Here is a 144179-nt window from a genome sequence, read left to right on the forward strand (position 1 = left end):
AGGCAAGTGGGACAGTTTTGTACTGGGCCTTAGTGCCCTAGTTTATTGTTTTGTACTTATTGTTATGTACACCCTACTCGCTTTAGTACAAGGGAGAGATTGTTGAGGTTAATGCCCTAAACTCTCATTGGGTTCTGTAGTTTGTAAACACATGTATTGAACAAACTTTTGTGATATAATAATAGATATTTTCTTCATTGTTGTCTATGAAACATGAGATGTTTTATTTGCTTTACCACAAACCGATAAACTAAGATCCCTGGTTGTCGTTGTAACTTAAGCATGTATGTGGAAACATACAAGTAGATCATGTCTTAAGTGATAACCAAAATGGTCTGTAGTATATGGATATAGGAAGAAAACCTTATCCTAGTGACACTACGAATGTGACCCACTTTATAGATTGTTACAAGTGTTGTGACGTGCTACAGATGGTCTGATCCTGATCATTCACGTGGAGACATGCGAGCAGGGGTGTCCTATACAAAGGAGTCTGTATAAGACCAGTCCACGAAGTGAATAGTCTCGTTATATAACGTCGTTCATGACAAAAACTTCACTTCACTAGGATGACCATAGGTAACATGACCTCTATCCTGAGTGAGTTGGGAACTCCTTCTTTTGAGGGCAATCCTTTGATTTTCATGGGTGCGAGTAGCCAGATTTTCGACTCAAACCTACCACTTTGAGGATTCATCTGATTGGGGAAGTGGGAACTCAGCTACATAAGATGGAATTCACTCTTTCCCCGAAGCAGTGGTAAGTAGATAGATTACTCCCTTAAGAGCTAATTTTGGGGCATGAACGATGTGGCACCAAACACCTTCTCATAGCCCAAGAGGTGTCCACTCATAGTAGGGCAATGAGATATTGTTCATTAGAGGGATCGGTGGTACTTAAGAAGTTAGATGTAACTATAGGGGCAAAACGGTAAATTGTCCCAGGTGTACTTACAAGCATTTGTGAAGGGTTATCGTACTGTTGACTGGTTATATCTGATGGACACAGAAATATATCTGTGGTGAGAAGAGTGCAACTGTCAATCTTTAGTGGAGTGCCCGATAATTAACAGATGGTGAATCTCGTGGTTGAAGAGTTTAGTCAACTATTCCCATACCATTGGAGCTTCAAACTATAGGTTCATAAGATCCCCTTGGTAGCTCAATGAATTCATATTGATAATCAGTTTTTGGGTCAATTTGAAGTGTTCAGATTGACAAGAGGGAGTTTGATTATATATGATATGATTAAACTGGTTCAGTTATATAATTGACATGATGTATGAGATACATTAATTGGAGGAAATTTGATGTAAATATGATTTATATCCAGTAAAGGAGAAAAGGACTATGGTTTAAATGTTGCATATGATGTGATATTAAACTATAGGTTATAAATATAATATGATAAGTTAGTTATTATATTTATTTATAATTAAAACAAATATGAGATAATTGTTGGTGGTTTTCTCCATAACTGTGCATGAAAGTGGGAGGTTGCATTCAGTTTTCATAACTGAAAGGATAAAATGAAAAATATTTTCATTTTGGAGAAAGATTGGTTAATCGCTTCATAATTGTATACTGCCTATCGTTTAGCTCACGAAAGCCTACACGACAACCTCAAGTGTTTCCTAAATGATCGTGTACACACACAGTTTCCTAAACGATCGTGTAGCTTTTACTAATCGATCGCGCGCGAGAGCAAGATTCTCTAAATGATCGTCTAAACGATCAATTTGAGTTTTCTAAACGATCGTATACCTTTTACTAAATGATCAAGCACAGGTCTATATGATAGACACAAACCTCTTCCACTTGCTTGGTCATTGTGTGCGATCGTTCTTTCCTCCTTTCTTCTACCAAATCCAACAGAGCCCACATCTCCTGGATTCTCTCTCCGAGAATACCAAGGTCATTAAATGGTGGTGTCCAAGTTGATGCTTGTTCGTGCAGAAAACTGTTAGTTTGCTGAGCGACAACAAGAGATTTGAGTAGACGATTAGTTTGGCGATCACAGCGACAGCGAGAGGTGCTGATCCAAGCGAGAGCGAGAGATAAACAGAAGAAAAGTTCTTCAAAGGTGAGTCTCTTGTTCCTTTGTATTTATTTTTTGAAAGCATGTTGTAATTTATTCTGAGATACATAACTTGTATGTATGTTTGTGAATGCTTGTTTTTCTGTCACAATGAATTTGGAATAATCTTGCTTCCGTTCATAGGTTCTCTTTGATAAGAGTTCCTTAAAAAACAACTTCGTGTGTTTCCAAAAAATCATGTCCATGATGCGTTATTTTCAGAATCTATGATAGCAAATGCAATGGAAATTTTTTTATTGTTACCATCTAATGATGAGGCTATTAATAACATGCCACCAAGCTTACACTTCAAAAATGTATCATCAACAGATATGATAGGTCTATAATACTTCCACTCCTCGATTGATGCACCAAAAGTCATGAAGCAAAACTTAAAATGACCACTATCATCCATTTCTAAAGCAATGTAGGTACCTTCAAGCTTTTTGATAACTTATATTAACTCCAAGTTTTGTACGAGCTTTATGGATAATGTCTCTAGGAATGGATTAATCAATAGACATGAACCTAAAATCATCTATCAAACAATTGCTAATTACTGAAGAAGAAGCTTGTCTATGACAATTTTGAGTTGTGTTGAATGGATAATCATGCTTAGAAATGTACTTCCTAAACATCCATAACTCACTGTTCTTATACCGAGATGCCCTAACATACCATTTGCAACTTCTTGCAAACATTTGAACTCAACAAACTTTGAATTTGATCTTGTAGTCCTAAATTGAAAATGTAAAAACACTTTGAAAGTACTTCTTTACTTTCAATTACATTTTTTTCCTTCAAATCACCAAAAAGAAGTATCTCCTATAGCTTCATCATTTGAAGAAGAACAAGAACCTAAATATAACATTCTATCACCATCATCACTTACATTACTAATAGCAGTAGAAGACCTTTCCAAAGAACAAATACTTCCATGAGCAACTAATGGATATCTACTGATAGCATCTTTAGCCAAATTCAGATACCAAAAAAACATCTTTGTCCTTTTTTATTGGAACTACAGTTTGAATTCTATTTTTACCAAAATCTAATAAAACTGATAAATCTACCAACTCATTCAATTAAATCTCTTCATATATTAAACCAACTAAGCCATTAATGTCAATCCGATCATCTACCAAAATTCCACCAACCTCATAATTATCGTAGGAGTGATAATCATTCCACTATCCTCCATAAAAAACAACTATAAGACTAGTCATGATATTCTGCAAAAATGAAAAAAAAAATATTATATAAGAGACTCACAATGAAAATATCACTAAGATTTTGTAAAGAACTCATAATGAAAATATCCAATAGTGATAGAAACTGATAGAGTTCTATCTCTATCTATCAGTGATAGACAAAGATAGACTTCTATCTCTGTCTATCACCGATACACCCAATTACAATGATGAGTGAGACAAAGATAGTGATATATCATTGTCTATCAATGAATTGTTCTATCTCATTGATACAATATACAAAGTAGTAAATTCAATTCAAAACAAAACAGGGACAAAATAAAGAGATAGACCAAGATAGGCATCTATCTTTGTCTTTCAGTGATAGTCAGGGATAGGCATCTATCTTTGTCTATCAGTGGTAGTCAAAAATAGAGTTCTATCTCTGTCTATCAGTGATAGTCAAAGATAGAGTTCTATCTCTGTCTATTAGTAATAATCAAAGATAGACTTCTGTCTCTGTCTATCACCGATATACCTAATCACAATGATGAGTGATAGACAAAAGTGATATATCGCTATCTGTCAATGAATAGTTCTATCTCACTAATATGATACAATACAAAGTAGTGAATTCAATTCAAAACAAAACACAGACAAAACAAAGAGATAGACAAAGATAGACATCTACCTTTGTTTATCAGGGATAGACAAAGATAGAATTTTATCTCTGTCTATCAGGGATAGACACATATAGGTGTTTATATCTGTCTATCTATGATAGATAGGGATAGAGTTTTATCTTTGTCTATTAGTTATAGACAAAGCTAGAGTTCTATCTCTGTCTATCAGAAATAGACAAATAATAATACAATAGATAATCATTTATTGCCAATATTTATATCCAACATTTTGTGGTGAAGAAGAAGAATAAGTTAAAAAAAATAAAATAAACAAAGTTACAAAATCCAAAAAAAAAAAAAAAACACAACTAAGCAATTGATATGAAACCGAATCTTCTCTTCTCACTATTTCTCATTTCACTTTTTTGGAGAGGTAAATTCTATGTTTTGGATCGAAGAAGAAGAAGAAGTGTACCTATGATCGATGGAATCCACAAAATAGAATGAAAACCTGGTGATGATTGATGAAGAAGAAGAAAATGAATTGAAATCGACGATCAGATGAATTAAATTGGGAATACTAAATTGAAATCGAAGATGAAGTTGTCGTTGAAGTTGAAGTTGAAGGTGTCACTGCAGTTGTAGTTGAAGTTGTCGAAATTGAAATCAAGCCAAATTGTGAAGTTGAGAAGTATATTGAGAAGATGTCGAAATTGAAATCAAGCGGAAAAAAAAAGGAGAAGAAAAAGAAGAATGAAAATGCGGAAAAATTTTCAAATATGTAGGGGTATTTTTGAAATTTTAAAAAAATGAAGCTGTTTCAGTTGGCTTTTTTTTTTATACATATATATAGTATGTAAATAGTTTCTCTATTTTTCCATTTTTGACAATTTTTTAAATTTTATACGGTTTCTAACTTTCTCTAGTCAATAAATAAAGATTATTTAAAATATCATTTTCCAATACCTTCGATATAATTTTGAAGGCTAAACTTACAACTTCAATTTTGATTGCAAAAAAAAAAAACAAAAACAAAAACAAAAAACTTATTAAATTTGAGATTCAAAATTTATATTTAAAAAAAATTGGAAATTATTATTGTCTCTCCCTAGTCCATGTTTAGTCAAACGCTCTAGTAAGTTAAAGAAAATCTTTTATCAATCAAATGAAAATCGAACAAACATGTGTGTATCTACATATCAATTAGGTGCAATTTAGCAATTTCAGCAACGTCAAACTATTAATTGCTAGTTTATATATATTATATCAAACTACGAATGTGGGGGAAAAAAATTGTATAATTTTACCCTTGTATATTTCTTAAATACCTAATTTTTTAACCCCACTAAACCATCCATAAACTTCATTCATCTTCCAATTCTCCTACGCGTGGGTGTTAAAAAAGTACTCTTACTTTAATTTTATTCATTTATTTTTCTTGGGTGAGAAACAAAATGTGTGTTTAATTTTAGTTTTAACGTTCAAATCCACTATTTTTTTCTCTAATTAAAACCTACCGACCACCATTTCTTAAACTCCACTAATCTCACACCATAAACCTCATTGAAACACACCATTTCTTTAAAAAAAAAATATTAAAACTCTTCAATATGAATTATAATAACTCCACTATATCTAAATTAAAGCACACCTATTTAATGCATTAATACATATTTCAAATGTCACAAAAATTCATAATCTTCCTACAATTTTTCACTCACCTTATCATTATATACAAGGATGGTTCTAATTTCTAAAGTTGCACGTAACAATCATTTTCCACCATTCTCCATTGCCATCAACCAACTTTTTTTTCTCTTATCCCATTTTTTATTGTTGCATCATCATGTCTTTAGAAAATTATATCTTACTCAAGAATTTAGAGTCTTTTAATAAAGAATGAACGATAAAGATTAAGGTTATTCGAGAGGAACCGTAAAAACATATGACAATATCACATAATAACACTAAGGTTATTGAAATTGTTTAACATGCATTACATTTCCTTATTTTAAAATTCAATTGTGTAATAAGCACTATGATTCTATTCGAATGTCTTTAATTAATTACTTGGTACCCTGACCAATCACAAGATATACCTACATATAAACTATACCTTTATAATCCCCTTTATTATGTATTCTAATTTTGCTCTATAATAATAAATTTACTTTTTACTCAATGCTAGTGAACCATGTAAATCTTAGTGACGATTTCTCTACTGTTTACATTGTTTGTTTACTTCAATTCTCAACTTCATAATATATTCATGTGTCACAATTTCATTCAACTGGCTCTATTTAATCTCTTTGCAAATAACTTATTAAAAAATACATAATTTGTTCATTCCTTATATATATAAATATTTAGAATCCTACATAATTTCTATAATATATTATTCAGATAATTCTTTTCAACCAGCCACGTGCAATGCGTGTAAAAATCTTGTATATACATATATCTTCTATATTATATTAAAAGAGGCTAAGAGGGGAGAATTTTTAACTTTCTTTTTTGCCCCTAACTTTTTCAAAAAATACCATTTTACCCTCCTCACATCCCTTCACGTGATCTCACGTACCATTTATCCTTTTTTTTTTCTTATTTAATTTTACAACCCTTTTTCCATTAGAGTTTTCAACCAATCATATTTTGTTCTCATATCCTTTCGTACTTTTTGTTCCTTTCTTTGAATTTTTAAAATTTAGTTTTACATTTATTTTTTAAAATCCCTTTTCTCATTAAATCTTTCTACAATTCTATTATATTATAATATCATTTGTTTTTGCTCTTTTTAATTTTTGTTACTAATTAAATTGAAATTTAAAATCATTAAACATCTTTCAACAAATACAAATTCTTCACACAATAACTACACATTTCTATTTCTTGCACCATTTCACACAATAAATACATATATTTTGTTGTTGTTTTTTTCTCCAAACTTCATTTTATTAGAGAGTACAAAGTCTTTTAAAATAAATTTAAAAGCTCTCGATAAGAGAATTTACAAATTTATTTTGGTGAATAAAGAGATAGGTTAGATTTTATGAATGTGTAATTTTTTTCAATAGAAATGAGATGTAAATATAACTCAAAAAACTATCTTCAAAATTAAAGGTTAGTAAATTTTATTATTAATTTTTTCTCTCTTACTACAATAATAATTTCAATTATGCGAAATGTTAGACTTTACGGATGTTAAAGAAATTAAATTGAATCAAGATCTGTATTTAACCAATTTCTTTTGTTTTACTTTTTTTTAATTTTAAGAAGATATAATTGTTTACACACGTTAAAATATATATTTGGAGTTTTTCTTTCCAAAAAATTGTAGATAACTTATTTGATAATATTTTCTGTACATTCAATTTTTTTCTAACATAAACAAGATTATACATATATGAATAATTCTGTTTTGCTTTGTTTGTTTTAATGAAATAATTGTTTATTGATATCTTATTTAATCGTACATAAAAATATATAATTTAACAATTCATTCTAAGGAATATTTATATTGTTTTTTAATTATATTTCACTATTATTTCGCAAATTTCATTTGAATTCAATGTTTATCGTTAATATTTTGAAAAAGTAAAAAATATCATTTAAAGTAAATTTTAAAATAATTGAATATTGGTCCCTTTGTTTCGAATTGTTAATTTTTTTTTATTTGAAAAAATAAAAACAAAAAATAATAGTTAAATCGATAAAATTTCACAATGTTTTAGTAGATAATTTCAAATTAAAAAGAACATCAAGTATATACTATTATAAAAGTTGTTTATAATTTATTTTTACTCAAACTATTTAAATTTATAAATGAAATATCTTATTTCAATTTATCTTTTTCATTATTTTTAAACATCATATCTAATATTTACAAAAAAAAAATTATATTCATTCAACCTTTTGTATTTCACTCTATGAAATAATTATGTTCCAAAAATTTTCAACTGCATCCAACATATTTTATATTCATTATAAATTAAATAAATTAAATATATATATAATTTTAGTTATCATCTCTTTCACTACTATTATATTTAATTTTACTTTAAAAAAATAATGTTACAAAAATCTAGACGAGTATATAATATAAGGGGAGAATCTTTATCTTTCCATTCTTAACAAAAATCTAGTCTATACAATATTAAAAAGGGTGATAAATGAGCATTTTTGTATTCACTTTTTGCGCTTACATTTTTTTGTAATACCTACTTTGTCCTTTTAATTGTTTACGTTATTTATGAAATAAAATAAAAATCACCTATTAATGAATAGGCGGGTTCGTTGGGTGATAAAAAAGACTAACTTCCCAATGCAATTCCAAATAAAAACAACAAAACCCTAGACTAAAAAAACAACACAACCGTTTAATTGCCAATTTTTACTTTCATGTGATGTCACAAAAAGCTCTTATCATCAAAGAAACCTTTCCACAAATAGTGAAGATTAAAAAATTTTGTTCTTCAGAGTGAAAACATTGAAGTTGATCAAAATGAGGCCTTACAAACTTTGATGGAGAGATATTGCTGTCTATCTTATGACTAAGTTAGTAGTGTGCTTTCAGTAGTTTTTTTAAGTGAAAAGTTTGCCTTGAAGATGAGGCCTTCAAATTTTGATGGAGAGGTATTGTTATCTTTTATGACTAAATTAGTAGTGTGCTTTGAGAAGTTTTTGGAAGTGAAAGGTTTGCCTTTAAGATGTTCATTCATTAGAAAAGGAAAAAGAAATAGAAGAACTATGAGATTTAAGTTTGAACTGAAGGTAGAAAAATAGATTAGATGTAGTGTTTCACTATCTCATTAGTCACGTGTCCCTTCCCAACAACCATTTCTTCTATTCTCACTTGAATGTCAAAAGAGAAAAGTAACATATATGAAATAAAATAGAAATATAGTATTCTACCGACAAAATAGAAATATAATATCCTACCGACTTATGATTTGTACAAAATTTTGAGGCAAAATTTATGTTTATTTAATTTCGTTGGGAGATGTTAATATAAAAGATTTTTTAGCGGGGGATATGGAGAGAAGTTGAAAATGGTAGATAAATCTTCTATAAGAAAAACAGTTTAATCTTTTAAAATTTGAAAAACCCAACCAACTATTCTTTTTTTCTCCATAATCTAATTTTATTATATTTATTCTCCTTTTATTTTATTGATTCTTCAAACTTGGAGATCGATCTTCTTTGATTAATAAATTATTTTGTGTTTTTTGTTTTGGTGTATTAGTAAATGCAGTTCGACGAAATGGTGGAGTTTGGCGAGGAAAATTCCCTTTTTAGAATATTTAATTTGTTTTAATACATTTTTTAAGGAAAATTCTTAGAAATAAAAATATATATGTGAAATTATTTATAATATATATATATATCGAGAATTTTTTACTTCCCTCTTTGCTTTTAATTTTTTTTGTAAAGACTATTTTCATGATTGTACGTACTCTTTGTTAAAAAAAGAATAGGTACATGAAAAAAAAAACGTTCTTATGTAACTCCAAATCAAAATCGATAGGCTTTTATTAGCATCTATCAATGATAGACGTCTATCAGCATCTTACTCCATTTTTATTCTTTTTTAAATTGCATTATCAAATTGCAATTATATTTAAGTATGAAACTCATTTCCACAAAAATTATTTGAAGTAACTAAAAGTTTTGAATTTTTTTAATGTTTGTTCAGTTATTTAGGTAGGCAATATGAAACAAATTGACAGACAATGATTTCTAATAGATTTTTTTTAAAAAAATGAATTCTTTAATTTCTAGTTATTTATTAAGTATGAAATGATTTTAAAAGTTTGCCGAGCTTAGAAGTTAGCATAAATGAAACAAATTAGTAAGTGAGCAATAAAAGAGGTTAAAGTAAAGTAAAATATTATTATATCCTAGTAATTTTGTTACTATATTACATCCTAGATCAACATATGAATTAATCTTTAATTATTTGTTTTTTATGTTAAAAAATATTAAAATACTTTAACTATTAATAATAAATTAGCAAGTGTGAATGTCTACTTTAACACTTCTATTTTAATTTAATTATTAAGGATTGATGTAAAAGGATGGACATATAATCCTTTAACTAATGAAGATTTATTAACATTTTTTAATGTGTGCAATTTTGAAAATTCTATTTAAGAGTTCATCTAAAAATATATATACTCTTATTGATAAAGGTTGAGATTTATAAAATCAAACCTAAATATTTAAAATAATATATATATTAAAGACACATGACTATTCAAATCATTTGAGATAATAAAAATTTTCAGTTTTTTAATTTAATTTCCTCATCTCTTATGCAATGTACCTTATATCAAAATTATCTCATTTGTATTTTATAAAACTTTATTTTAAAAAATAAAATTAATTAATTTTATATATAGTTCCATTGATAAAAATAATAATACGTAAATATATTCATACGCAATAATTTTAAACCATTCAAATTCACATGTAATGCACGTGTTGTTATACTAGTATATATTAAAATAAGTTAAGAGGGGAGAATTTTGAATTTTTCTTTTTGTCCCTAATTTATTTCAATAAAGATGATTTTACCCTCGCACTACTCACATCCCTTCATACTCCTTACATACCATCCATCCATTTTCTTTTTCATTTTATTTTACCTCCCTTTTTGCTTTTAGATTTTTCAATAAATCTTATCTCGTGTCCTAATATTTTAGGTTTTTTCCATTTAATTTTACATTCTACTTTTTCATTAGATCTTTCGACAATTCTATTTTGTCTTAATATTCTTTGTTTTTCTCTTTTTTAATTTTTATTACTAAAGATTTAGTAAGTTGTAATTTAAAATCTTTTATACACATCTTTTAATCAATCCAATTTCTTCACACAATAACTACACATAATTTTATTTTTTTTTTATTTTCTATTTTTTTTAAAAAATAATTGTTGATTGATATCTTATTTAAAAGCACATATAAATATAATTTAACAATTTCTTCCTCTGTCTATTTATATTATTTTAAATTTGTATTTCATTATTGTTTTGCTCCCTTCGTTTGAATTCAATGTTTATCGTTAACATTTTGAAAGAAAAAAAAAATCATTAAAGTAAATTTCAAAAGAATTAAATATTAGTTTCTTTGTTTCGAATTGTTATTTTTTTTATTAAGAAAGATCAAAATAATAAAATAATAGTTGAATATATAAAATTCCACAATATTTTAGTAGATACGATATAGTTTCATATTAAAAAGAATCTCAAGTGTATACCTTCATTAAAATGATTTATAATTAAGAAATTATAATGTCTAATATTTACAAAAATTATATTCGTTTAACATATTATATTTCACTCTACAAAATTATGGTTCAAATTTTTTTAACATTTATTTATTTTTTGCAAAGATATTAGATAAATATGTAGGTGGAAGAATCAAACCTCTAACTTTGAACTTGATGGTACAAGCACTTTGATTGAGCTATACTTATTTTGGCTATATATATATATATAGTTTTAATCATCATCTCTTTCATTACTTTTAAAATTTAATGTTAGATATTTACTAATATAATGTAACAAAAAAAATATTTATTTAAAAACTTATATTTTAAAGATTTTAAATCAGCACCTATTCTCTAACTAGTATATATAAAATAATTGAGGGAAATTTCAAAATTGCTTATATATTAGTGTGTGTTTCTGTATTGCCAAATTATAAGAAGCTCAATTAATACTCAAACAACTCAAGGTTACAAACAAACATTCGGCTAAAAGATCTCTTGTTTACAAGTAGAAGTTTGATTAGTACATTTTCAATTGCAATCATGGAAATGCAACTCCTTGTTGAATAAAAATACTCGTTAAATTACTCATTTAACTATTTATGTCCATTTAATAATAATTTCATTTTTTTTTATTTTTGAAAATTAAATCTATATTCTCAAATTTTCTTACAATAAATTGCATCTTTTTAAGTACAATTATACAAAAGTTGAATTCTTCGCCAGTTTCAAAAACAAAAACAAGTTTTTAAAAATTACTTTTTTAGTTTTCAAAAATTGGATTGGTTTTTGAAAACATGAGTAGAAAGTAGATAAGAAAACAAGAAATTTAGAGGTGAAAATGATATTTATAGGTTGTATTTCTAAAACTAAAAAACAAAAAGCCAAATTGTTACCAAGCAATTGAGGCCTTTGTTTTTTTGTTTTTTTTTAAAAAAAAATTAGTCTACAAACACTTCTTCCATCCTTAAATGACTTTTTCGTTATATAATTTCTTCCAATATTTTTAAAAGAAAAATACTTAATACATCCTGAGAAGCACCTATTTTTGTACATCCCACCAAATTATTCTATCATATTATGATATGTGGCGAATTATTTTACTTATTTTTTTGAAATATGTTAATTATTTTTTTACAGTATAAAGATACATTCAAGTACTACCTTTTGAAAAAACCAACAAAAGTTTTGAAAACTCAAAAAAAAAAAAAAAGTTTTAAAGACTTTTTTTTTGTTTTTTGGAATTTGGTTAAGAATTCAACTTTATTGCTCAAAAAGAATAAAACCTTGTAAGAAATTGAAAGGAAGTAGGCTTAAATTTAAACAAAAAAAAAAAAAAAAAACCAAATGATTATTAAATGGAATTTTAGTTTTTAAACTTATTAAAATTATAATAAATACATGAAGCTTAAATTTCGAAAAAAATTGTGAACTTTTAATTTTGTATCTTACACGTCTTTGTGTGATATTTAATATTTTAGAATTCTTTCATTAGATATAATATTGAACTTTGCATCGAATTTATAAAATCTTGTCCTTTCAAATTTATATTTAATAAATGTGTGAATTTTAAAAAATATTAAATATATGAAAATGATTAACATGTTTAAAGATTTATCGGCACTTAATAAAATTAATAGACTTAGGCACAAACACCCGGTTGAGATGATGAGTAATACCTATTGTATTTCTATTTAATCTTCCTTGAATGATATTTGTGTGTGTATATATATATATATACCTCAGCATTTGAATAATGGTTACTAAAAATTAAATTCAATATCTAATTATATTGTAACTTATTTTGAAATAATACCATGTTTGATTCGTTAAAATTGATGGTGGTTGTAGTGTGACTTGTGGCTCAAGAAAAGGATAGGTCAAATCAATTAAAGGGAATAATAACATCATGCCTTACCACATAAGCATATTAATCAAATGTTGTTTAATAATTAATTGTTAAAATAGGATCTATGTCTAGTTATTTCTTCTTCCGATTATATTTCAACTATCTAAATTAAAACGTGTAGTTTCGATCCAAATGACTAAACTTTTAAATTAAATTAGGAAGGGTGTTAGATATGTGTGAAACAAAACTATAGTGTGTGGGTTGTTTTCATGATTGTGTTAGCCATTTATTTTTGTTAGGTTAGGGAGTTGGAATGTTTGGTTGTTGTACTTTTATGGTGATCATCATGTCCTAATTGGTTAGCTTATATTTAAGGCTTTAATTTCAAATTTTTATAATTGAATATTAAATTTTAAATAGCTTATCAGTTGGCATTTACTGAATTTTTATAATCTTGAACAATTGATGAAGTTTTCAAATTCTAAAGCATGGAGTTTTTCTTTCCTCCAAATGGCACAATCACGTGCTGTTTTACCTATTCAAGAAAAGGAGAAATAAACAATTTATAGCCAATAGGGAAACAACCTTCTTGGTGTGCAAATTCTTGTGACGTATCATGTTATTATGTCTATTAAGTTTTCTTCAAAAATTAATTAAGAAAATTTTGGTTAAAATATTATTTTAGTCCTTAAAATATAGTTCATCTACTTTTAATAAATCTCAAGTTGACTCTTTACGTTAGTTTATTGTTGATTTTTTAAAAGAAAAATATTTTATTATTTACCAGGCTTTTCACAATAAATTTTAGAATACAAATTATTATTAAACTAAGACTACAATTTAAGATTTTATTAAAAGTACAAAGACTAATATAGGACATTTTAATAGTACATATAGACTAAAAATAGAATGTCTCTAGAGTTAAGAGATCAAAATGACATTTTAATCAAAATTATACCATGAGCTCATCCAACTACTAAATCTTTTTTTTGAAATTTTCCAATCTACTTATCTCATCATCCATAGAAGCATTTATTTTATTTGAGTTGAGAACAACTACTCAAAGTGGAAAGCAACTTTGTAGAACATAATTGCTATTTTGTTTCTTCTTTTTTTTTTATAAAAAAATAAAATAGCCATTTTTTTAGAAAGGGCATATCAAGATCAGCCTTTTAACAAACCTAGAAAAAGATTTAAATTGGGTTATGTATTTTTATTCTAGTGTAGTAAAATATAAGGAGGTTTTCAAAAATAGAAATGTAAAGAAAATTATTTACATAAAATAGTAAGATTTAATCATCTTCTTTCTTCTCTATCTTCTTTGTCTTCTTCCTTCTCCATCTTCTCCTTCTCCTTCTCCTTCTCCTTCTTCTTCGGTCCGATCTTGGTCTCTCTCTCTAACCCATGCACTTTCTTCTTCTTCTTTGATTTGATCTTGGTTTCTTTCTCTTACCAATGCACTCTAATGTCCAATAGCCACCACATTGATGCCCAACCGTCGATCCACCGTCATTTGAGTCTACATTGCAGATCTAGTTGTACATCACTAGTTGTGTGCCGATTTTTCTCTCTCTACCCGATTCACTCTCTCTCTTCCTCTAACTCTTAGATCCGTGTAGCCCAATCTTCGTCATTGTCAGCCTAGAGTTCGTCGGATTTTTGGCTATTAGGGATACGATTTTGGCCGTTTTAAGTTCATTTTGTTTGGTTCTTGAACACCCATTAAGTTTGGGTGTTAAAATTGAATTACCTATAAAGTTGGATACTGATTTGGATTTTGTTGCTTTTAGATAGTTGTGATAGACATTGTTATCAATGTCTATTACAGATAGATGCTGAAAAGTATATCAACTTCTATCACTACAAGTTTATCATTGATGGACACTGATAGAAGTTTATCAATGTCTATCGATGATAGAAATTGATAGAAATCTATCATTGATACTATAGTGATAGAAAGTAATAAAAGTCTATCATTGATAGACGTTGATAGATGTCTATCAGTATCTATCACTTTTTATTTTTTTTATTTTTTATAAATAACTTATCATTTTTTTATCAGTGAAAATTTTCCTAAAATATATCTCTTTTGATTATAAATCTTAAAAAGTGCATTTTTTTACGGCAAAAGGAAATGCATTTTAAAGAAGATAAAATAGCTAGGCAGCATAATGGGAAGCCATCCAAATATGGGTTGCTAAATTGGAAACATAGGTTAAGAAAATACATAAAGTCTTGCCTATCTACCAAAAGAATAGGACTTACCAAAGGAATAGGTTGGCTACAACCAAATCTCTAACTATTTGTATTTGTTGAGTTATTTTTGCAATCCCAAATTAGGGATTCCATATTATATAAATACCTCACCTATGTACATTTCAAATACAAGGAAAACTTGGCTTGCCACTGTCGTTTGCTACCTATCGTCTACTTGATTGAGCTATCGTTTACCTTGTCTAAGTACTATCATCCGCAGCGTGAGTCAATCTATATCTTTCAACCTCTCTTTTCTAACCATATAAACCCTACCAAGTCTCGAGAACTAAATTTTTATTCACATGTCATGATATATATTTTTACAAATAATTTTGGAGAAAAAAAAAACCATTATTTTGAGTATCTCCTTGGATTTTAAAATATTAAACCATTTTAAATAATTTAATCTTGAATTTCAAGTTTAGTTTTCATTTAATTTATATGTTTCGAAACGTGGGCTTAAATGAAAATCATAATTTTATAAATTTTAGGGTCAAAAAAATATTTTCTTTCCGGCCATTCATAAATTTAGAAGACAAATGTTTAGATTCAAAATTAGTAAAATTAATAAATCGAGGGAATCAATTTTTACCTTCAAGTTGTATTTCAATTGTCAACAACTCTTACATGCATCAATTGTGAAACGAAACCTAGAACTTAGAAAAGTGCACAAATATTTATCTTTTAATTCATTTTTTACTAAGTTCACCTACCAAATTTTAACCCCCCCAAAAAAAGGTAAAATTATCTTTCAAAACTCACTAATATCAACTAAATTTGAAATAGGGACAAAATTAAGTTTGACCGATACATAGAATTAACTTGAAATAAATTTATTAGAATCCACATATATATCTTGGGGAAAATGATATATATAGAACTAACTATACTAGCAAACTGATTAAACCTCAATTACTAGAAACACAATGTATAATATTCAAACTCAAACGAAAGTCAAATGGTCTAATAAGGCTTAGATATGAAAAAAACCAGAATTGACCAAAGAACTTCAAAATCTTTGGAGACTCAAAACATAATCGAGACATGTTTCTAGTGAACGTTGTCCTGAAGACAATTATTCGCTCTGCACGGGCTGCAAGCAAATTACAATAATTATTTCAGCAGGATACAATGGTTAACTCCGGTAGAACTACAACCTTGAACTACTTGGATATAGTAGAACTCTTGGAAACTTGCTCTCAACTTAACTCAAGAACAAAAGAAAGAAAGAAAGAGAAGGAAATGAGAGAACTCTTCAATTTAGAATGGGATGCTACAAATGAATAGCAACTTGGTAATTCTCCAAATTACAAAATAATATCAAATAAATATAAAAATTGAAACATTTGTCAAATTTAACTTAATTAAATTGTTACTCGACAAAAATCAAATATAACTCATTCAAATTGAAAAAAACTACAAATTTAACTTTCATATATATTAAATTTGTACATGAAACATCATTTTAATTTAATATTTCAATTCAATTTGAAAGTTTCTAGACAATGAATTTAATCTACACAATTAAATTCAGTTCATGTTTCAAATTTTCGCCAAACTTTCACTTTCTTTCACTATATCTATCCAACAATCCCCCACATGAAAGAAAATGAGAAAAATCAAACAAAACTATTGAGAGCAAACAAACAAGCTATGCATCAGGAGATGTGTCTTCTAGACTTGAACCTTCCTTATTGAATATCCATTGAATTTACCGAAGAATAGTGAGACTAAGCTCTGGATCTATCCTTCTCATTGGTGAATTGAGATAAAAAATATCACACCCAACTCGTTTTGTACAAAATCCTGAATTCATGAGAGCTTTAGAGAACATAAGCCATTTATAAAATAAGATATCAATATAACCTTAACATAACATATCACACACTCTAGAACATCATAGAAATGAGAAAAAACTATAAGTTTCTTAGTGTGTGAACTATGAATTATCTAACTAGTTTACCTATTGAACTTAGATCTTGGGATCTCCAGTCAACTAAGTTAGGTTACCAGTATATAACTCATTTCATAGGCTTTAGCCCTATTTCCCTCGATGTATATGTGACTTGCTTTCATGACAAACTTTTCACCAAAAGATTTGCAATATTCTTTTTCGACTTCACATAATCAATAGAAATTATTTCATTAGAGAGCAATTGCCTTATCAAATTATGTTTGAGTCTAATATATCGTGACTTGTCATTATAGACAATGTTATTGGCTTTCATAGAAACCGTAAATTGTCACAATAAATACATATTGCACTTAGAGGCTCTGGTCATAATGGAATATCTTCAAGAAAATTCCTGAACCATTCATCTTCTTTTCCTACTTTATCAAGCGCTATAAACTCCAATTCTATAGTAGATAGTGTTATACACGTCTGTTTTGAAGATTTCCATGATATAGCTGCTCCACCTAAGGTAAAAATATACCCATTAGTTGATTTAGTCTCCATGCTTTCAAAAATACAATTCGAATCACTAAATTCTTCCAGAACATGCGGATACCTCATATAATGTAATCTATAATTTAGAGTGTACTTCAAATACCTTAGAACTCTAACTAACGCATTCCAAATGATCATGCTCAAGATTGCTAGAGTATCTTGCTAACCTTTCTACTGAATAGGCAATATCAGATCTTGTACAATTCATTATGTACATTAAGCTACCAATAACATTAGAATATTCTAGAGAAGACACATCATCATTATTTTTCTTCAAATTACAAGTTGGATCAAATGGAGTAATAGTCAGCTTACTCTCCAAATGATCAAATTTTCTTAACACTTCCTCTATATAATGAGATTGAGAAAGTATGTATCCACTTGCATTTCTTGTTATTTAAATTCCAAGGATAACATCAGCAAGACCAAGGTCTTTCATATCAAAGTTTGGTTTCAACATCCTTTTAGTGGAATCAATAACATTTCTATTTGTGCCCATTATTAACATATCATCCACATTCAAGCAAACAATGACATATTCTTGATTTATGGTTTTAACATAGATACATTTATCACACTCATTTATCTTAAATCCATTTGATAACATAGTGTCATCAAGATTTTCATGTCATTACTTAGGTGCTTGTTTCAACCCATAAAGAGACTTAACAAGTTTACAAACTTTGTTTAAGTCTTTTAACAACAAACTCTTCAAGTTCTTCCATATAAATTCCTTCATCTAAATCTCCATTTAAAAATGCAGTTTTTACATCCATTTGGTATACTTCCAAATTTTGTATAAATTCTTGCAATTAACATCCTTATAGATGTAATCCTCGTCATTGGAGAGTAGTTATCGAAGAAATCAAGCCCTTCTTTTTGGCAAAAACCTTTAGCTACTAACTGGGTTTTGTACTTATCAATAGTGTCGTCAACCTTTAGGTTTCTTTTAAAAATTCATTTACTCCTAGGAGGTAAATCAACCAATACCCATGTATTGTTTTATAAAATGGATTTTAGCTCACTATTGATAGATACCTTCCAATAAGATGCATCAAAAGATGATACAACTTCTTGTAAAGTCTGATGCTCACTTTCTATCATATAAGTTACAAAATTAGGTCCAAAGGAAGTAGCTTCTTAGCTCATTTGCTTCTTCTAGGTTCAGACTTAGTATTTTGGTTGTGTTGACCTTTCGAAGAGCTAGCCTCATTAATTCTTTTGGTACCAATAGTTTTATGTATTTCCTCCTTTAAAGGAAAAATATCCTCAAAGAATTCAACTTCAATAGATTCCATTATGTTATTATTTATTGATATCAGATATTTTTTATTTAATCACCATGAATCTATAAGCAGCACTATGCATTGCATAGCCTATAAGGACAATCAATTGTCTTAGACCCAAGTTTGGTTTACTTAGGTAAAGGAACTTGTACCTTTTCAAACACCTCTACACTTTCAGTATTTTATATGAGGGAACTTTTCATTCTGCACTTTATAAAACGACTTATTAGTCTTCTTATGTGAAATTCTATTTAGTATAAAATTTGCTATCAACAAAGCTTCCTCCCACAAATTATGAGATATACCTAAACTATTTAACATGCAATTAACCATGTCCTTTAATGCTCGATTTTTTCTTTCAGCTACACCATTTTGTTATGGTGTATAAGGTGTTGTAATTTGATGGATTATACTATTAACTTCACAAAATTCATAAAGTGATGATAATTCATATTCAACACCTCTATCTAATCTGAACACCTTTACTTTCTTCTCAAGTTGATTTTCAACTTCCGCCTTATATGTTTTAAAAGCATTAATTGTTTAATCTTTACTATATAATAAACATACATGGCAATATTTACTACAATCATCAAGGAATGTGACAAAGTATCTCTTATCACCTCACGTGGGAGTACTTTTCATGTCACATATATCACTATGGATTAAATCAAGTAACTCATTACTTCTTTCCACAAATGGAAATGACTTTCTAGTAAACTTTGATTCAACATAAATTTCGCATTTGTGTCTATTATCAATGTTAAATTTGGCAATAGTCGTCAATTTACCATTCTATTTAAAGAACGATAATTGACATGCCCCAATCTAGAATGTCAAACATCATACAACTCAACAATATAAGCAGAAGATTTGATATTATTATTATTCTTTGGCATTTGTGCCAGTACAATCAATTTAAACATATCATCACTTAGATAGCATTTTCCTACATACATACCCCCTTTTTTCAGAATAAATTTGATCTTACTCAAATACAAACTTGAACCCATTTTTGTTAAGTAGGGTTCCTGACACTAGATTCTTTCGAATATATAGCACATGTAATACATCATTAAGGGTAAGTATCTTTCTAGAAGTCCATTTTCGCAAGACCTTTCCCTTGTCTTCTACTAAGGCAATTGAAGCATTTCCCATGTACAGCTTATTGATGCCATCTAACTTCTCTTTGTATATATAATGAAAAATGATTTGTCCTTACAAATGTGCCTAGTAGCACCAGTTCAATCTACCAATCTTTGATGTCTGAAGTCATATTTACCTCAGAAATGATGACAACCAAATCATCATTTTCCATGATATTGGCTTGATTGTTGGAACTTTATCCCTTTTTTGTGCCTACACATTGTAGCAATATGGTCATTCTTATCACAAACCCAACAATTCCCTCAAATGCGCTTGCTACCATCATTCCTTGACCCATGATTCACATTTTTCTTCTTGAAATTCTGCTTTTTGGGTTTATGTTTTGAAGTTTCAGCAATGTGAGCCTTGCTTCAACTTCTAGCGGAGTTTTATCTCCTTTTTTGTTATCCTCTTCTATATGGAGTTTTACCACAAGATTCTCCATGGATAACTCCTTTCACTTGTGTTTGAGATAGCATTTGAAGTCCTTCTAGGAATGAGACAACTTCTTAATCACAGCAGCAACTTGGAATGGCTCACTGATATCCTGTCCTTCACTTTGCAAATCACGGATGCTATTTTGCAATTCTTCCATCTAATTGACTGTCAACTTGGTATCAATCATCTCATAATCTAAGAATTTTTCCACAAGGAATTTCTTAGTACCAGCATCTTCTAGTTTGTACTTCTTATCTAATGCCTCCCACAATAATTGTGATGTATTATAGGCATTACAATAGACATTATATAAAGTATCCTCAAGATCACTAAGTATATACCTACAGCACAAGAAGTCTAGTTGCATGCTTGCATGCTTTGTAGCTTCTGTTTCAGGAGCTACAGCTTCTGGCTGGATAATTGGGCATCTTCCTTCAAAATATGAGCAAGATTCAGTGCGGTGAGATAGAAGATCATTTTTTATTACCATCTCTTGAAATTGTCTCCCTTGATCTTCTCTAGTTTTTCATCATGAGGTTTGACAATCGGTGATCCAATGATGGTAGAAGTAGCATCATTGGTGGAGGAGTTTATAGTCATTAGTTCAAAAATACTAATTGTCTTCAGATTGTTGGGGTAAAACGGTAATATATAGAACTGAAAAAACTAGCAAACTGATTACACCTCAATTACTAGAAACAATACACTCAATGTATAATATTCAAACTCAAACGAAATCCAGATGGTGTAACAAGACTTAGATATGAAAATAACCAAAGACTTGAAAGAACTTCAAAATCTTTGGAGACTCAAAATGTAGTCGAGTCATGCTTTTGGTAAGCATTGTCCTAAAGACAATTATTCGCTCTGTACGAGCTGCAAGCAGGCTACAACGATCGTCTCAACAGGATACAACGACTAACTCCAGTAGAATTTAACTTGACAAAAATCAAACATAATTCATTCAATTTTTTTTTTTTAAAAAAAAAAAAAACTACAGATTTAACTTTCATACATGAAACGTCATTTTAATTTAAAGTTTCAATTCAATTTGAAAGTTTTTAAACAATGAATTTAATCTACACAATTAAATTCATTTTTTGTTTCAAATCTTCACCAAATTTTCACTTTCTTTTACTATGTATATCTAACCATATATTTCAACGAAATTCCTATCTAAATTTTGTATGTTCGATCAATTTTATATCACTATCAAATATATGTTTATTTATTAAACATAGATGTTTTTTTTTTTTTTTTTACTATTCTTTGAATAAAAGTCAATAAAGTTAAAATTGTACCACTTTGTTCAAGTTTAAGATTAAAGTACCATGCTTATAGAAGTTGGTAAAATGGATCCATCTTAATTACTAAAGTGAGGGCTAAAAATTGATTTCTCCATTGAATTTTAAAGTATTGTAATTATGTCATTTTCTTATATCATTTATTGATATTAAGAATTTATCTTGACATTTTTAAATGTTGAGATACCAACACTTGTAGTGATGATAAAATCCTTTTAGGATAATGACATAAGCTCTTGCAAATGCATGAACCAGACAATGAAGCACGATGACGTAATCACTTAAGCAATTAAAATGATGGCTTACCTCTTTCTCCTCAAAATGATATATATATTTCAACTGCTTCACAACTTGGAATTTTCCCCTTTAATATATATACATATCCACACACACAAGAAAATATAGATACTAAACACCGCTCAAGGTGTATATCAATTTTAGTATGTATTATTATTTTGTATTCTTATTCAATAAATGAATTTTTAAGATTGTATTCCCATATTGAATTGTAATAATTTAAAATAACATCCATCCCTCCTAAATTATAATATTGATTTGTCTCTCGATAAACTTTTCATGCCACTTAGTCCTAATTCTAAACAATACAAATATAGTTCAATTTATTTTAATTTTTTTCCTAGTTGTTTGAAGCTAATGGGTAATTTTATTTAATAATATAATTTGGACGTTAAAATGCCATTTGGATCTTGTAATTTATAAATGGCTATGTTTTAGTCTATGTACTTTTAAATGTATAATTTTAGATCTTATATTTTTTTACAAATTTTAGAAGTAATGTTTATAGGTTAATTTGTATGGATAAATAATAATAATAACTTTCTGTCAAGAAAATACACGATGGGTACAAAAAGTTACACTTAACTTATATACCCATTTTAATATGTTGCTGAACCAAAATTGCACACAACTTATAAACTATTCTAATATGATTGTTTTTTGTTTGTTTTATTTGATTGTGGGCGAAATTATATTTTGTTAGTTTCCTTTCTAGAAGTGGAATTTTGCTATAGCATGCTTTAGCAAAATAATCTCCTTTGACATTTAGTTCCGGTATATTCGTTTGTTTTAGAATCTTATTATTTTTAAAAGAACAAAACAAAATTATTATTATTATTATTAATTTGACTGAAATCTATAAGGCTCATCTACGAGGATGAAATTGTCATTTACATAGGTTTCTTAGCATCCCTTCCAGTGATTTCCTTTTGGTTTACTTTTCAATCAAACACGTTTCTTTCTCCAAAAACACATTGATTTTTATTTGACTTAGTTTTCAATTTGTAATCATAATTTGTTTGAATGGTTTGGTTCTTTGCAGAGAAGGCCAAAATTGGGAGAAGCCTGGCCTACCACCAGTAGGCCCAGAAGAAGCTGAGCTTTTGGGCCGAATACGGGCCCAAATTCAACTACTCAGTCCAACTAGAACTCTAGAAGAATGGAAGTTGATGAGAAAGCAACAGCAAAAGCATCAACAATAATAGAAGCCAACAGCCAATTTATTATCAAAAGAGAGTTTGAGTTGGTTAAATTTACAAAGGAATATATCATCTTCTAGTTCACCACCCTGCAATTCTTCCTAATCTCTCCATTTTGGCCTGTAAGGATCCCAGTATTTGCCAGCTTCACCATTGATGCTCCAAAGTCCCTGTAAAACAGATATGGGTACCGGCTGTAGTTAACCACAAAAGGAGCAGTTGTATTGTCTTTCATGAGAGCTTGGTCTGACTGCAGGAGTCCCAACTTGTTCACCAAGTTTCTGTAATACACATTGTCGAACCGGTTGATCGTGTAGGCATCCAAGGGGGCAAATTTGTTGTTGGAGTCTTCTTGATTTGGACAGTTGCTCTGTAAGTTCTGTCGCAGCATGACGTCAAGTTCTGGATCGGGATTTCCAGCACCATCAAAGTTGAATAGCCTATGCTTGAACATCATACACCGAGCAAATCCGAAAGTGTGTGCACCTGTACATCAGTTGTGCATGATGGTTAGAATAGTTTTCATAGATTTAAAGCTGAGAGGAAGTACAAAGATGAAGGATGAGAAAGGTGACCTGAGAGAACAACAACATCCTTCAGATCAAGGCCTTTCGAAGTGAATTTCGCAATGATATTCTCCAATGGCTCCACTGGTGATGGCAGCTGATTGGCTTCACTCTCGCTTGCTGTTGTGCCATCTCGGCGACCAAGTGGAATTTGCCAAAATGGTCCCCCAGCCTGTAAAGGAAAGGTTCAGAAAGATACAAAAGCATGATGTTTGAGAGAGATGTGTGAACTAAAAAAATTTGCTTACAAGGTAGACAGCCTCTCTAGCTGCTAGAGTTACTATATCAGTACATGAGACAACAGATGGGCAGACTCTCTCTAAAACAGCCTTTATATTATCAATGACCTCATAGCCTCGAACTGAGTTCATATTCGGCAATGCATTTTTCTCCCCCTTAAATGTGCTAGTGTCATCAAGCAACAATGATCCATCACAACCCTATACCAGAAACAAAATGTCAATGTGAGCTTAGCTTAGCGGTAATTGACATGAACTTCCATCCTAAAGGTTAAAAGTTCAATCTCTCATCCTCAAAGTTGTTGTACTAAGAAAAATATATGTTCTATTTATATATGTATCCCATGGTCATCCATATTTATATATGTATCCCCATGGTCATCCTCCTAGTTTACTCAATATTATATAAAGAAAAATTAATTACGTTGACGAAGCAATCATGAAAATGAAGCCGTAAGAGAGATGCAGCCATCCTAGTATCATTAGAAACTGCCATCCAGACGCCATATCTGATAATCCTTGTTAGGTTGGGACAAGAGGCATCATAAAACCTATAATCAAGCTGTGAGGACACAAGGAGCTGATTCAAGAAAAAGAAGCTTATAAGCAACAAAACAACATATTTGGAGGAGTTATCCTTCATGTCTTCAAATTAGCTCTGAGAAAGTAGTAGAAACTATAAATGATTGCAAATTTGGTATAACTATCAGTATACAACGGCAGCTATTTATATACGAAAAAAGAAAGCTAGGAGTTAGCAAGAGTGATAATGTTCAGCATGTGTAATAGGATTAGTGGCTCAGCCACTCAAAATATTGTTTTTGGATTGAGTTTGGTACAACCTCACCATTTTGTTAGAGCTAAGCCAGGCCCCATCTCATTGAAAATCAGAATTGTTATAGTGGTAAGGTGATGCATATCACACTTTCATGGCTCACCACTTGAACAAGAATATATATATATATATATATTTATATGGAGCAACTAATTTACAACACTCCCAGGTTTGACTTCATTCCTCTCACGTGAAGAAAAACCTGCACTCAAGGCTCACCATTCTTTACTCGTTTCCAATAATGAGTTGCCACCGCATGCCTTTCCATCAGTATGCAGTCCAATAGTGGAAGTTAGGGCAGGCTTGTTCTGCCAAGAATCAAGTTAAAGAAGACGAATTTTCTATTAATATATGGACATTAAGTAATGGGGGAGGCAGAAAAATATGAATTGTTTCGTTGAATATGTATAATAAAGACCTAAAAGGAGTTCATGCCATGCAGAGAATGTGGGAGTAGATACCTATTTGAGCACCGCACCTAATGACTTCATATACAACTTTAGCAGAAAGTACTTATCCAACTTGGCTACTATCTTTGTTGCTGAATCAGACTCTACCACGCAAATAGGAAATATCTTTGCTTATTCTCCGAGCAATATAGACCACAGAAACCATAAAAGCCCCATTTTTCTCACTATGACGTATGGTTCAATATGAAGATTATTATATAAACTTTCACAAATCTTCATTGATATAAGTGAATTGTATGCATAACTTTTAATCCTTACTGTTTTGTACATCATTCATGAATGTCTGTGTGGTTTAATACATTTAGGGCTTATTTGGATGAACTTTCCAAGTGTTTAAAAAAGGCGTTTTGAATGGAAAAAGAAAAGTAGCCTTCTAAGACATTTACTCAATCCAAACAGGCGTTTAATCACATATTGTAAAATAGCAAGCTAGATACTTCGATATGCAGCGAAATTGAAGAGAAATCATAGTTGCGTTTGCAATTTGAAAAGAAGAGGAAATTGATGAAAGGCTTCTTTTGATCATCAGTAAAATAAAGGGCTTGTTGCTTAGGCGCCAATCAAGCCCTTGGAACTTGGAAGTAGTAATGAAATTATATTCCCCTTCAAAAGACAAAAAAGAAAAACTTCCATTTGCATTACATCATATAATACTGATTACAAACTTTACCATTTTCTTTAATTGAATTATTGTTTTAGTAGGTAGATTTCAAAAGTGAAAAGGGGAAAATCGAGGACTTGTGTTCTTCTAGAGTCAAGGGCATCATGCTTGATTGAATTCTAATGAATAAAGAAAGGGTTTCTTTCTTCCTAACCTTCTGCTTTTAGACCGTAGCAGTTTGAAAGCGAAAGCAACTCAGTTGAAATGTCCGCATGTAATTTGAAAAAAGATAATGATTGGAATAACCCTAATCCCTAAATGGAATAAGAATAATTGAGTTTTGTGCTTCACGGATGTGAAGTGCAGAAATGCCCTTCGCCATAAACCTTATAAACGACGGCTGCCGGAGGACTCGCAGTTCACCGGCCCTCTTATTAAATCGCCGGTCAGGTGTGTGATGTCTTTGGTTCCGACATCGGTTGGGTCGATAGTGTTCGAACTTGACGGAGATTTCCTGTAGATGCACCGGTGGAAGGAAGTCTCTGTCTGGTCCTAGGAATATTGTTCGGTTGGATTGGATTTGGTTGAAAGAGTTTTTAACCCAATCTAATTGTTTCCTAAGATTTTTCAATCCAAATAACTGTAATTAAAAAATAAACTCAACCCAACTATGAAATATTTGGATTAGATTAGTTCGGATCATTTATTTAAAATTTTATTAAAAAAAAGTAAAATATTAATATGTAGAAATCTAATTTAATTATTTTCATATATTGAATTAAAATTAACAACTCAATTTTAATTTATATAATAAAAATTTTCTTTCTAAAGTACAAACAAAATACTTTTAATAGTTGTTGAAGAATAAATTATTCAAAAAATATTAGAATTAAATAAAATGTATAAATAATTATGTTATAAGTAATAAAAATATATATATATTAAAGTTAATAATAAATTCGGGTTGGTTTGAGTTAGTTTGGATTATATTAGGTGAATCCATGAACCAACTCAATTCATAACATCTTTATTTATTTGAACTCAACCCAACCCAAACCGCACGGATTAGGTTCGGTTGATCAATTTTTTCAGGTCATCGAATTTTTTGAACACCCCTACCTGGTCCCACGGAATAATGTGTGTTTGTTTTCTTGGCTTTTTTTCGGGAAATTTGTACGGTGACCCAAAAATTGGGCCCAAAATGTCACATGACCCTTTTTAAAAAATAATGTCAATTGACTCTGCTAACGTCATCGCCCTACCAATTTGCCCTTACTTCGTCTTCTTACCTTTTTACTGAGAAAACCCACCAAAACTAAACTATTATTCATTCAAATTTTCCAAGGCTAATGGCTGTATTGCTCATAAACACAAAAAAACTACTTCCGGCTTGCAAACGATTCTACTTCCGACTTTCAATCGAATCTTATCGGTAAATCTTTCTTTCAATATGTTTTTTTTTTTTTGTTTTGGATGTGTTCTGTGGTTGAAGACGAATAGAAAGAGTTTGTGAGCGAGATAAGTGAGAGTGAAATCGATAGAGCGACGCCGGAGAGAGCGACACCAGAGAGATAAGTGAATCTATGGTTTTTTTTGTTTATTTTTCTTGTTTTCGATGTGTTATGTGGTTGAAAACGAGTAAAAAGAAAGAATGTGAGGGAGATAAGGGAGAGTGACACCGGAAAGAGCGACATCGGAGAGAGCGACACCAGAGAGAGCGACATCAACGAGAGCAATTCTAAAGAGAGCGATGCCAGCGAGAGCCATTCTAGCGAGAGCGATGCCAACGAGATCCATTCTAGCGATATTTAAACAGAATGTTTTTTTACATTTTTTCTTTTTGAAGAAGTTTACTGATTGAATTTTTTAATAAATGCAGGAGTGATTTAAGATGGCTACACGTCTAAGAATAGCTGAAGGTGACAGATTTCCCGGTCATGTAACCAGCTTGGCCCACATTGCCAATGCAAACAAGATTGTCAAAGAGAAGCTCATGCCAACGCAGTTGGCCATGTTCAAGAGAACAGTTTTTGGGCGATTTGTTGACGTTGATATGGTGTTCAACAGTCCAATTGTCCATCACATGTTGTTCAGAGAAATGAAGAGGACAATTGTATTTTTTATTCTTTGTAAAAACATTCATTTATCTTTTATGTATGTAAAAACATTCATTTATTTTTTATGTATGTAAAAACATTCATTGTATAATTGAACATATATTTTTTATGAAAGTTCAGAGTTCAGAGTTCAGTATCAGAATTTTATCAAAACACCCAATTTTATCAAAACACCTGGCTACTGCTCTTTTCATTGTATAATTGAATTTTATCAGTATCAGAATAAAACACATCCAAAACCAATCATACAACACATCCAATTGAAAGAACATTCATTGTATAATCTTTGTTTGTTATCCATTTTGTTTCAAGTATGTGTTTGTATTCTGTAAGAACATTCATTGTATAATTGGTTTTGGATGTATTCTGCTACTGCTCTTATCAGTATCAGAATTTTAAGAGAGAGCGAGATTATGAGAGAGAGCGGGATTGTTGAGAGAGGGCGAGGTTGTAAGAGAGAGCGAGATTCAAGTGCATACCCTTAGACTTTCTATTTTCTATTAGAATCAATATTCAAGGTGAAGGGAGGGTGGATAATTTTGAAGTAGGAAAAGAAGAGATTGGCATTGCTCCTTCAATATTGTTCCTGTTCCACCATCAAAAATTACATGGACTGACAGTGCAACATATAAAGTTTTTAGGCATCTTTTCTGTTCTTCTATACATTCAAAGCAGAAACTAAAAGCATCAAACAAGAATTTTCACGTTGTTATGAAAGCTAACTCGAAAAGAGAAAAGACGAAGAATTTGTGGTATTTATTCATAGGGAGCCTAGATGGATATCCCTTGAATGTTTTTCACACTAACAATTCAACAAAAAGAGGAACTCTAATACAAATCTGTTAAAAAACAAACCAAAATGATGGGACAAACAGCATTCCTAAACAACGCTCACAACTTTGCCTCAATCATTACTGCTACAATTATGATGAACTTAAAAAATTAAAAGGGTGACCTTAAAAAAAACAAGACATAGTCTATAACTTTGTGGATCCCCACCTCACTGAAGATGCATGATGATATGTATTTTGCTATACTGCTGCAATCTGATTTTACATCTCACTCAAATATAAAAAGAAGGAAAAAAAAAAAACCAAAAGAAAAAATTCTAATCAAAACTCAAACCTGAACACAAAATCCCAAGTGGCTAAATACTTCTAAATCTGAACATCTCGCTCTCTCAATCTCTCTCTCTCACACAATCTCGCTCTCTAAATCTCGCTATCTCAATCTCGCTCTCTCTTACAATCTCGCTCTCAATCTCGCTCTCTCTCAACATCTCGCTCTCTCAATCTTTGAACCTTGAACCTTGAACCATATAATGTTTTAAGCTCAATTATACATGTTCTGATAAAATTCTGATATTGAACTTTGAACTTTGAACTTACATGTTCTGATAAAATTCTGATACTGATAAGAGCAGTAGCAGAACACATCCAAAACCAATTATACAATAAATGTTTTTACAGAACACATACTTGAAACAAAATGGATAACAAACAAAGATTATACAATGAATGTTCTTTCAATTGGATGTGTTGTATAATTGGTTTTGGATGTACTCTATTCTGATACTGATAAAATTCAATTATACAATGAAAAGAGCAGTGGCCAAGTGTTCTGATAAAATTCTGATACTGAACTTTGAACTTTGAACTTTCATAAAAAATATATGTTCAATTATACAATGAATATTTTTACATACATAAAAAATAAATGAATGTTTTTACAAAGAATAAAAAAATACAATGTTACATATAAAAAATATGGAGTATTTGCCCATAGTTGACACGCTAATTGCATCCTATATTCACTCATCTTCTCCTGAGTGATTACGGATGGATCAGCACCAATCACCAGGTGTAAGTTTTATTGGCGTGAGCTTCTTTTTGACAATCTTGTTTGCATTGACAATGTGGGCCAAGCTGGTTACTTGACCAGAAAATCTATCACCTTCAGCTATTCTAAGATGTGTAGTCATCTTAAATCACTCTTGCATTTATTAAAAAATTCAATCAGTAAACTCCATTAAAAAAAAATGTAAAAAAACATTCGGTTTAAATCTCGCTAGAATGGATCTCACTAGCATCGCTCTCGCTAGTGTCGCTCTCTCTCACAATCTCGCTCTCTCCAGTGTTGCTCTCCCTTATCTCCCTCACATTCTCTCTTTTTACTCGTCTTCAACCACATAACACATCGAAAACAAGAAAAACAAACAAAAAAAACCATAGGTTCACTTATCTCTCCGGTGTCGCTCTCTCCGGCGTCGCTCTACCGATTTCACTCTGACTTATCTCGCTCACAAACTCTTTCTACTCGTCTTCAACCACAGGACACATCCAAAACCAAACAAAAAAAAACAAAAAAAAAACCATATTGAAAGAAAGATTTACCGATAAGATTCGATTGAAAGCCGGAAGTAGTTGCAAGCCGGAAATAATTTTTTACGTTTATGAGCAATATGACATTTTGGGCCCAATTTTTGGGTCATCCGTACAAATTTCCCTTTTTTTTCCCTCTTTTTGAAATTTTCTTTTCTTAAATTAGTTTTTAAAATACAAAATTAATTATTTTAGCACAACAAGGCAAGTATTAGAGATCCAACTTAGGCCACTTTTACTTTAGTAAAGTTAATCAATTATAATTATGGAGGAATAAATATGGTAGATTGTGGTTGCAGTAACATTGATTATGGAGGCCACTTTTACTTTAGTTTTTTTTTTTTTTTTTTTCATTTTTCAGTTAAAAGAAATCTCTTTTCATTTTCTTTCTTTCGGGTGGTTTGTGAGTTTACTTAATTTTGTTCTGGTTTTATTTGTTGGCTTTGTTTGGATTTTGTTGTCATGTCTTTGTATGTACTTTGTTGCTTTGATGTCTTGATCCTGGGCTATAAGATCCCCTTGTTGTTGTATAATAATATCACCTATTCTAAAAAAAATGATTATGGAGGAGTAAACATGGTCTTAGACCTCTAAAAAATGTTATGTCAATTACCATCAAACTAAGTTACAAATTTAGTTGGTGTACTTTGATTAGTTCCCATTAAATATAAATTCAAACTTACAATTAATAAGGAAACTAATTTTTAAAATTTCAAAATTATGAAGAATTTATTAGAAAAAATTGTACGAATGACCCAAATTGAGAGGGAAAAATGAGATTTGCCCCACTTTTTGAAAATGAGAACTTTTTTACCCTTTGTTGACGTTAGAACCGAGTGAAATTACCAAAACGAAAACCTCGCGCACGTAAATTGACTCTCTCGTACTCTCACTCTCCGGTCTCTCGTTGGGTCTCACTTTGCAACACAACAGAAAAAGGGGAGAGAAAAAGAGTTGACCAAAAAAGAAAAGCCTCTCTCGTCCTCTCGCTCTCCTCTCTTTTCTCACTCAATCTCGCTAAATCTCGTTCTGTAACAAAAATTGAAACGAGGGAGAGAAGAAGATTCGCGACTTCGTAGGATTTGGTCTAGTTGCTCGTCAGAGAAGAAGGGAAAAAAAGTTGCTCGTTAGAGAAGAAAAGAGAGAAAAAGAAAAGAAAAGAATTTGAAGGAAGGGCAAATTGATAATTTTATACATGTAAAATGTAGCAAAAGGTCAATTAGCAAATGTTTTAAAAAAGTGAGGCATTTATAATTTTGGATCTCCAAAATGATCAACAGTACAATTTTTTCAATTTTGTTAGACATAAGATTTAAAATTTAGGAACTATATACACTTTTGATAGTTGGACTAAACTTATAGTTTACCTTTAAATAATTTAACACGATTGTTTCTTAGTTTCAATCTAAATAAGATTGTCATAAATATTTTCCCCCCTTTTTTTCTTCTTACAAATAATTGAATCTCAAAAGGACAATAAAACAAGTTAGAAGATTAATTAAAAACTGGTTAGAAATGATAGTGATGTGAGTTATTCAAATTTCTAACATGTTGATCATCAAATATAAATGTCGTAACTAGTTAAGTTAGGTTCAGATTTGACAAATAGTGATATTGATATGTTGAAAAATTCAGATTATCACAATTTAAAAAGTGACGAGATTATGGCACAAGAGAAACAAATTAAAGTAAGAAGAAAATGAAGGGTGTATTTGATAATCGAAGGAGCAACAAGTATATGGAGAAGAGAGTGAGGGTTAAAGACAAGTTAAAAGAACACATTCTTGATGTTGAAAATCCCAATTATGTTCATCTAGCACTCACAATCATCCCAACAGCACAAATATTCAAACCAGCTTTCCGAGCAGTCATAACAGCAAGAACAACTGTTACAAATCACAATAACACCCCAATTAATTCAAACGCATTTGAATTCAATTGATTCTGAATAACAAGAGAAACATTACCACTCATTCACAGCTTTATCTTGCTCATCTTCTTCTACACCAAGGTTCTTGCTACTGACTTCTATGGCTTGTGGAGCTGGAGCTTCCATCTTTCTCTCTGTTTCTTTCTTTCTTTCTTTTCTCTCTTGCTATCTGTGCTTGGAGATTAAAAAATGGGGTCAGCAGAATTAGGTTGGAATCATAGAACTTTCACGTGGTACCACCACCACTCTCATATAAAACCACTTCTTTGGGCAATTGAGTTGAAAAATGCATATGCAAAAAATTCAAAAAGTAACCAAACCTAAAAGGATGTTTATTCATACTCTCTCTCTGTTCCTTTTTTAATTATTGTTTAGATCGTATTCTTGTAGATTGGTCCTTCTACTTTAGGCCGTAGCGCAACTTTGCATTGTGTGATTGGTTGGACAATAATGACTAGACCACGTCGTAGCTCGTTTCCCGAGAATTTGAAGGAAAAAATAAGAAACCCTTCAACTTCACTTCTTTTAGGACTAACATTTCATTTTTTATCCTTTAACTAAAAATATTTTAGAAAACCAAAAGTACTTAATATGTAATTCTAATAAACATTGGCATGACAAAAGAGGAGTGATGAAGGAGGAAGAGAGGGTGGTGGCACTGGTACTAACCACGGTGAGTTCGTCGAAAAAAGATCAAACGAGAGAGAGAAACAAAGGATGAAAGAAGAGCGAGAAATTTTTTATATGTATAAATTTATTATTTTTATATTAAAATTTGTCATATCAGTTTTGGTTTACTATCTAATATAGTTTTAATTAGATCTTTAATATTAATATTATTATTTTCAAAACTTATTAAAGAAATATTGTTGTTTTGAAACTTATTAGAGAAATATTGTTGTTTTGGGAATTCGAGGCTAGAGGTCGAACGTTGAGAACTCGACGAACAAAGAAAAACTTGGAAACAATACATAAGCCAAAACTTCAACCCTTGATAAGGGAAATCTCGCAAATCTCGCAAATCTCACTTAGGTTGTCGAAGGTTGAAGTTTCGACACACATCCACCTCGAGATTGCTGGTTTATTACTTTTCTTTTTCCCTCATAGAGGAAATAAAGTAATGAGATGGTATACTATATGTATCTGTGTACTCGAGCTGCTTCTAACAACCTATGCATTTTGTTATTATTTTGAATTAGACGAAGACTTGTGGGATTGACTTGAGGGGGTGGAGATGGCTATATTTCTGGGAGCGAATTCTAGGCGAATATGAAGCGCATGGATACAAGTTATGCCTTGGAATGAAAGACAATTCCGAATTAGCTTTGTCTACGAACAAAAAAGTAAATCCATAATCAAAAAAGTGTTTGTGATTGTTCCAGAAGAAATGAGAGCTAGTAATCATTAATGGAAAAATAACAACAATAACAGAGAGAGCGATATATTGAGAGAGAGAGTAAGAGAGCGAGATCTTAGGAGAGAGCGAGAGTGAGAGAGCAAGATCTTAGGAGAGAGCGAGAGTCTTCACTTTATTTGAACTTTCCATAGAAATATATATAAAAAAGAGAAAAAAAAGCTAATAATCATACTATAATTGAATAATCATTAGACAATAAATTGAATATATTAGATTATTATACTATAATTGAATAATCATTAGACAACAAATTGAATATATTAGATTATTATACTATAATTGAATAATCATTAGACAACAAATTGAATATATTAGATTATTATACTATAATTGAATAATCATTAGACAATAAATTGAATAAATTGAATATATTAGATTATTATACTATAAATTGAATATATTAGATTATTATAATGTAAAACTTTATTGATTACAAAAAAAAAATGAATATACAGTAGATTATTATAAAAAAATTGAATATACAATAAATTATAATAAAAAATTGAATATACAATAAAATGAATATATAATAAAAAAAATTATTTATTATTCAATCCCTAACTATCTAGAGCCCGTCTTAGTAACGAATGACACTTCCTTCGATTATGTTCTAATTGGTTACAAAATCCACATCGTTGTCGAGTAGTTGGTTCTGTCCAATCCATCTCGTTGTGATAACGTGAACTTTTCGGGTGTCAGTTTATGTTTATCGTGTCGGGTGTCAGTTTCAAATTCAAAATTTCAACAAAGCAATTGAAGATATCAAAGGAATAAATCGGAGCTATCTAAGTTTTTTTTGACAACATTAGTTTAGAGCAATGGACTTGTACATGATGGAGGATTCAGATATGGGTGGATGACGACAAATCTATCAGAGTGCATAAATGGAGTCCTCAAAGGAGCTCGAATGTTGCCTATAAATGCTCTTGCTCAGATAACATTCTTCAAATGCGTGAACTATTTCGAGAAAAGAATAGCAGAAATAAGGGATGCATTGGAGCGTCAAGATAAATCCAAGACCTGTTGATCCCGATGTTTTGTACGACCAGTCCATTCATCGATCATATGTTATATGGCGAGATCGTACTACTGGAGAAATATCTTGCAGACGTCGAGAGGCAGGATTTATTCAGTTGGACTGGCATCTGATCACAACCTTAGTCGAGAGATGGAGGCTCGAGACGCATACATTCCATATGTCTATTGGAGAGTGCACTATCACTCTACAAGACATAGAAGTGTTGTTGGGGTTACCTGTTGACGGTGAACCGGTCACCGGAGTGATGTACGATGACTAATTAGAAGTTTGTCAACTGTACCTCGGTACGACCCCACCTGCCGACAAGATTAAAGGATCGAGGTTAAGTTTAATATAGTTAGGAACACAATTTCGTGAGCTCACAGATGATGCAGACGAGGAAACTGTCATAAGATATGCCGAGCATATATACTACAAATGATGGGTGGAAGTCTGTTTTCAGATAAATCAAGTCATTTTGTTCACTTGATGTTCCTGCCACTGTTAGCTAACCTCCATAATGCAGGGTGGTATTCGTGGGGTGGAGCATGCTTGACATGGTTGTATAGACAACTATGTAAAGCAACAAGACCTGAGGTTCGAGAGATAGTTGGGTCTCTCATACTTTTGCAACTATGGGCTTGGGAGCGATTTCCAACAATGGCTCCACAGCTACATCATGTTAATGATGCTCAGTTAGTTGGACGAGCCTACGGTTCTTGACATGTTGTTTTAATTCAATTTAATTTTTATATCACTGATCTAGTTAATTTAAATTCTAAATTATTAATTTAAAAATTTAGGTGGAGAGACAAAATTTGTGTGACTAGCACAGCCACACATGTAGTCAACCAGTATAGATATATGTTTGATCTGCTTCAACCTGAACAGGTACATTACACTAAACCTAATTGATTATTTTATTCACATTTTTATTGTATTTGTCTTTAATATTCTCTAATATAATATTTTGTGTTTCAGGTTATTTGGGAGCCGTACAAAATTATTGTGCATACTTTGCCTAATTTTTGTACGAATGGTCATTTGGCGAACGATGAGTCCTCTCATATGTTTTCACATTGGTGAGTGGCATCTTCCTGACAGGGTAATGAGACAATTCGGTTTTCAGCAGGATATCTCATCGCCTTGTAATATTGAACCCGTACTGCATGATATTGACCTAAGGACTAGAGATTGGTCCGAAAAAGTTGCACATTTGGTAGTGCGATGACACTATCGTGCAAGGTTTATTGCAGTGGGGGTTTCTCTTAAACAGTTTGACACAGATGTCACTCCAGAATATATTCATTGGTATAATAATATCACAAGGCGCTACGTCACTCGTCCGAGAGCAGCTGTGGGTCATCTGGTAAATGAATAAATATTATCTAATTTTTTTAATTTAAATTTATTTTAAATATTGTCTAATTTTTTATAATTCATAGAGATCGAACAACAGTAGACTCCGTGAGATTGCGAATGATCCGAACCAGGTTCTTACTATATGTAGTGACAACCAAAGCTATATGGAGGAAATTCATTATATGTACGATATACCTATTGTTCCTCCACCAGCTCCTAGACGTAGAGGACCTCTTCGGAAAGAGGATGAGTTTGATGAGGTTGCACATAATGTGGAAGAGTCGCCCCCTATGACACAGACGCAGAGTCAAATTGATTATGTTAGTCCGATGATGATGATGCCAGCATTTGGTTCAGGACATTATGACTCAGAGGCTGGTCCTTCGTCTTCATACGTGCATGGACATGGTCGGGGTCGTGGAGAGCATAATGAATATTTATATTATGAAGCGCCTGCAGAGGTACCAAAGCAACATCAAGAAGAACTCGAGCAACCTCAAGTTCGAAGTCGACGACGACAACCAGCTCGAAATCGACGACGTCCGCCTTGTGGGACACATTGATTTTTGTAATGTAGATCAAATTTTCAACCCTTTATTTAAAACAACAATATTTTTACAAATAGTTTGAAAACAACGATATTTTCCTAAATAGTTTCTAAAAGTATAATATCCTTTTAATTTTTCCGTTTTAATTCAGGAAATAAAATCATGATAACTTTAATTTTCAATTTTGAAATCTAGAAACTAATTTAACACAAATTTCAAACTTCAAGTAAAAAGTGAAATTTAACTTTTATATATATATAATTTTATTATCTTATATATTTAAATATCAAGTTTATAATGAATATAATTATGACAATTTTGTGAGAAACCAAAAGTTCAAGGTCGGTAATAATTAATATGTTTGCTTACATGAACATAACCAACGGTTATTATATTCTCCTTTTCATAAGCTCAAAAGTTCAAATTATCATAGTTGGTAATTAATAATTTTTTGAGAAATCAAAGTTTAGGATTGGTAATAATTAGAGTTTATTAAACTTTTATACTTACCCTTCCTATAAAAGAAAAATGAAAAACGAAAAAAAGTATACTTGTCCACTTTTGGTTCTTTACACTTGCGAGTACTCATTCTATTACATCCTTGTAAGTAGATTTTGTAAATACGAAATCATAAACATTCTTCTCATACTTGGATACCGAATCCAAATACACGATTAAAGTGCTTGAGAATCAAAGTTTGGATTAAAGTCATACAAACTTTCTAATAAGTGCACAATCTAAAATGAACAATTATTTGAAGTTTGGAAACAAATAATTGAAATAGGATTTAAAAGTAGTTTTAAACTGTGCCATCAACTTATAGCAACATCTTTTAATCGCAACTTTTTTTGGAATGAAGATCCAAGATTTGTATAGTAAGCGGAAAACAAAGAGAAGACAAAGGATCACAAGGCATGTTTTTAGAATCAAGCTAAGAAAAATTTCCATGGAACCGTTGTTGGACCATATGATTCCATTATCATACCACTCTAATATCTACAAATTCAGTTTTGAAGTAGTACATGGAACTATGGAAGTGGTGATTTTTCCCACGCCAACACCAAGGAATGATCAGTGGATATCGCCATTACTGAAGCTCTAAAATGGAAAAAGCAGCATACAAAATTGTTTCTCAACTCCCAGTATGGTGTAGACTTCCAAACCAGAAGCTATTTCATTTCAAAAGAAAATAGAAGCGGAAAACCTACATGTGTAAGTAACAATCTGTGCCAGAAACTCACCTACTAGATGCAGCATCTGAGTCTGGCTTTTTGTCGTGAAGCTGATTTTTCGCCGATACTTTACCACCCCTGCCAAATGCTCGTCGACTGAAGGTACGTGCAAAGCCGGAGGCAGGCCTGGCACAAGCACTTTCCTTCCCATCCATAGCCTATAATATTAGTGTATGGTCTTCTTATTGGTTTGATTTACAACGCCAACCGCATTTGTAGGGGAACCGAGATGATGTACATTGGGAACCGAACGCGGAGGAGACAGTATTGGAAGTGCTTCAAGGGTAGAACGGGGGGAATATCGAGACATTACTGTTAAGTCAGAGGTTTCATGATGAGATAGTGGGCCAATCACACTGGGAAAGAAGAAAACAATAATGTATGAAACTAGAGTCGTGCAGAGAATTATAAAGAATGCATTAATAAATGTTCATGGTCCAATTACAAATGAGAACTGGAGAGCAAGGGAAAAAGCAACTCTTGCCTCTCGGCCGCTAACTTTCCCTTGGAACTTTGTGAGCTTGGAAGCATGGAAGAGGGTGACTGATCAAATTTACTTGAATATTGTTTACTTGGGCTATAGCATTTATCCTGGCAACAAAAACCAGTGTAAATGAAAAATGTCGAGTTAAGAAGGGTGGAAGGAGGATATAACATCAATGTTATATTTACCATCAAACTTGCTCCAGCAACAGCCGGAGAGCATGACAAAGTATCTGGATGCTGCAAGTTTTTCATGAACGGATGTTCAAGCAGCATTGCAGCGGTCGGCCTCTCTGCAGGATTTCTCTGAAAGCAGCATTTTAAGAAATCTCTGGCTTCGTATGATAATGATTCAGGCATTGGTGGGGTATCTTTCATGACCTTAAACATAGCTGCAGCCTGTATTTACAGATGAACTTGTAACCACCAACCAAAGAGTAAAATCTACCAGACTCATAAAAAATAGCTACCAATTACAAGTCCAACATGCAAATGAATTGTTCTGTCACGTCATCAATGTCTTTTGTACGCTATGGAATATCGATATGCTGATAACAGTTAGGGGATAGACGTACACTTACGAATGTTACACATATACCTTCTCTAGGCGTGAGGACAAAGGAAGGAGAAAAGCTAATGTATGCCATAATTACCTAATAAATTTTAAGGTTTCAAAACAAGTATCACAATTCAAATTCCCAAGCCCCATACTGTACTGCAACCAAGCAACCAACATATCTAGGTGCCTCGGTGGCGTAGATATAAGTGTTCTGCCACCTCTCAACTTTCATCAAATGGCATATCAGTGGAAAAATGAAAATTCTATCAGGGTTGATGCAGCTACAAGCACATGCCCAGTTATCCAACACTTACCCCTTCATATTCGCTCCAAGGTGGTTTGCCAGTGAACATTTCTATAATAGTGCAACCAAGGCTCCAAATATCAACTGCTAGGGCAAGATCAGGGGTGTTGTCTTTCTGCATCACAGACAGAAGGAGCTGCAGGGAAAAGACAAATTTCAGTCACATCCCTCATCACAAAAAAGTCAATCCAACTAAACAAAGTGATATCATTAACCTAACATGTCAAGTGATCGCTGTCATTAAAAAAAAACAAGCCATTAACCCATCTAATTTAGGAACAAAAAGATACCTCAGGAGCCATCCAGTATGGACTTCCCTTTAAAGAAAGATCAGCAACTTGTCCTGTAAGCTGCAAAGATATATATATCAGCATCATTCATGTCTAGACTTAAAAAAATAAGTCCCATCTGCTAAATCAATTCAAATTAACAGCAAAGGAGACTCATATTAATGCTTTCAATCATGCAGCAGACAATGTGCAAGTATCATGCAAACGAAACGTGACTTCTTTTTCTCCAAACTTTAGAGTTTAGACTGTGTGACTGATACTAAAGTTGAGGCTGCCTAGAGACTAACATTACACAAATTGAAAGACCTACGTACATAAAATGAAGAGTATATAAGTAGTGGGCACATGAGACTATGACCATGCTTGCAGCAATTGACTCAAATAAACAAATATAGTTCTTTTCCTCGAAATGTTGTCAACATCAAGAATGGAGGTACTAAATAAAAAAGAAAAAAGCTGACCATGGAAAGTAAAATATACCCTAAATATATAGATATCAGTGCCGTTAATGTATTAGAATGTATAGACATACTCCGACAAAAACACAGAAAGAAGAGGGAAATAGTAGAAGGTATTTGGCACTCAAAATCAAACTTACATGTTTAGCCATTCCAAAGTCAGCAAGCTTGACAACCCCACAAGAGTCTACAAGCAAATTAGCACCTTTAATGTCCCTGCATCAATGAAAAATTAAGTCTCCAAACAGATTAATCATTTAAAGTAAAAACATAGCATAGGCTCACAGAATGTTGTTCGTAATTATTTCTTCCAAGATTAGACTAACTGAAGATTCAAAATAGAATTTAAATAGTAAAGTATTTCTTTCTTATTTTCAATAGAATATTTATGGTCATCTTGATTTTACATGTCAACCTTAAGACTTTGTATCAAACACGTCAACATATATGTTCCCTACCGGTGTATAGTCTTTGTGCTGTGCAAGTAGGCCAACCCTGAGAGGATGTGTCGAGTAAAATTTCGAACAACAGATTCTGTCATGGCTCCACAATGTTCACGAACATATTTATTAATTGAACCAGGATGAACATACTCCAGGTATATATATAGTCGATCTTCAACCTATATAGACACCAGAGTAAGAATTATATTTAGTTACAAGATTATAAAAGTGAACAGCATTGAAATGTCGTAACATACATAACCAGTACTTACACTATCACAACCATAGTACTGGACAATATTTGGATGTTTTAGCTGGCTCAGAAGCTTGATCTCCTGTGACAGTTAGAAGAAGAGAGGCAACACTAAACGACATCAAATTTCATCCTACTATCAGAGGGGAGAACTGAGCACATACCACAGTTTACCATAACTCAAATAAAATTTGAAATTACCTGTTCTAATTGCTTTATACATTCAGCTGACTTTGGATCGTCATGAAATAGTTCAACTTCCTTCATTGCACATAAAGCTCCATTTTCTCTTCGGGGGAGTTAAAAAAGAAAAGAAAAAACAGTCAGTCAACAGAAGCTAATGACAACAACAGAAGATGCCAACAAAACAAATATTACCTGTTGCTAGCAACATACACACTTCCGAATGTGCCCCGGCCAATAAGCTTTCCTTTCTGCCATTGATTTTTCATTGAGATTGACTCAGTTTTAGTGCTAGCTTGTGTAATTGGGGTTGATGGTGAAGCCATTGGGGTTGATGGTAGAGCCATTGAGGATGATGCTGAAGGCATTGGAATTGATGGTGAAGGCACAGGGGTTGATGGTAGAGGCATGGAGGTTGATGGTGAAGGCATTGTTGGGATTGATGCTGAAGGCATTGGCACTCCAGGACCAGGAGGAAGAGGTAAAGGGTGGACACTGACATGACCAGAACCTTCACGACGTCCAGCATGTATTTCAAGGGAAATCTTGGTGTGCAATGGAGATGTAGCTCCTGTTGGACTTCTGGGATCTCGGTGGGGACTTCTACCTCTTGGGCTATGCATTGGAGAACTCTCAGAACTAAGAGTGGAGCAATCGAAGAATGCAGGAGGAACCCCTCGCATCATTGCTGAGGATGGCAGCTCCGGTGCAGACCAGACGTGATTTCCAACTGGAGCCACATAAGGGAAATTTGGCAACTCAGGTGCAGACCAGCCTTGATTTCCTACTGGAGCCACATGATGGAAATTTGAAAGGTTACCGGAACCATTTCTTTGGGGACTGAGTGTAGGACTTGCATAAGGACTAGTAGGAGCACTTCTACTAGGAACATCAATCCAAAAACCGTTCCGGGAACTTTCAGGATATCCTCTTGCATCTCGATTCGCCCTCCCAGATGACCTTGTCTCAATCTGATCTTCTTTCTTCTGCTTTTCCCCGGAATCAAATACACTGGTTTTGTAAAATCAAAAGCAGTGTTGGTTATAATATCAAAAATAGAGTCATGATAGAAACACAGAACGCCATACAACATCAAAGTTGTCCAAGCAAGAAAGAGTAACAATCGGACCACACCATACCGCACCCTCAATAAACAAGGATGAGACAATAAGTATATAACTAATACGGCCACTTGTACCACTTGTACAAGAAAGAAAGGAAAAAAAAAAAAAAAAAAAAAAAAAAAAAAAAAAAGTTTTCCGTTGACGAATAAGGAAGAGAACACAAACAGAGACGCACTAAACAGTGTAAACAATAAACATAGTGATTAAGATTCCAACAAAGGAGAAGAAACACATGGTCGCTTCAAAATCGTCTTCAACATCAAAACAGAGATGTCAAACTCATAAAACTACGAGCAAAACCCCATCAAATAAGCATTTAACATTAGAAGTAGAGAGTAGGAAGAATATTCCAATTAGACTACCTTTTAAACGGAGCGCTAGGGGAGGCCGCACCCCCAATCTTATGAGGAGGCGATGGAAGAGGGCAATCCCCATCTCCACCAGCAGAATTCGAACTGGAGTTCAGTTCACGTCGCTGAAATAAGGGAGAAACCTCCGGGAGTGGCAAGGGCACGGCATGATCATCAGAAGTACTCGGGGATCGCGACAAAGAGACAGGCTCAGCCGTAGTATCAGACCATTTAGCCAAAGAAGTGGCGTCGCGTTCACGTCCACTTAAGTTCCGAAGCTTCCTATGGCGGGAATACTTAGAAGCACCAAAACGCCAAACAACGCCCCGATAATTATGATCGTCAGAACCTCTACTAGTAGCCCTTCTGGTCGGAGAATCGCCACCAGTGCCAGTTCCCGGAATCCTCACCATTGAAGAAGGTGTAAAGGAGATGTTACGTAACCAACGCATGATGAACAATCAATCATTGTAATCTATCATGAAATGGGGAATGGAATGAAGGAAGAAACAGAAGAAGAAACAGAAGAAAGAGAGAAAGAAGAAGAAGGTGAAAGAGAGAGTGATCGGAAAGAAGGAGAAGAAGAACGCGGTTTGAAACGTCCCTCCATACCAAACGGCAAACGGAACGGAGGTCTCTCTTTGAGAGGTCAATAATAGCCCCCGTTGTCTAACAAAGTCAAAACTCCCAACACGTTTCCACTTCACACATTTACATTATTCAACAATTTTTTTGTCTCTTCTGTTTGTTTTCTCTAATAATAAATTACCTTTTTTTCTAATTTACATTTTCATATTTCCTTAATCTCACTGTACCATTTTTTATTTTTCTATTGTTATTATTTTTAATTTTGTAGCTGTCAGTCAATGTCAACCGTCAACGTCCTTCAAGCCAACTTCAAATCAATCACATTATAACATAACTGATTCTTTTTCCCTTTTTTTCTTTTTCTTTTTCTTTTTTTAATTTCAAATTTTTTTCTCAACAGAAAGGATATTCATGAAAGAGGATAATTTAGGATACAAAAGATATGTATCTTTTACTTATGATTTTATCTAAATTGTATAATTCTACGTTGGTGATACATATCAAACATACCTTTATCCTCCGTAATTCAGTTGTTTGGATCATTTGTGTTTAAAATTAGTGAAATTATAATAACAAACTTTTTGAATTTGACTAATTTACTATTTCTTAATTTAAAATGCATGCATCCATGGGATTACAAAAGATCTTACATAAATTCGATAGATCCAATCAAGTGTTGCAACAATGAGAGCAACATATTTTTTGTTCAAATTATTGGATTTGGATAGATCTATTTAGGCTCTATTTGGTAATCATTTCGTTCTTTATTTTTTGTTTTTTAAAATTAAGTTTATTTTCTCCCTATTTTATTACAATGATTTGATCTTTCTTAAGTATAATGGTTTAGTTCTTAGCTAAATTTCAAAAGCAAAAATAATTTTTTTTTTCAAATTTTGGCTTATCTTTCAAACCATTAGTAAAAAATAGATAACAAATAAAGAAATTTAGATGTGAAAGTAGTGTCTATCGATTTAATTTTCAAAAGCAAAAAAATTAAAAACAAATAGTTCGGAAAGGACCTAAATAATTGTGTTTGTTCTTGATATTGTGCTAATAGGTCTTCCTTTTGTGCATTAGTTTGTTGATGGAGTTTTATTGTACAAAAATTAGCATGATTAAAGTTGTTTGTGTTTTTCTTTTTCTTTCTGTTTGGAGATACCAAACTCTTCATGAATTTTCTTTAAATAGTATTATAAAGTCAAAAAAGATTATAAAACCTTATTTTACCAATTGAATAATAAATGAATTATTTTATTTCATTTTTCATTTTTTAAATATTGTATTTGAAAATTTTATAAAGGTTCGTTTTGGTCATTACCATAATTTTGAAAAATATAACTGAAATAAAATAGACTTAAACTTTTAATAACTCGTAAGGGAGGTACCTTTATCTGACCAATCAAAAGAATATTACAAATATCTTCCAACTACACGAAAAAATAAATTTCCTTTTATTAATTTAGACCATTTAAAAAGTTGAGGAAGGAAATATAAAATAAACATAATTAATAAAAAGATTACTTAGGCGCGCCGGATCAAATAAGAAAATGGCATTATATCAAAGCTTTACTTGATAAATACCTTAATCTAAGGTGAACTAAAACAACCATTTCACTAGAAGTAAATGGAATAAAACTAATTTCGTTGACCTAAAATTATAGTTGACTTTGCCGAAACATGATTGCCTTGAATGTCCAAATTAACTAGAGTCGTCTTTATTGAGACTTCACTAACACACTTAATTTGTATTTTTATTATTCAAATATAATTTCCTTTTTCTTTAGTTGAATAGAGTTGGTGCATTGAATTCATGCCATATTTGATATGTCAAGTAAAAAGATTCGAGAACAATCGATGTTATAATTCTTGTAACCTAAAAAACAAAAATATATGAGAAGATTTAGAAAAACCGATACTTTTTTTTTAAAGATAAATATTATTATTATTATTATTATTATTATTATGTATATATAGGGTCTTTTAGGGGTTTTTTGTTTTTGTATGGATGGCCTCATTTGGGAGACCCAAATGAAAAATGACCACATGTAAAAAAAGTAATGAAAGTGACCCCGTGCACCTACCACTACCAAGGTACTTGATCCTCGATGGCTTGTTACTCATTCCTCGTTGGCCCATCACACGATCTTCGATGCACGGTCTCTCGATACCCAGATGCATGGTCACTCGATACTTGTGCAATCAACACGTGTATACTCGATCACAGCCACGTCATACTCGATACTCGATTAATGTATACTCAATCATTTTGAATTGCCCAATGGCGTCGGAGGACCTACTTTGTAGTTAATGTTCATGTACGAAGAAACACAAATTGGGGAATTTTCTAATAATTTTCACTATTCTTTCAAATCAATTTCTTGAAATGTAAAGTATTTTTTTTTTATTAACTAAGAAGAAACAGAACTGAACTACAAAAGAGAAAATCAAGCTCACCTTCCCTCCAAAAAAGGCACCTCATAAAACCTATTTTTCTTGACAGAGATTAAGTTATAAAGGCATTAAGATCATTTTACTATATTGTCCCTCAAGTAAGTAAATGTGCTAGTTTTTTCTCATTTTTTGCTCACATATTTTACTTTTCCGACGTTGTGTGAGACATACGAATGTAGTAAAGAGAAGGAGTGAGTGTGAGTTTGTGAGTGTTCACTTGCGAGTAACTCCCAATGGAACAAGGATGAAGGGAGAGAAAGCTATGAAACAGTAAGCATCAAGTTAAGAATACCAAGTATCGAGTGACAAGCGTCGAGTATCGAATAGCAAAGAGTGAGTAGCAAGGATCAAGTATAGCAAGTATTTAACAATAACCAATTTTCCTAATTGCTCACTTTGTGTATTGTTTTTCTTGAAGGGTGGAGAAGTATATATTCTTACGTTATGATGGTACATGGGACGACATAGAAGAACACTATACTAAAGGTCGTTTGAAGGGTTTGCTAGTTTTGCGCACATTGACGTATAATGAGCTAGTAAATCTAGTATATGAGATCATGCAAGTTAGTTTGACAACGTTCAAAATTATAATAAGGGTGACATATAAGATGGATATTGATTCTCCTCCAATATACTTAATGGATAATGCTGATATTAAATTTCTCCTCTCATAGTACAACCTACTAAACCACAGGTATTTGTAAGTCTTAAGGAAGTTGAAGAAATTCATCGTGAGGTAACATTTGACTAATCAGAGAGAGAAGACTAACACATGTGTGGAGCAGATGTCAATGAGCATGATGTTTGTCTATCAAGTGTCTCATTGGAAAAAGATAACATCGATGTTAATATAGCAAACATATTGCATCTGAATAAGATAATAGAAGAGGTTGTGGCATATGTAAATAAGAATGTGATTATAGGAGAGGAAGAGGTTGGGAATGAAGAACAACAAACCCAAGTTGTTTTAAGGGGTGGTCCTTCTATTGTGAATGAAGAACAACCAACTTCAATTCTGTCAAATGATTTTGGCTATTTTGTTGGGAGTGTGCCTCTCCAAGATCTGTGAAATATACCATCCAGTAGTAATGCCAGAATGGAGAACTTGATCATGCAACCACAGTCGTTCGTAGGGTTGGTGGATACTGTTGAAGTACGTCAAATTTTTTTCAGCAAGAAAGATGTGAAGATAAGGTTAGCAATAAGAACTTTGAGCTACGAGTTAACAAATCGAACAAAAAATTATATAGTGTTCGGTGTTTACATTGAAGAAACCTGTAAAGGCCCTAAGCGGAAACGTGGAGATCGTTCCAATTTTATTTTCACGAAATCACACAATACAGAATACAAATTATGCAGTCACATTAAAATTTACAGCATGCCAAAAAATTGAGAAAAAAGATTAGAGAGGACTTACCCTTGAAGAACCTTTCTTCACGAATTTCCTCTTCCAAAATGTCATAAACAAAACGATCGATCCAAATGGCCACCACCTATTGGGTCCTCTTGTATTCTCTTTTAGGATGAAAATCACTAAGGAGTGTGTGGGCTCTTAGTTTTTGGAAAGGAGAGAGAAAAATTGGGAGGAAAGGAAAGAGAGAGCAACTTAGGATTTTTCTCAAAGAAAACTTCTTGTGTAGTTATGTTTCCAACTCCTCAATCAGAAAAATCCCCTCAAAGGTAGGCTTATTGAGTCGGCGATCTGGCCACTCTCACCTATAAAATCAAATGATCGCCTTTATAGACAAGAGTTCACAACTCGTTCAAGATTCAGGTCATGTCAACTATGGTCATCTTAGTGAAACGTAAGTCTCAATTATGAACGGCGTTATATAATGAGATTAGTCATTTGGTGGTCTGATCTTATACAAAATCCTTTGTATAAAATACCTCCGCTCACATGTTTCTACATGAATGATCAGGACTAGATCATTTGTAGCACTTTACAAAAATTGTAACATCTAAAAAACGGGTAATATTCGTAGTGTCACAAGGATAAGGTATCTAGCCTTATCCATCTACTACAGATTATTTAGGTTATTACTTAACATGATCCACATGTATGTCTCTACATATATGTTTAAGCTACAAATGATAATCTTGGATGTTAGTTTATTGGTTTGTGGGTTTAATGCTACTAAATGTCAAATAAAACATCTCACATTTTATTAAATAAATAAAAAATTTGTACAATATAATTACAAACTACAAAACCCTACGAGATTTAAGACATCAACCCTAACATACACCCGACATGTAAATGGGCCGTTCGAGCAATTAAAATTGACGGATGTGATATTTTCAAGATCACAAAATGCACGCCCAATCACACATGCTCCGTTGAAGTATTGAATCATGACCACAAGCAAGCCAACATATTCGTTATTGGTCACTTAATCGAGGACAAGTTCAGTGTTTGTTGAAACCACAATATTATTGAGGATATACGACATTAGTACGGTGTCAATATTATTTATGACAAGGCATGTTGTGCAGAGAAACTACTTCTGCTCTTGCAAAGGAGACACTAAAGGAATCACAGAAAGAGCTAATAAAAGCACGTGAGTTTTCCAAAGATGCTCGATGCATGTTACTCGGTACATGGAACCTAAAATAATGTATACTCGATACACATACAAATGCTTAATATGGAAATATACACACAGTTTTTTGAAACCTTATACTATGAAAATATACAATTTGCTCAAATAAGATTAACAGGTTCATACGTTTACAAATATTGTTAAAACTTACATAGAAAGACTTACTAAAAAAGCTGATCAGCCCACAACTCGACACCATACTGCAACTTAAAATCATGCATTTTATCTTACCATAAACTCTCCAAGCTGGAATCAGTCATCAAGTATTCGAAAAACTTGAGACAAAATATCCCACAGTCCAGTATATCTGACTCTTATAGGAAGCCTATATTGACATGACTCAACTTCTAAGGATTATGTGCAAGGTCAAGCTTTCCAGTATGTAAGTTACAGAACTGTGCCAATGAAGAGAGAGTGGAGCATAGAAGCCTACAAAAAACAAAATTTGAGCTCCAACTAAACATGCAAGATATGAAAATCGAAATGAAAACCTTATCGGTCGAGTATCGAGGAACATGCAAGTGCATGTCGAGGAACATGATGCCAAAATATAACAAATAAAGAGACGCGTGATGCCAAAATATAAACAGAAAGAAGAATGTTACTTGATGTAGAGAGAATCCAAAGAGTTTCGAGTGTAGAGGTGTAGTCGTCGAGGAATATAAAATAAAAAAACAAGAGATAATAGTCTAAGAAATAAGTTAAAGTGGTGAAATAATGGAATTCAAACAGGTTAAGAATTCAAAAAATTCAAGATGATCAAGTATACATTAATCGAGTATCGAGTATGACGTGGCTAAGATCGAGTATACATGTGTTGATTTCAGTCGTATGGAGTAATAATGCATCTGGGTATCGAGACGTGCATCGAGGATTGTGTGACGAGCAAATGAGGATCAAGTTGGTAGGCACGCAAGGTGCAACTCAGTGGCGAAGCGACAAAATCACACGTGAATCACGTCAGCAGAAGGGTACTTTCCATTACATTTTCTACAAGTGGCCATCTTTTATTTGGGCCTCCCAAATGAGGCCATCCATACAAAAAACTCATCTTTTAGATGTCATTTTATATTTATTTTAATAAGACAGTCATAATGTTATAAAATTTGATATAAATATTGTTGTGGATGAAAATATATGTTTAAATATTTAGTTATAAGGGTTTGACCCAATGGAACATTCCAGCAAAAAAATTTTATTTGGTTAAGTATGGTGGTAAATCCATAAGCTCAACTATAAGAGCTAAAAGGATCAACTCACAAGATGGATCAAAAGATCAACAAGCACCATGAAGGTCAATTCATAAGGTCGTTCATGAAAGTTAACAAGGCCATTGAAGTCGACTCTGTAGACTTTAATTAGGTTGATTTATACGGTCAACAATAAAAGAAAATAATGCCTAAGTATATGGGAGCTGATCCATAGAGTTGGCTATGGAGCTTAAGAAGACAAACCCATGATGGACAAGTTATGATCAAGTGTGCGTCTATGAGTCAATTACACATTCTTTGGTCCACTCGTAATGGCTAGACTAGGCTAATAATATTAATTATCTAAAAATTAACTAGTAAAATGACCATTGCAAAACTATTTCTTTATATAATCAAAAGGATCGAGACATTTAAGATACTTCGAAAAAAACACTATATATTCTCTATTCTCTACCTCTCTCTAAATTATTATTGACTTAATCGTCGGAGTGTTGATCGTCAAATACCACACCGGTGTAAGATTTTCTCTATTGTGCAGGACTATTGTTCAATTCTTCCTAAACATTACAACTACAACTGTTGGTACAAAATTTTGGTATCAATATTATTTTAGTTGCTTTGATTAATTTTAATCTCTCTATACTACAAAGTTTTATTTGGTACTTTAGTCTATGGACTCATTTATATCTCCATATTAAAAAGTGATTATTATTTTGATCTCTTTATTCAATTTTGAAAGTAGAAGTTACAATAATTTTTTTTTTTAAAAAAAGAGGGAGTTGCAAGAAAGGAAAAAAAATCTTAAATTTACAAATTTAACAATAAATTTTCAAATTTGTCAAATATAGCAAAAAAAAAACATTAAAACTAATTTATGTTTTTGTTGGAAATGGCAGGGCCCTCAGAACGACGAACTATAAACCGTCAAGGCACAGTGGTCAAGCAAAGAGCAAAACCTGCAAAACAGAAAATTGTCATAGGCTGAGTCGCAGAGCTCGCTTTCTTTAAAACGTTTTGCGGCTCTGCCCAAGTGTGGAAGAAGGTCTGAAAATTGTCACATCGTCCCTAGGATAAAACAGCCAAATGAAAACCGATCGAAAATGCACGGTTATTGATCGGAACGTACACCTTTTCTAAACTCACTACTTTGAAAACTAAGATGGAGGAGGAGAGGAAAATGAAGTGGGAATTATGAAAATGAATTCTATGTCTTCTGAACTGTTGAAGGTCTCGCCTTTTATAGGCCTTCATCATCGAAACGGACCATTTTTAAATTGATAAACGGACCATTTTAAAAATTAATTAACATACCGTTTTAAAAATTAATCAACTGACCATTTTAAATATAAACAACAGACCGTTTTAAAATTAATCAATGGACCGTTTTAAAAATAATCAATGGACCGTTTTAAATATAATCAATGAACCATTTTAAATATAAATTTGCACTTAACAATCCCCCACTTGGAAATTTAAACAAAACAAGAAGAGAGGAAAGATTTTCATCGAGCAGTTTTAGTCTATACAACACTGTGCATAAGCAAAGGTGTCTTACAACTTGAACCTTTACATGGTGTAGATGATACAGAATATACAAGAATAACCCTTGGTTTTGAACTCTATCTCTAACAACATCTCACACAGAGTGTTATTAAGGTGTAGTACGAAAGCCCGTGCTTTTAAGGCCTAGTACGTGAATCCTGGTTTAGTGAATGCTCTAGAGAGTTTGCCTGTAAACTCCATAGGAAGCGGCCCTCACTTCCACATCCACACAAGTGAATCTATCAAGGGTACTCATGTAGCTAGGTACCCTACTTGTCATCAAGTATAGATCTCATTAAGAACTGAGTTCAACCTTTCTTACGCTTCAGGATATCATGCTCAGACTTTAAGTCATACGAATGAAACTCTGTGTTTGGTTTAGCATAATTCACTATATATCACTCGTGATCAGTTATTACCCGTTGAACCTGTTTCTTGGGATCTTCAGTCTACAGGTTTGGTTCTCCTCACTGTGATTCATTTTTCGATAGGCATGAGTCCCATCCTTTCTGAGGTTCTAAAAACCTTTTCTCTGGCCATTCCTTTCATCAAAGGACCTGCCATCAGTTCGTATGTGATCCATTCTAACTGCACCAGTAGTGAGAAACTCTCTAACGGTACTGTGCTTACGACGTATTTGATGTCTCTTTCCGTTGTAGTAATAGTTTTGAATTTTTGCGATTGCTGCATTACTATCGCAATTGATCAATATGGCTGGTAACGGCTTTTCCCATAAGGGAATCTTTGATAGCAGACTTCTAAGCTAGCCTACTTCTTCACTAGTTGTCGCTAGTGCTATTATTTCTGACTCCATCGTAGATTGGGCTAAAATAGTCTGTTTCTTGGACTTCCAAGGGACAGCTCCGCCAGCTATATTAAAGATATAGCCACTTGTAGCCTTTGAATCATCCGAAAGAGAGTTCCAATCAGCATCGTTGAACCCTTCCAAGACAGCGGAAAACTTTTGATAATGTAATCCTAGGTTTTGGGTTTTCTTTAAGTATCTCATAACTCTTTCTATAGCATTCCAATGCTCTTTACTAAGTCTGCTTGTAAACTAGTCCTACGGCATAAGCTATGTCAGGCCTAGTGCAATCGGCAACGTATCTAAGACTACCTATGATGCTCGCATACTTAGATTGATTAACAATGTCATCAATATTCTTGAACAACTTGACACTAGGATCATAAGGAGTATAGGTTGGTTTACACTTAAAGTAATTATATTTCTTTAGAATCTTTTTTATATAGTGAGATTGATCCAAAGAAATTTCCTTTTCAGACCTATTTACTTTTATGCCTAAGATTACACTAGCTTCTCCTAAGTCTTTCATGTCGAAGTTCGCACTCAATATTGATTTTACATCATTTATGACGTGCAAGTTCGACCCAAAGATCAATAAATTATCTACATATAGACATAAAATAGTGCATAGGTGATTATCAAACTTATGGTAGATGCATTTATCACTTTCATTGACCTTGAAACCTTTAGATAGGATAAGGTTGTCAAATTTTTCATGCTATTGCTTAGGAGCTTGTTTTAGTCCATAGAGAGATTTGTCTAATTTACACACCTTATTTTCTTGACCATGTAAATCTCTTCTTTAAGTTCACCGTTTAGGAAAGCGATTTTTACATCCATTTTATGTCCTACGAGGTTATAAAGGGCAGCGAGAGAGAACAGGACATGGATAGAGGTAATTCTAGTGACAGGGGAGAATCTGTCAAAGAAATCTACGTTTTCTCTCTGTTTAAAACCCTTTGCTACTAACCTGGCTTTAAATTTATCGACAGTCCCATCAGGTCTAAGTTTCCTCCTTAAGATCCATTTGTACCCTATTGCCTTAGATCCTAAGTGCCAAGTCCTATTTGACTCATGCGAGTCCATCTCATCATTTATGGCTTCTTACTATAGGTTGGCATCTACTGAGGACAGGACAACTCTTAGATCTTTAGGGTCTTCTTCTACATTGTAGGTCAGGAAGTCATTTATGAAATCTTTGGCAGTTCTAGCTCTTTTGCTTCTTCTAGGTTCTGGGTCAGTTTGCTCTCTAGGGTCAGGATTTCTAACTAGGGTAATACCACTTGAACCAGAGCCCCATTATTCCTTGATTTAAAGGGAAAACTATCTTAAAAAAAGTTGGCATCATTTGACTCAATGATCACTTGGTTCACTAGATCATAGAACCTGTAGGCTTTACTATTTAAGGCATAACCTATAAAGACACACTTGTAAGCTCTACTAGCCAACTTTCTCCTTTTTGGGTCAGGAATCCTTATAAAGGCTAGATAACCCCATGTTCTAAAGTAGGACAAGTTTGGTTTCTTATTCTTGAGAATTTCATAAGGTGAAGTTTTATTTTTAGATTTCGGGATTCTATTTAGGACATAACACACGGTAAGGATGATTTCACCCCACCAATAAGACGCGGCTCCTAAACTAAGTAAAATAGCAACTACTAGCTCAACTAAAGTTCTATTTTTCCTTTCAGTTTTTTCGTTCATTTCAGGAGAATAAGGTGCAGTCTTTTCATGTATTATTCTATGTGAGTTAAAGAATTCATTAAAACTGTTCGAGTCGTACTCGGTTCCCCTATCACTATGAAGTCTTTTAACTTTTCTATTAAACCGATTCTCCATTTCAGAAACAAAAAGTTTGAAGGTATCAAAAGCATCATTTTTGTTTTTCAACAGGAATACAAAAGTAAAATCAGAGCAGTCGTCAATAAAAGTAATGAAATATCTTTTACTATTCCTAGTTAATATGCCATCAAATTCACAGACATCAAAATGAATTAAATCTAGAGGCTCAGAATTTCTATGTACAAATTTATGCAGAGTTTTAGTAATTTTAGCCTGACTACAATACTCGCATTTATCAAAATCATTCGTGGATAACTTAGGTATCATTTCTAGCCTAATCATGTTAATAATTAAATTCTTATTCACATGACAGAGTCTAGCATGCCAAATATTCATAGAACACAACATATACACAGAAGATTTCATTTTATTAAGGTCTAGATTTAATTTGAGCATTCCCTCAGTTGCATACCCTTTTCCTACAAATACATTATTTTTGGTAAGGGTATATAGGTCTGCCCCTATAGTTTGAGTAAACCCGACTTTGTTGAGGAGATAGCCCGAAACCAAATTCTTTTGTATCTCTGGAGTGTGCAGAACGTCCTTCAATGTGAGGGTCTTCCCAGAGGTAAACTTCAGTTCCACCTCGCCGATTCCAACAACTTTTGTAGAGTGGTGATCTCCCAACAGAATATTCTTATCCTTAGTTTCAGTATAAGTTTTAAATAGACTAAGGTCGTTATAGATTTGCTGGAGCCACGGTTCTAACTTTTCCTCTTTGTTTTCTTAGGTTTTTTTGTCAGGTTTTACCAAGGCAGAGGCAGGTTTCCTAGATATTATGTTCACCTCCTCCCTCTGGTCTTGCTTCCGGGCTTCCTCCTCGATTCTTAGCTGGGTTATAAGACTCTCAAAGGAGAACTCCTTGGTCTTATACCTCAAAGTGTTCTTAAAATCTTTCCACAAGGGGGGCAGATTATCAATAATAATAGCAACTTGAAATTGTTCGTCTAGAGGCATGCATACATTCAGTAATTATCTTGTGGGCTATCTTCTGAAGTTCATGGGATTGGGCCTCCACATATTTGTCATCCGTCATCTGGAACTTGAGATAATGGCTAACTGCATATTTCTTCGACCCGGCCGCCTCGGTGTCATACTTCTTTTGCAGGGCATCCCAGACCTCCTTCGTTCTCTTCATTGTACTGTAGTAGTTATACAGATCATCAGTCAAATCATTTAAAAGAGAATTCTTACATAGAAAGTCTTTCTCCTCCCAGTCAGCAGCTTCTTTTATCTGTTGTTCAGTTGGTCCTTCTAAAGGGATGATCGGCTTAACGCTAGTACAAGCTTCAACAACTTTCTTGATAGTGAGGAGGAAAAACATCTTTTACTTCCACCGCTTGAAGTTTGCTCCTTCGAATCAGGAGGGACGATTGAGGTCAGATATCTCATTGTTACTACTGAGGGCCATTGATGATGTGGAAACGTCTTAAAATTGTTGGAAACGGCAGGGTCCTCAGAACGACAAACTGTAAACCGTCAAGGCACAGCGGTCAAGCGAAGAGCAAAACCTGCAAAACAAAAACTCGTTATAAGCTGAGTCGCGGAGCTCGCTTTCTTTAAGACGTTTCACGGCTCTGCCCAACTGTGTAAACAGGTTTGAAAATTACCACGCCGTCCCTAGGATAAAACATCTAAATGAAAACCGATCGAAAATGCACCGTTATTGATCGGAACGTACACCCTTTCTAAATACACTGCTCAGAAAACTAAGATGGAGGAGGAGAGGAAAATGAAGTGGGAATTATGAAAATGAATTTTGTGTCTTTCGAACTGTTGAAGGCCTCGCTTTTTATAGGCCTTCAGCATCGAAACGGACCATTTTAAAATTAATCAACGGATCATTTTAAAAATTAATCAACGGATTGTTTTAAAATTAATCAATAGACCGTTATAAATATAATCAATTGACCATTTTAAATATAAATTTGCACCCAACCATTTTATTTTATTCCAAATTTACCGTTGTTGATGTATAACATGTATAATATAATTTGGTAAAGTTAAGAAAACAAGACAAAAGTCATATTTAAACAAATATATATATAATAGAAAACCATAAACTTTTTATATTTGTATATAAAGCCAATTCGGTCGGCAGATTTGTGGGAGCGGATGCAAATTAGCTGAAGGGGCAGAAGGGTGTTGAGTCAACGGTCAACTTAAAATGGACGTAAAGAATTATCCAGTTGGAGAAATGTGGGCCATCCCCCACGTGGCTACCAACTCACGCCGTTCGTGGGTTTTAATTTAAACCTGTTTATATATTATGAGTTATTTTTATTATTTTTTTGAAGCGTGCCCTTTTTTTTTCCTTTTTTTTTTTTTTAATATTATAAAGTGATTTTAGAGATTCTAAATATTAGATGTCAACTCTTAATTCAGTTAAGGAGACCGGACCCTACACCATACATTTTTCTTTTGTCCTTATAAGTTTTTTTTTTTTTTTTTTTGAAACATTATTTTTTTTCTTTCATGTCTGTGTTCGTTAAACAACATTTTCAATTCCTAGGTTTCAATAATTTATAATTTTTCCATTTCATCTTCAAAGTTTACTTACCTCTCTCCAAATATCTTTTGGTTTACTAAAAACTGAGTTTTTTTTTTTTTATGTCACATATATATTGTTTTAAACATCAACTAAATAACATCACAAGTTAGAAGGTGACGGAAACAACATTTTGAGAATTTTAACCACTATTTTTTTAAAAAAAAAAAAAAAAAAATCATAATTTTACCTTGATTCAAACTCAAATTCCATAATCACATAATTCTATAAGAAGAATGTTAAGTCGTAGCTATTTTCCTCCCTGAGTGGATCACAAGTCTAGACAATAAAAATGGTTGCAACTTACTTAAGTAGCCGCCAAATGTTACTCGTTTATTAAAACATGAAAAACCGAGTCAAGATCAAAAGGAAGATGGAAAAGTCAAGTCCAAGTCCGTCCAATCATATTGACAAACATTATTCCGAACTCAACATTAATAAGTCGATAGAATTATTTTCAGAAAAAAAAAAATTAAAAAAAAAAAAAAAAAAAAAGACGAGGAAATTTCAAACTTGATTGTTGGTCATTACAAACTTAGCTGTAACGATTAGGATGTCTGGCCACATTATTCTAAGATTTAGATTTCAAATTATCTCCTATGTCTGCGGATCAATTTTTAGTTTGAACAAGTCCAGTCTTTCGGTCTCCAGGTTTTCGTTTAATTTATTTTTTTTTTAATTTGCATTATACTCGATTTATCGTCAACATAGTAAGTTTGACAATATATCAACTCAAATTCATCATAATTTCATATAACAGTAACAAAAGTTATGATTTAGGCCCTCAAAACAGGAACTTATAGTCAAATTCTAAAAGGAAAATTGTTGTGTTTAGTTTTCAAGTTTTAACTTAATTTTTGAAATAAAAGTGAATAGCAAAACGTAAACATTTGTAGGTGAAAATAATGTTTATAAACTTAATTTTCAAAAATAAAATACTACTAAAAAACCAAATAGTCATCAAATCAAGTCTTACAAATCTGATTTTAAAGGAACAAAACTAAAGAGTCTGTACTGGAAGGGAAAAAAAATCTCAAAAATGCTTGTTTTTCCATTTAATACCTAAAAATCAATTAATCAAAAGCCAAAATCTCAGACAGAAGAAGAAGAAATATATATATATATAATAGAGTTATAGTTTCTTAAGATTTGTTTAAAAAACTTATAGAAAAAATGCCTTTTTGATCCCTAAATTATTAAGAATAAATACATTTAGTCCCTAATATTTCAAATGGGCCATTTTAGTACATAAGTTTTTAGGAATAGGTTTAAAAGTCACTCGACTAATAAATCTATTAGATTTAAATATAAAATTAATTAAAAAGATGATGCGACAAGTTACTTAGAAAGAATATAATTTTTTAATATTTCTCAATTCTCACTTCTCTCCTTCTCTCCTCTCTCTTGTCCTTTCTACTCCATTTTTCATGTCATTTTGTCAGATATTTTATTCAATTGAAGCAGACGATGAAATTTACGCACTTACCCTTTTTTTTTTTCTCTCTTGCAAGGATTAGGAAACTTATCACAAGGCTTCTTACCAATACCATCTACTATGAATTATGAATTAAACCTTATCAGACTTCGCACCTTAACACAAGAGTACTAATGTGTCCAATTTTTATGGAAGAGTATCCACAATTAATAACATTTTGGAAATACACATGTAGACATTAGATATCAGTTCTTTGACTGTCTAATGGTTTGTCGGTAATTTTCTTTGGTCGATGAAGTGAAAAAGAAGGGTGTAGCCAATAGAGTTTGATTTACCCAGTATTGTGTCTCCGAGTCACCATTTACAACTAAAGTTGTCCATCAATAAATGATTTATCAAATATCAAAATGGGTCCTGCCACCACGCCTCAAAACGAAAGCTCATGTGGAACTTATTCTTTTTGGCGTAACTTGCAATCACATAATAGAAGAGCCGGAGGGGTACGGTTCTCTACCTTTTCATCAAAAAGGGGTAATTTTAAGTTATTTAGGGGAAAGGGGTTTGTCTCTCTTAAAAAGACACATTCGTCGATATTTTATTATTTTTTTCAATCGAATAGTCTCTAAAAAAATAATAATAAAGCAAGAACATCCTATCACTTGTTGGTATGAATTTATTATTTACTATGATTGTTTGATTTTATTTCTTCATTGCACGTCAAAATAAATTTTAAAGTCATTAACTTGTTATTCAATTATTTTTCAAGCCGAGCTTCCAAATTTGCCATTATCTACTCAAAGAACCTTGCATAGACTCACCTCTATATATGGAGTGCAATATTTCAATGGTAATGTTGTAATGGAAGAACAAGATGATCTAGCAAGACATGAGAATGTTCCTATTCAACCTAATGTTCTGAATGAATATCCAACAACGCCACTCGATCATTTCACACATACTTCCATGATGTCCTCTCCCTCAAAATTTGAATTTTTTCCAACAACCCTTATTACACTAAGTATGGAAGAAGGACAAACTTCACATGTCCATCCAAATGTCCATGACCAATATGTGACATATCGACAACATAGTGAGGGTATACACTTTGTAAAGGAAAGTCAACCATCAAGTGTAAGAAGACGTGACAATCGTGGACACTATGTGACTCAACATGATCAATCTAGACGTAATAGGGGATCTTCTTCCGGTCGTGAATAAAGAACATTGTACATATGATTAAATTTATTAATGAAATTCAATCACGAAAATGCACTTGCAGTTTACAACACATCATAAAAAATCTTGAATATTATTTACAGTAGTCCAAAGTTAATATATATATTTTTACACAAGTTTCTAACAACTTTCAACAAAAACAATAATTTAAAATTTAAAATTAATATTGAATATATCAAATCAATCATAGAAATTTCTTAATCTCAAAATAACATTATTATTTATATTATTAAAAAACTAGTAATATTACTATCAAAATAAAAAATGAGATTAGTGAGATAGTTAATTTTAGATAACAATGATTTAAAATTAAATTAACGGTAAAAAAAACATAAATAATGAAAGAGTTGAGTTTTGGATTATTTTATTGTTATTATTTTTTCTAGAATGTCTCTTGAAGAGATGTATTTTTTTTTTCAAAGAAAAGAAAGACCTAGAGATGTCTATGGGGCAAGATGAGGTAGCGGGGATTGAAATTCCCAACGGGGATCGGGATGGGGATTTCCCGCAGGAAATTCACAGAGATCGGTTCCCCACCGAGAATTTTTTCCCATTACTTTTTTTTTTTTTTTTTTGTAAAAAACCAACTAATTTAAATCACTAATGTAAACAAATTTTAATTAAATAATTAACTTTATCACTAAATTGTTTATTATGGTTAGTTTTACATGACAATTTGAATTTTAAAGATAAATTATTCAAATTTTGATCTAAAAGAACTGATTAATTTTAGTAGAAAAAAATAAATATAAATTAAATTATTCACATATATAATCTAAATTTAAATATTCAATTTAAACATATTCATTATCTTTCTCAATAAATAATCAAATTTAAAATTTAAATGTAATATTTATATAATAATAATAATAACATAACATTAGATAACTATACTAAATAAATATATAGAAGCTAATCGGAGCGGGGGTGGGGACGGGGAACGGGACAGGGGCGGAGAATGTATTCCCTATCCCCGTCCCCGTTTAGCTCACGAGAATTTTTTTTCCCTCACTCCTTCCCCTATTCCCCACCTAATCGGAGAATCTCCGCTCCGTTCGGGATGGGGCCCGTGGAGTCCCATCCCAGTGGGAAAATGGAACATCTCTAGAAAGACTGAAGCATAATCATTACCTGTAACCCAACAAAAACAGCATGTAACTTGACCGTTGACCTTTCTTGCTGCCCTCTTCAAAATGCCTAGCCACAAGATGAGAAGAATCAGATAAAAACCCATATTCTCATGTTCATTTCATCATTCTGAGTTTGACTATAGATCAAACAGACAGACTACTACAACCCCACTTCTGCATTTTCAATTTTATAACAATTATACATACTTCAATCAGAATCCGATGAAGATAGCGAATGTGGATTTAGCGCCAACACCATTTTTGAAAGTGATTCTCCCATGTCTTCTAGTTCCTCTCTTCCAAACCCCCAACTCCTAAGCAATGGAGCTGCAGATGATCCTTGTACAGTTCCATGTCTAAGAAGATTTGTTAATCTTCTCTCTAAAAATGGCAGTATAGCATTGCTAGAACGCAGCCGAGCGGCCATGGGGATGGAATGCACGTCAAGGGATCCTCTGAACGAAGCACTCGAGATTGGAGTAGCCAACAATTGACCATGTTGGCCAACCAGGTTTCCAAAGATTGAAGGAAAAGGCAATGGTACAGGCAGAGGACATTGCGCTGCTGATAGATGGCAGAGCATTGGCCTTACTGATTCACCTTCATAAGCAGCACTAATTTGATCCTTTAATTCGGAGATGGAAGCCCGCTCCCCTCCTGAAGAGGTAAAAGTCGAGTTAGAACAATGACACTTCAACATTTTAGTTCCATTACATTGAGATGTATAATATATTTTCCATATTTTCCTTCTACACAAGAAAGTTTTGAAGACACATATTCAAATGCAGAACTAGTATCTTGACTAAACATTATAAGGATATCTGGTGATAATTTGATGTAATACATACCTGATCCAAACACTCCGTGCACAGTCATGGATTCCAATGCCAGCAAATCTTCTGCATCCTCTTTTACTTCTGGTGTTAACGGTTGCAAACTTCCCAACAAAGATTGGCCCAAATGTTTCCCTGTATTACAGATTGCAGAAGCCTGTGACCAACGATGAAAAGTTCTTTTCTGCAAGTAGAAAGAAATGGAAGAGTATATACCAGAGAGAGAGGGCGCTGGCATTGAAATATCCAAAATGGCCACCATATTTTGCCTACCTTGCCCAGCTAACATTCGTACCATGTCATTGACGTGAACCGCACCAGAAACATAACATGAATCTGTAGTTGGTCCATGGGCTTCCATTCGTAAAGGAAGACCAATGGAGTGTAAAGCAGCAGCATATACAGCACTACAGTGATAAGGCTTCTGGTCATCAATGCAGAGATAGGAGGTAGCTTTGCCTTAATAAATGTAAAAATGATTTGATATCAATATTGTATCAGAGAATTATAAGAAAAAATGGTCGGGAGCAGAGTGTTCACAGAACTAAGAAGTCGGGTGATCCAGATCTTAGCATAGTAGCTATTTACTTCAAAACAATGACAGAGAAAAAGAAATTGATTCCCTAGTGATCTTGAAACTCTAAGCAAATATGTAATGTCATATAGAAAACATAGACAGAGATGAGCAATAAAATTTTCCAGCCACAGTGGCACATACTTCTGCTCAAACTTGGCAAACCAACTGGCACACAGAGCTGACAGAAAGATGAAAGTCTTGCAAATGAAACTGCATCATGAAGATCTCTAGAAACTATCTGCCTCTTATTTTCACGAAGCGTGCTAGGAGAAGTAGGACTTCGAACACTATAAAGTAAAACTGGAGTGTTTGAATATTCATCTGCAACACTCTCAAGAAAATCCCCAGCTATTGCCGAAAATCCTCCCGAGTCATCAACTATGAACTGAAACCCCTGTAAGAATCAACAAAAGGCCATTACTAAACAAGGAATAAAAGTACAACCATCCTAGCTCAGACTTTGTATTAAGGTCCCATCATATTGGGGCGTAGAGAATCCACTATAATAAAGACCCAGTGGCATAGGGAGTTTGCTATTTAGGATGAGTAATATAAAAATGAAGTACCGATGTTTAATATACGAACACAATACTAACAAACATAATACAACAGTGCAATTTGTAAGAGTATAAGTTCAATTCTAGGTCACATAAAGAGTAAGTGTAGATTCAAACCACACCCTTGAACACCATGGGAAAAGAGAGGAAAAAATTATGATGAAGATAAAAGAGAAGTAGAACACATGATTTTGGTGATGTCAATGGCTCCCTCAATTAATATGTCCATTTCTTTCATTAAAAGAGAAAAAAGAACTATAATGTCCATTTCATTGCAAAGAACAATATCACAAGGAAAAAGTATCTAAAGTATCTACGTGTTAATACATATAAATTCATCCTAAATAGTGCCCAAAAATTCTGATATCATAAATGTTTCTAGAAGATGCCACACCTTCGATCATATAACAATTCACTGGGGTGAATAGTTTGCACATATTGCAATTACAGACAGGAAAGGATTACATTCCATTGATGTGATAAAAAAAAAATCCAAAACCTTTAACAAAACAAAGAGATGGTGTATACAATGCATGAGACAGTTGCCAGCAAGGGGGAAAGGAAATTTTGGGGTGCTGGGGAATCTGATGAAGAAAATAAAGTGACCGTCTGGTACATTTCAATTAAAATTATTTCTAATAACACATACTTGGATATGGTCACATTCCTCCACAAAGAAACGAAGCCTTTCATCAATTTCTTCACCTTGCAAACTCCAAGTGAAAGATTCTTTTCCAATTCCATAATTGTTGAACTCCTGAGCATCGACCCAGGATCCATTGAATTGATATAAACTTTGAGGGTGGTAGTGAACCTTAGAGAAGTCCGTCCAAAAAGTGACATCTTTTTCTAGACATTCAACTATATCTTTGTCCTCAATTTCTCCTCGACCATTATTCTTACCGTTCACCGAGTTCTCCTGCTCTTCTTCAGATAAACTTTGCAAGAACAGGTTTTTCTTACGTTGTTCAGTATGATGAGTGGCAACATTACCACGCCTGCAGAATAGAAGATACACATTCAATTTCTTCAAGCATTAGAAATTTATTTCAAAATTACACTACAAAATTAGATGTTAATGAAGCTTGACCAGATGGCGTATTACCGGATAGAAGAGACAAAATTTAACGTGGATCAATGATAGAAAGTTATAAAGAACTAAGTGCAAAGACTAAATTAGGAAAATTTACAGGGTTTCTGGAGTTATTGGTTCATTGCACTGCAACGGTCCATAACAAGAAGTCAATTCATAGTGTAAGAATACACTTAGACGTCAGAACTTTTTACCTTATATTAACATATTTGCATCTATCTACACGCTAATATCAGCATATGAGCAGTGTAAACCATCTATCCAGGAGTTTCTACAGTTAGCCAGAGAAATTAATTGAGAACAAATCTCCCACTCCCATATATCTTTTAGATGTAGAAGTTGAACAAATGGGAATATGTAAATAATATATGCATGCACATTAATGTTCTGATGGGTGTCTCTAAATGTGAACGGAGAAATCTTCATTCTTCAATAATAAAAATCTCACCATGTGATAATATCAGATGGTCTATCGGCATCATCATTATATAGAGTGCCGCGTGCACTTACAGATCCTAAGCCTCCTGCAATTATAACTCAATCAGGGGGATGGGTTGAAACTCAAAATTGTATTAGCATCATAAGACTTACCTAATATCTAGGAAAAATAAAATTACTCTATGATAAACTTGCACCCAAGTATTGATTACAGAAAGATACCTTTAAAGCCAACTGAAACTAGACGTGGAGTATACGTAAGTACACCCTGCAAATTATTCAGAGAGAAAAAAAAAAAGATGAAATATACTGACAAAATACAGAACATTAACTACATCAGTAAGAAAGTTAGTTTAGCTAGAAAAAAAACTTAGGACAACTATGCTACAACTTTGACACATATGGTGGGTTAGGAAAATCCCATCATCTATTCCAAGAATAAAAAGCAAGCATCAATTGTTAAAGGCAATATAAACTTGACCTGGATGTACTTTGTCTCAAAACAAAGCTTTAAATCAATGCATGAAATAATATACTCAGTTACATTAACCAAAAAGAAGAGAACACATGATATGTTGATTAGTAAGTTTACTACATTGTGAGATATGAAGTAACAACTCTATAACTTTCTTCATTTACAATATAATGTCAAATATTCCACCTGTTGTGTCTCACCAGAACGGTAGAGTACGTCCATATTAAGATGTTGATTCTTAAACACGGCATCTCCAAGAGGGTCCGCAGCCAGGCCAATCAACTCATCCTTCCATCAAGATCAACATAAACTTAGCTAGGCATGATTAAAGTTCGAAAATAAAATAAATACGAAATTTAACAATGGTTAGCCCAATCAATCATTCAAGTAATATAACTCGACGAAGAAGATTTCCTCAGTACTTGCACATTGGAATTACCAGTATCAATTCCACCAACGCTCACAATACACAAAGTGGAAGACAAAAACGTAATACGGGGAAGGCTCTACCTGAAAGTTCCAGAAATGAGAACCAACGAAGTTCGCAAATTCTCCAACTTGAACAGTCACGAGTTCCCTCATAGTTTCTGCCACAAATAAACCAAATCAGAGAATTGGGTGAAAAACTCCATGTCTTAGGATCATTGAGTGAAGGTCCTGGAGTATCTATGAATGTCCTTATTCTATAATGGAGTATTCAAGACAAATATAAGTATAAGACATGTTCAGGAAAAAGAAACAGAGCCGAAATTTTCTCACCTGTGAGCTCGGAGTGATTTCCACACCAAACTTTCAATATTTGCGTCTACTTTAAGATAATAAAAGAAGAAAAGAGAATGGCTGGAGAAGGAGTAGAGCAGGTGATCAGTGATGGCGGATACTTGGGAAACCAGGGTTAAAAGCGTTTTCGAGCAGGGGAATTGCCAAAAATAGGACAAAAAGAAGATATATTACAGAAGCTTCCGTGCGTGAAGGAAAGTACCTAGGTCGTCGCTGGAATTCGCCGTCGCCGGCGCCGGCTCCGTCGTCACAAGGGTTCAGCGTTAAAAGAGAGAGAGTACACCCGTGCGGGAGGAGAAAGAACGAAGTGAAAATTAGGGGTTTTTTCTAAAATGGCAAAATAGACATTACATGGCTAACTTAAACCTATTACTCGACAAAATTAAAAGCCATCCTAAATCACTTTAGCTTGTTTCTTTGTTTGTTTTTTCCTCTAATTTTTTAACAAATATCTTACTCAAATTAAGAAGTTGAATTGCATGAAAATGTTGAGCGACCAAGAGGTCAATAGTTCCAATCCCTAATTCCTTAATCAAATTATTTTGATTCGTAGGCTTAGTTTAGTTTTTTACTCTGTGCAAAACAAGTATAATCCTGGAATAATAATGTCCATTTAATTTATAAAATAAAAAATTGAATTATGAATCCCCTTTTGTCGAAGCTCTTACGGTGTTTGAAGAGATCTTGAAAGACCCCTATGAGATTCAATTTTGTTAATGTCATCTGTTTTTCAACAATTTATTTTATTAAAAATGTTATTATCCTATATTTATTTTAAATTAATATATAATGAAAAATCAAATACAATTTTTTATTATTTCAAGTCTAGCTAACTAAGTCAAAATAAGCATAATTCTACTATCAAATACTTAACTATTAACTTTAAGTTCTGAGAGCCTGAATTTCCTCTCATAGCAGCCTGTATTATACTCATATCTCGATGGTCTCCAACTTATGGTGGCATATATAATGAATAAAGGGTTTTTTGTATGGATGACCTTATTTAGGAGGCCTAAATGAAAAAATGGTCACCTATTGAAAAAATAAAAGAAAGTGACCTTCTACTTACATTATCCATGTGTGATTTTATCGCTTTGCATCTGAGATAAACCCGCACACCTGCACTACCAAGGTACTCGATCCTCGATGGCTCATCACTCGATACCCCGATACATGGCCACTCGATACGATGGTAATTGGCACTTGCATACTCAATCATAGTCATGTCATACTCAATACTCGATCTTTTTAAACTTTTTGAATTCTTAACCTATTGAAGTCCATTATTTCACCACTTCAACTTGTTGCTCAGACTATTATCTCTCGTCTTCCAATTTTATATCCCTCGACGACTGCACCTCTTGACTCGAAACTCTCTCGATTCTCTCTGCATCAGTAACATTCTTCTCTTTGTTTATATTTTGGCATCATTCACCTCTTTCTTTGTTTATATTTTGGCATCATGTTCCTCGATATGCACTTGCATGTTCCTCGATACTCGACTCATACAATTTTCATTTTGGTTTTCATATCTTGCATGTTTGGCTGCAGCTCCATTTTTTTATTTTCATATTTTTGGTATTCTAGATAGTCTACATTTAGGGTTTGAGTAGAATAAGTCATGAAGGTGAAAAATCAAACGAATGTTCGATAATAGACCATCTAATCACATGTAATGTAGTGAGTAAGGGATACTATGTAGCATATATCAGGTATTGGGTATCGAGCAATCGTGTATCGAGTATATAACGAAATGCTTACTTTCTGGTGTTTTTTTGTTATTCTATGTAGTATGGCTAGACAATTCAAGATTTCTCCCAAGGATCGTCTCCTAGGCTAAGCAACCAATTTATCCTCTCACATTGGGACGACTAACAAGATAGTGAAAGAGAAGCTTACTCCCACTCAGCTTACCCTCTTCAAGAAGATGATATTTGGGTGATTTGTGGACATGAACATTATCCTCAACAGTCCATTGGTCCACTACATTCTATTAAGGGAGGTTATAGGTGATATAAAGGATGCAATAACATTCGATTTGAATGGTATGGTTGTAACATTCTCCAAAGAAGACTTCCTATTGGTGACGGAATTGTGGTGGTCACCTAATCCAATAGTTGTGAAGAGGGTTGAAGCACCTAGATCACTACTAATAGGTACTTCAAGCATGATTTTGCAGGGGACACTCACATTGGCACCTTAGAGACAATGTACAAGGAGATGGAGTTTGAGAACGACATGGATTCTGTGAAGATGACATTGGTCTATTACACTAAATTGTCTATAATGGGGAAGGAGAAAACGAGGACTAATGTTGACAAGACCTTATTAATTGATGTAGAGGATTTGGATTACTTCAATGGCATAGATTGGGGAAACGTTCTATGAGAGAGGACGTTACTTGGACTACAAAGAGGATTGAGTGGCTGATAACTACAAGAAAAAGTCCAAGAACAATGAGAACTACATTGTCAAGTACATCCTACCAGGTTTTCCTCATGCATTCCAGGTGATACTCATTCCTTGACCATACGAGATCTACTTATTTTAGTTACAATATTAGTTACTACTTATTCTTGTTTTATAATAATTTATTAATTATGGTAGGTGTGGGCATACAAGATTATATCAATGGTTATCGGAAAAGCTATAACCCAATTGAATAGACATGTTGTACCTCAATTCCTGAGGTGGAAGTGTACATACTCACTACCAACTAGAACAATACAGTGATACATGTTTGAGACCAGTGAGGTTAGTGTATTACATCAATATTTACTCAAATTTAAGGTGAAGGTCACATATAACTAACAAATTCTTCGTTGTTTTGTATAGACAAAGATCACACCCATACCACTGATCATGTTGGATAGGAAGAGGTAGTATAGGGACATTAGGATTGATGAACAACCTGCATATGAGTGCAGTGATGTCGAGAGGAGCTCCTCATAGACACACAAATTGGGATTTGGCAAAGATTTGTTGTTTTATCTCTTTGTTTTTTTTTAAAGCATGTTTCCTATAATGTTTATCCATTATTATTTATGTTTTTTTTTATTTCCTTAAAAACTGGAAAAAAAAATGTAAGGTCATCTCACATTTCTGCGAGAATTCAATTTCCTTCACATTTGACAGAAGCAGAGTTGGTTGTTCTTCATTCACACAAAAAGACCACTCCTCAAAATAAATTGGGTTGGTTGTTTTTCATTCACAAGGAGGATTACTCTCTAAAACAATCGAGGCTGACGATTCTTCATTCCCAACCTCTTCCTCTTTTATCATCACATTCTCATTCACACATGTTCCAACCTTTTCTATTGTCACATTTGGATGCAATACATTCACTATATTTGTTGGAAATGTCCTATAACTCGTAGTTCATGTTAAACATTCTATTTATCAATAATAATGACATGTTGATTTTGCATCTTATTATGAAAATCCAATAAACGCATCCTTGGCTATAGTCTGAATATTGTAACTTTATATAGTGATATAAACAGGATCAAGTTGACAGTAAATAGTCTAAATGGTCTAATAAGTATATGGATAAAATTGGGTATCTCATCCTGGTAACACTTTTGGATGCGACCCACTCTGTAGTTGTTACAAAAAGTTGTAAAGTGCTACAAACGATGTGATCCACAAATCGTTCATGTTGAGACATGTGAGTGGACGCATCCTATGCAATGAGTTTGCATATAAACTGGATCACGAAAATAGTCACTTTTCTTTATAACGACTGTTTACTGTTAAAACTGACTATTTCATTTATCAAATAACCTAGGTTAACTCGATCTTAATCATGAGCTAGCTATGAACTCCTGTTTGTTCGAGATTATCCTTTGATATGCAAATGGTGAGAGTAGTCCAACAACACTGCTCAATAAGCTTACCATTTTGGGGATAAGATCGGATGAATAGCTGGGGACATAGCCTTGCAAGATGGAATTCACTCCTACCCTATTTAGGGTTAGCAGATAGGTTGTTCTCTTAAGTATTGATTCTAGGTCTTGAACAATCGAGGCCCCACCTTCTCGTGATAGAGAAAGGATTTGATTCATAGAGATTATGAATTAGAATTATTCATTAAGAAACAAGATGTATTCACAGGGGTAAAACGATAATTTTGACCTAGCTGTGATTACGAACAACCTATGAATGATCGACTTACTGATTATGGTTATTAAGTGGACATAATATATCTACAGTGAGGGGAGTTCAACTATTGGCTATAGTGGAGTGTCTCATTAGTTAACGAATGGGGGTTAGATTAGACTAATGACTTTAGCCGATTAATCTCGAATCGATAAAACCCATGATCTGTAGGTCTGCAAGGTCCCCCTACTAGCTCGTACATGGTTAAGCTTAAGAGTAGTTTGAGAAATTAATTTGAAACATTCAAATTAAATGGAATAGGAGAATATATATTTAAATATGATTTAAATATATGAAGATGTTGTGACAAAATTAATTTAATATTTGATATTAAATTAATTTTTTAGAAAATCATTTTTATAAATCAAAATGGTTTTGAAACCAAAATTTGATTTTAAAAGAAAATTGGAAAATCGGTTTTGCATGTTCAACATGGAAAATGTTGATTTTCCAATATCATCTTCTTCATGCTCACACAAAACCCATTTCCTTCTCTTCATTGATACTCCAAGCATGAGCTGCAAGCCGTGCATTTCTCTTCTTTGCATGTTCATCTGCAATAAATAAAGAAGTTTGGAGTGATTTAAAGGTATGGATAACACAGAAATTTTGAGAGAAAATTTCAGTGAGAAGAAAGAGTTATTCATAGTGGGCTGCTTGGAGTTCTTCACTGTTCTTCATCGTTTCAAGTTGTTCTTGAGTCCCACAACTCGGTCTAAAGCTCCAAGAGGATAGTGGGGAAGATCTTGAGGTGGTTGACGGTGATCTTTGGTGAAGACTACTGATGTACAATCAAGTTCTTGGAGAGTTCTTCAAAGGTATGATCTTAAAACCCTATTTTTAGAAGAGCATGCTTTAGTTTCTGCCAAAATTAGTGAATTTGAATGCTTATGGATCCTTGATACTTCCACTGCATGTTATCTAACTCTAACAATATTAACATCGATGTTGTCATTTTCCAGTGAGACACTCGATGGATAAACATCATGCTCATTGACATTCGCTTGACACATAGGTTGATCTTTTCTCTCTATGTAATCAAATGTTGCCTCATGATGAATTTCTTGAATTTTCTCAAGATTTACAAATACTTGAGATCTAGTACAATCATACTTTGATAGGAGAAATTGGACATCAGTATCGTCCATTAAGCATGTTGGAGGATAATACATATCCATCTTATATGTCACCCTCATTATAATCTTGAACTCTGTCGAACTAACTTGCATGATCTCATATACTAGATTTACCAACCCATTATACGTCAATGTACTCGGAACTAGCAAACCCTTCAAACGGCCTCTAGTATAGCATTCTTCTGTGTCATCCCATGTACCACCATAACGTATGAATAGATACTTCTCCATCTTTTAAGAAAAACATACAGAAAGTTAGTAATTAGGAAAATAGGTTACTGTTAAATATCCACTCTTTGCTTCCTGCTACTTAATACTCGACGCTCGTCACTTGATACTCGGTACTCTCAACTCGATACTTACTGTTTCATAGCTTTCTCTCCCCTCATCTTTGCTCTACTAGGAACTACTCGCATGTCTCAGTGCACACTCATAAACTCACATTCACTCGTTCTCTTTGTTACGTTCGTATGTCTCGCACAATGTCGAAAAAGTAAAAGCATGAGCAAAAATGAGAGAAAATAGCACATTTACTTACTTAAGGTGTGAGACAAGATAGTAAAATGATCTAAATGCCTTTATGACTTGATTTCTGTTAACAAGATCAGGTTTTGTGAAAGTGAATTTTTTGGAGAGAAAGTGAACTCGATTTTCTCTTTTATGTTTAAGTTCTATTTGTTCTTAGTTAATAAAAAAAATTACTTCACTTTTCAAGAAATTGATTTGAAAGAATCCTGATAATTGTCAGGAAATTCTCCAATTTGTGTATGTTCGTACATGAGCATTAACTACAGAGTAGGTCTTCAATGGCACGGGTAATTCAAAATGATTGAGTATAAAGTATGACGCGACATGAACGAGTATGATGGATCGTACACCATGCATCAGAGTATTGAGTGACCATGTGTCGAGGATTGTTTGACGAGCCATCGAGGATCGAGTTTCTTGATAGTGCAGACGCGTGGAATGCATCTCAGGGGCAAAGCGGTAAAATCACACGTGGATGACGTAAGTAAAATGCCACTTTCCATTACTTTTTCAACAGGTAACCATTTTTCATTTGGGTCTCCCAAATGAGGTCATCTATACAAAAAAAATTCAATGAACAGACTAAATAATATTTCATTAGCGAAAGTCAGCGATATCAAGTAGTTGATATTATTGCCATGTCCTAATGAGTATTCTAGAAAACAAAAGTAACTATGTAGTTATAGCTTTGGGGTTTCATGGAAAGGTGGGAAAATGAAATTAAATAAGTTTTAGGAAGGAATGAGATTCTCCCTTTTTGTAAAGGAATTTTTAAAGATGTATTTATACTTTGGTTCCTAAATTCAGGCAAAGAATCAACTACCAATGGGTTGTGAAAGTTTTCTGGGTACTGCATGGTTGAGCTAAGGTTGGTGAAGGCATCAACATTTAAGTCATTCTAAGAGTACTTTCTAATATAATTGTGATGCTTATGGAAATCAAATTCACTTCAAAACTAAGTTACCTTCTCAGTGAATTTTTTACATATTTTTGAAAAACTTCAAGCGCATTTCGATTGACTTAAGAAAAAAGTGATTTTCAAAAAACTCATTTTTATTTAAATATATATATATATATATATATTTATAAAAATCGATTAAAATACACTTGAAAAACTATTTTATGTGGTTACCAAACATACAAATTTCTTCCAAAATAACTTATATTTAAATTAAACATTTGAAAATATATTTCAAACACACGCTTCTTCTAATTGGGTGCATCAATTTCATCTTGAAAACTACTCAAAAATTGAGCCATTGAGTTTACGTATCAACATGGAGGTTTTATTTACTTGATTGACAAACTTATGCTCTAATCAACATTTTTATAAAAGAAATGGACCATAATCTAAGTCGTAATCATTATTATCCACTCGTAATTGATGTTCAAATTGCCTCAATTTGATTGTTCATATTATTAAATCTGTTACATATATTGAGTTTATGGAATACATTATGCATATGAAAAAAAAAATGATATTTACTGATTTCTCAACATGAGGATAACTTAACTGAAATAAGACATATACTTTTGATCGATAAAAATGAATGGATGAACTTCGATTGTTTATACCTTATTCTTCAAATTGTAAGCATCTTGTCTCAATATCTAAAATAAGATTTGACAACTTGGCAAATATACACATTTTGTTGTTCCCTTTCTATATTTGTATTAAAAGATTTACTAGCCACACGAGGCCTGTTTATCCCTCAAAATATGTTAAAATACTATATTGTGTGGTTCATGTATTTTTAATAAATCTTAAATTTAGTTCATCACTAATTTGTTGTTGATTTTTTTTTTTTTTTATGAAAAACTATTTTCTGTTAATATTTTTACTATAAATTTTGGAAACATATTTAAATATTATATTTTGTTGCATGAAATATATTATTGTTATTGAACCAGTTTTGAAAAAAATGAACTTCCACGGACTAACTTTAAAATTTATTAAATGTATATAAACTAAATTGGACATTTAAAAATATTTGAATTAAAATTAAACAAAAAGAATCAAAATAGTATTTTAACCTCATAGAAGAGTACTCTAAACACAAATAATTATTAATGATTACTAATTTTGATCATATCATTCTATTATTTCAACCAAATCCTAACATACCTGTGAAACTTGTTGGTTCTAAATACAGTTTTGAGAATATATGTCTATAGCCTAACATGTTTAGCCAATACATCTATTTGAAAAATACAGAAAAAACTAACATAGAATTTTTAAAAACACATTTTATACCTAACAAAAATATCTTTTGATTGGAACTTTTAGAGAAGGAAAGTACGACGTGAATTGACGTAAATAATGTGATTTGTTAGATATATTATGAATCTTACAATGTTTTTCTTTCTCTCCAATCAAGATATCATCTCTTTCTTTCGAAATGAATTGATTTAGTTATAAACAATTTGATGGTACTCACATTTGATGAAGTCGTCATTTAGAAAAACCTTTAATTCCAAATCTACGTATACTATGATGAATATTAGTAAGTTGTATGATATTCTAGCATTAACATAAAACTGTCAATCAATTGAGTTAATATGATGAACATGACGATATAAGAGTAGAAATCAAACCCAATGTTAAGAATAAGAACACTCATCTCAGTTGCACCATTACTCCAACTCTTCCATTGGTGCCAAGAAAAAGCCAAAATTTTCTCAATCTGTTTCTCGATTGCTTTATTTATGCGATGATGCTATATTCCATTAACAATTGGAGGAGAAGATGCCACCCACGTGCTTGGCAAGTGCTCATCCACCGCATGCTAAGTTGATAACATGGTGAGAATCCACGTGAGAAGTAGCTTCTCTTATCAATTCATCAAGGGAGCAGAAAAGCTTCAGAATTCAGATGGTGCCTCTGTTTGTCAGTCCCACTCCCATTTCTCTCCTTTCTCGAAATACTATCTTTTAACTCACCATTGTGTAAACAAAAACATAACTTTCCATTATAAACTAATACATATTTAAGTGCACTGAAAAGGGTTCGTTAGGTAGATATTATCGAATAGTACTTTTAAGGGGAGATATTACAAACAATTCATTTCCGACTCAACTATAGCTAATTGTATTGTGATATAAGAATGAATGAAACAATTGTGGAATAATCGATAATATTGTTGTTCATTAGACGAGGTTGCCGTTGCTTTAGATGGAATCGAGACAGAAGATTGTAATGTCTTGTTATTTCCTACAATACAATTGCATTGGTGAGAGGCCAATACGCCAATCTCCACCAACATTGAAAAGTTACTCTTCAAAAAGATCAGTTTTAAAAGTAACATCCTCATCATCCAATACTACTTAATTAACTTACTTACTTACTACTAAACATTAACAAAGAAAAAAACAAATAACTTTGTAAGTTACAATTATACCTTATTCTTTTGTGTCTACAAAATCAGAAATTTCAGATTCCCCATTTTGTATCCATTTCTCTGCAAAACTTGTCGGAACTGAAAAACACCCATTTCATTCGTTTATCTTTCCAATTCCTCACACATCTCCATGTTTCTGAATCCTTCCTTTCCAACTATGACCGTCCGATTTCGCATCTTCTTCCCCTTCCATACTTTCCCCTTCTGTTATCGACAGAGCTTTTCCAGACCCACCGCCGTGAAGTGGCCCATCTGGGGATCCTGCGTGTGTCACGCTTGTTTTTAAGTGGTTCTCGCCGCCGTGTTCTCCCGGTATCCACCCCTCGCCGTTTGAACCTTCCGGCGGGGACAATTTTCGAACGTGAAGCCTGTACTTCTGTTTTAACAAGAAAAAAGGTTTCTACGTTTAGAAACTGAGAACTTAAAAGGAACCCAGAAATTATTTTTGTCTTTTTTTTTTGTTTGTTAATCCTACTTGTAAATGGCTTTTCACTTCGTCGTTGGTGAGGCCGTCCACTTGCATCAATTCCCTTATCTGTTTTGGTGTTGCCACTGCGGAATTGGAATAGATTAATTAATTGATTCTCAGATTTAAAATTTTTTCCATTGGATCAAAATTGTTGGAATTATTCTTTTACCTTGAGATCCGCCGAGTCGATGCAGTGCGTCGACAAAACGCCGGTGGAGCTCTGGCGACCAGCACCGTCTCTGTTTCCTTATAGTCTGTTGCTGTTGGGACAGTTTTGCTTGTCCTTTCATTTGTGCCGCCGGCGAAGATAACCCAGAAACAGCGGCTCTGCCGCTCCGTCCACCGCCGCCGCCGCTCTTGACGGTTAAACTAACAGGAAAGGGATCGGAGATTGGGGTCATCAGAGTAAGTTTTGGGACTTCGGAAAACGCTACATCTTCTTTTGTGGCTCTTTTTACAAAATTGTTTTGATCTTTGAACAATTCGAAGGCTCTTCGTCTTTTTGCACAATCCCAGTTTTCGATTGGGGTCTGTGGCACAGACCGATCGTCTTCATCCCCATTCTGTAATTAAAGCTAATTAAAGCTAATCCCGAAAAAAAAAAAAAAAACCCCTCCATTCCATTCAACTCAAAAAGAGGAATAATTAATTAAATCTCTGTTAAAAGTTACCAAGTTCATATTTGATTTGGGGTTTGAGATTTCGTCATCAACAAAATTGAAATTGGTGGTCCACAACTGAGAAGAACTCAACCACTTCCTCGTCTTCCTCTTTTCGCTTTCCTCATGGGTTTGATCGGAACTTCCCTTCAATGGAATGAACTCTTCAATCACCGGCTGATCCTTCAACGACTGAAACTGCAACACCTCCTCTTTCAATCTCAAAATAGCTGCAAACCCACGAATCGAAACGTCAAAAAACCCGAAACCCATATTCTAAAATCAGAGAATCCGAAAGAGACCCACCATCTTGCAAGAGAAGAACACAGAGAGGAAGCTCTCGTTTAAAGGCATCGATTTTCCTCATTTCATCTTCCAATCTTTTGACATAATCATCGAGCTTAGAGCGTTTAGTAAAGGAATCGGAGATAGATGTAAGTTCGTGAAGAATTTCGGGAATGGTTTTGGGTGAGAAGTCCAAAGACAAATCTAAGCTGAGTTCCATAATCAAAATTGGTGTTGAAAATCAGCGGCTGTGTTGAATTCTCTGTATGTTTATCTCTAACATTTGCAAAGAGAGAAAACAGAGAATAGACAGAGAAACAGAGATTGGGAGAACGTATTTATAAACAGCGCAGATTCAGGAGGCTAAGATTCGATGGTGGGTTTTGTGTTTTTAGACGAAATCGGGTCGTCGCATCTAGAACAATAAATCGGCGACTCGGGGAAATTAAATCGAATCGGTTTGGTCGAGTTGCCGAGTCTGGTGGTGTTGGAATCTTTGGATTCCATTAGATCGTAATCACGCGGCGAATTGTTTACTGTTTTTTTTTTAATTTTTTATTTATTTGTTTTTACTGTCTTTAAATTAATAATGCGTCTCTTTTTCAAATTTCCAAAAAGAAATTTCTACTAGATTCTTCGGTGGGTGGGTGCGCCAAGAGAGGAATCGTGGGCCGAAAGCAACGGTGTCTTTGACCTACACGTAATTTTAACTATCATTTGAGGGCAATTTTGATATTTTCTGCCTTTCCAATTTACCATTCTCGTCGCTTCCATTTCCATTTTATTACCTGGCGTAGCATTAAGTTTCCCTCCAGATATTTTCAGTCATATTTTTACATTTTCATGGGTTCTATGACATGTTAATTTGTTTAAAAATTATAAAATATTAATTTATTAATTTAAATTTATTTTCAAAATTTTTATTTTATAATTTTTCTAAAAATCTATTGACATCAACATTATATTGATATTTTCGTTAACATTTTAATAAAATTAAGATCTCGATATTTTCATCAACATCAATCTTTCAAATTTTGTTACCTAGTAAATTTATGGTTGAATTAATTATAACAGAAGTTTATACTTGAATATGTTTGTCCATTTAAAAGTTTTATTAATAATCTTAATTTTTTTTTAAAAAAATATATTTACACTTACTATCGAAACTAAAACATTAGTTTTTTAGTATCTTGTTTAAAAAATATTGTTAAACTCTCACAATTATGATAACACTAAACTTTTCAAAAATACCTTGTGTTAATATAAATACTCTTTTTTTTCCTCTCATTTATCTAATTCTCACACCAATTTTCTTAAGAACTAAACAAGACATAAGACATGTTAATTTTAAAAACGATGCAGACTCACACAACATTAAAAAAAAAAAAAAAAAAAAAAAATCATCTCTTTGGAAAATGACAGAATCACCTATCCAAATACTAAATGGACCACGAAAAGAATATCATACTCAATTATGGAGAACCATATTAAGTGACCACAATACGTACACTAACTTGAACTGGAAAAAAAAAATCAACAAAATCTTCATTGCTATAAAATTGGTAATGTACATGTTTTTATTTTTTATTTCCTCTCCTCTAGTTGTCCTTGAAATTATGACTCACATTCTCAATATTTCTCTTTTTCTGTGTATAAAATTTAAACATTTACTAACTGCATACTCAATTACTAATGTACAACTGTCACACCTCCTCTCGAGCTTACATCTTTCACTCAGAAGGATGCATGAAAACAGTAGATATCACAGTTTTGTGATATTTATTATCCATCTTGACCTGTTTTGCTCAACTTGATATCTACTAGATTTTTATAATCCGACGATACTTTTAAGAATAACTTATTTTATTATAAACAACTTAATGTTTATACAACTTATGTTTATACAAATCTTGGATACAACTTAAATAACTCTAACTCCTAAATTACAGAAACTCATAAACAACAACTTAATCCTTGAAGTGTGGCAGACCTTGACCTCAACCGGCACCTTGGAACTCTTTTCCTTTACTACTTGGGGGAAAAACAAAACATTTGGAAAACATGAGTTGAGAAGCCTAGTTAGTGGTACTTTTATAAGAACATAGGTTTTCTTTTGAAAACCTTTTATAAATCGTTCGAATATAAATCAAAATTAGAATATCGAAATATTCAATTAAAGTTCAAAACACGAGCATCAACCGATAAAACATGTTAAGCAATGGTATGACATGATCATAAATAAATCTCGAACAGTCCACATAAACCACAACTAAGTTTTGAAAATTAATCCCTGAACTCATTAGCCTGACCATGTGCACATGTCAACATAAAATCTCGTCATAGGCTCAGAACTGGTCCTGTAGTCCCTCTAATCGTCCTATACGAGAATTCCTTCTACTGATTTAGATACCAGATCTCGAAATCTTCTGACCATCCAGTGGGATACTCTGCCACAAGCTCTGAATCTAGACCCACATATCTTTCTGACCATCCCATACGGTTCTTCAGGGTACAATCCTTTATTAGATTGAAATTCAATCCCTCAAATCACCTTGTATGATTTTTCCAAATCAAACCAAAGGTTTAAACATTTCACTTTCTATAGAAAACATGTTGAAATAGTATACACATTCTGGTAGTAAACATGCTTTTGTACAAATCATAGATAAAATATATTTATCTAAATTTAAGATTTTCAACCAGAATTAAACGTATAAAACAGATTATGCCAAGTATTTTAAATCTTACACATATATAATACCATATATATATTAACCAAAGCATTTGAAAATAAACCACTCACAGGTACTAGCAAGGATTTCTCTTTTTCTAAGTCTTCTCGGCTTCCTAGTTTCCTCTTGAATCCCCGGTTTCCCCCAAGCTTCAGCTCATCTTGAATTTATCCAAGTTTAGTTTAGAATCCAAAATTAGGGTTAACAATAACCTTAAAATACCTTATTGGCTCTAAATTTAGCTTACCAACTCCAATTAATGCAAAATTAGACTTCCTGTAACGTCCCAGACCCAGGATTCAGAAACCGGATTCGACCCCTGATGGCCCCGGCATTCCCCTGCGACCTAGCTACGTCATCCTCACTTGCCTTGAATGCTTTTAGAAGTGAAAGTTGTCCCCACAAACCAATATAGTTCATTTCAATATGCTTTGTCCTCACTCACATGCATCCTAAGAAAATTCCTAGGAGATCACCCAACATAGGATTTCTCCAAGTTAAGCACGCTTAACTTTGGAGTTCTTATGATTGAGCCACCGAAAAGGAAGGTGCACCTTGTTGTATAGGTAGTAACTTTCAATTCTTTTAAGCCTTTCTTAACCATACTTTCATGTCTTCAGGATCTCTATCATTCAGATGTAATATCGATTCATTCATGTATCCCTCCTGAACTCGGGTCGTTACATTTTTAGTAACTAAAAGCAAAAGTGTGCGTAGAGATGACCTTTTTAGACCTGTTGGGTGCATAGTTTGCTCAGTGGGTGCATAACCAGTCGATGGATGATGTCAGTGATGGTCAGCCTTTTCTTTCTCACCTCAACTTCCTAAGTTCTTCCTCTCACATCTCCCTCTCGAGTTTCTTTGAGAGCTTCACGAATTTATGAAGTAAATAGCCTCCTTCTCTTGGTATTAATAGACTTCTCACCCCACCCCTTTGTTTGACACCTCCTCCTTGCATGCATGTTCTTCACATGCACATCCCAGCACAACAATCCCTTTTGAGGTGTCTTCACCAACTCGTAGCATGGTTTTTCCTTACTTCATAGGAAACCACCTCCTACTTTGACTTAGCAATACTTCTTCCAAATTCGCCACATACACTTCCTAGCTGTCAACTTGGCCTTGCTCCTCAAGTAACTTCTCTCAACGCATCCTATTTACATACTTTGAACGCATGGTCCATACTATGTGCCCAACTTATTCCTTTTCTTCCTTTCTTTGGTTTTTGTTTCTTCTCATAGCATGGTTTCTCCTTTTGATTACTTTCCTAAGCGCTCAAGCTCATTCACCCTCCTTACTTCCCAAGATGCGTCCAAGCATAGTTTTCCTATTCTTCCAAGTTGTCTTCTATGCATCCAAGGTGTATCAAGCTTAACTCCTTGAAGTTTTTCATTCAAAATGATCTTCCCTCCTCTTGTTGTTGAAATCTAGTGCCACACAACCTTAAGGTATGCGTCCGAGCTTCCATTTTTACCTAGTATGTGTTAGACATATTTAAATAATAATACGTATAATAAAGTATGGGCTATGTATGTGTGAAGGGATTGAATCCGGAGCGAAAGTGTGTGTACGCCTTGCATTTCCGTTTTTGGTTTAAAAGAAACAAAATACAGCAGCAAGCATGATAAAATAGAGGATAAACATATTCAATTCAACATGCTTTTAAAGAGAAGAAGAGAAGGAAGAACAATGTCTTACCTTTGTAGATCCCTTTGTTTTCATGAAAAATCCCAAGCTTTTTATCTACAAGGTATCTCCAACGAACAATGAACATCACCTAAGAGAGATCTTGATATTCTCTTGGAATCCAAGGGTAGAAGAATGGTCTCTAACCCTCAGAGGAGGAAGAGAAATAGAGAATGGTGGAAAGGAGAAATTATTGAGAGAATTTGGAGGCTAGATATGCTCAAATGAATACTTACCCTAATTTGAGTAAAAGAAACAATTTATATGGAGAAGTGTTTACCCCTTCTCCAAGTATTTCCAATTTTTCCCTTAGGGCTCAATTAATCAAATAACATTTATTTGATTAATTAGAAAACCTAATAAATAACTATATATATTAAATCTAATTTAATGTATATAGTTAATTAATTAAATTAACATCATATGTTTATTTGTCTCCACTCTCAAAATTAACTAATTCCTTATGAATCTAATTCATGAAAAAAATTCATTACTTGAATCCTATTAAAATATTTCTCTCTTAATTATAGATCAAATTTATAATGAACCATAACATGTTAATCTCATTAATATACTATTCCATCAACTGATTTGAACAATTCAAATCATTCCACTTGTATTTCTTTTAGTAGGCTCTAAGGGGACCTTATGGACCTACAAATTAGAAGCTCCAATAATATAAGATTAATTAATTAAAATTTTTTAATTAAATTAATCGATATTCATTAACTACCTAGTACTCCACTAAAGATCGATAGCTGCACTCTTCGCACTATAGATCTATTTTCGTATCTATGGATATAACCAATCAATAGAGCAATGACCCTTCACAAATGCTCATAACTACAGTTGTGTCAAAATACCGTTTTACCCCTGCAGTTACATCTAACGTCTTAAGTACCGTTGATTCTTCTAATGAACAAACAGTTTATAGTCCAACTATAAACTAACACCTCTTGGGCCAATGAAAGGTTGAGGCCTCATTGTTCAAGACTTAGAACCAGCTATCAAGGGATAAATTTACTTACTTTCCCAAGGAATAGGAAGAAGTGAATTCCATCTTATGTAATTGTATTCCCAACTCCCTAATAAGACAATTCCCCAAAATGGTAGGCTCATTGATTCGGCTATCATGACCACTCTCACCTATATAGATCAAAGGACTACCGCCATAAACAGAAGTTCACAACTCACTCAAGATTAAGGTCAAGTCTCTTATGGTCATCCTAGTGAAATGTAAGTCTCTTCTAGTAACGGTGTTATATAGAGAGTTTATTCATTTCGTGACTCGATCCTATACAAACTCTTTGTATAAAATATCTCCGCTCGCATGTTTCCACATGAACGATCAAGATCAAATCATTTATAGCATTTTGCAACAATTATAACATCTATAAAGCGGACCGTATTCGTAGTATCACAAGGATAAAGTACCTAGCCTTATCCATCTACTACAGACCATTTAAGTTATTACTTAAACATGATCCACCTATATGTCTTCACATACATGTTTATGTTTCATAAAATAACCTTGGAACATAGTTTATAGGATTGAATTAGTGTAGTCTAATTCTCAAATAAAATACCTTAGATTTTACTAGATAAATAATTTGTGTTAACATAACTACAAACTACAAGATAGATTAGATTTAGGACATTAATCCCAACAATCTCCCACTTGTCCAAAGCTAGTAGAATGTATCAATATACAATATAAGGTAAAGTATCAATATACAGTATAATAAACTAGGGCATACAATATATCCAATAAAATCTCACACTTGCACTAGCTTAGATGACCCGTATCTCGTAGACCTAGACCCTCCAGGTGACCCTAAAAAACTTCAGTCGTGAGAGCCTTTATAAATGGATCAACAATATTATACTTCGAGGCAATCGTTATGATGATCACTGATAGCTCTAAAAAAAAGCTATTATTCTTAACTTAATTTAGGCTTGTTAATTGATTTTATGTGTGTATTGTCTTATTTTGTAGGTATCATGCACCCAGGAGGTAGAACCAAGAAATCGGAGTGACACATAACTAATTTGAAGCAATTTGGATGTGATTTGAGCAGTCAGACTTCAAAAGAGTGAAAATTACGAAATTGCCATTGTCATAGGGTTGCAACCCTAGCCTGACGCTCTACGGTAGAATGTGTAGCGTTGCAATGCTCCGAAGTTGCACAATGCCAGCATTGTAACGCTGTTTCTAGCGTTGCGACGCTGCGATGATTTCTATAAATACTCCTTCTCGTCCTTAAGTCAAAACATGCCGAACTTGCGAGGCCGAATCGATAGAGGCGGGAGTTAGACTTCATCCTTCTTCTTTTTCCTTCAATTTTCAGTATCTTTAGTAATTTATTGAGTAGATGTTGGATTGTAGCTTCTCATCCTCTATGGGAAGGTAAGATTTTGGTTTTTTAGTTGAGGGATTCGGAGGAACTTGATGTAATTTTGTGAGATTTCAATTTAATGATGTATACAAACTTGTTTATGGATTTTGATCTGGATTTATATTTATGAATTGCATGGTTTTAATTGTTGATTAACACCCAATAAATTTTTCGTGTGATTCTAATGCTTTGAGATTATCTTGTAATATCTGACACATATTTATAGGTTAATCCCATTGGAAGCAATAGGTTAGTTAGGCAAAAATGATTGCTTCTTTCAACCTAGAGAAAACCCGTATTAATTTTTTAATTAGACGTTGGAAGTTAAACACTCATCTTAGCATAATCCCTAAAACTTAATGTAATTCGTTAATTTGTATGGAGTAGATTCGTTTTCTGTACATTTTGATTAATTACATAATTAGGACCATTGGTTGGGATTCCAATCAATTGGGCTAAGCATAAACAAGAAGTTTAAGTCATGAATTGGTTAAATGATCTAAATTACATTGGGTGAATCCAATCCTCTAAGCTAAGACATCTCGATTAATTGCGCTTCTATCTTTACTTTTCTCACATTTTATTTTCATGCACTTTCAATTATCAATCCACACCCCCTCTCATTTATCTCTTTAACTGAAAACAAGCTTTGATGAACTAATCTTCCACGTTTCCCTGAGGTTTGACCCCGGACTTGCTGCTTGTACTACCAATTAGTATAAATAGTTCGTTTGGTGATTTATAAATATTATTTGCATAGGCGTGGGTTTACGGGCGACGGTAAATTCGACGGTGCCAAATTGGCATCGTTGTCGGGGAAGCCAAATAGTTCTTCTTAGTTAGTTTTTAGTTAAAGTTTCTTTTGCTTTGATTTGTTTTCTTTTTGTATCAGTTAAGCATGATAGGATTTCCAAATCAATCTTGGATGTCCAAAGGTCAAGTTGAAAATTTTGATGACGAGGTAAGTGGCCTTCACCACGAGCTTGCCAAGTTGACTTCCTTGGTTGGCCACTCAGTGAAAAGGAGATCGCAACAAGTAGAGGTGTGCAAGAGTTGCCTACCCAAGGGGCATCCCATGCAAGCATGTTTGAGGTTGCAATGGATGCCAACACCATGTGGATTCGTCGAGAAGGGGTATTATGGTCCTTGAGACTACAAGCCTCACCATTCTTGGTGGGGGGGGGGGGGGGGGGGGGGGGAGTCCTTTGACCATGGATACTCAAGATGGCAACAGAGCTTTGGCAGCCAAAATTTCACAGCACCACGTCAGTCAACTCACACTCAGTCTCTAAGGACAGGTATGCCTTTAGAGGCTTTGGTTATGAAGCTTACTGATAGAGCTTCTAAGTTTGAGCAGAACAACCTTCGTAGATAGCAAGAGTTCAAGCGCATCCAACAGGCGCATCTACAGGAGAGTCTTCGTCCTGAGGCCGAGGGTAGGGCTGACTTGCAAAGTCTGAGTGACCTTGTTTTTCGACTTGCAACTTCAACTGGGAGGCTGGACGAGCTGTTGTCAGACCATTCCTTTGATTTTGAAGAGATCCAGAGGTATGAGGTAGTCCATGTCAACACGATGGAGGAGCAGGAACCACTTTCTGGAGGTTCGTGCCCAGATATGACTTTGGAGTTTTTAGTTTCTGAACTTGCTAATTGTACTTCTCAGTTTCAGCAGGATATAAAGAATTTTCAACAGGATTTTCAAGCTTGGCTGCAAGGATTGATCACCAATGTTGCCCAGCTGAACAAGGCCATGCAAAAACTTGAAAGCACACCAGAGCAGTCCATTGTCTATACCTCGGAGGCCAAGTTTCTTGCAGAGTGCTACTACTCCAGTGATGATGAGAACATCACTCCATGCTTGCCAGTTTATGAGGTCAAGGAGAATTTAGAGCCTAAATCTGACGAGATCCAGGTGATAGAGTTAGAGGTTGAAAGACCTCACCCTATTCTGACTCCTGGTATTTCGTATATATTCGAGTTTTGTTCCCTTAGTCCTCACGAGTCTATTGAGTCTTTTATTTGTTTAGACTCTTTTGGGTCACTTGAGTTTTTTTATTCTTTCTTTTTACCTTTTTTTGTCATATTCTAAAAAACAAAATTCGACCTGTCTGGTTCTCTTCAGAAGATGAGAAGCCTTATAGCTTTACCAGGATATATTGACTCATCCAAGAAAGAACCAGAGAAATACGAGAATTTTTTTATGCCTTGACAAGGGAAGGTAATGTCGAGTAATCGACGTTAAAATTTTTCCCTTCCTAGAGGGAGCCAGGTAAAAAAAAAATTAATGCTTTCTTTATTTGTTTTCTATATTAAGTTTCTTTTTATTTTTGTTTTGTAGGGACGAACTAGAAGAGAGGAGAGCATCTTTTTGGAAGGCGAGCCTATTACCACCACCATCCCGTGTGCGACATTGTTATCAGGGGAGGTTTTCTATTCCCTTGTCTTTATTTTATTATTGAGCTTTACTTTAGATACACTAAAGACGATGTATTATTTTAAGTTGGGTGTGGGGTACCTGCCGGGTAGTTTTTATTAGCTTGGGGTCATCGAGCGCTGTGCTCGGACTATGTTGTGTGCTTGATTGCCTTGCTCGCTATTTGCTCTGTTGGTATCATCATAGTTTATGACGCACTCTTCCTGTGATAAAATTTGAATGAAAGAACGTTAGGAAAGCATGATCATGTTTTTAGCCCAATTTAAAAACTTTTTCTCATCTCTCATGCATCTTTAAGTCATTGTTTTTCAAAACCAAATCCTTGAATTCTTAGAATTGGGTTATCTGGTTTGTATTTTTGTTGTCATCCCAAAAGGTCCACCTTTGACTTAGGAGTAACTATGCTTGTTTTAGAGTAAAACTAGACAAAGTGGATAAAATAGGGCCTACTGTGAATATAAAAAAAAAAAAAAAGAAAAGAAAATTAGTTGCAATTTTGGAAAAAAAAAAATTAAAAAAGGAGGCAATTGGTAGTGTGCCTAAAAAAATAGTGTGTGTGTGTGCATGGATAGAGGTGAAAAGAGCTACCCCCACCGTGTCTAATGAGAGCCCGTGAGAAAATAGTGATAGGTTCCCGACGGCAGGGTATGAAAGTTAGCCCTCTAGATAAAATAAATGCCCTTTATGTTTTTTGTGTGTGTGTTTCGGCACCCTGTCTTACTCTTTTTTTGCAAGTTTGGTATGCTCGAGGTCGATAATCAAGCTAGTGAAGGGGAAAATAGGATGAGGACCTTTTAAAACTTTTTCAGGCTGTGCAAGCTTAACTAGCAAAACTCTAGGCTCACTCATGCATGAATAGATTAAGAAACATTCTTAAACTTGTGCTTCATTGATTGATCATAATTGAATTTCGTTCTTGACTACAAATTTCATTCTAACTGACTGTTGAGACTGAAGTAACAACTTTGCGAATTAATTTAGCATGTATCTAATTATCTTATATTCTAGTTGATTATGTGTTTCTACCTTGCTCAGGATGAGCAAGAATTAACTTGAGGGTGTTTGATAGCTCTAAAAAAAAGCTATTATTCTTAGCTCAATTTAGGCTCGTTAATGGATTTTATGTGTTTACTATCTTATTTTGTAGGTGTCATGCACCAAGGAGGTAGAACCAAGAAATCAGAGTCAAACGAGACTAATTTGAAGCAATTTGGAGGTGGTTTGAGTAGCCAGGCTTCAAAAGAGTGAAAATTACAAAACTGCCACTATTACAGGGTTGCAACGCTAGCCTGACGCTTTAAGGCAGAATGTGCAGCATTGCAACACTCCAAAGTTGGACAATGCCAGTGTTGCAATGCTGCGATGATTTCTATAAATACTCGTTCTTAGCCCTAGGTCAAAACATGCTAAACTTGGGAGGTCGAAGTTAGATTTCATCCTTCTTCCTTTTCCTTCAATTTTGGTATCTTTAGTAATTTATCGAGTAGATGTCGGATTGTAGCTTTTCATCCTCTATGGGAAGGTAAGATTTTAGTTTCTTAGTTTAGGGATTCGGAGGAACTCGATGTAATTTTGTGAGATTTCAATTTAATGGTGTATACAAACTTGATTATGGGTTTTGATCCGAATTTATATTTATGAATTGCATGATTTTAATTGTTGATTGGCACTCAATAATTTTGTCGTGTGATTTTAATGCTTTGAGATTACCTTGTAATATCTGACACATATTTATAGGTTAATCCCATTGGAAGCAATATATTAGTTGGACAAAAAGGATTGCTCCTAGCAACCTAGAGAAAATCCGTATTGATTGTTTAATTAGAGGTTGGAAGTTAAACACTCATCTTAGCGTAATCCCTAGAACTTAATGCGATTTGTTAATTTGTATGGAAATGATTCATTTTCTATGTATTTTGATTAATTAGATAATTAGGACCATTGGTTGGGATTCCAAACAATTGGGCTAAGCATAAACAAGAAGTTTAAGTCATAAATTGGTTCAATGATCTAAATTACATTGGATGAATTCATTCCTCTAAGCTAAGACATCTCGATTAATTGTGCTTCTATCTTTACTTTTCTCACATTTTATTTTCATGCACTTTCAGTTATGAATCCACACCTCCCCCCCTCCCCCCCTCAATTTATATCTTTAACTGAAAACGAGCTTCGATGAACTAATCTTCTGCGCTTCCCTGAGGTTCGACCCCATACTTGCCATTTGTAATACCAATTAGTATAAATAATTCATTAGGGTGATTTATAAATATTATTTGCATAGGTGCGGGTTTACGGACGATGGTAAATTCGACGCCCCCAATCACATTTTCCCGTTGCACATTCTCTTTAATAAGATGATACTTGCTTTATATACTTTCCACATTTGTAGCTACGAGGCTCCTTGGAGTTTGCCACAATACCATTTTTATCATAATAAAGTGTAATGGGGAATGACATATTTGGAATAACTTCCAAATCTATGAGAAATTTTCTAAGTTAGACGACTTTCTTAGCAGCTTCATAGATAGCTACATACTCAGCCTCTATTATGGAATCCGCAATACAACCTTGCTTAATGTTGTGCCATACCATAGCTCCTCCATTTGAAGTGAACACTGATCATGATGTGGATTTCTTTGAATCTTTATCAGTCTGAAAATCAGAGTCAGTGTATCTTGTAAGGATCAAATCCTTAGCCCCATACAAAAGCATATAGTTTCTTTTTCTCCTAAGATACTTGAGAATAGCTTTGACTAATGTCTAGTGATCAAATCCTGAATTAGATTGATATCTACTGACTACTCCCACTGTATGACAGATGTCGGGTTTAGTACACATAAGGTTACCCACTGCAGATGCATGGGGAATCTGTCTCATCTCCTCAATCTCTTGATGTGTTTTAGGACACTATTCCTTAGACAATATAATTCCATACCTAAAAGGTAACAAACCCTTCTTGAAATTCTACATCGAATATCTGATGAGCACTTTGTCAATATAAGATATCTGAGATAAGGCTAGTGATTTGTTCTTTTGATCCCTTATAATTTGGATCCCTAGTGAAAATTGTGCTTCACCCAAATCCTTCATGTGGAATTGAGTAGCTAGCCCTTATTTAATGGTAGTCAGGTAACCTACATCATTCCTAATGAGTAGGATATCATCCAAATACAACACAAGAAAAGCTACCGAACTATTGATGATTTTCTTGTAAACAGAAAGCTCATCAACATTTTGATAAATGCCATAAGATTTGACTGCAACATCAAAACTTATATTCCAAGATCGAGATGCTTTTTTCAATCCATAAATGGACTGATTAAGCTTGCAAACCTTTTGCTCTTGACCTTGTTCAATGAATCCCTCTAGTTGGGTCATGTAGATGGTTTCATCAAGATTACCATTAAAAAAAGGCTGTCTTGACATCCATTTACCATATCTTATAGTCATTTATGTGGCAATAGATAAGAGATTCTGGATAGACTTAATCATAACAATGGATGAGAAAGTTTCTTCGTAGTTCATTCTCTTAAGCTGGGAATAATCCTTTACTACTAGTCTAGCCTTAAATGCTTGCACCTTTCCATCTATACCTAGTTTCCTCTTGTAGATCCATTTGCAACCTATGGGTTTAACTTTATCAGGTTGAACTACAAGTTCCCAGACAAAATTAGAGTGTATCCATTTTTTTATCCATGGCTTTGGTCCATTCATCTTTGTCAACATCAACCATTGCCTTATTGTAAGACGATGGTGAAGAAAATCGAACACGGGGATTTCCATAAGCAGCGGAAGGATCTTTCCAAATTTCAATAGTATATGAACTTTACAACTACAATCACAAACAGAAATATGCAGTTATGCATAAAATAATAATTACAACATGCTTTACTACAGATCAAAGAAACAATCAACAAACTTTGTAGACTTATTTTCAAAATCCTTGATCACGAACGCTCGATCACAGCAATACAACAATACACGAACGTTCGTCCAACACGACCGCTACACTACACGATCACCACACACTCAAACTAAGTGATCACTAAGGTCACGAACACCCCAAACACCGCAAACGACCTCTACAGAACCTCGACAATGTCAAGTTGAGTATGACACCACCAATAAGGTTACCTTGGTATTCTTGATGTGAGAATCCAGAGGGTGGGCTATGTGTGAACTTGGTTTGAGGCAGAAAACCGAATGAACCACAATCGTGTAAACGATTGAGCAAGTGGGGGATGGAACAACCTATCGCATAGGTCGATGCCCAATCGTTTAGGAAAAGCAATGCGATCGTCTAGCAAAAACTATGTGATCGTTTAGCTCATCATCTAGCTAGGTGTCTATCGTGTAAGAACACTCCACGATCGTTTAGCTAACTCCAAGTTGTCGCTTAGTAAAACTGATTTACTTAACAACTTCTCTGCGAGCACTTTCCGAGATTGGAAATCTAAAAAAAAAATTGCAAAAGCTTATTTCTTTTCTTACTAAAATTAGGAAAAAAAATTCTTTTTTATCTCACGGTTACCATGAAACCATCAATAACCTCCCACTCAATTGGTTATTGGAGAAAAAGAGATAATTGTCCAATAATTAATATTATTATAAATATAAATGATAACTAATTTACCATAATATATTTATAACCTATAGTTTTAATATTTCATCTCATGAAACATTTAAACCATAGCTCTTTTTCTATTCTATGGCTCTTAATGTAAATCTCATTTACATTAATCTTTCATTTGATATACACCATACAGATCATATCTTATATAATTGAATTATCTCTTGTCAATTTGAACATTTCAAATCGACACCAAGAACTGATCCTCAACTTGAATCCACTGAGCTACCAAGGGCTTTATGGACCTATAGCTCGAAGCTCTAACGATACGTGAATAACTGACTAAACTCTTTAGTCAAGAGATCCACCATTCGTTAACTGTCAGACACTCCACTAAAGACTGACAGCTGAACTCTCCTTACCACAGATATATTATGTGTCCATCTTAACCAATCAACAGTGTGACAACCCTTCACAGATCACTCGTAAGTACAACTCGGCCAATAATCGTTATGCCCCTGTAGTTACATCTAACTCTTTATGTACCACTGAATCCTTTAATGAACATAAATCATAGTCCTACTATGACTAAGTCCTCTCTTCCAAAGAGAAGCTGTAGCCACTATGTTTAAGCTCCAGAATCAACCACTAAGGGAGCAATCTATCCACTTACCCCTGCTTCGAGAAAAGAGTGAATTCCATCTTATGTAAGTGAGTTCCCAGCTCCCAGATCAGACAAGTCCCCAAAAAGGCAGGCATGTTGAGTTGGCAATCTGGCCATTCTCACTCATACTAATCAAAGGACCGCCCTCCAAGGCAGGAGTTCCCAAAACACTTAGGATTGAGGTCATGTCACCTATGGTCGTTTAGGTGAGATGTAAGTTTCTAGTATCAATGACGTTATATACAAAGAATAGTCATCTCGTGGCTTGGTCTTTTACAAACTCTTTGTATAGGACACCCCCGCTCGCATGTCTCCACAAGAATAATCAAGATCTACCATCTATAGTAGTTTACAATATTTGCAAACTACTACAAAGTGGGCCGTATTCGTAGTGTCACTAGGATTAGGTATCCTACCTTAATCCTTATACTACAGACCTATTTAGGTTATCACTTAAGGCATGATCCACTTGTATATCATATATACATGCTTAAGTTTACATAAGATAACCGTGGAGCTTTATTTATTGGATATGAGTAAATGCCAGAATGAAATAACAATTATTTTATTCATAAAACAATGTGTATAATTACAAACAACGAGACTATGGGAGAATTAGAACACCAATCCCAACAGATGGATCTTCAACCTTATCATCTAATATGACTGTTTGAGTTTCTATTAAACCCAAATAGTAAGTAGGTTGGGTTACAATTGTTCCACTACATCGAGGCTCTCTCAACACTTGAGAAAGATGCGTTTGATTAGATGAAACAATATCAACAACTCTTGTTGAAGTGCTCGCCTCTTCAATAACTCTTGTTGAAGTTTCAGTAGTTTCTCTGGAAATTTCATTTAACACGATTTGGATCTTTGGCTTATGTTTTCTAATGTGGTTTTTTCTAAGAAAGTAACATTTTTCGATACAAATACTTTGTTTCTTTTGGATCAAAGAACAAACCACCTCTCATTTCTTTAGAATAATCTCTAAATAGGCATAATCTTGAACGTGGTTCCAATTTCTTTTGATCCACAAGCACATGTACTGGACATTCTCAAATATTGAGATGCTGTAAACTACTTTTATGACCTTTCCATAATTCAAAAGATGTTATGGTAACACTCTTTGATGAAACATGTTTTAAAAAGTAAGTTGTAGTCTCCACTTCATAACCCCAAAACGAGATAGGTAGAGAAGCATATCTCATCATAGAGCGAACCATGTCTATTAGAGTTCTATTTCTCCTTTTTGATACACTGTTTTGTTGAGATGTACCAAGTACTAAAAGTGGATGTGATTCATGTTCTATTATATAGTTATGGAATTCAATATCCATGTACTCTCCACTTCGATCTGATTGAAGTGTTTTAATCTTTTTACCTAACAAATTTTCAACTTTAGCCTTATACTACTTGAACTTTTCAAGTGCATCAGACTTATGTTGCATTAGATAAACATACCCATATTTTGAATAATCGTCCGTAAAAGTGACAACATATAAAAACCCTCCTCTATCTTTTACACTCATCGGATCACAAAGATTTGAATGTATAACTCCAAGGGTTCTTTGACTCTATAACCTTTTCCAGTAAAAGGTTGTTTTGACATTTTTCCTTCTAGACAAGATTCATATACAAGTAAAGAATTTTCTTCTAACTCGTTTAGAAGTCCATTCTTAACCAACCTTTCAATCTTATTGAAATTAATGTGATCTAGTCTTAGATGACAAAGATGAGGATTATCTTTAGGAGAAAATTTTGTTTTCTTAGTTTTAGTAATTGCCGAGTTGAACATTTTAATATTGTGAAGTATTTTAGATACTAACGGCCTTAACACATATAAGTTGCTTTCTTTTGTTGCAGAACAAATATCAATACCATTTTTTGAGACAAACGCTTTATCCCGAATGAAAGGTACATTAAAAGAGTATTCTAGCAAACATGAAACTAAAATCAAGTTCCTTTTACAATTAGGAACATAGTAAACATTGTCTAACAATATATACTTTGATTCAAAAAGCAACTTCAAACTCCCAACTGCAACCATTGAGACAACCTCTTCTGTTCCAACCTATAGAGCCATCTCTCACGCTGCCAGCTATTTTCAGGAACTAGTTTCCTGCAAAGATGTACAAACGTGGTTAATGGATCCTGAATCAAGTATCTAGGTATTGTTGTCATTTTCTACCAAACACGTTCCTGGAACTAGTAAATCATATTTACTTTCTTTTTTTATTCTTTTTCTCGGTCAAATATTTTGGGCAACTCCTTTTCCAATGCCCATCTTGGTTGCAATGAAAATAGGTTCCTTTTGCAACTTTAACCTTCTTACCCTTTTGGGCAGCAACAATAGTGGTAGCTTTATTCCCCTTTCCACCTTTTTTTTCCCACTTCTTCACATCAGATGAAGAGGAAGGCACAAATTTAGTTCCAGATATCGAACCTCTAATGAACTTTTTCTTGTTGGAGAAGGAAACATTTTCATCCCTATTATTTCTTTTAGCTTTCACTAAAGACTAAAAAATCTATAGCTCGTTAAGGAGGGTGGTGAGGTTGTAGTCAACTTTTTTCATAACACAATTGCTACGGAATTGCAAAAAGCTGACCAACAATGATTGCATGATAAAGCTCAACGAATGGGCTCATTTTTTAGACTTCCATTCATTTCAACGATGTTGAAATGGTTCATCATGTTAAAGACATGTTCATTACCGGACGATTCGTCAGCCATTCGTGCACTGAAAATGAACTTAAGAGCATCATGCATGGCTTATGAGGAAGGTTTTCCAAACATGTCACATAATGAGTCCATGATCTGGTGTGCAACGATCATGGTCTCACACTTTTTGGCTAGGACTTCAGATATGTCTGCTAAAATATTGACCTTTGCCTTATCGTTGCCCTTGGTCCACCTCTCATAGGTATCATGAACACTTTGTGATGCGTTGTGCCCAGGGGCTAAAGGACATTCCTCCATGAAAGCGAATTTGAGGTTATCCACTACCAAAATCGTATTTATCGTATTTTTTTCAAATTGTATAATTTTCTCTAGTTAATTTTTCGATGTCAAGCAAAGTAACGATTGAGCTATACATGTTGATACAAAACAAATTATTTATATTAGACACTCATGCAAAAATTCATTTTCCATTTTAATCCAATCAGTTTAGCAAAAAACTAATAATGAACCCAATATTATTTATTTTGCAATGATACATTCAGTGATTTGGAATAAATGTCACCTCAGGGTGTATAGTTATTCATTATCACTAAAGTGAGACACTATCAGTCAAATATTATCCCAGAATAACTTCTTATTCATATAATATTTATTTGCCATTCATTTGGTCAATAAATCATGAACTACCTTAATGCTTTATTGTAAGTGTAGCCCTTCATTTTCAATCCTATAACCCTGCCCCAAGCAATCTGCCTCAAAGAAGAACATGATTGGAGCAATTAATTATAAAAAATCTTATCCATTTCTGGAGTTTGATACATCTTTTTCCCATGCAAACACCTTCGTAAAGGGGGATGATCCCAAGGTGCCACAAGACCGAGCATGGAACTGATGTTTCAAACTAACGAAGAAGACCGCTGACACACGTCCTTCTCTCGCTTACTATAAACACTTTATCCAATCACTTTGATATTGACCCCTGCAAATACCTTCCTAAGAGAGGGTGTGCTTAGGACAGCACGAGGCTGAGCATGATTCTTACCTTGTGAACTTTTAGGGAGAGCGTGGGTGGAGAAACGACATATCATATACATTTTTTTTCCTCCCACTAAGTGTTTTACAAAAGATGGATTTATTAATTTAGTAAAATCTGACTAATCAATTTTTAGCTAAGCCCATGTTAATTTTCTCAATATAACACTTATATTGAATATTTTAACAATATATGATCCCTTCATTAAAATCTTTAACAAAATTGATCACTTATTGCATGTTTACAAAATATTTGCCCAATTCACCTTCTAGGTCGGTTTCCAAGTAGAGATGTTTCGTTTTCGTTGGCTTAAAAACCTCAACCTAGACAGGACATTCCTTAGACAAAGATCCCTTATGGGCAATTATTTTGTAAATTTAATCTTTTAACCGAAGTTCATTTTAATCCTATTAAAACAAATCAAAATATTAACCTATTTTTAATCTCATTAGATACATGTTTAACATAGGTCTAGATGAAGTAATGTTAAACAATTTAAAATTAATTTTGACCTATGTTTACATGCAACTCTTGATTATAGATTTTAATTATAATTTCATTACTTTTATAACCATTATAAAACAATGAAAAATAAAATTTATAAGTTTACATTTGGTGACATTGGTTAAAATATAACGCTTATATTAATGTAAGTAATGTCGTGCTCAATGCAAATTCGGTTTCTATTATAAAATATAACTCTTATATTAAACAATCCTTAAGCATCATTTACCATCATGCATCATGCAATATTACTCATGCATCTTAACATAAATATTATATTAGTTAGATGTGATGCAAGAACATATTTATCCTAAGGTGGGATTTTTAATCTAAATGGCATACATTATGCACTATTCAACACTAATTTAAATCATACATTTCATGCATAATTAAATAAACAAAAATTAATTGGACCGAATTTCGGTACCTAGAAAGCAATTTATTAATTAAATTAATATAACATTTATACTAATTTAATAATTAAATAAAATTAAGTTACACAAGCAAGTTAGGGAAAAAGGCAACTCCTTCATCAGCTCCTCGTGAACCGCACAAGCCGTCTAGTCCTCAGAGCATCACAACACCGAAGGGTCAGCATCACGATGCTACGAACGTTGCATGCCGCCTCGCCTTTGCAGTGTTGCAACGCTACGATTACAGTGTCACGACGTTGCAAGGCAGAATGGCCCAGATTTTGCGATTTTCAGCTCCAAACATCTCCGAAAAGCCATCGTTTCACTCTGATTTCCTCAGCAACTGTTGTCCTTTCGATTAATACGGACTTACAGTCTCGAAGTATGAAATCAAATGTCCAAAAACACTGGGCCCTTACATTTTAATCAAAATAAAATACAAAATCTATGTGTAAAAAACTATAAACTTCCAATGGTGCAAACTAACATTCAAACATTCCAAATGAAGAACATCAAACCCACCTCTAAGCTAGATTTTGTTTCAAAAACCAAACCAAAAATCGAAATTGCAAGAAACCTGGCCTTAATTCTAATTGAAGGGATCAAATCTCGAGTGGAAGCGTGTGAACACCTTGCATTTCCGTTTTTTATTTAAAAGAAACAAAATACAGCAACAAGCATAATAAAACAAAGGATAAACATGTTTAATTCAGCATGCTTTTAAAAACAATAGAAGGAAGGAAGAACAATTTCTTACCTTCATAGATTCCTTTGTATTCATGAAAAATCCCATGTTTTTCTCCGCAACGTATCTCCAACGAACAATGAACACCATTGTAAGAGAGCCCTCGATATTCTCTTGAAATCCAAAGGTATAAGAGTGGTCTCAAACCCTTGGAGGAGGAAGAGAAATAGAGAATGGTGGAAAGGAGAAATTATTGAGAGAATTTGATAGGATTTGGAGGCTAGATATTCTCAAATTGATGCTTACCCTAATTTGGGTAAAAGAAACAATTTATATGGAGAAAGGTTTGTCCCTTCTCCAAGTATTTTCAAATTTTCCCTTAGGGCTCAATTAATTAAATAACATTTATTTGATTAATTAGCAAACCTAATACATAACTATATATATTAAATCTAATTTAAAGAGTCAATTAATTAAAAAATATTATTTGTTTATTTTCCTCCACCTCTCAAAATTAACTAATTCCTTATGAATCTGATTCATAAAAAAAAAATCATTATTTGAATCTTGTTCAAATATTTCTCTCTTAAGTATATTTCAAATCTATAATTAATAATATCATTTTAATCTCACTAATATGTTACTCCATCAATTGATTTGAACAATTCAAATCATTCCTATTGTATTTTCTTTAGTGAGTTACTGAAGGGACATTATGGATCTACAGATTAGAAGCTCCAATGTTACGAGATTAATTGATTAAATTCTTTAATTAAATTAATCAAACTACCTGACACTCCACTAAAGACTGATAGCTGCACTCTTCACATTGTAGATTTATTTTTGTGTCAATGGATATAACTAATCAACAAAGTGATGACCCTTCACAAATGCTCATAACTACAGCTTGGTCAAAATACCGTTTTACCCCTATAGTTACATCTAATTGCTTAAGTACCACTGATTCCTCTAATGAACAAACAGTTCATAGTCCAACTATAAACTAACACCTCTTAGGCTAGCGAGAGGTTGAGGTCACATTGTCCAAGACCCGGAATTAGCTATTAAGGGAGCAATTTATCTACTTTTCCAAGGAATGAGAATGAGTGAATTCCACCTTGTGTAATTGTGTTCCCAGCTCCCTAATCAGAAAAATTCCTAAAATGGTAGGCTCATTGAGTCGGCTATCATGGCCACTCTCACCCATACAGATCAAAGGATTACCGTCATAAACAGGAGTTCACAACTCATTCAGGATTAAGGTTAAGTTTTCTATGGTTATCCTAGTGAAATGTAAATCTCTTTTAGTAACGTTTTTATATAGAAAGTCTATGCATTTCGTGGCTCGGTCCTATACAAACTCTTTGTATAGAATATCCCTTTTTATAACAATTGTAACATCTACAAAGCGGGTTGTATTCGTTGTGTCATCAGGATAAGTTACCCAACCTTATCTATCTACTCCATTTAGGTTATTACTTAAACATGATCCACTGTATGTCTCCACATACATGTTTAAGTTTCATAAAATAACCTTGGATCTTAGTTGATTGGATTGAATTAGTGCAATCTAATCATCGAATAAAATACCCCAGATTTTATTATATAAATAATTTATGTTAACATAACTATAGACCACGAGATACACTAGATTTAGGACATCAATCCCAACAATGTGGATTAATAATTTGTCACATGGGTTATTTTATTAGATTGAGCCCTATTATATGATCTAATTAATTAAGGCCCTAGATTCTTAATTGAGTATGGACTTAATGGGTAGAAGCTCATTCCTAGTTAATTAAGGCTTAATGGGAATCCTAATTGAACTAGCATATAAAGAGACCTTAAAGCTATGGTCTCCAATATAACAAAACAATACATACTCAGTCTTTATTGAATCCCATCTAGAGAGATCCCACTAAGGACATTTGGAATTTTAGTTGAGGAAGACAATAGTCATCTTGAAGCTAGTATCAATCTCTCAATGGAATCCAATATCTTAATCATTCTTCGCAATTTGGTATGAATGATCCTAGGGTTAATCTATTCAATGTAGATTTAAAGTATTTATGCTAACAAGTGGTATCAGAGCATGATTTTCTTGTGAATTGTTAGTTTATTTTTGTTTTCCATTGGCATGAGATTAAATCCTTGATTTTGGTAAAGTTTATTAAAGAATTAAATAAAATAAAATAAACCCTTTCTTCATGCCGGCAATACGTAAGAAAGAAATTGGGGTTCATCAAAACGCACAGCCAATAAGGTGTTGTTGGCTGTCGATTTCATGGATTTAGGTTAAAGGGATTTTCGGCAGTGTCATGCGATCAAGATAAAACTTCTTTCAGTCAAAGCTTTTGTCGCCTGTGGTTTTTCATGGAGTTTAATTTGATGTATTTGGTGAATTGTTTATTGGTTGAAATCGACGTTCTTTCTTTTTTAAGATAACTGGGGACATAGATGCAAGATGGAATTCACTCCTACCTACTTTCAGGGATAGTAGAGAGGGTGTTCCATTAAGTGCTGATTCCAGGTCTTGAACAAGGGGTCCCACCTTCTCATTGGCCTGAGAAAGACTCAGTTTGTTGATCGGATCACAAACCAATTGTTCATTAGAGGATCAGTGGGGCTTAAGGAACAAGAGGTAATCTCGAGGGTAAAACAACCATTTGACCCAGTCGTTATTTCGAACAACCTGTAAAGGATTAACTTACTAATAATGATTATATCAAGTGGACATAATATCTCTACAGTGAGGGGAGTGCAACTTTGGGCTTCAGTGGAGTGACATAGTAGTTAACGAATGAGGGTTAATTCGGTGTAAATAGTTTAGCCAATTAATCTCGGATCGTTGGAGCCCATATTCTATAGGTCCACGAGGTCCCCCTACTAGCTCATAAATGGATTAGCCTTAGAGTAGCTTGATAAGTTAATTTGAAACGTTCAAATTATAATTAAGGAAATTAGTAATTATATGTGATATAATTATGCGCTTAATTTTGGAATTAAACGAAATTGGAGAATCAATTAATATTTAAATATGATTTAAATATTAAATTCATAAATAGAGATTCAAGATGATGGAATTAGTGGTAAATTAATTTAATATTTGATATTAAATTAATTAGAATTAATTAAATTGTTTAATTAATTAATTATTATTAATTTTATTAAAAAATTAATTATTGAATTAATTTTATAAATTAATAAATATTTCAATTTTGAAAATAAAAAAATTGATTTTGGAAATCAATTTGTAAAACAAAATTGAAAAGATAGAAAATGGAAAAGTGAGATTTTTCCACTTTCCATTTCTAGTTGCTCATACACTCTCCACCAATTTCATTGAGTCAATCTTCTAGCATGAGGTGCTTTTCATGCAGCAATCTTGTTTGCATGATAGTCTTGTAATAAATAGAGATGATTAAAGTGGAAATCGGGCATGCAACATATGAGTTTTTGCTGAAAAACTTGAGGTTGAAGAAGGTCTTCTTCCATGGTGATGTAAGTGACTTCTTCTCCAAATTTCCTTTATTCAAGCTTATTTTGAGTCCCACCACTTAATCTAAGACACCAAGAGAATAGTAAGGAAGACCTTGAGGTGGTTCATAAGTAGATTTGGAGAAGATTTGCAGCTGGAATCGAGATTCAAGAGATTCTTCAAAGGTATATCATGAAACCCTCTTATTAGTTTATGAGCATGCTTAATTTAAAGCCAAAATTAATGAAACCACATGTGTGAAATTATTTTGTCATATTTTAATTGTGAGTATATGTTTTGTTGTTCATTGTTTCAGTTGGTCTTACTCAAATATCTAGAAATGTGAGTTCAACCCCTAAGTTGAATGGATCGAACTTCAATATTTAGGAAGAAAGCCTAGAGATACTTCTGGGGTGTATGGATTTGGACTTTATATTAAAGACCGATAAACCTACTTCTACTAAGGAATAATTGAATACAGCTAATATAGAGAAGTGGGAACAATTAAATCACATGTGTTTGACGATCATTAGGCACTCCATTCCGGAGTTTTTTAGGGCTTTACCACATAAAGTAAAATGCCAATAAGTTCCTTGCTCAAATTCAGAAATATTTTGCTAAAAATGAAAAAGGGGAAGCAAGTAGTCTTTTGACTTCTTTAACTTCAATGAGGTATAAGGGCAATAGAAACATAAGGGGGTACATTATGGAAATGTTCAATCCGCAGGTAAATTAAAGGTACTTGGTATCAAGATAAATGAAAATTTACTCATGCATCTAGTACTTATCTCTCTTCTTGCAAAATTAAATGAAAATTTACTCATGCATCTAGTACTTATCTCTCTTCTTGCAAAATTTACTCAGTTTAAGATAAGCTATAATACTTAGAAGGATAAATAGAGTATCAATAAGTTTATCTCACAATGTGTGCAAGAAAAAAGATAAGATTACAAGAGAAAGGACAAAAAGTGCTCATTTGGCAACTGGCTCGTGATAAGAAGAAAAGGAAATTTGTGGATGCTACATAAGGAACATCTCAGTTAAAAAAAAAAAAAGAAAAAAAAAAGAAACAAGCTACTGATAATCTTTGTTTTTTCTGCAAAAAGGTAGGTCATTTCAAGGAAGTTTGTCCAAATACGCCAAATGGCGCGTAAAGAAGGGTAAACTTCTTATTTTGGTTTGTTCTGAAGTTAATTTAGCTTCTTTACCTACAGATACTTGGTGGGTAGATTTTGGTGCTACTACTCACATAAGTATATCAATGCAGGGTTGCCTATGGAGTCAGCTGTCAAGTGATGTTGAAAGATTCATCTATGTGGGCAATGACAAAGCAGTTCTAATTGAAGCTATTGAGATTTTAAATTACATTTAAAAACTAGTTGTTATTTGGATTTGAATGAGACTTTTGTTGTACCATCATTTAGATGGAATTTAGTTTCTATATCCAGTTTGGACAAATTTTGTTTTTCTTGTTCGTTTGGAAATAATAAAGTTAGTCTTTTTTCTAGATTCCAAGCTTATTGGTATTGGTTCTTTAATTGATAATCTATATATGCTTGATTCTTTTGCTTCATTTGACAAGATCCTGTTATCTAATTCATGTGGTATAAAATGTAAATTAAATGAGAATTTTGCTTTGTTATGAAATAAGCATTTAAGTCACATCTCTAAATAGAGAATTTAGAGACTTGTGTCAGATGAAATTCTTGATTCCCTTGATTTAAGTAACTTTGACATTTGTGTGGAATGTATTAAGGAAAAACAGATAAATATAAGAAAATTAGGTGCCAACAGATGCTCAGACATCTTAGAACTAATACATATAGACATTTGTGGTCCACTACGACTTCTTGGAATGGACAACAATATTTTATTACGTTCATAGACAACTATTCAAGATATGAGTACCTATATTTAATTCATGATAAGTCTCAATCTTTGGACGTTTTCAAGTCTTTCAAAGTTGAAGTTGAGTTGGAAAGAAAATTAAGGCTGTCAAATCTGATTGTGGTGGTGAATACTACGGTAGATATAATGGATTAGGTGAACATCATCCATGGCCCTTTGTAAAATACTTAGAGGAATGTGGAATTGTCTCACAGTACACTATTTCGGGCAGACTCTTTATGAGCTATAGTAAGAAGTATGATTAGTCATTCTACTCTACCAGAATCTCTCTGGGGTTAGGCACTAAAGACAACAACATATATCCTTAATAGGGTACCTAGTAAAGCAGTAGCTAAAACCCCTTATGAGTTATGGACAGGAAAGAAGCCTAGTATTAGGCATCTTCACATCTAGGGTTGTCCCACTGAGGCTAGGCCTTACAGGTCTAACAAAAGAAAATTTGACTAAAGAGCTATTATGTGCTATTTTATTGGGTATTTTGAGCGCTTTTAGGGTTTCAAGTTTTCTGATCCCACTTCTAGATCATTATTTGAGACGGGAAATGCTAGATTCCATGAGGATGGTGAGTTTGAGGGGGAAGATAATATAAGGAAAGTTATCTTTGAAGAGGAATTAGTTTCTTTTCCTAATGTGGTTATAAATGACGTTCAGACTCCACTTCCTGACTTCACTATTAAACCAATTACAGAATAAGACAACATTGAAGTCCTCGTTGTTGAACCTGAAGTTCAAACTCAACAACTTCAAGAAGTGCTAATAAGGAGATCCACTAGAGAAAGAAGAATTGCAATTCTAGATGATTATATTGTGTTTCTTAAACATGAGGATGATGTTGGCGTAATGGAAGATGATCTAATAAACTTGCAACAAGCTCTACAAAGTTCTAACTCTCAAAAGTGGATAAATGCTATGGAATAAAAAATAAAATCCATGAAAAACTATGACGTTTGGGAACTTATTGAATTGCCATCAGAAGTGAAACTCATAGGTTGTAAATGAATATTTAAAACCAAAAGGGATTCTCATGGTAATAGCAAAATATATATAAGGCTTGTCTTGTTGCAAAGGGTTTTACTCAAAAGGAAGGTATTGATTACAAAAAGACTTTCTCTCTGGTTTCATCGAAAGACTTTTTTAAGGTAATCATGGCATTGATATCTCACTTTGATTTAGAGCTACACTAGATGGATGTTAAAACTGCGTTTCTCAATGAGAACATTGATGAGATGATTTATATGATACAACCAAAAAATTTTGTGTCTAGTAGTTCAAATTCTATGGTGTGTGAATTGAAGAAATTCATCTATAGTCTCAAGCAAACCTCTCGTCAATGGTATCACAAATTCCATGAAGCAATTATTGAAGGAACTCTTATACAAGAGTATCTCTGACCGAAAGCGGATCCTTCTAATTCATTGTGATAGAAATTCCACATATACATTCAAACATACAGATATGCATTAATAACGTTAAATTACTGGCATGCTTAACGGATCAATAAATAAGAGACCGAGAGAACATACCAGTTGAAGACTTTTCTTCACTTGAAATCTTGCTCTCTTCATGAACGACCTCTCGCGCTTGCTAGACTAGCAAGTAATCGTCCAGCAACACCCCGGTCGTCTACACGAACAGCTTCGCAAGAACACAAGAAAACGGGGACAACACCACCACTCGGAGCCCGCAGTATTCTCGGAGTGAGAATTCAAAGGGTGGGCTTTGTTCGAATTTGGTAGAGAGGAGGAGGAAAAGAGATTGTATACGACGATCAAGTATGTGGGAGAAAGATTCATCTATCGTATATACAAAATGTTTGATCATTTAGGTGAAGTATACGATCATGTAGGAAAAGCTAAGTGATCGTCTATACGATTGTTTATTAAAGCTCAGGCGTGATTGTTTAGTAAGTAGCGCACACGGGTGTAAGTGATCGTTCAGTAAATAGCACTATCGTATAGGCTCTGATTTACTAAGCGATGAATCTTTTGAATGCAACACACCATGAGCTATTTAAGCATCTCAAAACGATTCTTCATCTTACTCATTAGTTAAGAAAACAGAAGAGACACCGGACAATTATCCCATAACTATCTAATTAATAAATAATAAATATAATCATAATATATTCATAACTCTATGATTTAATATCATATATTAACCATAGTATTTTTGCTCCACTAGATATAAATCATATTTATATCCAATTTCCTCCAAATTAATGTATCTCATATATAAAGTCAATTATATCATATATAATTAACTAGTTCAATTATATCATATATAATCGAACTCCCTCTTGTCAATTTGAACATTTCAAACTAACCCAAAAACTGATTCTCAACTTGTATCCAAGCTACCAAGGACCTTATGAACCTATGGCTCGAAGCTCCAATGATACGTGAATAATTGACTAAACTTTTTAGCCACAATATCCACCATCTGTTAACTGCCAGACATTCCACTAAAGACTGACAATTGAACTCTTCTTGCCACAGATATATTTCTATGTCCATCGAATATAACTAATCATCAGTACGATGAACCTTCACAGATGCTCGTAAGTATAATTGGGTCAATTTACTGGTTTGCCCCTATAGTTACATCTTACTCCTTAAGTACCACTGATCCCTGTAATGAACAATACAACATAGTCCTACTATGTGTGAACACCTCTCAGACCATGAGAAGGTGTGTGATGCCACATTGTTCAAGTCCCGGGATAAACCCTTAAGGGAGCAATCTATCTACTTACCCCTGCTTCGGGCAAAGAGTGAACTCCATCTTCTGTAGCTGAGTTCCCAGCTCCCAAATCACACGAATCCCCAAAGTGGTAGGTTTGAGTCTACGCTCTGGCCACTCGCACCCAAACAAATCAAAGGACCGCCCTCAATGGCAAGAGTTCCCAACTCACTCAGGATTGAAGTTATGTTACCTATGGTCATTCTAGTGAAGTGAAGTCTCTATCATGAACGGGGTTATATGGCGAGACGTTAACACTTCGTGGTCAGGTCTTATATAAAATCTTTGTATAGGATGCCCTCGCTCGCATGTCCTTTACACAAATGACCAGGATAAGTCACAACAGTTGTAACTATTCCACAAAGCGGACCACATTCGTAGCATTATCAGGATAAGGTTTCCCTCCTATATCCATATACTACAGACCATTTTGGTTATCATTTAAGACTTGATCCACTTGTATGTCACCACATGCATGCTTAAGGTACATAAAGACAATCAGAGATTTTAGTTTATTGGTTTGTGATAAAACAAATAAAACATCTAATGTACAAAGTCAAGAAGTGAAGTAAATATCATATATTATACATCACAAGCATTCGTACAAAATGTGTTTACAAATTACAGGACGCGAGACTTTAAGGAATCAACCCCAACAATTACCTCCTTTTATTTTGAGGTGAATATAGTGGAAGATTGTGTGTATCACAAGTTCAGTAGGAGTAAATCTATCTTTCTAGTTTTATATGTCGATGACATACTCATAGCAAATAATGATGTAGGTTTATTACATGACACTAAGAGGTTTTTCAAAATAAATTTTTAGATGAAGGATCTTGTGATGTTTCTTTTGTATTAGGAATTGAAATACTACGAGATCGTTCTAAAATTTTTTTGAGATTGTCACAAAAGTACTTCGTTGAGAAGATTTTTAGTAGATTTGGCATAAAAGATTGTGTATCAGGAGATATCCCTATCGCTAAAGGCAATAAATTTCATTTAGGTCAATGCCCCAATATTGTACTCGAGATTAAGGAGATGCAGAAGGTTCCCTATGCATCAGCTGTTGGAAGTTAATATACGCTCAAGCATGCATGCGTCCAGATATTGCGTTCATAGTTGGAGTGCCAGGCAAATATTTGAGCAACCTGGGGATGGATCATTGGAAAGCAACCAAACGGATTATGAGGTATTTACAGATAACAAAAGATTATATGCTCACTTATCAGAGATTAGAAGTTTTAGAGATCAATAGGTATTTTTATTCCGATTATGCTAGATGCCAAGACACTTTGCAATCCACTTTAGGTTATATCTTCATGTTGGTTAGAGGAGTTGTATCCTGGAAAAGTGTTAAACAAACACTTAAGGTTTCTTCTAGGGGTGTACATCAAACCAACCGATCAAAACCGATCGAATTAAGGTTGATCGGTCGGGGATAGGGGTCGATTGGTTGGTTTTCGGTTATCTTAAAAAAAAAAAAATTGAAAACCAATCGACCGACCGATGTGTATATATATATATTTCCTTTTAAAAAATTTTCTACTATTTTAGTATGATTGATTTAAAAAAAGCAAGCCCATTACCACAGACCCAAGCCCAAGCCTACTATTTTAGTATTGATTTATTATTATTTTTTTTGTTTCTTAATTTTCAAACCCATTACATGATTTATTTAAATTTTTCATAAAAAATGATTGCTTTAAAATTAAAAAAGTTGCTAATTTTATTAACCTAATAATAACACATGATCAATTCATCTTTCCTTTTCATTTACCTTGACTCCTCTTAAAAAAAAAAAGAACCAAACCGACCAAACTGACTGACTGATGGTCGGAAGAATCTCACACTCTTTTTTTGGCCGATTTTGGGTGCCATTTTTCTCCCAAAATCGATACCGACCGACTGATGTACGTCTCTAGCTTCTTCTACCATGGTTGCGGAGTTTATAGCATGTTATGAGGTATCCAATCATGGAATATGGTTTCGAAATTTTGTCACTGGGCTATGAATAGTGGTTGGCATAGAAAGACCACTAAAATTATTTTGTCATGAAAAGTCGCAGTAATGTATTCCAATAACAATAAAAGTAATACAAAGCCAAAGCATGTAAACGTGTAGTTTCTGGTTGTGAAAGAAATAGTTCAGAATGGTCAAATTTCAATAGAACATATAGGAACAAACTCTATAGTAGTAGATCCATTGACTAAAGGTTTACCACCTAAAGTTTTTCATGAGTATGTTACTCACAAAGGTGTCAGTCAATATTATGATTCCATGATTTAGTGGGAGTTTGTTACTAAAAATGTTCTTTGACCACAACTTGTTTATTTATATAGAATAAAATTGATGGTTTACGTTTTATTATTTGAACTTGTTTATCATGCATGTAGTTTTGCAAATGTTGTTTAGCATAAAGTTTTTAAGAATGATCTCACTAAGGAATTTGGACTAGTTGGAAATAGGCATGATCTAGATCACTTTGTATGTAGTTTCCATGCTATCCATTCATACTTGATATATGTCATTGAATGCATTGGAGTTGGTGATCAAGGAATGTTTAGTTACGAGGATAGTGACAAAAGCTGCCTTGATTCCATGCTAGTACAGGAGATGGACTAGATCGAACTAAAGAGGAATTTTATTATTGAAATAACCTATTTATGCACGCTTAAGGTTTATGTGATTTAATTATATTAAGTACATAGACATAGCCCAAATAAGAGATTGTTAGACGTATTCAAATAATAATACGTATAATAAAGTATGAGCTATGTATGTAGATTTATAATTTATCACATTGGGTTAATTTATTGATTGAGCTCTACTATGTGATCTAATTAATTAAGACCCTAGATTCTTACTTGAGTATAAACTTAATGAGTAGAAACTCATTCCTAGTTAATTAGGGTTTAGTGGGAACCCTAATTAAACTAGTTTATAAAGAGACCTTAGGCTATGGTCCCCAATATATCAAAACAATGTGAACTCGGTCTTTCTTGAATCCTATCTAGAGAGAGATCCCATTAAAGACATTCAGAGTTTTGGTTAAGGAAGACAATAGCCATCTATGGACTTACTCGCTTTGATGAGTTGAATCTACTTATGTGCTATCCAACACTTAACCAAATTCTTCACCTTAGTCAACATGTGCCCAAAAGTACCCTATTATGCATCCAAATTGATGTCCAACTCATCCTTACTTCATTTATGCATCCAAGACCAATCTCTTAAGATCATGCTCTAAAGTGATCCATCATACGGCCTAATATAGTGGCATATGTGTCCAACTCAACCCCAGGCATCCAAGTTAGTCCAACCATGTGTCTAAGTGGTCTTTTACTTGACCAAACTTGTGTCCAATACTTCCAAGAAGTAACATAAGTTCCCAGAACGGCATATGCTGGGATTTTCATTAAGTAATGTTGTGAAGTTACTTAATGTGCCATTACCCTAGTATAAGTGATTAGCATCCAAAGAAAAGACAGAATTGAAGTGAGAATATACCGGAAAAAGATAACTGCAGGTAGGTTGTAGAAATTAATATATACACTAAAGAGTTTAAGGCTTGTGTACTTTTTTTTTTTCCAACCCAAGGCTGGTAAATCTACAAGGTTTGAGGTCAATCCATTTCAATTACGCTTCCAACCTCGGGATGATGAGTTGAATCTCCTCAACTATGCTTCCAACCTCATAATGATGAGTTGAATCTTCTCAACTACACTTGAGTTGAACTTCCTCAACTATGCTGCGAGTTAAACGTCCTTAACTACACTGCGAGTTAAACTTCCTCAACTACGTTGCGAGTTGAACTTCCTCAACTACGCTGCGAGGTGTTGAGTTCCACTCCTTTCCTACTGACACTTGGTAAAATTTTCACTTCTTCATTGGGCTATGTGTTCAACTCTCACTTCCAATACTTAGCCAATTTTACTCCTCATTTCCTTCTAGGGCAACGCATGCCTTTCTCCTATAAGTTTTCCTAGGTTCAAAGTATAGTTTAAACACTTAGTCAAACTTCTAACAACCTATTATACTTCCAACTTTTGCATTCCAACCTTTTCCTCTCAATACTTAACCAAATTCTCTCCTTCTTCTCTTCTAGTCCAATGCATACTCTACTCCTAAGTTCAACTGCATGGTCCTAACACTTAAAAAAATTTTCTAAGTACCACTGCTTCCTTTAAAGCGCAGTTTGTATACTTAGCCAAATTTTTACTTTCCAAAATTTCAGCATGCGTCCCACCTTAATTTCTTGGCTCAAGTATTCGTTTAGGCATCTTAAACTTAGATGTAGGGAAAAAGGAGTTGAAGGCTTACAACAACCTTATTAAAAACACGGTTAAGTTCTAAAGCCCCTTAGTGATTCTATTATCATCTTTTCTTCTTGCTAAAGCATATATACCTTGATTGGATGAGGTAATTTTAGAGATCGGGGAGTGGAAGAAGAGGAGCAAAAATCTATTAAAGAAGAGGGGAAAAATATGAAAGTGTAGACCATATATTGAAGTATAAAACAGAGAGAAGATGGAAGAGGGAAGGTGAAATGATGTGTAGAGATAAATTGCTTTCGCCCATATACTAATGACAATTTCATTTTCTTTTCTTCTTTTAGATGTCAACAATATTAGTGCAATTTTTGAAAATTTAATATTATTTTTTTAAATGAATTACTTCCATTTTCGTTCATATACTAAAGGTAAAATATTTCTAAACATTTTTTTTTAATATAACGATATTAATAAAACTTTTAGAAGTTGATTCCAGTAAAAATTATTTTAATTGGATTTTTAATTTTTTTAAAATTTGATATTAATTAAATTTTTGAAAGTTCATAGATATTTTTAAAATAGAGGAACAAATCCATTTGGATTTTTTATAACTTAACATAAAACTTAAAAGTCCCCGTGTGACACTGCAAAACTTTAATGATAAGGAAGAAAAATCATTTTGTAAGTCTATGTCATATATAGACGCAAATAATATTAATTGATATAACTTTTTTTTTTCCAAGATTGAATTTGAACTTGAATAAATTAATTAAATAGTATTTCAAATTTTATTTTCCCTTTTGTCTGTATGTAAGGAAATGGTGATACATGATGGTGAACGAAAGGGACAAACTTTTTATTACTTCACGTAAGATAATCCATCAAAATATCTATTTCAATATTCATTATTACAATATAGGTTTTTTTTTTTTTTTTTTTTTAAATTTTACTTTTGAATGATTATTTCAACTTTAGCCTCTAGTCAATGATATGCAATTTTGAAAAAATAAATGACATGTATTAAAATGTTTTTAGCCATATGTACTGAAACCACAAACTTAAATATTAAATAGGGACCTTTTTTGTCTAATACACAATATAATGCTAAGACAGATTAATGATACGTTTGGAATTTTATGATTTTGAGAGATTTTCGAAGTGATTTCAAATCTCGTTTTATTTAAAAATTTTGCTCACTAAAATACTTGGATTTTGTAGGATTTCATAGGATTTGAAGGTAAATTACTTAATTAACCTTGTCGAATTCAATTAATATATTATAGTTAAAAGCCTATATTAGGAAATTTGTAACTTTCTTTTCTTTTCCGATTACTATCTAAACACAAAATCTTAAATATATTCATTTCAAACGAAGTAATTATTTTAAAATCATTTTTGGGCTTCAAATCACAGGATTTAAAATCATCTCTTAAAAACTTTCTTTAATCCAAATAAAGGGTAGACTTGTATTGAGGTAACCAAAAAAATCAACTGCCAAGCGTGTATGAGGCCTCTTCCCCTACTATAGAGAGAGCTACATGTGATTTTGGTTGCTCGGCTCAACATGCCTATTCAATGACATCCAATTCTCACCTTAGCTTGGCGAATGAAAGAGTCTTTCCTCTTTGGGTTCAACTTAGCTTTGTCAGTCTTGTTATTCAGATTAACTTACAATTTAACGTTTTTCTTATCGTAGGTCAACTACAATGATATTTCTTATAATATAAATAAAGTATATTATTATTACTGTTATTATAATTACAAGAAATTTACATACAAAATGAAGCATAAGGAACTACACAAACAAATACAAATGGTTTTGGTTAGATTGCAAATTTTAGAATTTAGTCCCTTGATTTGATAAAACCTTCTAAATAGCTCTTGGTAAACTATAAGGACTAAATTAATTTTTAAAATAAAAAATAGTAAAAATATTATTTTGTCTAAATTTTAAGTAAAAGAAAGAAATGAAAAGAAAAGAAGATGAGTAGATAATCCATAAAAATTGAAAGGATAAAATAAAATTTAAGATTCAGAAAATGAATGGTGGAAAATGGTTTGTTGATTCCACTAATAGTGGTATTGAGTTAAAAAAAAGTATGGCTCAACATTTTGTGCCACAGAAGAGAGAGGGTCACATCGATTAAGATTTTGGCACGTGGAATAAGGCATTTTAATTTAAACGGTTGGATTGGCTGTGCTGTGTGCCCTGTGGTGCTGCTTCGACCAATGAACCAATGTAGTTGTAAGGATCCAGTACGATCTGCCTTTTTCTGATTCGTACTTGGTTCCTTCTCTCTTGATGCTTACACGTGTCAAAAAGATAATATTTAATCTCATCGCTCTATTTTATTTTTTATTTTTTTTTAAAATAAAAATTCGAATGAAGATGAGGTATCTTGAGCATTCATTGGCTGTGGCTCCTGCCGCACAACACATGGTAAAAGATGCTTCTTTTCTTTCTTTTGTACTAAAGAATCACAGCCGCTCACCACACTCCCAATTACTATCCTTATATAGGTGATCAATGATAGACTTGTATCATTGATAGACTTATATAAGTTTCTATCACAATGATAGGTTTGCTGATAGACTTCTATTAACGTCTATCTGTGATAGATATTAATTACAATGTCTACCGCAATTATCTTAAATTAACAAAATTTTCAATAATAATGTCTAGTGTATGTATTATAAACTATCTAAAAGCAATGAAACTACCAACAACAAAATGATTATCTAATGATAGACAATTGATAGTAGTATATCACTATTAAATAGTGATAGAAAACTATCATTATTTTTCACATATAGATAGTGGCAAACAACTATCCATGTCTATCAATGATAGATAATAGTAGTGTTCAATCACTAGGCCTTCCATTGTCTATGATTATCATTCTAATTACTATCTTGGAACTAGCAATAAAACTACTATAACTTGGTCTATAATTTGGCCTTCCATTGTCTATCATTGTCATTTTAATGAATATTTTTTAACTAGCAACAAAGCTATAAATAGAGAAGAAGAAAAAGAAGAAAAGGATTTATAGTTGAAGAAGAAGAAGAGAAAGGAGAAGAAGAAGGAGAAGTGGGAAGATGGAGAAGGAGAAAATAATTAAAATTTGCTATTTATGTAAATATTTTCCCTTATATTTCTATTTTTGAAAATCCCCCAAAATTATAAAGAAATGTAAAACAATAAATTCTACTAGTGGCTGGAAACACAGAAAAAAACCTATAATTAAAAAAATTGAACTCAAAACGTTAAGATTGGACTCAAACCTAAAGTCACGTGCAAGCAAGGGACGCCGTAGCACCAACAATCTTCACAGAAATTAATAAATTCTTATGAATTTACTAACTATTATTTACAAATTATATTAGAAATACAAAAAACGATAATTTGAGGGACATGTCCCCTATCCCTAAACTTTATAGACAAAGTGCAAATTAGTTAAACAACGTTATAATTTAGCCTAAATTTTATAGACAATACTCAAACTATTTGAAAAATTGCACTTTGTTAACTGTTTTAAATTTGAAAGTTACAATTTGCTTTACAATCATTTTTATTTTTTTAAGATACATTTAAAAAAATTATAAGAAAATCATATGAATTTTTGTTAAAAGTTCAACATTATTTAAATTGAATCCATTTTGCATGTTTTCCCTTTAATTAGCTAGATTATTTATGCAAAATTCAACAAAAAAAAAAGAGAAGTTCAAAGTTCATTAAACATTTCGTGATTAATAAAAGGGTTGAAATTATTAAATACTATAATTAAATTTAGGTTCATCATCAATTTAAGTTTTTTGGATCAATCTATGATTTAAGAGAAATTATAAAATTTAATTGATAAAGTTTTAAGTTTATGTTTACCTAGTCTTTCAGTTGTTTAAAAACATTTAAAAGATCTTGAATGTTTAATTTGGTGGCCAATAAGTCTTTGAACTTTCAAAACGTATCTCATAAACACTTAAACTTTTAATTTTGTGTTTAATTACATCTCAATTTTGTGTCTAATAGATATTTGAATATTTAATTTTCTTTATAAAAATGTTCATGGACTTACTTATCACAAACTTGAAAGTTTATATTTTGCATGAGCATAAAAATTCAAATTATATCTATTATGATCTACTAACTTTCAAAATTTTCAACTGCCAAATTTGTAATTTAATCCATCCTAAATTTAATTCGATGATTTATTATCTTAGGTATCAATCGAAAAAAATGAAAGCAAATATATACATATATGTATGTATGTATTGTAAAAAGAGCTGGAAACTGTAGAGCTTGAGAATCCTACAGACGGCCCCATAACCCGTTGCTGTCGCCATAGCGAATCTCATATGAAAAATGAGTCCTTTTTTTACACCGTTCCCATGTCTATCACTCCCTTATTTTTCAATAAAACCCTAATATTTTATTATTTTTAAAATTTTCATAATTACACATATTAAATATCTGAGTATATTCTTCTATTTTTATTTTTCCAAAAAACCCTCCTTAGTAGCCCAAATTTTTGTCTGGATTCTTTTCATTGGTTTTCTATATTATTGATAACGAAAAAGATTCTCATTTTTCATGTAACAGCAACATTGCTTGCCACTGTACCAATAATAATAATAATAATATTTTTTCCAATCTTGTTCCTGTTAAATTTTCATTGTAAAATACCTCTCGTAAATTCAAGACATTTGCGACGTTAAATTCTAAAAGAAATATGTGTTCATAGTTTTATGTTTTTATAGAGGCCAAGTTATAAATATAGTAATTATTTCAAAATATTAGCATATATAATATAATATAAAAAAATTTACAAATATGATAAAATTTAGATAATCTATAAGTGATAAACCATATCGTTTTTAGGAGTCTATTAGTGATAGATCATTTCTCCCGGTAAGATTTTATCGTTGATGCAAGTTTATCACTAGTAGATTTTGCTATATTTGCATTTTTTTTATAAAAAAAAAGTTGTTATACACTTGATTATTATCCCTAAAATGTTTTTTTGTTGCAATTACCACTTAATAAACTATTTTTCCCCCAAAAAAATAATATATTTTTTTGTCTTGTAGTTAAATTTTGGATAATTATGTTAAATGATAAAAGGGTTGAAAATATTAATTATTATTATTATTTAGAAAAAAGAAACTAATTCTACCTAAACTTCTAAAAACTTAATCGTATATTGACTTGTTCGCAATAATCTTAGTTAGTGTTTTTATATTAACACATTGATATTTTTTTTCCAACAACGTGAGAATGAGGATCAAAATTTTCAAACTTGAAGGAAGGAGCATATAGGAGGATTTATTAGAGAGTCCACATTGATTGGGAATTAAGAGGAAGATCATCTTCATTTGAAACACAAAATTGTTTCTTTATTTCTTTTAATAACGGTCATTTCTTATTTAGCTATAACGGATTGTTTGATAGTTCATTAGAATTGGGTTGAGTGGACTTTTGATGTCCGTTTAGAAGAAAACGATAGGTTATAAACTCACCATTTTAGCTTACCACTTTTTCTCCTCGGTTCACACCATTTTTGCATTCTAATTACTCTTCCTATTTTTTTTTCTGTCTCTTTTCCCTTCATACGTTTTTACTATTCATCTCTCTCTTCTCATCTTCTCTCTTCTCTCGTCATTCAATTTGTCTTCCTTCATTATGGGTGATATTCTTCTCCGATTTCATTCTATATTTGTATTTTCTTGTCGAACGATGCGTTTCTCTTCTTTGGTTTTCTTTGTATAACTATTTTTTTAGATCTTGTAAATATGAACGATTTTTTTGTAGATCTAACCTTTTTTTTATTTTTATTTTTTTTTAGATCTAACTATATTTTAGTAAATCTAACTATTTTTTGGTAGATCTCACTATTTTTTTTGGTAGATCTAAATATTTTTTTGTAGTAGATATGAACGATTTCTTGGTAGATCTAACTTTCTTTTTTTGTTTAGATTTAAAATCTGGTCAAATACTTGGTTTATAGCTTAGGATTTGTCCGTTCTCATCTGGATTTCTTCATATTTTATTCTTCTTTTCATGTTTGATTTTTCGATTGTTGTTGGCTCTATACTTTGTCGGATTCGTTTTTTGTTCTGATTTAGCTTCCCATCATTTTGAGCATCTTTTTTACTAGCAAATTTAATTTTTTTTTTTTTTTTTTTTGATTTAGATCTAAAATTATTCCGAATACTTGGTTTCTGGCTTAGGATTTGTAGTTCTTGTTTGGATTCCCTCATATTTTATTCATCCTTGCATGCTTGATTTTTCGATTGTTGTTGGCTCTGTATTTTGTCAGGTTTATTTTTGTTCTGATCTAGCTTCCCGTCATTTCTGGCATATTTTTTGCTTGCATGTTTATAACTAGGGTTTACTCTTATAATTTGTTCTTCGTCTTTTATGATTTTTTTTCCACTTCTGATATGCTATTACAACCAAGTCCTTGTTATTTTTTTTCCATTTATACCGTATTAACTTCTTTTTGTCTATTGTTTCTTCTCCTGCTTATATATATTCTGTTTGTCTTTGTCTTCCCTACTTTTTTTTTTTTTTTTTTCCAGATTGCCTCTTGCCACTTCAATAATAAACCATGTGTCCTTCCCTTGCCATTTTTTTTCTGCTTTTCACGAGCAGATTCCTGGTATGGGATACCGACCATGTTATTGGAGCTTGGTGGGGATTCAATCCACTCCACAACCGATTCGTTTTCTATCTTTTTTTCCCTTGAGGTCGATGATGATTTGTTATAAAATTATGCACCCTAATTTTTTAGTATGATTTTTTATTTGATTTTATTCCATTTCGATGATTAGATTAAAAAATTATGCATCACTATTTTCCCTTATGTTTTGTGGATTGCTTTGTAATTTCTTCCTCCGTACATAGTCAATTTTTTTGGTGCTTTTCGTCTAATCAATGGATTTTTTTTAATCTATTGGAAATGTTTTCAATATTTAACTAAATTCAGTTTACGTACACTTAAATTGAACTTCAATTTTGCAACTGTTGCAACTATTTATTTTGTTTGTTTGGAGTTAGATTTGTTCCAATGAAAGATCTATACCAAATCCTGAGACCCTCTAATCTTTATTCTTATGTCCATTTATGTGTGAGATATTATGTTGTAGTTATGTCCATTTTCAGCAGATTTATTTTATGGTCAACCACCTAAAATTAATGTTGAACTGACCATTACTTACTTTATTTATGTTTGAGTTGACTCTCTTTATTATGGGTTTAATGAATTTACTGTTTGAACTTATTGAGGTTAGATCACTCCTCACCAACCATCCTTATTGTATCTTCTACTTATAACCCAGAACTATGAGCTAGAATTTGGACGTCAAAAGGAGGTAGTTCATCAAAAGAAGGTAGTTCAGGCCATATTTGGTATTGAAGGGCTAACTAAGGATGATAGATGCGATCTGATTGATATAATTGACACGGAAAAAAAGGACCTCTTCCTCACTGTATTGAAAGAGAAATTGCTACAATATTGCACACGCCTACTTGCTTGAAACGGTTATAGAAAGTGAAAAGTAATTAAGATAACAAACTTTTAAAAGAAGATGATATATACATTTTTAGTTTCGTGAGTATTTTTGGTAATTTTGCAAGAATAGCATGATTGGGATTTTATTTTTGGGGAATCTAATCTAAAACCATGCTTGTTATCCATATGAGGAGGCGTGAGATTGAATAGTTTACGAATTATGGGGTTCTTTTTGAAGTACACTGAAGAATGATGAGCTAAATATTTAAAAGAGAAAAAAAATTCTGAAAGGATTGAGAAGCAATGGCTCTCCTGTTATGTTTCAACCACAAAACATTTGAAATGCCATTATGCTGTGTTTCCCCCAAAATTGAGTTTCTCATTAGACTTGAAACATGCAACTATGTACAATTTGATGCCTTTGCCCATTTATTTTTCCCAATCTATGGCTCTTACTACACTGCTCAATCAGTGGACCCCATGTTCCATTTTCATTTGGATTTTGATGCATTTCAAATCTTTGAACTTTCTTTCTATGTGTGAGAGAAAAAGCCTAGAATCTTGTGTGTGGGGTACTTCTCTTTGCCAATCTCCATTTCCCTCATGCAAACTACTTTTTCATCAACAAACTTTCATCTATACCCTTTTCTTTTCCCTTCCTTTTTCATACTTTAAAATTTAGGCCATGTTTACCTCATCGAAAATATAATTAATCAATGGTAATGTAAAAAGTGGGTGTCATTTGATTACCTTTAGCGTTGTTTACTTGTATTTTATATCCGTACTGTACATGTGCCCACTTTCAAATCTGTAATAAAAATGTAAACTAATTGACGAGCGGAGCGTGCTTAATCCAATTGCGTCTGGAAATTACGCCGTATCGATGAACTTTGACACCTTTATTGTTACCTTTACTGTTTGACCTTCAAAAGTAAGAGTAACAGTAATAGTAAATGTGACAAAAATTCATAATTCTAAGTAAGTGCGATAAAAAACAATTCAATTACATTTGTGATTTTAGACTCATTACAATTTATTCATCAATTGAATTCCATTACGATTACATAAAATTTCGTTATTGTTTGGTAAACGTGACCTTAAATCAAATATGTATTATTAATTTCGAGGTTATATGTTGGCTTCCTCTACCCCAAATATTGTAAAGCAAAAAAGAAAAAAGAGGGGGTAAAAATGTCATTTTCCTTTTTGAAGATTGATTTTGAAATTTGATGAGGAATCGCGATTTTAGGTATTGAATGAAATTGGCATGGAAGGAACAATTTTCATTTTCTATCCTTATCAATTTCGTTATTGTTTGTAAGTTCATTTTTCTTATCATTCATATAAATTTTTCTTTCAATAAGATCACCAAACTTTAAAAAGATTCATTAACACTTAAATATTCTAGATGGTATGTATATGCGGACCGAAAAAGTTTGTGAACATCTTGCTTATTACTTCCCCGTTTCCTCTACCTTCTCTTTCATGTTTGCTTCAATCTATGGTTATGAACAAACCTTTTGCATTTTTTCACCTTTTTTTTCCTTCTATTGTTCAATACCTAAGTACATTCCAGGAAGGAAATAGGGACAAAGGATTTGGGAGTGAAATTAGAGGGTTTAAAGAATAGGGGAGAGAAGGGAAAAAAGAAGGAAACTGGAAAAAAAAGGCCATGGTTGAAGCAGATAAGGTAGAAGAATAAAGGAAATGAAATCGAAGTAAGAAGTGATGAGTAAGAAATTTTTTAAAATAATATTATTTTAATAATTAATGATAATAATAGAGTTGGACGGAAAGAATCGACAAAAATAAGGTAGTGGAATCGTGTAACTCGATACACATTACTGAATAAGCAGCTAAATCGTGAACGGGGTCCATGACTTCCTTCTGCATCACATGATCAAGTCAGCATCTGCCACCCAAACTGCCACATGAATGACATGCAACGTTGACCAAGTAATTGTGGACGGATCCACGACTCTCTAACTTGTATACCGGGTACACGAGTTAGTGGTCCCAAAATCCTACCCCATGACTTTCTCGTCACTTTCTTCCTCATCTCCAATTTTTTTTTGTCTTTCTGCCTCTCTCTCCTAGCCTGCCGTCCGCCATTCACCGTCCACCATGCACTTCGTCGTGTATCGTTCTCCCTGTTGCCACCGACCGTAGGTAACTTTTCTTTCTTTTTTTTTTTTCTCTTTAATATATGAGATTGTGCCTTGAATATCCATAGATCTAGTATTTTATTTAGATGTATGCATGAAAAACTAGAGTTTTAAACTATTTTGGTAAAAAATTTGAGAGATCTAGTGTGTAAAGTTTGTTTTGTCTATGATTTGATTTTTTTTTTGTAGTTTAATATTATAAGTTGGACTAAAGATCTGAACTGATATGAGGAGTCCAAAAGTGTTTATGATTTGTAGTTTATTATTGTTTTGTCTATGATTTGAATTATGTAGGATTGGACTATAGTTGTTTTTTTTTTTTTTTTTTTAGAAAAAAGAAAAGATTTGGACCGTTCCTATATTTGAGTTTGGACTTGGGTTGTAAGTTTATTATTTTGGTTTAAAAAAACAAAATTTTTGAATTGGTCATAAAATAGAGTTTGGATTATCTTTTCGACTGATGTTGGATTGGGTTGTTAGTATTAATATATTAAGTTATATTAATTTTTTTTTTTTGTCAACTATAACAGTTGTAAACATTTGAGTAAATATGTTGATGCGTCCTGAAGATTTAATCAGGAAACGATAGAAGTGCAGAATATGATTGGAAAACTATTTGTGATGATCTTTTGAGCGTTCGACTAGATGATTTGAAAGGCTCAAGCCCGTGGTTAGCATCCCAATTTACAGAATTGCCTCCTGATGCCAACGACATCAACGTACAGAGATATGCACAAACATACATTTATGCAACGTATTGGAGGATTTTTGTTCACTGACAAGTCGAGGTACACCTTATGCTTTTTCCACTATTGGCTAAGTTTGAGCATGCCAGTATGCACTTGTGGGATGGTACTTGTCTTACACAAATTTATAGAGAACTATGTCAGGCTAGTAATGCACAAGCTTTAGAAATAGCGGGGCCACTGATACTATTATAATTGTGGGCCTATGAAAGATTTAACATGTAGCACCACAAGTCTAGTTACAGGCCCCAAATCATCGTCTACTCAGTGTTCAAGTATTATTGTATTTATATATTTATTCCATTGTCTTTTTATGTAATAAAATAAATTAATTGTATTTTCTTAGTTAGCTGGAGTGGTGTATATTAGCTGCTTCTGAATAGCCAGCAAATATGCTGCTAGTATACCGACAAATATTTGACCAACCGATGCACAATCAGGTAACAAATGAATATTACATACTTTTTGGGTGTCTAATTATTCTTTTTTTTTTAATTAATTGGACGTCATATACGCATATTTGGTCATTGCTACCTGATTATTGTCGTGATGGTTAAGACATTTGGCTTATTGCAGCCCTTTTATATGCTTCCATATAGTAGAGTGGAATCAACCAGATTTTGTATTGAGATAGTTTAGTTTGCAACAAATAGTACCATCGTTGTGCCATACACTATCGCCACTATACTAAATTAATTTGAGAGGTAAGCACGACCAAGATTGACGCTGAATTCATGCAAAATATATATATTATACTGGTGTGCACGTCATGATTGTTGTGCAGAGAAAATTAACAAATGGATCAACTGTTGGGGTTGATGCCCTAAAGCCTCGTGTCTTGTAGTTTGTAAATAGTTTGTACGAATACTTGTGATGTTAATATATGATATTTACATCACATCTTGTATTTTGCTCGGTTAATTATTTTATTTTCTTTACCACAAACTAATAAACATAAAATCCCTAGTTATCTGTATGTGATTCAAGCATGTATGTGGTGATATACAAGTGGATCATGTCTTGAGTGATAACCAAAATGGTCTATAGTAAATGGATATAGGAGGGAAACCATATCCTGATAACGCTACAGATGCGGTCCGCTTTGTAGAATGGTCACAAGTGTTGTGACTTGTCACAGATGGTCTGATTCTGATCATTCGTGTTGGGGACATGCAAGCGAGGGTGTCCTATACAAAGAGTTTGTATAAGACCTGACCACGAAGTGTTAACATCTCGTTATATAACGCCGTTCATGACAGAGACTTCACTTCACTAGGATGACCATAGGTAACATGACCTCAATCTCGAATGAGTTGGGAACTTCTGCCATTGAGGGCGGTCCTTTGATTTGTATGGGTGCGAGTGGCTAGGTCACCGATTCAAACCTACCATTTTGGAGATTCATCTGATTTGAGAGCTGGGAACTCAGCTACACAAGATGGAATTCACTCTTTCCCCGAGGTAGGGGTAAGTAGATAAATGGCTCCCTTAAGGGCTGATTCGGGGCTTGAACAATGTGCCGCCACACACCTTCTCTTGGCTCGATAGATGTTCACACATAGTTGGACTATGTTGTATTGTTCATTAGAGAAATCAGTGGTACTTAAGAAGTGAGATGTAACTACAGGGGTAAACCGGTAATTTGGCCAGCTGTACTTACGAGCATCTGTGAAGGGTCATTGTACTCATGATTGGTTATATCCGATGGACATAGAAAAATATCTGTGGTAAGAAGAGTTCAATTGTTGGTCTTTAGTGGAATGCTTGACAGTTAACGGATGGTGGATCTCGTGGCTAAAGAGTTTAGTCAGCTATTCACGTACCGTTGGAGCTTCGAGCCACATATCCATAAGGTCCCCTAGGTAGCTTGGATAAAAGTCGAGAACTAGTATTTGGGTTAATTTGAAATGTTCAAATTGACAAGAGGAAGTTCGATTATATATGATATAATTGGATTGATTAATTATACATGATATAATTGGCTAAATGTATGAGATACATTATTTTGGAGGAAATTAGATGTAAATATGATTTATATCAAGTAAAGGAGAAAATACTATAGTAGATATGTGATATCAAACTATAGGATATAGATATAATATGATTATATTTATTTATTAATTGATTGATTAATTATATGATAATTAATCCTTTTTCCATGTTCAGATGTGGGTAGTGGGTAGCATCAGTTATGGTAACCGATGAGTTAAAAATAAAAAAAGTTTTCATTTTGGATCGTGTAATCGATAGTCCGTCTATCGCCCAAAAGATTTCATGAAAGCGCGTTGGTGTTTTGTAAACGATCGCTGGAGAGCCTATACGATAGTCGCTTTTCCGCCTAGACGATCGTCCACCTCACGTTAAACGATCGCATAATGTCGCCTAGACAATCAGGTAGCTTCTTTAAACGATCGTATAGTGTGCCGATTTAGCTAAACGATCATATACCTTTTCCTAAACGATCGTTCAGCAAATCCTACACGATCGTGTAGCTCCTCTATGCGATAAGAACTTCTGCTATATGATAGCGTTGTTTTCTCCCCACTTATTTATCACCTACACGACTCGTTTTTTCCTCCGTCCTCTACCAAATTTATCAAAGCCCACCCTTTGGGTTTTCACTCCGAGAATACCCGGAACTCATGAGTGGTGGTGTCGTCCCTGTTGCAACGTTCGTGTTCGCGTTGATCGTGCTGTTGCAGTCGACGTTTCTGTCGGGCGTTGGTAGATCTCTTATAGGGTTTCCACTGCGTTGGAGTTCTGGAGTGTGAAGATAGTCTTCAACTAGTATGGAACTCTTTCTCTTATAATTTTCTTTGTTTGTAGCATGCCGATATTTAAGTTTTGTTTGCATAACTGTATGTGTTGAATGTATATTGTATGTATTTCGGTCACGGTGAGATTGGAGCGATACGAATACACTCATGGAACTCTCGATATGAAATCCTTCACCAACTATATCAAATAACAATTTTTCCTGGTACGATTCAATCACGAAGCGATTTATCACACTAGAGGACGCTTACTATTACTGCATGATAGGAGTTTTATCATCTTACGTATATCAAATATATTAATTTTTTTCATCGTAAATAATAATTTTGTCCAAGATGTACACTAGTATTCAGTACAACAAAATTTACTAGAGTTGAGTTCAATGTGTGAATAAATCTTGGTAAATATATAAAATATTATTCAGCAGACAAGACGACTCAATGTTGCTGACACTGATCGAAGACGTTTCATTGTAGACGACAACGACAACAAGGCAAAGCTAATCCAAAGGAACACGAAAATGACCACCATGTGGAAAATTGAGGGATAACTTTAGCTTGTAATTCAAACTATTAGCTTTTAATTCAAACTTGTAATTCAAATTTTTAGTTTCATTTGATTTCTATTTTGAGATAAAAGAACTAATGAAATTATCTTTTAGCTTGAGACATTAAATCAAATAAAGAAGAAAATTGTATTAAATTAAAAAAAAAATCTAAATCGCAAAAGTAAAATACAAAAAAAGTAATACAAAATCGTGGACGGAGTCCACATATTTGGTTTTCCATTGACCAAATTCATATGTTGACATGGCAGCCATCTAGCACCTACAGGGTGATGGGGTCTACTATTTTGCCTAACATTAGCACTACCTTATTTTTGTCAATATTTTTCTCAACTCTATTTAATTTTATTTTTTTTATATATACTATATTTTTGTTATTACTTTAAAAAATTACAATATTCTTTAATTTAACCTCATGAAGAAGGATAAACATTTTTCGAAATTTTTTAGAATTTTTAAAAGGTGAAAGGCGTTAATACAACTTGATATTATTGAAACACCCGCTATAAAGTGGAATAATATTTTTTCTATAATTTAATCTAACTTATTTTATTGAAAGGTCATACATTTTATATTAGAATGTGTAAACTAATGCAGAAATTGTAAGGAAAAAAAATAAAGAATATAAATAAATTTTAAATAAATTGCGAATTTTGTAATGGAGAGTTAATTTTTTATTTTTCATTTTTTTAAAAAATAATACCTCACAGGGGCTTATTTGACCTAAATCTTGTTTGGCTAAATCGACAATCCAATCAGGATAATAGGAGAGCCATACAACATTGAGCTCTTCTAATTTAGCAGATTTAGCTATTCTATCAGCAACGTTGTTACATAATCAAGGGCAAAAAGTGAAAGTGATCAATTCAATTTTTCTTTATCCATTTTCAACAATGATATTTTTGCTGGGATATAGTTAGGATTGTTTTAACTGAGGGTTTTCCCATCTCTATCCCGACATATCAATATTTAATATTGAGTTTTGAAATAATTTAAGCGGGAATTTCAAGCCAAATCATCTTTCTTATAAACACATTTTATTTGAAAAAAATAAGTAACTTAAAGTAAATGTAATGTTAAAAGTGTTTTTTTTTCAAATATTAATAAACAAAAAAACACTTTAAGAAATTAGATTAACTGAAAAATTAGACTAATTAAAGAATTATTTTTGAAGAACAGTACAAGAGAGAGAGGTTCTATGAAATGATTAACCAAATATATTCTTAATATGTAGTAAAGGAAACAGATAATTGGTAATGTATACACAATTACTTTTAAATATAGTGGGAAAACTTGTTATTTAAACCATTTTCTTAGAAAATGTATGATACAATTTTTTTTAATGAAATTGCTTTTTAAAAAAATATTTAAACTGGCCAGATGGTATTAAAAACATATATACTCTATCACTCCGAAAACTATTAGATTTAAATTTAAGGAATTAAACTTTGTTTGTATGTCTATCAATATCACTGATAGATATGTTGTCATTGATAGTTCTAAAATTTTACTATATTTTATAAATATTTTGATTTATTTTTTTTATATTTAAAAACAACCCTTATTTTTATGTATAAATCTACAAAGCCTACTAGTTTCTTTAATCTAATATTAGAAGCAAATTAAATAAGAAAAGGTGGGTACTGGGTCGAACTTAAAAGATCCTCTTAATTATGAAACTAACTTTTTGTTTAAAAAAAAAAAATAATGAAGGACCTTAATTAATAATACAAGGTTAACTAATAGGGAAATGTATTGATTTATGAACTTTATATCATCTTAAAAGTTTGAAGGAAGAAACTAATCTATACTCCCACTTTAAATGGAAAAAAAAAATTAGAAGAATTATCTCCTTTTTGTTGAATATCATGTTTGAAACTTTATGAAATTAAGAAATTTTCAAATGTTTATGAAATTAACATTTTGAAATTATCATGTAACGCCTGAATTTAGAAAAGTACCTAAATAATTTGAGACTATGAAGCACATATACTTCATGTGAGACAAAGAATCCGTATCATACACATATCAGATACCGATACTTCTAAATACTTCTTAGATATATATCTGACGAGCGATTTGATGTATCTATTTTTACGCTTCCTTTTTTTAAAGAAAAAATACAAACAACTTATCTAATCTTTTTCAATCTAAAATTAGGCAACCTATTTTTTTTATGCAAGAGAAAATGTACCTTTAATGTATCAGTATCCTCGTTTTTTAGAAATATATATTAAAATAATGTATAAAAAATTACGTATCCTTCAACGTATCTGTATCTTAGTTTTTTAGAAATTGACGAATCGTCGTATCCAATCGTATCCGTGTCTGTGCTTCGTAGATTTAAGATAATATCTGAATGAGAGAGATCCCGAAGATATGAAATTATGATAAAAAAAAAACTTTAAAAAATTGAAAATTACTATAGTACACTTGTCATTTCATTGACTTATTTTTTGGAACTTCAAACTTAATTGTGCTTAGTTTTGAAAAATTCTATGTTGAGTAATCTCCTCGAAATTTTTCTAAGAAGCATGTGAGTGAGGACAAAATATTTGTGAGGATAGTCTTTACTCTTAAATTAGTAAAGATGACGTAACCAAGTCGTAGAAAATATACGAAAATGTTAGAGGTATTCGAATCCCAAATCTTAGACCTAGATGTTACATATGATCATACAAACCAAAATGCAATGTAGCTGAAAAGACAATGCTATATCTCTTTTTGCTCCACACTATTTAAAAAAGGAGAGAGGAGGGATGGGAAGAACATGAAGTGCAGTAACATTTTAAAAGAATAATAACAATAATAAAATAAAGGAGAGATGGTTTGAGAAAGGGTCCATGAATGGAAAACATTTGGCAAAAGAATTGAAGCTGATCATTCCTTTGTTGGATTTAAAAAGGGTTAAGGTGGGATGGGATTAATATCTTTCAATTGTGCTTTCACATGTCATAATTAATTAAGATGAATGAAATTTTATTATTTGACATTAAAACTTTCAATATTTGTGAAGACAACTTTTTGACTTCATAAAGTATGAAGAAAACTTCATTGTTTAATCTTGTGACCTTGGACAAGTTTGACATTACTTTTAAAATATTAAAAGTGGTTTTGGCCGATTAAAATGTTTTTTTTTCTAGATTTTGGATTTAATTTTTATCTGGTTCCTAAATTTCAAAATGTTACCTATTTAGTTTTGAGTTTTGAGTTTCGTCTCAATTTAGTCCCTAGATTTTAAAATGCTACAATTTTACTTTTGACATTTGCGTTTTACTTCAATTTGATCCCTATATTTCAAGATTTACATTTTTAACTTCGATTTTTTTTTTTTTTTTTTTTACTAAATACTCATTTTCGTTTTTAGAGTTAATTTATGTTAATAAATTAAAATCGTTAAAAAATTATAATTAATTAAATTTCACTATTTTTATCACTTTTAAAATTAAATTTAAAACTTCACTACATAATTATTTTTAATTAATTAATAGAATCTAACGTCAATGATAGAAAGGGAGTAATGAAAAATTGAGGCTAAAAATGTAAAATTTTGAAATCATGAATTAAATTGAAATAAAACTCGAATTTTAGGGGTAAAATTGTAACATTGTGAAATTGACTAAATTGAAACAAAATTCAAAACTTAAGAACTAAATGTATAGCACTTTAAAAACTAGAGTCAAAATCTAGGGATAAAAAGATATTATTCCTAATATTTTTCAAAAGAAATTTAGTCTTTAGTCATATAAAGGATTTTTCTTTTAGTATTTCATTGATTCATATTTTTTCTCTTCACAATTCACTCCTTTTTTTTTTCTTCATATATGCATAATATTAATACATCCTATAATGTTGATGTGGTTGACAATGAATGGAAGTAGGACTCATATTATCTTAGTCATATCATATTGAAAAATTTCCTATTAGATAATTAAACATATAATTTTAGAATTCTAAAAATACTAAAAAGAGACACAAAGTGCTTTTGGAATGGGTGTTTTCACTTATAAGTGTTTATAGAAGAAAATTTTCATTAAAAACAATTGTTATTATATTTTAGAAAATTACATCACAAATACACAAATAAAGATTTAAACCTGTTAGCCAAGGATACTTTTTGAGTACATACTTTAGTACTTTGTATTGAATATTTGTTTTTTTCTGAAATTCGGCATATTATTTTTAGATTGGACTTTCTTTTAATCGTCTGATTTTGTGGTTAAAATTGATTGTTCTGGTTGTGGGCATTTTTGTAATTGAAGTTTGAATGTCCTACTTTCTTTAGATTTTTTGTTGGATTTGGACAATCATTTAGTTTTAGGAATAATTTAATTTATATATTTTGAAGTTCATAAATTCAAATGTGCATACTTATACTATTGTCAAACATCATAGTTCAATTTCTCTGTTAGAAGAAATTAAACTATCACTCAAAAATATAAGAAAATTAAAAATAATGGATATAAAACCAAGATTAAATAACACTCTAGATAACTTGAGAATATTATCTTGAAAAAATAATAATAAATTACACTCGAGACGCCTACTACAATATGTTGCACCAATTTAAATAAAATAAAGAAAGAAATATATTCTTTTCATCCCTAGTTTTAAGTTTAGTTTCTATTTGACATCCCAACATCTAAGTTTCAAAACAACACATTTTTTTTTCTAGTAAATTTTCATAGTTTTAAATTTTTTTTCTAGTTTAATTTCTATTTTATCCATAAATTTTGACTATTACATACTTACCCTTGTGGTTTTAATTTAGTTTTTATTTGGTACTTAAGTTTCAATATTTTACAATTTTACTCCCAAATTTTAACTAATGCTCATGCTCATAATATGACCTTTGGTGTTAACTTTGAATTAATTAATAAAATGTAATTATGAAATGAAATTTTTTAAATTCGATTTTAATCGTATAATAAGTTAGTAAAAAATAATCAAGTATAATTCTTTTAAATTAAGGATCAAAAGTAAGTATTTAATAGAAAATCAAGGTTAGGAATATAAATACGAAACATTTTTGAATCTTTGGAACGAAATGAAATTTAAACTCAAAGCTCAAAACAAAAAGTGTAACATTTTGAAATTTAAAAACTAAATAGAGATGAGATGCAAACCATGATACTAAAAAGATATTTTTCTCATAAAAATTAAAAAATATTTTAAAAAAAATAAAGAAGTGGGCGCCCTTATAACACGTAAAATAAATTGAATGTGTTACCATATTAATAAGTAAGAAAGATTAGATAAAGAGAATTTGGTGTGGAAACATGAGATTAGGTTATGTTGAAAAAAGCAAATGGATGAGGATTGTAAGTAAGTAAGTGGGCAACAAAATAAAAACAAAGCATAAACGTTTCGCCACATATTTGGTGGCCTACATCAAAATTTACTCCCATTCTCATCACTTCTATTTCTCTTACATTATCTCAGTGCCCACTGTCTCCCCATTTTTTCATTTTTTTCCTTTTACCAAAAACAAATCATTCATTTTTTTAAAATAAAATAAATACAACATTTTATTCCTTCCTTTTCCTTTATGATAAATCTACGTGTTTCCCACTCTACATTTCTACGGCAAAGAAATAAAAGGGATCTTTTTTTCATTTTTTTTCCTTCTTTTCTTTTTCTCACAACCATTTATCTTTGTTGACTAAGTTCAATTAATTAAATTTAATAATCATTTTTATCTTCTATTATATTCCTGTCTCTCCTTATTTCAAACCATGAAGGATTTTAAATTATTCATTTTTAGTCAGTTTTTTAATCACTTATATATTATATTTGATCGCTTGTAATTTTTTTTTTTTAAAAAGTGCAAGAAAAGTACCTTTAAAAAGATGTTCTTTAACCTTTTGAAAATTGGGACAATGAATTAACAATCGATATATGTCCCACGTTGAAACTTTTAAAGAAAATTATTCTACATGTGTGACATGATGTGATGGTTATTTTTCAGCCGTTAAATATACAAAGGAGAAATTCATTTTTTTTTAAACTATTAGAGTAAAAGTTATATTATAGTCATTATTTCATATAATTTTACCTTTTGTCTATAAATTATCATAATTCCAAGATCAATTCATTTCAAACTATATAACAAATATGTGCATAAATCAGTTCCAATAATAAGGCTACACTAGAGTAACAACTATACCATAATGTTTAATAAGTATCTAAACTTTTAATTTTGTATTGAGTTTTTGAACTTTCAAGAAATAAATTCAATTTTTTTTCAAAAAAGATTAATTGATCTATTGTGTACAAATTTAAATTGAATCTAATGGTACTTTGATTTTTTATTTTATTTTTTAATCTAATAGATATAAACTAAATTTGTAATTTTAAAGTGTCAGATATCAAATAGATATATATTGCAATCGAGGGACTTAATTTATACTTTTGCTAAAAACAGTAGACTAGCAAGATAGAAGATGGACACCTATCAGTGGGCTGTATTTATATTAGGCCCATTATTACAAATGCAACCCCACCATGGGCTAGTTCCATTTAGTGGCCCAAAATGCTTTAACAGTGGGTTTGCAGGCCCAACTTGGTAGAGGAAGTAAATGATTAGACTGACTAATAATTAAATGTATAATAATATTTTAAAAATACAAATATAGCAAAATCTATCAACGATAGATTCTATCTACAATATAATCCATCGTTAAGGTAGATCTAAATTTTGCTATATCTGTAAATTGTTTTATATTTTACTATATTTGCTAATATTTTAGATTTAATTGCTATATCTATAACTATCCTTTTATTTTATTATTATCTTTTAATGAAAGATTAGGATGTTGGCTTATTAATATAAATTGAATGAAAATAATTAGCTATAGATATCACGATAAAAAAAAAACGAAATTAATAAGTTTTTTAGAGTCAATTTGGATAAGTTCCAGTACTTCAATGAAAAAATGAATTAAACCAAATTGTAGACGACATTTAACATTAACATTAAAGAACCAAACAAACACTAAGTTGCATGAATTATTAAAGATCTTATCGAAAATTCAACCCAACTAGTTTTTACCAAATTTCAAGACTTAATTTTTTTTTTCCTCACAATATTAATTATTACCTTACTAATTCAAACTATGGGTGAATTTTTTGAGCCCATCCGAGCAGACACATAAGCCTAATTAATTGAGCTGTACTCGGTCTAAACACAAAGGAGTAAACGAACAAATGTTTTAAATCAAAGAATGGTTCATAAACCAAGCCACTCCAGGTTGGGTTCTTCGTCTTGCACTTTCACCTGTTTAGCAAGGCGGGGTGCAACCTTTTTCAACCACTCTGCAACCTCTCCATCACATAAAAGCTTCAACTTTTTCAGGTTTCTAACTGACAGTGGCAGGTTGCGCAAACTCGAGCAGTGCCTCAAGTCAAGCTTTTCTAATTGACGCAATTCACCAATCTTATCAGGGAGCTTGGCAAGACCAAGACAGTTAGATATATCAAGCAGCACTAATTCCCGAAGTTCCGTCGTCGACTCCGGCAACTCTTCTAAGTGAATGCAAGATCTTAGCCTCAATTTTTTTAGATTAATCAGCTTTCCTACATTTTCTGGCAAGGAAGATAGTCCATGGCAATTTGTAATGCTTAGCTTCTGCAACTTGACAATTTCACAAAGCCCATTGGGGACTGCACTCAAGTTGTTGCAAAAGTCTATGGAAATCTCCAGCAAGTTTGGCAACAAATCCGAGATTTGGGTTGAAAGGTTCATGAAATTTTTACCAAATTTGCACATAAAGAAGGATATTTTCTGCAGATTTATCAGCGGTTTCAGGTTTGGATTACTAAAGATAGGAACTGAAATCCGCTCGAACCTGATTCGTTGAAGACTCGTTAGACAGTTGAGTAGTTGATGATCTTCACTTGTCACCTCTGTTAGAAAAGAACCATAACATGTGATTATCAAAACTTTCAGTTTATTCATTCTTTTGATGAACCCAGGCAAGTTGTAAGTTCTTGACTGAAGATTAAGAATCAGAACCTCCACTTCAGGTGCTTCCATGTCAGGCCAACTTGATGAGAAACTCTCATCTGCAACGTCCAAATTCCCTTTTAAGTTTCAAGTTGTGAAAGTGAAGAAAAGAAGAAAAGAAAAGAAAATGGAATATGAGAGAGACAGACCTGTGGTTATGGATATAAGGTGAGCATTGGAAGGATGCTTTTCTTGATCAACCCACCATTTGGGAAGATCATTTCTATTAATGTCCAAGATCAATCTTTTCCTTTGTTCTATGGGCTCCATATTCATCAAGTGGATAGCCAAATCTCTAAGAATATCATGCTGAGTATAAAAGTACTCTTCGTAGGAGTCGTCATCATCATATGCATATTTTCTGATGAGTAACCCCACAAAACAAATCAATTTCTATTCTCTTTACATCAATAATACAGGTAATACTATCAGCAACTGGAAAAGCATTCGTTATCAATTGTTTAGCAAATATGTGCACCGTATTTACCTCGTCGTGACAGAATTAACTAGACTCCGAGAGGATAGTTCGTCGAGGATAACCATTGCTTCAGTTTCGTCTCCTTTGTACAAAACTGTGCAAATGTCAATGAAGGTAGAAGCAGCAATTCTGTGATCTTCGCGAAAGGAACCTAAATCCATAAAACTCTCCTTAGTTACCATGTTATCATCCAAGACATCCAGACTGCTCTGTAGGCATTCAAGAAGTTCTTTCCCAGAATCAAATATGGAGCCATGTCTAGATAAATTCCTCCCTGTCACTTTCCAAACCGATGTCGGTCTGTGAGAAAGCGACCTTCCGATTACCTTCAATGCAAGAGGGAGTCTCTTGCATCCCCCAATTATCTGAAATTCAATTTCAAAGGAACCTTTAAACTCAGCTGTTTAAAAGCAAATGACAGATATATAAATTAGAGATAGTAAGGCTATCAGATAACAGAAAATTTGCCTTTTCTACAGTTTCATCATCAGGGAGCTTAGAAATTCCTTTGTCTAATGATGCTGCACGACGAAAAAGTTGTATTGCATTCTCGTGATTCAAAGGTTCCAAATAATAGGACTCACTAAATCTTGGTAAATAAAACCTAGAAGTGACCAAGATCTTGCAGCGAGGCAATTGAAAAAGCTTATCAAGAAGTTCTTCAGATTCTTGCCCATTCCACACATCGTCTAACACAATCAATACAGGATGATTTAGACCAGTTTGCTTCAGCCAAAGTTCTAAATAGCAGAATGCACGTTCATCACTTTGCAAATCAGGCAATTGAATACCTCTAAGGCTTTCAATTATGTCTTTTAATATAAGCTTCAAATCTGGTTTTCTTGAAACTGTAACAAATAAGATCTTCTCCTGGAATATATCTATCAAGACCGAAATTAGAAAGCTCCTGTAAGAGATGCCATTAAGTTTTTATCACCCAATAGTTTAATATAAATTCATTCCCTGAGCTCAACATAGACAAATCTTTTCATTTTTCTTCAAAAGAATGATTTCGACGTACCTTTGACTTCTTTGTCATGGCAAAATTTCAAGGCCAGCGTAGTTTTTCCACAGCCTCCAGGAGCTGTCACCACCAACATATGAACCCCATTTTTGAAAAGTTTCACCTTCAACTCCTTAACTGGCTTCTCCAACCCAACAGTTTCTTCTTGCAGTTGAGGAACTAAACATGGCGGTACAATCAAATCCATAGCCTTGTTCGAGCTCGACCTACCTTTGTTATCAAGTCTAAAAATGATCTCCATCATTTGGTCCATCATCTTCAAGTTCTTCTTCTGATCTCTAGCCATCTGCAACATCAGAACATCCATGAAGCTTCGAAGTGAAGAATCCAATTCCCGAAGCTTTTGGGTGTAAAATGGTTTCTTCAAATAATTAACATTCCCCAATTTCACGTCGCCGCACTGGAGAAGCAACCTCTTCCCTTCATCCATTAGATCCATCAACTTCTCTGTTTCTTCTTTTGGGTAATCGAGATACTCATTAAGTTCATCGATTTGCTTCACCAAAGGGATTATAGCATTTAACTTGGAACGGATATCATTAAGAACAGGATTGAAATTGATGGCCCTTTCGCCCAAATTCAAGATCGCTTTGAACAGCTCCCCAACCACAGCCCCCAAAACAGCTCCACCCACCAATTCCAGCGCCATTTCCTTCGTTAAAAATAGAGACCTTTAACCTATCAGCCAAACCCCTTCTCGTTTAGTAGTCTTTGAAAGATTTGGGGTTCCATCGAAGCAAAAAATTCGAATCTTCTTGAGGTTTTCGGAAGTGGGAATGGAGCGTCTAAATTATAAAATTTCAAACGTGGTGGGATGGGAATGGTATTGTTCCTCCATATCCGAAGTATTTTCTTTTCTCCTCTTTTTCTTTTTATTCTGTTTCTAGGCGTAAATGCTTCCATTGTTACTCATGAGAAAAGAACAGCGAAAGTCATACATGTTTTCGTCTCGCTAGCTATAAAAAATTTGACGAATTTGGGTCGAAAAATGTCAACAAAGTATTGCTAATGTCATGTAATATTAAATGACTTTGCTTGCTCTTTCTATTCTCCACTCCATTATATTCCATTTACATAATAGTTATTTTCTTTATTGAACAATAAAAACGAAGTCTATTTACCTTTCATGCTTTAAACCAGAGATTTTTACATAAATAATCATTTTTGGATCATATTTTTTTAAAATATCTTTTATTTTATATTTTTTTCATGAAGATTTTTTTTGTGCTTTTTTTTTTTTTGACAAATTTATTATTATTTTTTTAATTTTCATTCATAATTGTTTTGTGTATAATCATTTCCCTTTTTTGTTTTTTTTCATTTTTTTATCATTGATTTGTGTGTAATCATTATTTGAGTAACCTTTTATTGTACTTTGTATGTTGTTTAATGTGTCCAAGAATGATGTTTAATATTCTAATTCATTTTTAATTATTTTTGTGTAAAAACTCGTTTTAATGATTCATGTTTTTGCTCTTCTTCATCTCTCTCCTTTAGCAATAGAAAGTTGTGTTTTTTTCTCCATTACTCAATTTTTTCATACTTTTTTTTTGTTGTCTTCATGCATTAATTCTCCCACTCCGCCGTCTTCATCTTCATTTTTTCACTTTTTTTATTTCTTTTTTCTCATTTTTTTAGTGCTTTCAATTCCATTTTCGTCATGCATTTTGTTTCCTTCATACATTAACTTCTTCATTCCCTTATCATTGTTCATGCAGTTTTTCTTCTTTTGTTAGTTTGTTTTCCTTTATTTTTTTCCTTCCATAAATCTTATGTATTTTTTATTCATTTCGTTTTTTTTTTGTTTTTTTTTTATTTTTTCATGTTTTAAGTAGATTTAATAGGTTAGTTGCATGTTCTTCCTCAATATTGAAATGAGTTAGTTTGAAATGTTCAAATGTTGTGCATACATAGTTTGAAATGTTCAAATGTTGTGCATACATTTTACTGTTATTTTTGAAGATTTTACTGTCATTTCATTTCTTTTTTTATGATTTCTGTTATTTTTGTCTGTATACTGAGGTATATATTCTGTATACATTATTCAGTTTGTATATTGATATGTATGCATGACCTATGTGTTATTTTAAAAATTTGTTTGTATAATGATTTTTATATACTTCCTTTTATAGGAACTCTTTCTATTCAAATTTTACATACTGAGGTATATATTGAATTTTTTGTTATATTTGTTTGTATATTGATATATATATATATATATATTATTGACGAGTTATTTTAAATATAATATTCCACAGTCGTTGTTTGGTTGGTTTTTGAAGCTTAAATTGTTCTATGTTTTTTTTTTCTGTATTAGCAGGGACAACGTTACTAATATTTGTTTCTGAGACATTTGAACTTTTACTTTATATAAATTCAGATTTATTCGTTTTGGTATTATTCTTTTTTTTATTTTTTTTTATCATATAACTAAGTATGTTCAATATATTCATTCTTTTTAGTGAACAATATTGTATTTCAAAAAACGTATATATTTCAGATAAGTACAAGTATATTCTCAATATTTTTTTATTTAATTTATAAAGTTTATAATATATTTAACATCGTTACATATGATACACTTTATAAAGGATATACTTCAACTATATTTTTTAGCTTAGTTTTGGTATTATTATATTTTTTGTCTTCATCATATTCCAACTATATTTAATATGAATATGTTTATTTAGTGAACAATATTACTTTAGAAACGTGTATATCATGAATGTCCTTGAGTATATTGCGAAGTATATTTCGTATATTTTCAAGTATATTCTTTATATTTATGTTGTTATTTATATAAAGAATATATTTAGTATAGTGTCACTTTAGGTTCATATATTTGTGTCATAGTATTATTCTGTTTTTTGTCTTCATCATATTCTAGTTGTATTTAATTTGAATATGTTTATTTAGTGAACAATATTGTCTTTTAGAAACGTGTATATCATGAATATCCTTAAGCATATTGTGAAGTATATTTCGTATATTTTCAAGTATATTCTTTATATTTACGATATTATTTATATAAATAATATATTTAGCATAGTTACACTGTAGGTTCATATATTTGTGCCATAGAAGTTGAAATTCATAAATCCTAATGAAATTCATAAAACTGTAGTGAGATTTATAACAACAAAATAAGTGTGTCCTTAACACTTATAAAAAACTAGCAACATCAAAAAACAATATCTAGCAGCAACAAAATCAAAACAATAGGAAAGTTCATATTTTCTATATCCGCTAAACAAAGTACGACTAATTGTTGTCATTGCGACGATAACTATGGTTGTGACAGTAAGTTGAATGAAGGTGCACAATCTTCTAGTTCACTTTCTTCCCTTTTTCTTTTTCCTCAACTGACCCAAACTTCGTTGTGAAAGAGTGACTTCATCATTTTCGAAGGAATGATTTTTCCCCTCATCTTTTGTTCTACTGAGGTGTTTTTTTGTCACTAGAGCAATACCCTGCACATGTTTCAATACCCTGCACATGTTTCAAAATAAACGTAGTATATTAGGTTTTTTTTTTTTTAGAATAGGTGATATTATTATACAACAACAAGGAGGATCCCACAGCCCGGGATCAAGGCATCAAAACAACCAAGCACAAGCAAAGACAAGGCAACAAAACCAAAACAAAGCCAATATATAGACGCAAACTCATAAACCACCAGGAAGAAAGACAGAGAAAAGAACCCAAAACCCCACAAACTAGGGGCTACAACAAAATAGAGAACAACGTGAAGTTCGAAAGTAAACAACATCCGTACACACATTAGATAAGACCAAGAAGGTCAACCCGCCAAGAAGTCGCACGAGTACGAACCGTAGAGACTATAAGGTGAAATAGAGCAGACAGTAACCTCGGTCGACCTCCATGCAGCCACCGATTATGCTCCTACCAGATGTAGTATATGGACGCACACCAGAAAACACAGAACAACTTACTACGCACCCCCTTACTCGACCCCACTCGACACAACCAACTCAACTCTACATCCCAACCAGCCACCCGATGCGTCGAACCCAACTGACGCAACACACTAGACCACACCTCTCTCCCAAACTCACACTAAAAAAATAAATGATCCCACGACTCCACACCTCCCCCACACAGAAGACACCCCCCCTCTGACAACACACCCGAACTCCTCAACCAATTCTGTGTACCTAACCTATCCCTCACTGCTAATCACGCACAGAAACAGTGACGCGAAATACCACCCCTCGCCCACAAAATACCAGCCCAAGACACCCTAGGACGACGAGGACGTATACTCTCCCAAGCACTAGCGATAGAAAACCAACCACTAGCATCCGAAACCCAAATCCAATAATCCTCTCCCTTCACCCTAGGCTCCACTACCTGGATAAGACCCTAGATCTCAAGCAGCTCCCAAGACACTGTAGGTGTAATTGGGTTTTAATCTCCTGCATATGTAGCACATTTATTAAATTTCATAGTTTGTAACTTACATACTTTGTCTTTGATGTCTTTTTTTTTTTATTGTCCTAACATGTGCTATCAACCTTCTTTTTCCCTACAATATATACAACTATTCATATTAAAAGTCCATATCATTATAAAGTAAACTATAATTAATGGTTAAGTATGGATATATATACCTTCATTGCTTCTTTTTCTATCTTTTCTACTTCAAGTAAAAAGTTTTTGCTAAGTTCGGAGAACTAAAAAATATATCTTGTACATTCTAATTTGCGATAAGTAACATCAATTAGTATTTTCATAATTATAATTACATGTACTCTTATTATAATTAGATGTACCCTAATATGTATAATTAAATTTGTAATGTTTAGTAGAGATTATTAGTACCATACCCCATCTAGCATTTTTGCATGTGTATCCATAACTCCCCAAACATTTTGCTCCCCTTTTCCTCAATAGAATGAATGTTACAAAAGAAAATTCAAGTTTATTTGATATATTCAAGTTTAAAATGAGTTATGATATATCTGGAATATACCTTAACAAACTTTTTCCCTTCATTAGGTTCATTTGTTTCAATTCCTTTTTCTTGCCCTTCATGCCTCTCTTTGCTTTTTCCATCAATCCCTTCAACATTCTACTCCTGTTTTTTTCAAAACAATGATTGTTATAAAAAAAAAAAAAAAAAAAAATCAAGTTTATACGACATATTCAAACATCAAATGGGCTATGCTACGGTATATTTTGAATATACCTCTGTAACAACGCCATCCCCTTCATGTCCTTCTTTGTTTCCTCCATCAACCCCTCCTCCTGTGTTATTTTCGTCCCCTCCCTCATATTCATTGTTTTGTTCATCATATTCTTCCTCATGTTCTTGTACTTTTTCATTCTCAGTTTGTATTTTTTTAACTTTCTCAGTCAAAATCTCTATCTTCTTATCTATCTCTCCAAACTTTTTCATCACCAGATCACAAAATTCTTTAAAATATTTTGATATTTTAAATCAAACTCCTATAATTTCTTCATTTCGTCTGCTGCTTTCTCCACGTTTTATAGTTCGTACTTCTTCATCATCCTGATCAACCATCTCATATATTTCAAACTATAAATAAGGTTGGTAACATATAAACTATGGTTGGTAGCATATAAACTATTATTTATTTAACATAATTGAAATAAATTTTACATCTGTTTTGTTAAAGATTTTCCTCGTTGGCTCATTCCATTTTGGATGCACATTAACAAACCAGTTGTTCATTTTCAATTTTTCATTTGACACTCTCTGGCAACAACATATTGAAGGGCCCAAATGCTAGAGATGCATTTAAAAGCCCATATGGTCAAGACTTGTGGGAATCCAACAATACCCACTTGTAATGTATCTGCATTCTTGATCGTATTCTTGATCGATTTCACTATTGTCATATACACGATACAACCCCATGGATATTGACCAAATTGTGTCTCATTATCCAACATCCTAATATGATCTAGATCCACTCTAATGGTAACTTGTTTTTTAAGAAGAAAGTTTGATAATAAGTGTAGTTTGGCAAGTCTCACTTGGTCCTTTTTTTTCAATCTTTTTCCAGGAACATATTTAATAAAGTTTATCTTTTTATTATTTTTTTTTTGTTGTTGAAGTATTTTTTCATAAACCTCCATAGTTTCCCTTGCAAAATTGAATAGAAATACATCGTCGAAAACAATTGTGAATCATAGTTCATAAGCATTATATAAATATCTCAATAAATAGAAATTTGAACTATTATATAAGTTCATTTGCAAATATGAATTAACTTGAAAGGATGAAAATTAAGAGCACTCTCAAACATAATCACAAAAAATCACCTCATGCATATATTTAACAGGTCATGGTCATACACGGCTGAGAAACTCATTGTATATAGTAAAATAATTGATCATCATCGTAAAATCTCGAAATATTTTAGCTATGATTACTGTTTCGTAATCAAAATTGTTACAACTATAATAATTTTTTTTCACTATTCGTAAATCATAAAATATTGTTAACCTGTTTTTTGGGAACGTATTTTAATGAGCCTCACTTTTCATATTATAATTGATTAATTACATTTCTTGAAAAGTAAATATAGTCAGAGCTCAAACAACAAAGTACTCTAGCACACAACCTAAAATTTTAGTATGTGCTTGCTAGAGTGAGGTTCAAAAGATCTCATACCTATATCGTCATACCTACATTACGATAACAAGTTCACACATGTAAAAAAGAAAAATCATCTCAATATAAAATCTAATGGCCTGTTTGAAAACAATTTATAAAGGATGTCCATAAGTCCTCAAATTCTCACAGAAGTCATAATCATTTTAAATCGATATTACGCAAATACTTCATAAACATATTCAAATATTCATCTTAAAATTAATTATTCTTAAATAATCATAATTATTTCTAAAATATAGGCATGCTCATAAGTTATGTAAAATAAGATAAAACCTTTGTGAGGAAGAAAAAAATTAAGAAGTTTTCAAAATTTAACACATCGTAAGTTGAAATAATAAAATCAAATGACATACATACCCATTAAATCTTTTGAAATTTCAGATACAAACATAGTAACAAATCTCTTGAAATTTCATGATACAAACATGTCTAAAAATTCTAGATAATTGCAATGGTAGTACTTCTAAGACTTATAGTTAAATATATAACAATATTTTTAAAAAATTGCTATTCAATCACCTTATTTACTTTATCTTTATTATCCTATTATTCCCTTATTTACAAATTCCAACTCCAAATCAATCTCCTCTAATTATCATATTATTACAAACACACACATAGACAATTAAGTTTATATTTTCTACTTTTGGGGTAGGATTTAATTAAGTATGTCTTTTACGACTTCAAAAAGTACTTAATTATGCTTTACCATTTTGAAATTTGTTCCCAAAATACCCTTCAACTTGATTTTTTTTTTCAAAAAACAACTTTTTCATTAAATAAAAGATGCACATATATTGACATAATAGTTGAAGATTAAAATCAATATTCGTATTCATTTCATCTAAAAATTGTCATAAAAATTATTTACATAATCAATATTTAAGCACCAAATGATATCTCCAATTTATGTGAATAATACTCAAAATGATGTCAAATATGTATTCTAATTTTGATTCATTAATCATAGGGTCAATTTTCATTTTCTTTCTCATGAAAAAAAACCCCTAGAAAAGATATATATATTTTTTTCCAACAAATTTCAAAATTCAGTGGCAAATACCAAAATTTCAAAATTTTCGAGGTTGATTGAAACTCACCACAAAATTCAAAGGTATTTATATAATTTAACTTTTTATTATTTATTATTTTTCATTATTTATTTATTTACCATTTTGATTTGAGACATTCAAACCTAAAAATAGGTAGTTTTATCTTATCAATTATCCAACTACATGAAAATTTATTTGGTTAGTCAAACACAACCACAATGTGGGGCATATTTTCATTATTTAATGTAGAGAGAAATATATTTTGAATTTATATCTAATAATTGTTAAGAGACGTGTATTCTATGGAATTCACATCCAACCATCATTATTTGGTAGCTACATCAAATAATTTTTTCAACTAGATGTTGAAATATAATTCCTAGTTATATTCAATTCAGTTTGGTTATAATTTAATTAGATTATAAAAGTTTAACCTCTTTAAGCCAAAGATATGTAGAGTGAACATCCATACTTGGATTGAACCATACTTTTTTTTATAAGTTAAATGCTTTTAACTAGTGAATTATATATTAACATGTCCTAAACCTTTAATCACATGGATTAAACCGGGTCCCATACATGCTGCTATAGGGTTTGACACTTTCCACTCCCATGGTGCTTGGACTTTTTAATTTTTATTTCTTTAAAAACAAATTTTAAGGGAAAGTTCTCAGATTCTCTCAAGCCAACATCGTGGCCTCACCAAAGGACACTAATTCCCTTGCAATCAAATTATCGTAATGTGATCGAAAAAAATTTGAGCCGCCACCAACCATATTAAGATGTCATTGGTCACCTAATTTTAAAAATATTGATCTACGTAAATTTAGACTTGGGTTCGGGTGTCAATTGTGTAGGAAAGGTGTTAGCACTCTACAACAACCATGAAAAAGGTCACCAAATTTTATCTTCTATTATGTAAAAAAATTAACAAATGATCCACAAAATGTTATTTTAATTCTTTTTTTAAGATGTCTCATGGTTCTTAATTCACATTTAAAAATAAAACATGAATTAATGAGTATAGATGGCATAAGGGAGGCTTCTAAATCAAAATTTTCTAATGGGGGATTCTCCAACCAAAGGTTGATTACCTCTTTTTTTGAAAATTAAATTTTCACCCAACAATTCTCCACTTGGAAATTTAATAAAAAAGAGAAGAAATTTTTTTTTTCATTGATTAGTTTCAGTCTATACAACACTGTGCATATGCAAAAGTGTCTTACAACTTGAACCTTTACGTAGTGTAGATGATTCAGAATATACTAGGGTAACCCTTGATTTTGAACTCTATCTCTAATAGCATCTCACACAGAGTGTCATTAGGGTGTAGTATGAAAGCCCGTGCTTTAAGGCCTAGTGCGTGTATCCCAGTTCAGTGAACGCTCTAGAGAGTTTGCCTAAAAACTCCATAGGAAGCGACCCTCTCTTCCACATTCACTTAGGTGAGTCTATCAAGAGTACTCCTATAGCTAGGTACCCCACTTTTCATCAAGTATAGATCTCATTAAGAACTGAGTTCAACCTTTCTTACGCTTCAGGATATCATGCTCAGACTATAAGTCATAGGAATGGAACTTTGTGTTTGGTTTAGCATGATTCACTATATATCACTCGTGATCAGTTATTCTCCGTTGAACCCGTTTCTTGGGATCTCCAGTCTACAGGTTGGGTTTTCCTCACCGTGATTCATATTTCTATAGGCATGAGTCACATCCTTTCTGAGGTTCTGAAAACCTTTTCTTTGGCCAGTCCTTTCGTCAAAGGATCTATAAAATTTTCATCAATTCGTATATGATCCACTCTAACTGCACTAGTAGTGAGAAACTCTCTAATGGTACTGTGCTTATGACGTATTTTTCATCTCTTTTCGTTGTACTAATGATTCTGAACATTTGCGATTGTTGCAGTACTATCACAATGGATCAATATGGCTGGTATCGGCTTTTCCCATAAAGAAATCTCTGATAGCAGACTTCTAAGTCAACTTGCTTCTTCACTAGCTGTCGCTAGTGCTACCATTTCTGACTCCATCGTAGATTGGACTAACATAGTCTGTTTCTTGGACTTCCAAGAGACAGCTCCGCCTGCTATATTAAAGATATAGCCACTTGTAGCCTTTGAATCATTTGAAAGAGAGTTTCAGTCAGCATCACTGAACCCTTCCAAGACAGCGGGAAACTTTTGATTATGTAATCTTAGGTTTTGGGTTTTCTTTAAGTATCTCATTACCCTTTCTATAGCATTCCAATGGTCTTTACTAGGTCTGCTTATAAACCTGTAAAGTAATCCTAGAGCATAAGCTATGATAGGCCTAGTGTAGTCAGCAGCGTATCTAAGACTGTCTATGATACTCGCATACTCAGATTGATTAAAACTGTCACCAGTGTTCTTAAACCACTTGATGCTAGGGTCATAAAGAGTACAGGCTGGTTTACAATCAAAGTAATTATATTTCTTTAGAATCTTTTCTATAGTGAGATTGATCCAAAGAAATTCCCTTTTCAGACTTATTCACTTTTATGCCTAAGATTACACTAGCTTCTCCTAAGTCTTTCATGTCGAAATTTGCACTCAATATTGATTTCACATCATTTATAACATGCAAGTTCGACCCAAAGATCACTAAATCATCCACATATAGACACAAGATAGTGCAAATATTATTTTCAAACTTATAGTAGATGTATTTGTCACGTTCATTAACCTTGAAACCTTTAGATAGGATAAGATCGTCAAATTTTTCATGGCATTTCTTAGGAGCTTGTTTTAGTCCATAGAGAGATTTGTCTAATTTACACACTTTATTTTCTTGACCATGGACTACAAAACCCTCAGGTTGTTCCATGTAAATCTCTTCTTCAAGTTCACTGTTTAGGAAAGCGGTCTTTACATCCATCTGATGTACTCGAGGTTATAAAGGGCAGCGAGAGGGAACAGGATACGAATTAAGGTAATTCTAGTGACAGGGGAGAAGTGTCAAAGAAATCTACATTTTATTTTTGTCTAAAGCCCTTTGCTACTAACCTAGCTTTAAATTTGTCAACAGTCCCATCAGGTCTAAGTTTCCTCCTTAAGATGCATTTGCACCCTATTTCCTTATAGCCTGGGGGTAGATCTACTAAGTGCCAAGTTCTATTTGACTTAAGTGAGTCCATCTCATCATTTATGGCTTCTTGCCATAGGTTAGCATCTACTGAGGACAGGGCAGCTTTCAGATCTTTAGGATCTTCTTCTATATTGTAGGTCAGGAAGTTATTTTCAAAATCTTTGGCGGTTCTAGCTCTTTTGCTTCTTCTAGGTTTTGGGTCGGTTTCCTCTCTAGGGTTAGGATTTCTAACTAGGGTTAGACCACTTGATCCCGAGCCCCAACTATTCCTTGATTTAAAAGGAAATCTATCTTCAAAGAAGTCGGTATCATTTGACTGAATGATCACTTGGTTCACTAGATCATAGAACCTATAGGCTTTACTATTTAAGGCATAACCTACAAAGACACACTTGTAAGCTCTACTAGCCAACTTTCTCCTTTTTGGGTCTGGAATCCTTACAAAGGCTAGACAACCCCATGTTCTAAAGTAGGACAAGTTTGGTTTCTTATTCTTGAGAATTCTGTAAGGTGAAGTTTTGTTTTAGACTTTGGGATTTTATTTAGGACATAACACATGCTAAGAATGATTTCACCCCACCAATAAGACGCGGCTCCTGAACTAAGTAAAATAGCAACTACTAGCTCAGCTAAAGTTCTATTATTCCTTTCAGCTTTTCTGTTCATTTCAGGAGAATAAGGTGCGGTCTTTTCATGTATTATTCCATGTGAGTTAAAGAACTCATTAAAATTTTCCGAGTCGTACTCGGTTCCCCAATCACTACAAAGTCTTTTAACCTTTCTATTAAATTGATTCTCTATTTTAGAAATAAAAAGTTTGAAGGCATCAAAAGCATCACTTTTGTTTTTCAGTAAGTATACAAAAGTAAAATCAGAGCAGTCGTCAATAAAAATAATGAAATATATTTTACTATTCCTAGTCAAGATGCCATCCAATTCACATACATCAGAATGAATTAAATCTAGAGTCTCAGAATTCCTAAGTACAGATTTATGCGGAGTTTTAGTAATTTTAGCCTGACTACAATACTCGCATTTATCAAAATCATTCGTATGGATAATTTAGGTATCATTTCTAACCTAATCATGTTACTAATTCAATTCTTATTCATATGATAGAGTCTAGATGCCAAACATTCATAGAACACAACATATATGCAAAATATTTCATTTTATTAAGATCTAAATTTAATTTGAACATTCCCTCAATTGCATACCCTTTCCTTACAAATACATTATTTTTTGTAAGGGTATATAGGTCTGCCCCTATAGTTTGAGTAACCCGACTTTTTTGAGGAGATAGCCCGAGACCAAATTCTTTCTTATCTCCGGAGTGTGCAGGATATCCTTTAACATGAGGGTCTTCCCAAAGGTAAACTTAAATTCGACCTTGTTGGTTCCAGCAACTTTCGTGGAGTGGTGATCCCCCAACAGAATATTCTTAACCTTGGTTTTAGTATAAGTTTTAAATAGACTAATGTCGTGACAGACATGGCGTGTAGCGCCAGTGTCTATCTACCACCCTTCACAATAACTGATCACATTTATTTTGTGATCATGGCAACTAACAGTTCTTCTGTCAGGTTCATCTAACCAGCAGGACGACGCTTGTTCCTACAGTTCCTATCCATGTGCTCAGCTTTATTACAATTAAAGTAGAGGAACTGTACCGTTTCTCCTGAAGGGGGCTTCTATTTTTTCTGTTGGTTCTGGTTGCTGGAGCTACGGTTCTAACCTTTCCTCTTTGTTCCCTTAGATTTTTGGTCAGGTTTTACCACAACAGAGGCAAGTTTCCTAGGTACTGCGTTCAGCTCCTCCCTCTGGTCCTGCTTCCGAGCTTCCTCCTTGATTCTTAACCGGGTGATAAGACTCTCCAAGGAGAACTCCTTGGTCTTATTCCTCAAAGTGTTCTTAAAATCCTTCCACAAAGAGGGCAGTTTATCAATAATAACAGTAACTTGGAATTGTTCGTCTAGAGGCATACCTTCAGTAATTATCTCTATCTTAGAGTTCATAGGATTGAGCCTCTACGGATTTGTCATCCGTCATTTGGAACTTGAGATAAAGGCTAACAGCATATTTCTTCGACCTGGCCTCCTCGGTGTCGTACTTTTTTTTACTGGGCATCCCAGACCTCCTTTGCTGTCTTCATAGTACTGTAGTAGTCATACAGATCATCAGTCAAATCATTAAAAATAAAGTTCTTACAAGGAAAGTCTTTCTCCTCCCAGTCAGTAGCTTCTTTAACTGTTGTTCAGTTGGTTCTTCTAAAGGTACGATCAACTTATCTCTGGTACAAGTTTCGACAACTTTCTTGGCGGTGAGAAAAACAACATCTTTTGCTTCCACCGTTTGAAGTTCACTCCTTCGAACCGGAATGGACGGTTGAGGTCAGATATCATAACGTCATTGTTGCTAGTGAGGGCTATTAGTGATGTGGCGGTAGAAATCTTAAAACTATTGTTAACAGCAAGACCCTCAGAACGACGAACAACAAACGGTCAAGGCACGATGGTCTAGCAAAGAACAAAAAACTGCAAAACAGAAACTTGTTAGTTATAGGCTGAG

The 144179-nt window shown here is 32.8% G+C and overlaps 6 protein-coding genes and 1 long non-coding RNA gene across 22 annotated transcripts; all 7 read right to left on the reverse strand.

The window, feature by feature from the left end:
- Positions 1-23379: 23379 nt before the first annotated feature.
- Positions 23380-25655, reverse strand: LOC120072717 (Peroxidase superfamily protein). 9 transcript variants are annotated; one of them, XM_039025186.2, is made up of 6 exons: positions 25481-25655; positions 25239-25327; positions 24609-24746; positions 24194-24385; positions 23955-24117; positions 23380-23865 (listed from the first exon to the last, which is right to left on the reverse strand). In XM_039025186.2, exons 2-6 carry the CDS (start codon positions 25239-25241, stop codon positions 23456-23458), a joined length of 906 nt encoding a protein of 301 aa, XP_038881114.1. In that variant the 5' UTR covers positions 25242-25327; positions 25481-25655; the 3' UTR covers positions 23380-23455. The 9 variants fall into 9 exon arrangements, with proteins under 9 accessions (XP_038881114.1, XP_038881111.1, XP_038881112.1 ...); XM_039025183.2 differs by having other exon boundaries at positions 24609-24764; XM_039025184.2 differs by having other exon boundaries at positions 24609-24764; positions 25438-25485.
- A 6622-nt stretch (positions 25656-32277) lies between these two features.
- Positions 32278-32740, reverse strand: LOC120074478 (uncharacterized). The gene is made up of 2 exons (XR_005480999.2): positions 32556-32740; positions 32278-32474 (listed from the first exon to the last, which is right to left on the reverse strand). It is a non-coding gene; the product is annotated as an uncharacterized LOC120074478 (long non-coding RNA).
- Positions 32741-37780: 5040 nt separating this feature from the next.
- MAPKKK5 (mitogen-activated protein kinase kinase kinase 5) lies at positions 37781-43317 on the reverse strand. Of its 4 annotated transcripts, none has more exons than XR_016528449.1 (12): positions 42555-43317; positions 41264-42079; positions 41087-41174; positions 40905-40967; positions 40648-40811; positions 40330-40405; positions 39732-39791; positions 39452-39577; positions 38768-38977; positions 38580-38686; positions 38105-38407; positions 37781-37961 (listed from the first exon to the last, which is right to left on the reverse strand). XR_016528449.1 is itself a non-coding variant. In XM_039026913.2 (11 exons), exons 1-11 carry the CDS (start codon positions 42992-42994, stop codon positions 38374-38376), a joined length of 2184 nt encoding a protein of 727 aa, XP_038882841.1. In that variant the 5' UTR covers positions 42995-43317; the 3' UTR covers positions 37781-38373. The 4 variants fall into 4 exon arrangements, 2 of the variants coding, with proteins under 2 accessions (XP_038882841.1, XP_038882840.1); XR_005480852.2 differs by having other exon boundaries at positions 38105-38451; XM_039026913.2 differs by having other exon boundaries at positions 37781-38407.
- Positions 43318-50296: 6979 nt separating this feature from the next.
- LOC120073565 (uncharacterized) lies at positions 50297-54907 on the reverse strand. Its single transcript, XM_039026393.1, has 4 exons — positions 54547-54907; positions 54334-54476; positions 54062-54225; positions 50297-50351 (listed from the first exon to the last, which is right to left on the reverse strand). Exons 1-4 carry the CDS (start codon positions 54905-54907, stop codon positions 50297-50299), a joined length of 723 nt encoding a protein of 240 aa, XP_038882321.1.
- Positions 54908-59573: 4666 nt separating this feature from the next.
- On the reverse strand, positions 59574-65140 carry LOC120074489 (plasma membrane, autoregulation-binding site, misato segment II, myosin-like, tubulin/FtsZ protein). Of its 5 annotated transcripts, none has more exons than XM_039027625.2 (12): positions 64888-65060; positions 64665-64745; positions 64416-64492; positions 64092-64193; positions 63653-63698; positions 63441-63516; positions 62549-62897; positions 61484-61736; positions 60982-61224; positions 60781-60900; positions 60140-60589; positions 59574-59999 (listed from the first exon to the last, which is right to left on the reverse strand). In XM_039027625.2, exons 3-11 carry the CDS (start codon positions 64485-64487, stop codon positions 60141-60143), a joined length of 1710 nt encoding a protein of 569 aa, XP_038883553.1. In that variant the 5' UTR covers positions 64488-64492; positions 64665-64745; positions 64888-65060; the 3' UTR covers positions 59574-59999; position 60140. The 5 variants fall into 5 exon arrangements, with proteins under 5 accessions (XP_038883553.1, XP_090168591.1, XP_038883554.1 ...); XM_090312465.1 differs by having other exon boundaries at positions 64106-64193; positions 64888-65027; XM_039027626.2 differs by having other exon boundaries at positions 64665-65140.
- An 8547-nt stretch (positions 65141-73687) lies between these two features.
- Positions 73688-75798, reverse strand: LOC120072676 (Homeodomain-like superfamily protein). Its single transcript, XM_039025117.2, has 5 exons — positions 75340-75798; positions 75046-75263; positions 74544-74937; positions 74381-74457; positions 73688-74281 (listed from the first exon to the last, which is right to left on the reverse strand). The coding sequence occupies exons 1-5, from the start codon at positions 75536-75538 to the stop codon at positions 74024-74026; spliced, it is 1146 nt and encodes a 381-aa protein (XP_038881045.1). The 5' UTR covers positions 75539-75798; the 3' UTR covers positions 73688-74023.
- Positions 75799-128219: 52421 nt separating this feature from the next.
- LOC120073836 (putative disease resistance protein At5g66900) lies at positions 128220-131821 on the reverse strand. Its single transcript, XM_039026709.2, has 5 exons — positions 130784-131821; positions 130231-130643; positions 129772-130127; positions 129434-129645; positions 128220-129343 (listed from the first exon to the last, which is right to left on the reverse strand). Exons 1-5 carry the CDS (start codon positions 131433-131435, stop codon positions 128508-128510), a joined length of 2469 nt encoding a protein of 822 aa, XP_038882637.1. The 5' UTR covers positions 131436-131821; the 3' UTR covers positions 128220-128507.
- Positions 131822-144179: the final 12358 nt, after the last annotated feature.

Source organism: Benincasa hispida, chromosome 3 (assembly GCF_027475165.1).
Source record: "Benincasa hispida cultivar pf3 chromosome 3, pf3_genome.v1.1, whole genome shotgun sequence".
NCBI classification, from domain to species: Eukaryota; Viridiplantae; Streptophyta; class Magnoliopsida; order Cucurbitales; family Cucurbitaceae; genus Benincasa; species Benincasa hispida.

Excerpts from the sequence above, each read along its gene's own strand:
- LOC120072717 (XM_039025181.2), bottom strand. The coding sequence starts at position 24,827 with ATGAAGGATAACTCCTCCAAATATGTTGTTTTGTTGCTTATAAGCTTC. Across the intron at positions 24,386-24,608 it reads TTCATGATTGCTTCGTCAAC|GGTTGTGATGGATCATTGTT; the intron begins GTAATTAATTTT and ends TTTCTGGTATAG. Across the intron at positions 23,866-23,954 it reads GGATGTTGTTGTTCTCTCAG|GTGCACACACTTTCGGATTT; the intron begins GTCACCTTTCTC and ends ACTGATGTACAG.
- MAPKKK5 (XM_039026912.2), bottom strand. The coding sequence starts at position 42,994 with ATGCGTTGGTTACGTAACATCTCCTTTACACCTTCTTCAATGGTGAGG. Across the intron at positions 39,578-39,731 it reads CATACTGGATGGCTCCTGAG|CTCCTTCTGTCTGTGATGCA; the intron begins GTATCTTTTTGT and ends TTTTCCCTGCAG. Across the intron at positions 38,978-39,451 it reads CTTGGAGCGAATATGAAGGG|GCTGCAGCTATGTTTAAGGT; the intron begins GTAAGTGTTGGA and ends CTGTAAATACAG.
- LOC120073565 (XM_039026393.1), bottom strand. The coding sequence starts at position 54,907 with ATGTTTTTCCTCCTCACTATCAAGAAAGTTGTTGAAGCTTGTACTAGC. Across the intron at positions 54,477-54,546 it reads CCACAAGATAATTACTGAAT|ATTTTAAGAACACTTTGAGG; the intron begins GTATGCATGCCT and ends CCTTGTGGAAAG. Across the intron at positions 54,226-54,333 it reads GGAAACCTGCCTCTGCCTTG|GATAAGAATATTCTGTTGGG; the intron begins GTAAAACCTGAC and ends ACTGAAACTAAG.
- LOC120074489 (XM_039027626.2), bottom strand. The coding sequence starts at position 64,487 with ATGAGGGAACTCGTGACTGTTCAAGTTGGAGAATTTGCGAACTTCGTT. Across the intron at positions 62,898-63,440 it reads CCATCTGATATTATCACATG|GCGTGGTAATGTTGCCACTC; the intron begins GTGAGATTTTTA and ends TCTATTCTGCAG. Across the intron at positions 61,225-61,483 it reads TTTGCCAAGTTTGAGCAGAA|GCAAAGCTACCTCCTATCTC; the intron begins GTATGTGCCACT and ends ACATTTATTAAG.
- LOC120072676 (XM_039025117.2), bottom strand. The coding sequence starts at position 75,538 with ATGGAACTCAGCTTAGATTTGTCTTTGGACTTCTCACCCAAAACCATT. Across the intron at positions 75,264-75,339 it reads TGTTCTTCTCTTGCAAGATG|CTATTTTGAGATTGAAAGAG; the intron begins GTGGGTCTCTTT and ends GTGGGTTTGCAG. Across the intron at positions 74,282-74,380 it reads AAGTGAAAAGCCATTTACAA|AAGTACAGGCTTCACGTTCG; the intron begins GTAGGATTAACA and ends TTGTTAAAACAG.
- LOC120073836 (XM_039026709.2), bottom strand. The coding sequence starts at position 131,435 with ATGGCGCTGGAATTGGTGGGTGGAGCTGTTTTGGGGGCTGTGGTTGGG. Across the intron at positions 130,644-130,783 it reads CCATGACAAAGAAGTCAAAG|ATATATTCCAGGAGAAGATC; the intron begins GTACGTCGAAAT and ends CGGTCTTGATAG. Across the intron at positions 129,646-129,771 it reads GTTAATTCTGTCACGACGAG|AAAATATGCATATGATGATG; the intron begins GTAAATACGGTG and ends GTTACTCATCAG.